The 144179-nt window shown below is 43.9% G+C and overlaps 1 protein-coding gene and 1 long non-coding RNA gene across 2 annotated transcripts; one reads left to right on the top strand and one right to left on the bottom strand.

The window, feature by feature from the left end:
* The first annotated feature begins 26190 nt into the window (after positions 1 to 26190).
* On the top strand, positions 26191 to 140259 carry rspo3 (R-spondin 3). The gene is made up of 5 exons (XM_078542145.1): positions 26191 to 27031; positions 47719 to 47910; positions 51799 to 51948; positions 61278 to 61475; positions 139398 to 140259. Exons 1-5 carry the CDS (start codon positions 26935 to 26937, stop codon positions 139592 to 139594), a joined length of 834 nt encoding a protein of 277 aa, XP_078398271.1. The 5' UTR covers positions 26191 to 26934; the 3' UTR covers positions 139595 to 140259.
* Positions 126431 to 138063, bottom strand: LOC144680768 (uncharacterized). The gene is made up of 3 exons (XR_013576620.1): positions 137088 to 138063; positions 128749 to 128824; positions 126431 to 127189 (listed from the first exon to the last, which is right to left on the bottom strand). It is a non-coding gene; the product is annotated as an uncharacterized LOC144680768 (long non-coding RNA).
* Positions 140260 to 144179: the final 3920 nt, after the last annotated feature.

Genomic DNA, 144179 nt, shown 5'->3' with positions numbered 1-144179 from the left:
TTGTTTGGCCCATGGTATGGCCTCTTCCTCTGCAGCCCTGGCCTCCTCCAACTCAACAACCTCATCCAATTTGATGTCCTCCTCATCTGAGGAGACGTACAGCTCCTCCATGTTGGCATCCGGCAAGATCTCCCCTCTTTGCAGTGCTAGGTTGTGCAGCGCACAGCAAGCCACGATGATCCATGCCTCCCACTGGGGGTGTACTGGAGTGCTCCACCCAGATCTATCCAGGCATCGGAATCACATCTTTAAGAATCCTATGGTGTGCTCCACCAGTGTTCAGGTAGCGGCATGAGTCTCATTGTACCTTCTCTCTGCAGAAGTCTGAGGCTGCCACATGGGCATCATCAGCAATGTCCTTTGCGGGTACCCTTTGTCACTGAGGAACTAGCCCTGGATCCTGTGTGGCCCCTTGAAGATGTCCAGGATCTGCGATTTACTCAAGATGCATGAGTCGTGGACACTTCCTGGGTATCTGGCGCAAACCTGCATGATAAGTTTCTTATGATTGCAAGCCAGCTATACATTGAGTGAGGGTTAGCCTTTCCTGTTAATGTATTGGAGTGCCTGTTGCCAAGGAGCTTTTATAGCCATGAATACAGTCGATGATACCCTGCACATGTGGGAATCCGGAAATCTCAGCAAAGCCCAGTGCTCTGGCATCCTGGCTTACTTGATCTCTGTCGAGGTTGACGTAATTGTGGGCCTTGGGGGGAAAAAAGGGCGTCTGTGACCTCATTTATGCATTTTTGCGTGGATGCTTGGGAGATCCCACAGAGGTCCCCAGTGGAGCCATGGGAGGAGCCACTGGGATAGAAGTTGGATGCGGCCGTTACTTTCAGAGCCACTGGCAATGGATGCCCTCCCAGTCCGCATGGCACCAATTCCTGGAGAATGTGGCAGATTTGAGTCACCAGATCCCTGGACTTGCGGAGGCGTTGGCTGCACTGGTTTTCGCTCATCTGCAGATAAGACATGCAAGTTCTGTACACCCTCGGTCTTGCGATCCCGCTACACACTATGTTTCTGTGAGCATCACCCTCTGCATCCGGAGAGGGACCTGCTGGCCCTTGGTCTTGAGAATTTTGCTCCTCCCTTTGGTGAGCCAAGCACCTCCGTCACAATCTTCTCCTTCTTCTCTCCTGCCTGTATGTGGTTATGCAGGCAGTGATAAATCCAGGCTCCATCTTTCTGATTGTCTCCTCTCTGCAGCATCAGTGAGAAACAGACAAGAGTCAGTGTTAGCTTCCAAAGGTCCTCTTTCTGTCAATGACTCACCAGTGAATGTGGGTTCCAGGGCTTTGTTCCCGCATTGGCAACTACTCACCCCTGAAACGATGGCCAGTGCGGGTGCACATAAAGGTGCCTCCACATCCGTCCCCCTCCCCCCACACCCCATTGCATGGCTGACTGCTATGACATCGCTTTGGCCAGGCACTTGGATGTGCTGCTTTCAGCCCAGGCGCTGGGATCCTCATTCACTGCACTCTAATAATACACTCTCTGTAATAAACATGGGGGTAAATGTGTCATCAGGAAATGAGATTATTTGAGGGGGGCCTGAGGCTTCTATTCTGTAAACCGTCCAGCACCACAACTGTATCACGCTTCTGAAGCTCGTCCAGATACCCAAATGCTCAGGAGTTCGTTATTGCTCCGGGGAATCTCCACGCTGCAAACAAGGAGTTAAAACAAGGAAATCGATTAGTGCCACTTTGTGGGATTAGTCTTGCATGAATGTGCATCATTGCTTCACTTTCTTGATTCCCTACATTGTCATTGAAAAGCTCCTAACATTCCTCAACTGTGCCTCTTTCTTCATTTGGGAATGTGCAGTTCAGTTGGGAGCCCCTTTAACCAGCCCCTCCAGTGAATGCACCTGCCCTGCAATCCACCCGCAGAGCCCTCTCCAGCAGAGATTTTCCTCATTTTAATTTTATACTGTGCCATTGCTACAGGTTGGGAGATGGTGATGCTGAGCTCTCTATGCCAGACCAGCTTGGACCCTCCACGTATGAATGTGGAAACCCCTCCCATCATTCGGAGGAGCTTAATGTTCAGGTTTCCCTCCCTCCAAGAACCTCAATCCTCCTCCTGTATTCCTTGATCCCAACGTGATTGTGGTGGATATCTGTTTGTTAGCCCCTGAAAATTTTGATATGGATGTGCATTTGCCCCATGTGGACCTCACCTCTCCCCATCTTCAGACCATTTGCAGCATTAAACATATACCCTCCCCACACACACCCTTGGATACCCCCACAATGCCTTTTCCCCATCTATAGGTTACAGGTGCCTCCCATGACTGAGTGTGCCATCTACAACCAGTATGATACCAGAAACACCACAGACCAAGGTACGTGATGTTACGACAATGCCCTCCGTACAACATGCTGGGTATGACTGAGACTGGACTGACATGCCCTCCCCCTCCCTGGACTGGGACAAGGACAGTCTTTGCAAGCTCAATGTCAACTGAAGCACTCCTTCGCTCAGCGCTCCTCCTATTCTGGCCCAAGTGGCTTATGTCATTTTGTAACATACTCTCTCCCCATCCTGGCGCTGAGGACGCTAAACCCCCCTGTACTCTTTTTTTTCCCCCCCCAGTCATGTGTCTGAGTGCAATTTTCCCCACTCTCACCTCCCGTTACAGCCCTAGTCCTGCAGCCTATTAAAAGCTACCCCCGCCTTACCACTGGTCTGGTATGTAGACTTGCCTCTGACACCACCCCCTGAAAGCAATGTGGTGCTGCCTGCGAAGCCTGGCACTGATTACCAGAGCACTGCGCGATGAAAGGTCGGCGAACAAACCTCGAATACACGAGCAAATTGCAGGTCCAGGTGAATGTCACTTATATACCGTTGTGAAACATGTCGTTCTAATTGCCCACCTACGTGCACTGATGAACCAGCATAGGGCAATGATTCCAGTGAGAAGTCCTTATAATGAGATGCAAATATATTGAAATGATGGTCCTGATCTGCCACGGTGGAAAATGCAACCCACCATTGAAGGCTGCAGCACACAATCACAAACTGCTTTTACAACACCTTAAAACCCATTTTTGGCCATCTTGCGATGTTTTCATCTCCCGCCTGACATGACACCCAGCACGAACAGGAATGGAAAATCCCAGCCCTAGGCTCCATTGCAATTCACACAATCCAATTGCTCGGAGTCAATTTCTGATTCCGCTACAAAAGTGATATAAACAGTATATATACGAGTTTTTTTTCTTTAGCTGTGATCTCCTGACAAAGAATCAATTCATACAACATTTATAATGACAAACTGGAGCCACAATAGAAAGCAAACCATATAATTTGGTTTCCATTTACCATCATAAAGGCAGTAGAGTTACAGTCATTACATTTCCGTAAAGAACCACTTATTGCCAGAAATACAATTGATGGGCACCACATTTAAATCTGTGGTAGTGAATTGACAGAGTCAGTGCTATTCCTCCCAAGTCATTTTCTAATGTTTCCAACCTAGTAACCCCACAAGAGGAGTCAATTCAATTTACTTTCAATCTGCTTCCTTTTTCTGCTTGGGTAGAACAAGGAACAAAGCAAAATGCGGAGAGGCGTATGAAACGGAAATTGTACGTAGAACATCATGTAGTGTGTATCTCCGCACAATTATTTTCTCTTTGTTTAACTCACAATTCAAATTAAACTAAAAGGAATGCGACCCAAGTAGATGAGGCCCTCCTATTTCCATCTGAACTGTGTGGCTATGTTCTACAGCACTAATTAGGTAGTGTCACTTACAAGAGTTTGTAGTTACAGATACTCAACAGAATGGAGGTATAATACCTCAGTTTATTTGCTTCTGCTCAAATTATTTCTGTTCTCTCGGGGGAAAGATTTCCTCTTGTGCACTATACTGTATGCGCATTTAAAAAGAATGACTTTAGGATTTCATCGCACATCATTCAAAGGGAAAATCCTCCCTTCAGGTTAGCTGGCATCAAGGGATGCTCGGTCTTTTTACTCAGAAAAACTTAAGGCAAGAAATAATTTCCTAAAATATATCATTTTCATGGTTTGTGCAGATGGGGAGGAGGTAATTTTTCTAATACTGCCTGCTGCTGGAATGTCTGTCTTTAATAACCAAAACATTTGAATCACAGGCTTGAGGAATAAAAGTAAGAGTTTGCAGAATTTTGTAGCTGTAATGAAACTGCTTACTTAGATGTTCACTGCTTTTCTCAGTAATGTGTAAAACAGAAAAGATATAGGATCTTTATTTAAGAATATTTCCATTATAGGGAGGGAATCCTTGCAGTGTTAAAAAAGCACATAAAATAATAGCCTAGAAAGTTTGGTATCTTAGAAATTATTGCAATATATTAATAATGGAAATAATTGTATATTCATGGCAACACATCTTTAAAAAGGTGTTAATATGTTTTTGCTTCTGTTTGCTATCTGTTTGTTTTAATTAACTGTGTCATCTATCTAATTTACAGAATCACAAAATTGTTACAATGCAGAAGGAGGCCATTCAGCCCATTGTGTCTGCAGTGACTCTCCAAATGAGCAATTCATCAATGCCATTCCCCTGCCTTCTCCCATAATCCTACACATTCTTCCTTTTCAAATAACAGTCTAATTTCCTTCTGAATGCCTTGATTGAATCTACATCCACCACACTCTCATTCCAGACCCCAACCACTCATTGCAAGAGTTTTTCCTCATGTCGCTTTTGTTTCTTTTGCCAATTACTTTAAACCTGTGCCCTCACATTCTCAGTCCTTCCATGAGTGGGAACAGTTTCTCCCTATCTACTTTGGTCAGACCCCTTATGATTTTGAATACCTCAATCAAATCTCTTCTCAGCCTTCTCTTCTCCAAGGAAAACAGTCCCAACTTCTCCAATCTATCTTCATAACTGAAGTTCCTCATCCCTGGAACCATTCTCGTGAATCTTTTCTGCACTCTCTTCAAAGCTTTCACATCTTTCCTAAAGTGCAGCACCAAAAACTGAATGCAATACTCCAACTGAGGCTGAACTAGTGTCTTATACAAGTTCAACATAAGCTCCTTGCTCTTGTACTCTATGCCATTATTAATAAAGCCTAGGATACTGTATCCTTTATTCATCACTCTCTCAACATGCCCTGCCACTTTCAATGACTTATACACACAGGTCTCTCTGCTCCTGCACCCCCATCAGAGTTGTATTCTTTACTTTATATTGTCTCTCCGTATTCTTCCTACCAAATGAATCACTTCACATTTCTCCGCATTGAACTTCATCTGCCACTTGTCCATCTATTCCACCAACTTGTATAGGTCATTTTGAAGTTCCACATTATGCTTCTCACATTTCAGAATGCTTCCAAGTTTTGTATCATCTGTAAATTTTGAAATTGTGAGCCCTGTACACCAAGGCCTCGGTCATTAATATATATCAGGAAGAGCAAGGGTCCCAACACTGACCCCTGGGGAACTCCACTACAAACCTTCCCCCAGCCCAAAAAACATCCATTAACCACTACTCTGTTTCCTGTCACTCAGCCAATTTTGTATCCATGTTGCTACTGCCCCTTTTATTCCATGAGCTATAACTTTTCTCAAGTCTGTAGTGCAGCACTGTAGCAAATGCCTTTCAAAAGTCCATGGACACCATATCAAGAGCATCGCCCTCATCAACCCTCTCTGTTCCCTCATCAAAAAACTCAGGCAAATTAGTTACATGCAATTTTCCCTTAATAAATCCGTGTAGGTTTTCCTTAATTAGCCTGTATTTGTCCATGTGAATTTAATTTGTCCCAAATTATTGTTTCTAGAGATTCCCCACCACAGAAGTTAAACTGGCCTGTAGTTGCCATGCTTATTTTTACACCCATTTTGAACAAGGATGTAACATTTGCAATTCTAAAGTCTTCTGGAAACACCCCTGAGTCTGAGGAAGCCTGAAAAATTATGGTCAGTGCCACCGCAATTCCCAGCCTTGCTTCCCTCAGTATACTTGGAGCCGGTTACTTCTCTTTGCTGGACTAGAAAGCATTAAAACATATCTTTCAGGAGGCGTGCAGGGGTCTAAAGGAGCTGGAATATAATGTTACTTTTCTCTGGGCGATCTTACTTTTGGCCACCTACCAGGTATAACCCAGTGAGTTTATGTACGAGGTGTTCTGATGTTAATCTGTGCCACATTACCTAATTTGAATGCCCCATGTGTTTCATGTATAGCTTCCCGCTAATGCTGGAATTGCTTCTCGTAATGCACATCAGGGGCCAAGACCTGTCATAACAGAACTTATCTCCAATTTGCTCTACCTGATGCTGTAGAACTATTAAGCACAGGAAAATGGGCCTTAACAGTCCAATTTTCATTTCCATATCTCTCAATTGTAAATTCTATCACTTGGATCTCAAAGCTTTATCAGTCTTAAACAAGCAATTTTTGTCTTTTCATAAACAAGCCAGCAAGTTTCGGAGTAATACAAAAATAGAATAAAATCCCTTTGCCTCATCCCATCCTGCTTAGCTCATTCTGCATATCTACCTTTCCATAAAGTTTTACACACCAAGGAAATTATGACTGCAAGCTAGAATCTAGTAGATGTTTCTATGCTTTTTTTCATTTTAGCAGTTGATGGGTCAGAAATCTATCTAGATTTGCCTTAAAAATATCCTTCCTTCCATCATAAGGTCAGAAGTGGGTACGTTCGCTGATGATTGCACAATGTTCAGCACCATTCGCGACTCCTCAGTTACAGAAGTAATCCATGTCAAAATACAGCAAGACTTGGACAATGTCCAGGCTTGAGCTGACAAGCGGCAAGTAACATTCGCATCACACAAGTGCCAGGCAATGACCATCTCCAACAAGAGAGAATCCAACCATCGCCCCTTGATGTTCAATGGCATTACCATCACTGAATCCCCCACTACCAACATCCTGGGAGTTACCATTGACCAGAAACTGAACTGGACTAGCCATATAAACAGTGTGACTACAAATGCAGGTCAGTAACGAGTAACTCATCTACTGACTCCCCAAAAAAGCCTGTCCACCATCTACTGCAGCAGTTCAAGAAGGCACCTCACCACCACCTTCTCAAGGGCAACTAGAAATAAGCAATAAATGCTCGCCCAGCCAGCGAAGCCCACATCCCGTGAATGAAGAAAAAAAGGCTAAGGACCTGCCTTTGGGCAGAGCACACGTGGAATGGAATGGAATAAGGGCATGATAACACAATTTAATGTGCAATACAGGAAGCAAGAAGAAAGTATTTTAGGTGGATGAAGCTTATCAGTTAGCACTACTGGTCAGAAATGATGATAGAATTTACTTGGGTTTTGCTTTAATACGATGCAATCTAACGTTACATTACAGATTTCAGTGATGGTAGTAGAACTTATGGAGTGGAATTCACTGTTCAAACATATTGTAATACACAGGTAAAATGAAATAACAATGAATATGTGTTTTTAAATAATTTTAAAAGGTAGCATGAAAATGATCATTCCACAAATATTATAATATGAACAGAGGGCCCTGAGTTCTTAGGGTGCTGCTCTGCTGGTGAAAGAACGGTGAAGCAGAATCTTCACCTGCCCATGTGTTTGGTCCTGAACTTGTCAGAGATTGTGGAGATGGGTCCTTTACATGGATTGGGCGGACAAGGGCACTTCACTGGAGCCCATTCCAACCTGATTTTCTAAAGTTGAGCAGCAAATGCTGGATCTTCAGTGCCCGCAGGGAGGAAGAGAAAAATTAATTTTGAAAGTCTAAATGGAGTCTTTTTGCCTCAGGCATGAGGTAATCAATCCTCTCTGGGTCATTAGTGGAGCTCCACAGAGATCTGTATTAAGGTAGTTGCCCTTCTCTATCTTTATTAATGATCTGGTTGAAGGCATTTGCATGAACAATCCAAATCTTTACTAATGACACAAACATATGTGTGGGAGTTAGGATCATTGATAAAAAGAATAGTTTGCAAGTGGATCTAGACACCATGGGTGAATGGGTCAGTGTCTGGCAGATGTTTCTCATATATAAGTGCAGCATGATACATTTAGGTAAGCGCATTTTCAACCATGTTGTGAACTCAAAGCTGCCGAGTGGGAGAACCATTTGGGATTACAGTTCATGAATTATTGAAGGACTTTGACCAATGCCACAAGGCAGTTGCAAAAGTGATTAGATTATAAGGATAAGGGCAGTCAAATATAAAATGGGAAGTACAACCTTTCCTAGTGCATGTCTTTGGTCAGCTAATCTCAAATAAGGTTCCAGTTTGAATCTTTCACATCTTGGGGGCTGGATACTGATAAATGTTCAGAAGAGGGTCACTTAAGCTTAAGGACTTTTCATTATCAGGCTGGGGCTTCATAATTTGGAAAAGTGCAGATTTTGAGGGGATATTATTGAGGTTTGTAAAATAATCATGGGATTAGATTCTTTCCCTGAGGATAAAACATTTGAGCTGCATTGGCAGTGGAGAACCAGGGGCATCAATGTCTTTGATCACAGAGACAGGATCGTGCAAGTTTGTGCAATGTACTCAGGCAGCTGTTATGATGCATTTATCCTGCAAACCACAACCATCTGTCTAGTAGTCAACCCTTCATCAACTTGACAGAGTGGCTGCTGGGGGACAAAGGATATCCACATTGTGACTCATGGCATCTCTTTGCAACCCTATCACAACTGAGCCACACACCACACATATAATCCATACTATGGGATCAACCAGATATTGATTGAGCTTGTAGCAGAGATTCAGGAGTCTATAACATCTTGGGGGCTCCCTACAACATGCCCCATAAAGAGTCTTCTGCCTCATAGCACTGTTCTCCATTCTCCACAACTTTGCCATGCAGAGCGACTTCTACTTGGAAGGGGCAGAACACTAGCAGCGGTTCTCATTGAATGAGGAAGATTACTGGAAGGCAAGGAAGCAGTAGGTGAAAGGAGGCCACCTCAAAACCTGCAGCAAGAAATGTGAAAGATGAGCTATTTGCTCAGCAATTCCAATGCCCTGTTCTTCTCCTGTCCTGAAAAATTAAACAAAGCCCCTCTGCATCATGTTTGTGCCCCATTCTTCGTCATTCCCTTAACTCCGCATTAAAGAACACTGAAATCATTCAGGGAATGACTATATCAATAACATAGTGATAGTGCAGGCTCTGCTATGAAACAGATGCAAGCATGTCTGCAAACGAGACTTTAAGTTGTCCAGGATTGGAGTCAATACTTGGGAAGGCCTCACTGCTGACCGGAATGCCTGAAGACAAGCAGTCAGGAAGAAGGGACAAAAGAAATGACCAGAAAGCGGAGAAGAGTGCTCACCAGAAAGAAAAAACATCAGTTGATCTTGGACCAATGCTATTCTTCTGTGCCAGTTGCAAAGGGACTGCTACTCATGAATCAGCCTCTACAGCCACAACAGATGATGTTCAACACAGAAGTAACATACACCCTGAGTACAGTCCATCATCTCCCGAGATGGATGGATGTCAATAGTTAGTAATAGCTGATCCACACACTGATACAAGATCTCTATACTGATATAGGATCCTTATATTGATATTGGATCCCTATACTGATACAGGATTGCTATACTAATATAGGTTCTCTATACTGATACTGGATCCCCACACTGTGGATCGCTATTCTGATATAGAATCCCTACGTAGATACTTGATCGCTATACTAATCATGACCTCTATATTGATACAGCATCTATATACTGATACTGGATCTCTATACTGCTAGAAGACCCTGTACTGATAGTGGATCACTATACTGATACAGGATCTTGACACAGATACAGGATCTCTATGCTGATACGGGATCCCTATATTGATAAGGGATCTCAATACTATTCCAGGATCGCAATACTGAAACAGGATCTCTATACTGATACAGGATCTTTGAACTGGAACTGGATCCCCACACTGATACCTATTCTGACGCAGGGGTCACAGTTTTACAGCCCCATCATGGCGGGGAAGGGGCCGTAAAATGCGACGAGCCATTCTAAACTCCATTGACTTTGGCTGGACCGTAAATCCCGCTGCATAAAATTCTGCCAAGGTCTCTATATAGATACTGGATCTTTACACTGATCTCTATATTAATACAGTATCTGTATACTAATACAGGACCTCTACACTGATACTGAATCCCTGTACCAATACTGAATCTCTATATTGATGCAGGATCCTTAGATGATACTGGATCCCTATACTGATATGGGATCTCTATTCTGATATTGGATCCCCAGTCTATTACATAAGAACATAAGAACTAAGAGCAGGAGTAGACAATTCAGCCCCTCGAGCCTGCCCCGCCATTCAATACGATCATGGCTGATCTCATTTCGGCGTCAACTCCAATTTCCCGCCCTCTCCCCATAACCTTTCAACCTGTTACTAATTAAAAATCTGTCTATCTCCTCCTTAAATTTATTCAGCATCCCGGCATTCACTGCACTCTGAGGAAGTGAATTCCACAGTTTCACGACCCTTTGAGGAAAGTAATTCCTCCTCATCTCTGATTTAAATCTACCACTCCTTAGCCTAAAACTATGACCTCTTGTTCTAGAATGCCCCACAAGGTGAAACATCTGCTCCACGTCTACTTTGTTCATCTCCTTTAGCATCTTATATACCTCAATTAGATCTCCTCTCATCCTTCTAAACTCGAGCGAGTATAGGTCTAAACCATTCAATCTCTCCTCATAAGATAAGCCCCGCATCTCTGGAATCAATCTAGTGAACTTCCTCTGAACCGCCTCCAATGCAACTACATCCTTCCTCAAGTAAGGGGATCAAAACTGTGCACAGTACTCCGGGTGCGGTCTCACCAATGCCTTGTACAGTTGTAACAACACTTCCCTATTTTTATACTCTCTTCCTTTAGCAATAAATGCCAAAATTCCATTTACCTTCCTTATTACCTGCTGTACCTGCATACTAGCTTTCAGCGATTTATGCACGAGAACACCCAGATCCCCCTGTACTCAAGCATTCTGAAGTTTCTCTCCATTTAAATAATAAGTCATCTTTTTATTCTTCTGACCAAAACAGATAACCTCACACTTATCCACGTTAAACTCCATCTGCCAAATTTTGGCCCATTCACTTAACCTGTCCATATCCGTTTGTAAATTTCTTATTTCTTCATTGCAGCTTACTTTCCCACCTATTTTGATGTCATCTGCAAATTTAGCTTTAGTACCTTCTATCCCTGAATCCAAGTCATTAACATAGATTGTAAATAGTTGGGGCCCAAGGACTGAACCCTGTGGTACCCCACTAGTTACAGCTTGCCATCCAGAAAAAGACCCATTTATCCCGACTCTCTGCTTTCTGTTGGTTAGCCAATCCTCTATCCAAGCTAATATATTACCCCTAACTCCATCTGATCTTATCTTTTGTATTAACTTTTTGTGCGGCACCTTATCAAAGGCCTTCTGGAAGCCCAGATATACTACATCTACAGGATCCCCATTATCCACTTTGCTTGTCACATCTTCAAAGAACTCTAGCAAATTCATCAAACACGATTTACTCTTTATAAAACCATGTTGACTCTGATGGATTGCATTTTGACGTTCCAAATGCCCCATTACTACTTCTTTAATAATGGATTCCAACAATTTCCCAACGACAGACGTTAAACTAACTGGTCTATAGTTTCCTACTTTCTGCCTCTCCCCCTTTTTGAATAAGGACGTTATATTAACATTTTTCCAATCCACTGGAACCTTTCCAGAATCCATGGAACTTTGGAATATTATTTCCAATGCATCCATTGTCTCCGCTGCCACTTCCTTTAAGACCCCGGGATGTAGGCCATCAGGTCCTGGGGACTTGTCACCCTTTAATCCCAATAGTTTGCTCAGTACTTTTTCTCTAGTGACGGTGATCGTTCTAAGTTCCTCTTTCTCTATACCCTCTGTTCTACCTGTTACTATTGGAATGGTACTAGTGTCCTCCACCGTGAAAACTGAGGCAAAATATTGATTAAGCATCTCTGCTATTTCTGTGTTCCCCACTATTAACTCCCCAGTCTCATTCCAAGGGACCAACATTCACTTTAGCCACTCTCTTTCCTTTTATATACTTGTAGAAGCTTTTGCTATCAGTTTTTACAATTTGCGCTAGTTTTCTTTCATAATGTACCTTTGCTCTTCTTATTTTTTTTTTTAGTAACCCTTTGTTGATCTTTAAAAGTTTCCCAATCTTTCAGCCTGCCACTGACCTTTGCAATTTGGTATGCCTTAGTTTTTGCCTTTATGTTATCTTTAACTTCCTTGTTTAGCCATGGATGCTTTCTCCTCCTCTTACCATCTTTCTTCCTCTTTGGAATATATTTTAATTGGGAGGAATTGAATATCTCCTTAAAAATCTGCCACTGTTCATCAACTGTCCTACCTTGTAGTCTTCCTGTCCAGTCCACTAGGGCCAAATTTGCCCTCATGCCTATGTACCTTTGTTTAACTCCAGAACACTAGTGTGAGACTCAAGTTTCTCACTCTCAAACTGAACTTGAAATTCTAGCATATTATGATCACTCTTCCCTAGAGGATCCTTTACTCTGAGATCATTAATTAATCCCATCTCATTACACAAAACTAAATTCAGAATAGCCTGCTCCCTGGTTGGTTCCACAACATATTGCTCCAAGAAACAATCTCTAATGCACTCTATGAACTCTCCCTTGAGGCTACCCTTGCCAATTTGATTAGTCCAGTCTATATGCATATTAAAATCACCCATGATTATTGCCATGCCTTTCTTACATGCTCCCAGTATTTCCTGGTTTATACTGTGCCCTACTGCTGGGCTACTGTTTGGGGACCCATAGATCACTCCCACCAGGGACTTCTTTCCCTTGCTATTTCTTATTTCTATCCAGACTGACTTTACATCTTGCTCACCAGTGCCTATATCATTCCTCATTATAGCACTGATCTCTTCCTTTATTAACAAAGCTACACCACCTCCTTTTCCTTCCTGCCTATCCTTCCGAAACACTGAGTACCCTTGGATATTCAACTCCCAAACCTGTTCTCCCTGTAACCACGTCTCAGTAATCGCCACCAAAACATACCTATTTATCTCTATTTGCATGTTATCTCATTAGTGTTATTCCAAATGCTAGGCGCATTCAGATACAAAGTATTTAAGTTTTCCCTATTGTCAATTTCCCCTACTCTTATATGATTCTTTGGTGCAATATGGCATTCACACATTCTGTCCTTTCCTTTCACTTTTTGGTAACAATCAGCCTCGTCATTAAGCTGCACTCTTAACCTCTCCTTAAATATTAATTTTTTATATTTCCAAGCAACTGAACCCTCCCCCCACTCCACAAACTATTTAGTTTAAAGTCCTATCTACAACCCTAGTTATGCAACTTGCCAGGACACTGGTCCCAGCATGATTCAAGTGGGGCCCGTCCGAACAGAATAGCTCCCTCTTTCCCCAGTACAGGTGCCAATGTCCCATGAATTTGAGCCCACTTCTCCCACACCAATCTTTCAGCCATGCATTTACCTCTTTAATCTTATTGACCCTGTGCCAATTAGCTCGTGGCTCAGGTAGTAACCTGGAGATTATTACCTTTTTGGTTCTGCTTTTTAATTTAGCCCCTAGCTGCTCGTATTCCCTCAGCAGAATCTCTTTCCTCGTTCAACCTATACCACTGGTACCCACATGGACCACGACAACTGGATCTTTCCCCTCCCACTTCAAGTTTCTCTGCAGCCCAGATGAGATATCCTTAACCCTGGCACCAGGTAGGCAACACAGCCTTCAGGACTCTTGACCCTGGCTACAGAGAACAGTATCTATTCCCCTAACTATACCATCCCCAATTACAACTACATTTCTCTTTTCTGCCCCCACTTGAATGACTCCCTGTACCATGGTGCTATGGTCAGTTTGCTCATCCTCCCTACAGTCCCTGCTCTCGTCCACACAGAGAGCAAGGATCTCAGACCTGTTGGATAAAGGCAAGGGCTGAGGCTCCTGCGGTGCTACTTCCTGGATCCCTCTACATGCCTCACTCATAGTCACACCCTCCTGTCCCTGACCACTGGCTGAATTTAAGGTAGTTAATCTAAGGGGTGTGACTGTCTCCCGAAATACAGGTCCAGATAACTCTTCCCCTCCCTGATGTGTTGCAGTGTCCGAAGCTCAGACTCCAGCTCATCAACTCTGAGCCGGAGTTCCTCGAGCAACCAACATTTGCTACAGATGTGGTCATTAGGAACCACAATGGGGTCCACAAGCTCCCACATCATGCAGCTACAACACACTGCCTGGCCATGCATTTCTATTTTATTTAATTAGTTTTTCAATTTGTTTTTAAATTTCCTACTGGTCTTTAGTCTATTAATCTGTAAAATATTTCTCCTATTTACATTTAATCTGAAAGCAAGTTAGAATAGAGATTCATAATATACTTTTTAAAATCAACTGGAACTCGCTCTCTCTGCTGAGTTGAATCTGAAGTGTTAGGCCTCCGATCCTGGGCCCCAGTAGTCACTTTTAATCTGAAATCAACTTAGAATAGGTAGTTCAAACTAGCAGTTACTTACCAACCAATGAACTTACGGTTTTCCTGCGATGTCACTCTTTGTTTTTTTTCACTCAGCAATGGTGACTGCAGAGGACACTCTTCCCAGACTGCTTCCCGGCGACGGTGACTGCAGAGACACTCTTCCCAGACTGCTTCCCGGCGACGGTGACTGCAGAGACACTCTTCCCAGACTGCTTACCGGCGATGGTGACTGCAGAGGATACTCTTCCCAGACTGCTTCCCAGTGACGGTGATTGCAGAGGACACTCTTCCCAGACTTTACAGGATCCCTATTCTGATACAGGATCTCTATACTGATACTGGATCTCTATATTGATACAGGATCCCTATAATGACACTGGATCCCTATACTGATACAGGATCTCTATACTGAGACTAGATCCCCACACTGTTACAGGATCCCTATTCTGATATAGGATCCCTATACTGATACAGGATCCCTATACTGATACTGTATCCCTATTCTGATATAGGATCCCTATTCTGATACTGGAGCTCTATGTTGATGCAGGATCTTTATGCCAACAGCTGAACTTCCATAGTTTTGGAAGCAGTATGAGGCAAAAGACATGTCTAGAGCTAAACTGTAATATTGAGGAAAATGTCCATGCTCAGAACAGTCTAAATCAGTTTTTAGAGACATTTATAAAAAGGTGGTTCAAATTGTCAGTAAAGTATTTAGAAGATAGATAGTTGTCAATTAGTTGACAGCCTTGACCAAACCACTTCACCCTAACCTTCCAAAACATTCAGTATTAGTTACTGCTTCATTTATAAAATTTCTTTAAGTTTCATAGCATTTCCCATTTTATTAGTCCAATAAACAAAAATAAGGAAATCAGGAACAGATTTTTGAAGAAATTATTATAGTTTTAGCTCACAATCCTAGGGGTAAATTAAAGGTAGGGCAATAATCTATGTTTTCTAAATACAAATTGAATATCAATGAAATGCTTCAAAGATAATGGATTATTTCTGAATTATTGATACCAGATTATAAGGATATATCACACCTAAAAAACCAACAAAACATGTTTTGTTCATAAAGTAGTGGAACACAGCCTGTAAAGAATATATTGTGGAATTAGGGAAATTGAAAAAAAGATTTTGCTCTTTGATATAAAATGTTCATAATGCCACGAGATAGTAATACTCACAGACTTAGGAAAAGCACTGCTTCAAATAAGACACAGTATAATATGATGGAGGTAAAAACAAAAACTGTGAATTTTGGATATCTGAATTTGGCTTATTGACCATCATAGTCCTCCACAACATGCATTTATTACTTTATTACTTCCTCAGCTGACAGAATTTCAGATCTTTCTGTTCTCCTAAACTATTCTAAATGCTGCAGTTACAATTAATGCTGTTTGAAGATAATATTCAACTATATTTGGTTTAATATTAATATTGTGCCAATCCTTGCCAGGCCAGGGCATCTTGCAACTCGCACCTAAATTTCTGTGATTCTTTAAGCCCCAAAAAATTGCTTGTATCCAGGAAACATGCCTCTCTGGGTACAAATGGAGAGAAACCTCCAGGCTGCCCAACAATGTGCTGTGCTAGATTTTCCAGAAAACATTTGACAAAGTCTCATATATAAGACTATTAGGTAATCTTGAAGTTGTGGGGATTCAAAAATTGGCTGAACGGGAGAAAGTAATTGATGCTTGCTAGAGGAGTTGCTACAGGTGGAATGAAGTACTAAGTGGGATCTCTTAAAGATTGCTGTTGGGGTCAGTGCTGTTTTTAATTTACATCAATGTCTTGGATGCAGAATTTCAGAGTAAACTAATCATATTTGCAGATGATACCAAACTAGGAGGAGCAATAAATCAGAGGAGCTAACTCTGAAATTATAGAATGAGCTGGATAAAATATGCAAGTTGGTAGAATAATGGCAGATGAGACTTAAAACAGGCTATTATAAAGTACTGCACATAAGAAGGAAAAATGAATATTGCTCATTTTTAATGATTGGTATTGAAGTAGCTAAAGATGATGTTGCAAAAAACCTGAGGGCCTCAATAGACTCAGCCCTCAAAATACACAACCAAAGCAAAGCAGTAATCAATAAAGCAATAGACTGTTGAACTACATAGTTGAAACATTAAAATACAAGTCAGAGGATATTGTGTTCAAACGTTACATTGCTCTGGTCAGGCCACACCTTGAATACTGTATCCTTTCCTAGTTACAAGACATAAGGGAGACATTTAGTTGTTGATCGCTGCACAAAGATAAGCAACAAGGATGATCCCTAGTCATAAGTCTCAGTTATGAGAAAAGACTGCAGAAACTCAGAAATCTGGGAGGTAATATCATTGAGAAATATACAATGTAAATGGTATAGAAAAGGTCAATGTAGAAAATTATTTAAATTAAACGGTAGGAGTAGAATAAAAGGTCACAGGCTCAAACTTGTAAAAGGGAAATTTAGCAATGATATCATAAAGTGTTTCCTCAAACAAAAAAAACAATGTTTGGAATGGACTCTCAGATAGTGTAGCAAAGATGAAAACCCTGGAATTAATAATAATCAGTTGACTAGTTCAATGGTGGGACTTTAGGGTCATTCTGGATTGTTGAGGAGTTAAGATAATCTGAACAACAACTTGCATTTATTGCTTCTCTATAATTAGCTTGCAATCTTGTGATGTAAGTCACTTCTGGGAGTGGTTTATAGGTCCCCTAACAGTAATTACATTGTAGAATGGGGTGCACAGGAAGAAATAATGAAATAATGGAGGCTTGTGAGAAAGATATGGTAATAATTGTGGATGATTTTAACCTATGTGTAGATTTGATAAATCTGATTGACAATGGTAGCCTGGAAGATTAGTTCATGGAATGTTTTCAGGGCAATTTTTTTTTTACAACAGCATGATCTAAAGCCAACCAGAGACCAGGCTATTCTAAATTTGATATTGTGCAATGAGACAGGATTAATTAATGACCTCATAGTAAAGGAGCCTCTAGTAGCAATGATCATCACATAATTGAGTTTCTTATTCAGTTTGAGGGAGAGAAGAGTGGGTTTAAGACTAGTGTTTTAAACTTAAATAAGGGTATAAGGACAGAGCTGGCTAAAGAGAACTGGGAAATTAGATTAAGGGGCCGGTCAGTAGAGATGCAGTGAAAGACATTTAAGAAGATATTTCATAACACACAGCAAAGATACATTGCAGTGAGAAAGAATGACTCTAGGGAAAGGATGCATCATTCGTGCCTAACTAAGGAAGTTAAAGATAGTATCAAATTGAAAGAAAAAGCATATAATTCCATGAACATTAGTGGCAGGTCAGAAGATGGACAAAATATAAAGACCAGCGAAGAATGACTGAAAAAAAAGGGAGAAATTAGAGTATGAGAGAAAGCTAGCTGGAAATATCAAAACAGACCGTAAGAGTTCTACAGGTGTTTTAAAAAAAAAAGAGTAACTAGAGTGAGCGTTGATCCTCCAGAGAGTTAGTCTAGTAATTAATAATGGGAAGTAATGAAACGGCAGATGCATTGAATAGATATTTTGTGTCTGTCTTCACTATAGAAGACACAAATAACATCCCGGGAATAATAGTAAATCAAGGGCTGAATTATCCCCCCATCAGGGGGGAAGTTGATGGACTAACACGTACGGGTGCGCCTCCGATCGGCGCCCCCGATCGGAGGCGCACTGCCATTTTACGTGGGCAGGCCAATTAAGGCCCGCCCAGCGTGACGTTTGCACACAAGCGCTATGCGCTCCCTGTGCAGGCAGGGGGGGCGGGGGGGCAATCCCAAAGTGGAGAGTGCGCTCTTTCACGCATGCGCACAAAAGAGCACACTCATCCTTCTGAGGCTAAGTGCTGCCTCAGGGAGATCGGCTGTAAATGTAAAAAAGATAAAAATAGAAAAATAAAATTTCCCTTACATGTCCCCTCATGTGACAATGTCACATGAGTTGGGACATGTTCATAATTTTTACAAAATCTTTATTAAAAATTTTTAAGCCTACATGAAACCTCATCCCACCCGTGGATGAGGTTTCATGCTTTTTCTAGTTCCCGCTGGGGCCCCTGGCCTGCCCACCAATCTTAAGGTTGGACGGGCAGGTCCATTAATTACTTTAATTGCTTTGTCAATGGCCTCAGTTAGTTATTGACAGGTCGGCGGCGCACAGCTGATTTCGCTGCGCTCCCACCTTCCTGAAAATTTAAATCGGGCGCGGTGACGTTGGGAGATCCCCCCCACGTCACCGCGCACCATTTTAAGCATCGGCGAGCAGGCCCCGCCCCAACTCGCCAACTCATAAAATTCTGCCCCAAGAGTTGAAAGGGAGGGAGGAACTTAAAACAATTACAAGTCAGCAGGGAAAGGTTACTCAGAAAATATTAAAACTAAAGGCTGACAAGTTCCCGCGTCCTGATGGACTTCATCCTAGGGTCTTAAAAGAAGTTGATGCTGAGATAGTAGATGCATTGGTTTTAAGTTTCCAAAATTCCTTAGATTCTAGGAAGTTCCCAACAGACTGGAAAATAGTGACTGTGACTCTTCTATTCAAGAAATAGAGCAGACAGAAAATAGGAAACTACAGGCCAGTTAGCCTAACGTCAGCCATCGGGAAAAAGCTGGAATATATTATTAAGGACGTCATAGCAGGGCACTTAAAAAACTTTAATTTTTTTTGTCCATTCACAGAATGTTGGCTTCGCTGGCTGGGCCAGCATTTATTGCCCATCCCTAATTGCCCTTGAGAAGGCAGAGGTGAGCTGCCTTCTTGCTTTCAGTTCACTCTATATGACATCAAGAAAGGGCTGAATGCACTGGATAGTGCAAAGGCTATGGGCCCTGACAATATTCTGGCAATAGTACTGAAGACTTGTGTTCCAGAACTTGCCGCACCCCTCACCAAGCTGTTGAACCGTTGCAGTCCATGTGGTGTAGGTGCACCCAGAGTGCTGTTAGGAAGGGAGTTCCAGGATTTTGACCCAGTGACAGTGAAGGAATTGCAATATATTCCCAAGTCAGGATGGTAAGTGACTTGGAGGGGAACTTCCAGGTTGCGGCGTTCCTATCTATCTGCTGCCCTTGTCCTTCTAGATGGTAGTGGTTGTGGGTTTGGAAGGTGCTGTCTAAGGAGCCTTGGTGAACTCTGCAGGGCATCTTGTAGTTGGTACACACTGCTGCTACTGTGTGTTGGTGGTGGAGGGAATGAATGTTTATTGATGTCACTCACCATCCTGACTTGGCAATATATCGCCGTTCCTTCACTGTCGCTGGGTCAAAATGCTGGAACTCCCTTCCTAATAGCACTGTGGGTGTACCTACACCACATGGACTGCAGCAGTTCAACAGTTTGCCTAGTGGTGCGGCAAGTCCTGGAGCGCAAGTCTTCAGTAATATTGCCAGAATATTGTCAGGGCCCATAGCCTTTGCGCTATCCAGTGCCTTCAGCCATTTCTTGATATCACATGAAGTGAACAGAATTGGCTGAAGTCTGGCATCTGTGATGCTGGGGACCACCGGAGGAGGCCGAGATGAATCATCCACTCAGCACTTCTGGCTGAAGATTGTAGCAAATGCTTCAGCTTTGCCTTTTGCACTGAAGTGCTGGGCTCCCCCATCATTGAGGATGGGGATATTTGTGGAGCCTCCTCCTCCAGTGAGTTGTTTAATTGCCCACCACCAAAGAAAGCTGCTGTTTGTTGTCATTGTTGTACAATAAACGTTGTTATTTTATATAATATTAGTATGTGATTAATAGGTTTGCAGATGTCTGAGTTTATTTTGTCACTTTTTAAAAAAAGGCATCAAGTAAGTTTCTATCGATTCTAATGAGACTTCCCTATTGTAAATGATGAGGGAATCATTGAACGACTGGCTGGAACTCATAAATCTCATTAGCACGTACAAATCTGCTAATATGAAAATTTGTTTAGGGTTAAGATTAAATGGTTTGTAATTTTTAGAAGAGATGGAGCAAACCTAAATGTACATGATGATGGGAGTTCATAATCCAGTTTATTCTCATTTAGAAAAGTTTATGTTAGAAACCAGGAAAGATGTTTCTAAGAGAAGCATGAAATAGAGACTAGGAAAAGTTCCAATCAAAGGATAAATTTGTGAAGTGTTAAGAAATAAAGAAGTAAAGCTAATGAACAAAAATGTAAAGTAAGATTACTATAATGTTAATAATATTAGGTAACACATAAGGATCATAAAAAATACCATATAATGAATGGGATGAGGTAAATAATGGGTACATAGCTAAAGACTGAAAACCAGTGTAAATTTCATATTGATGACTTGCAATTTTTAGAAGTGATTAGAGATTAGTAGCATTGTTTATGACGATCTAGCATTAAACAAATAGATTATTTAACTTAAAATGAAAATAAAAATAAGTCTATTGATGGTAAACCTGAGATCAAGATAAATAGTTAATATAGTGAACACAAACAGATGCACCTTAAGGAAAGGTTGCTTGGGTCAAACTACAATGATGACATGCAGAGCATTTTGGAAGATATTATAACCATATTATGGGTATGGTGGTATACTCAGGACTAAGGTTAAAAAAGAAAATCTGATATTTCAATACCCTACAATTTAATTGTTTATTAAACATTTTAAAATATTTCTGAAAGTTAATCCAGTTTTACAAAGATAGTTTATTGCAACACATCAGTTAAACACTACTGTCCAGACAGTGCAATATTAATTGTAAAATACAAAAATACCACCCTGATTAATAAGATTCCAAAGCAAAGAAGCAAAATATATGGGAGGTAGTTACATAAATGCAGAAACTGATTTGTAATTATTATTACAATGTAGCTCAAAACCACAGAATCTTTACAGTGCAGAAGGAGGCCATTCAGCCCATCAAGTCTGCACTGGCTCACTGAAATACATTCTACCTAATCCCACTCTCCTGCCTTATCCCTGTAACCTTGCACATTCTTCCTTTTCAGATAGTAATCCAGCCTGTCTCCACCACCCTTTCAGGAAGCTCGTTCCAGATTCCAACCACCCTCTAGGTAAAAAGTGTTTTCCTCCTATCGCTTTTACTCCTTTTGCCCATTATTTTGAACCTGTGCCCTCTAGTTCTTGATGTACTCTTGAGTGGGGACAGCTTCTCACTATTTAACCTGTTCATACCCCTCAGAATATTGAATACCTCTATCAAGTCTCCTCTCAGCCTTCTTTTCTCCAATTAAAACAGACCCAACCTCTCCAATCTATCCTCATAGCTACGGTTGTTTATCCCTAGAATCATTCTTGTGAATCTCCCCTGTACTCTCTCCAATGCCTTCACATCCTTCCTCAAGTATGGCACTCAGAATTGAACTCAGTAATCCAGAAGAGGCCTAACTAGCGAGTTATACAAGTTTAACATGACCTCCTAACTCTTGTACTCAATGTTCCTATTATTAAAACCTAGGATACCATTTGCTTTATTAACTGCTCTCTCAACATGCCCTGCCACCTTCAATGACTTATGTACACATACACCGAGGTCCCTTTGTTCCTGCACCTCCTTTAGAGTTTCTCCCTTTATTATATACTATGTCTCTACATTCTTCCCACCAAAATGAATCACCCCACACTTCCCTGCATTGAACTTCATCTGCCATTTGTCTTCCCAATCCACCAACATGTCTAAGTCATTTTGAAGTTTAAGACTATCCTCATCACATTTGACAATGCTTCCAATCTTCGTATCATCTGCAAATTTTGAAATCAGCACAGTCTGCAGTCTAAGTCATTAATATATCAAGAAGAGCAAGGGTCCCAATACTGACCCCTGGAGAACTCCACTACAAACCTTCCTCCAATCTGAAAAACAACCGTTTATCACTCCACAGTGTTTCCTCTCACTCAGCCAATTTCCTATTCAAGTGCCTACTTTCCCTTTTATTCCATGATCTAGAATTTTGCTCACAAGCCTATTGTGTGGCGTTGTATCAAATGCCTTTTGAAAGTCCATATACACCACATCAACAGTGTTTCCCTTAACATCCTTCTCTGTTACCTCCTCAAAAAACTCCAACAAGTTAGTTAAACATGATTTTCCCTTAATGTATCCTGCATCTGTCAAAGTGACTATTGAGTTTGTCCCAAGGTATAGTTTCCAGAGTTTCCCTACCACTGAAGTCAAACTGACTAGTCTGTCATTGCCAATATTAACCTTGCACCCCTTTTTGAACAAAGGTGTAACATTCACAATTCTCCAGTCCTCCGGCACCACCCATATGTATAAGGAAGACTGGAAGATTATCACCAGTGCCTCAGTGAAATTTCCACTCCCACCTCCCTCAGCTTCCTTGGATGCATCTCTTCTGGTCCTGTTACCTTATCAATTTTAAGTAAAATTAGCCTTTCTAATACCTCCTCTCTCACCTCAGCCTGGGTAGCATCCTCTTCCTTTGTAAAGACAAATGCAAAATACTCATTTAATTCATCCGCTACTTCTCCAGCCTCCACATGCAAGTCTCCTCTTTTATCCCTAATTGGCCCTATCCTTTCTTTTACTGCCCTTTCATTATTTACACGCTTATAGAAGATCTTGGGATTCATTTTTATGTTAGCTGCTAGTCTCTTTTCATGCTCCCTCCTTGCTTTTCTGATTAGTTTTTTCACTTCCCCTCTGGTCTTCCTATATTCAGCCTGATTCTCCATTGTATTTTCTACCTGACATCTGTCATACATGTACTTCTTCATTTTCATCTTCACCTCTATTTCTCTCATCATCCAGAATGCTCTGGATTTATTTGTCCTACCTTTCTCCTTCAAGAGAATATACCTTGACATTGCTTGCAATACTTTCTCTTTGAAGGTAGCCAATTGTTCAGCCACCGTCTTTTCTGCCAACATTTGATTCCAACTCACTTGGCATTCTCATCCCATCGAAGTTGGTTTTCCCCCAGTTGATTATCCCTGCTCTGGATTGTTCATTGTCCTTCTCCATGGCCAATCTAAACCTTATGTTACAATGGTCACTGTCCCCTAAATGCTCTCCCAATGTTATTTGATCCACTTGGGCCAACTCATTCCCCAGAACCTGGTCCAACAGTTACTGCCCTCTCATTGGACTGGAAAAATACTGCTGCAGAAAATTATCTTGAACGCACTCCAGGAATTCACGCCCTTCATGTTCCTTTGCACTATTCCTATCCTAGTCTATATTTGGATAATTGAAGTCGCCCATTATAATTGTTCTATAATTCTTGCACCTCTCTGTAATTTCTTTGCAACTGTATTTCTTTACGTCCCTTCTGCTAGTTGGTGGTCTATATACTACACCGATCAATGTTATTGCACCTTTTTCATTCCTTACCTTTAATCTCTAGCTCAATTGCAAAAATAAAACTAGTATTGATTTGTCTTCTTTCATAAACCAGAAAGAAACAATGAGTATGGGCAAAATAATTTAAACCATCCTTTGCCCAAACTCATACATCCACACCTAGGCAAATAACTCATTTTTATCTAAAATCTTTTAAAAAAATATTCATCTGAATTATTGTGCTTAGAGTGCTAACTGTTTCCACTGGTGGGTTAGTCTAGAACAAGGGGACATAGCCTTAAATTAGAACTTTACACAAAGAGTAGTGGAAACCTGAAACTCTCTGCTCCCAAAAGTAGTTGAGGCCTGGTTCATTGAGCAAGCATATTAAGGGTTATGGAACTAAGGCACATGGATGGAGTTAAGATACAGATCAGCTATGATCTGATTGAATGGTGGAACAGGTTCAAGGGGCTGAATGGCCTGCTCCTTTCCCTATGTTCCTAAGCTAAAGAGTTCACCACCGGGAATCTTACCTGATTGGTTGTGTATATGAACAGACTTAATATCTACATTATTCCATTGGAACAATTTTTTTTTTGTGGAATAGTGATAGTTATTTTGCCAACCTTTTGGATGTTAAGTTTTGGGACTGATGACATGGACTGTAAAAATGGAGTATGCAAATCAAGGTACCGCATAGATATTAAAATAAAAGCAAAAACTCAAATAGCTGGAAACCTGAAATGGAAAATGTTGGAAACTTTCAGCTGGTCAGGCAACCTCTCTGGAGAGAAAAAAAGCAGTCAACATTTGAGGTTCCGATGAAATTTTAACTCTTTATCTCTCTCCACAGATACTGGCTGGCCTGCTGAGAATTTCCATTATTTCCATTATTTTATACCACGTAAATATGTTAGGTTCCAACAAAATCTAACTAAATTGACAGTTACATTGTTGCTTTTAGGTGTTAAAAGTGTGTTCCCTGCACCCATAAATAGTTGGGGAGGAGTAATACCTCATACAAAAGCAAAATACCGCAGATGCTGGATATCTGAAATAAAAACAGAAAATGCAAGAACTATTCAGCAGACCTGACAGCATCTGTGAACAGAGAAACAGGCTTAACGATTCAGGTCCAATGACCTTTCCTCAGTAACAATAACATCCAGCCTGCATTTACTTTACGAGGACAACACTAAAATTCTTATTGCGTGCAAGGCTCTGGGTGTACCGATTCTCAAGCAGCTTTTATCTGCGTTCTGCGAGCTGTACAAAACTTATTATCCATTGTAAATTTTCGACAATTTAAGTGATCGCGAGCTGTGATACCGTCTTATTTAAGCTGTTTTGTACTGTTTTGCTGTTACTGCTATCAAGTTCTGATTTCATGAATCCCATTGAAGCCCTTTAACTGGCAGACATTCAGATTTAGGGAAAAAAACTACATGAAGAAAAGGCTTTATTTGAAAATATTTGAAAATTCAAAGGCGGTGGTGGGGAGGGAGGGGGGGTAATTTGCATTAAAGCACCACCCACAGTATATCCAATTTTAATAGGATCCGCAGTTTTTTGCTTTTATTTTAATAGGATTACCCCCGGCTTCCTTATTCCTGAATTATCAGCTGTTCCTTACATATGGATATCCCTGTTCAGTATTGCTATTTCATTAAAACAAAATCCTCTGCATGGGGTAAAACATCATTCCGCAAAATGGGACCTCTTCTCTTTACTGTGGCCTTAAGTGGGGTGTAGTGTTTTCTGAAATTGTTGCTCCCATCTATCGTAATGAAAGCTTGTGAATTGGAAGACCCGGGTGGAAACGAAATAGCTCGATTGGTCATATCGCACACAATGAATACGGGTTAAAACACTGACTTGAATGCAATTGGAATCGAACCAAAAGTCTATAAAATGAGCTCTGAAGGAGCTAGCTGTCTTCGGAAAATTGCTGTTCGCTCTGTTGGAAAAGTTAAATGAATCCGCACAGAAACGCCTTCTCGCAGAAGGGGCGAGGCCAGGCCATATTTACTGAGAAAAGACAAGCATATTAGACAGAACCTTATGCTGGCTTGTCGAGATTCTCTGCGCCCCCTCACGTCATATGATCTGCCCAGTGCTGTTCTCCTCAGTCATATCGCCCTCAAGAGTGCGAACGACATCAGCGCTGCAACTCGGAGAAATCTCAGCGTTCAACTGCTTACACCGCCATATACGCTTCACACCTCCACTCATTGAACGAAAGCGGGGCTGCAACTCTGTAAATAACCTGCAGATATCAAGCGGCTAGAAGCGATGACTTGCAGAGCTCCGATGATGTTTAGCACAACACCGTGAATCTGGCACGACCGGGAACCTCCAGCAGAAGGAAGAAAGTGGCCAGCAATCGCAGTAACACTGAAAAGAGTTTGGATTGTAATAAGCACTGTGGGGGGAAAGTCTGAAGATATTTTCTCTTGCCTTTTTCTTTATAAGTGTAAAGGGAAATGGCACCAAACCAAATCTGATATAAAAAAATTGAAAGGCCTATTTAGTTAAAAAAATTATGTTCTTTCAGTTAGACTGCTGATCTAAGAATTTTTCTGTGATTTAAGGATCTGGATGAACTGCAATCAGATAGCTAGAAAATTATTCCAGAAAGGCTTACCCAAGTTTTGAGAAAAAAATTTGGCATTTGTTCAGATCGTTGAGAAGTGGGTGGCTGTGAAGGTGTTAAATGTGACAGTTTTTGAGTGCAGTCGGCAGAGCAGATGTTGACGGGACCTGGTGTGGGGTTGTGCAAGGCGTTTCTTTTTAAAGAGGTGAGACCCCAGCACTCCGAGTTCTATGAGGAGGCTTCCAAAACACTTGGCTGTAAGATGTTACTCACAGCTCGGGCCAGTGATTCCGGGGCCCTACATCACATCTGTCGGCACGTTGTAGCACCATAGATCTGGAGAGGCTGCCTTCACTACTTTCTCCTTGCTACATTTGCGTCGATAGCTAAGAACTTGATTTTACGGCCAAGGATATCCCGGAGATTCCCCCAAGTGAGCTTCGAGTCACTGCAGTAGCTGCTCTTAGGAGACATCACCCGCAGGTTACTATGCAATTTCGACTGATTTCTGTGGTTCTAATTTTATTAAACTGTATGGAATACATGGGCAGCCAAAACGCCTCCAGAGGAAGGCGACACAGACGAAGTAAGTTTGATTATTTTTGACAATTACACCTGTTTAAATTTCCAAATACCGGTACATTTTTGCTTCTTTTTCTTGCCTTCTGTTTTCTCGATCCCCTTTCACATGTTGACATCTAAATTCAGAACACCGCCGTAGCAAAGCCATTTTTCTGGGTGGTTGGGGGCTGGGGAGGGGGGTGGTGCGAATGGGCTTCAGTTAACTTTTCTGTCAATGGGCACTTCAATCCGTTGATGGGAAGAGTTAAAGTAGTATTAACAAGATGCGGTGATCTACAAAATCAGCCTGCACTTAGTTTCCCGGTGCCGCTCTCTAATCTGCGATTCACTTGGTTGGTGGAAAATTAGAATTATGAGAAACTTTGGCACGGAGGAGGCACAGTCCACTTTCCCTGCTCATTCCAGACGGCGGCTATCCTTTTCCCAATGTCAGCTACAGGCCCGTTTCAACACTGGGAAGTCGGGGTCGATGTGAAAACAGGGTCAGTATCCCTTAATTGTTGCTTTTAATAATTTAGATTAAAAATATATTGCGCGAAGGATGGCAGAAATTCAAACACTGAAGGGGGCGGTGTGCTGTGTCCTCGTTTGTGAGAAGTGTTTTATTAAATAAAGATAACAGGATATAATGAATCCCCCCTCTGCGAGAGTTTGCTACTGCGTGCCCCCCTTTTAATACCTGTGGAGGGGAAATGTTCCCGGTTGATAGGACAATACACATTTAGCAGCAGCGTTCAGCATCCATTCTCGCCCGTGTGTTTCGCAAAACTTGTAGGTCAAGGGTACGGGTAATCAGGTCACCGAAGCGGGGTCAATAAGTGCATATTGCTCCATCGGATAGAGCTGTGCGGCTGAGAGCGCTTTTGTACTTGACACTTTGCTTATCGCCATGAGATCGCGGAGTTAATGTGCTTCTTCTGTTTGAATGCAGAAATATTTCAGTACTTCGCTTCTTTGGTCAACTACATGTAACCTGAAACTCACTGACAGCCACTCCTCGCAGCTCCTGCTCCTTAGCGCTGTGTCGGAACTGAAATAGACTATCTCATGTGCATTGCTATAAAGTTAAGACATTAGGAAGTGCTCGGCATGTTTATTTTCTTCAGGTAAAGTAACCATCACACATGACTTTTAATGTCAGGATTTCATTCCCGCAACATACTGATTAAACACAAGACACAGTGTGTTGTGGAGAGTCCGAAAGCAAAAGGTAGTAAACGAACAGATTTTGGAGATGGTTATTGAATTTCCAGAAAGTTTTTTTTTAAAAGCTTCTAAAATAGCAACTCTAAATAAAGGGTGTGTAGTTTTTTTTTACGGGTCCTTGATTTCTGCGGATGTCCATAAACCGCCCAATGTGTGATACTCAGTGAGGATCTTCTTAAACTGCAAGAATTCAGCTCGTCAAAACCTGTTTGAAAACTCTCTTATTCATAAGCACTTGTGATCATCCGTGCCCATGTCCCCCCCAACCCCACCCCCACCCACTCACTTCGGAAAAGAAAACCTGAGCGACCTCCTCATGTTAGTCTGACGAAAGGAAAGACAATTGTAAAACAAGCGGGAGCTCCAAAGATGCGGCTACCTCATGGCTTCCACCCCTCCCCCATACCCCTACAAAAAGGTAATCCGCCTGCTATATCCTCTGGGGTTGAATTCCATGTGACGATACCGTTTTTCTTTACAAATCTGTGCTTTGAAAATCAAAGAAACAGTAACTTGTATCGCAAAGGAAGGGGCATCATAGCGGCAAAGCAGCCCAGCCCAGGTGAAGCTCTCGGTTCTGAGAGTCAGGAACTCTCCCAAAGCGCTGAGTGGAATCGTTGCTTCCAAGACCGTGCGGACACCTTGCGTTTAAGAGGTGACCCCTTGTCACCTGGAGTTCTGTTACCGAGAAACCAAAACCCACCGCGGAGAGGAGAGCTAGGTACAGCGAACTTCGATGACACAATTCCAACCTTGGGCTTTAAAAGCGCAGGCAGCCGGAGGAAAGAAAGTCACTCTCCACTTTCCAAGTCTGGGGACAGAGTTCGCGCGAAAGTGGGAAACGGTAAAGTGAATTTTGATTTGAACGGACGGGGTTGTTGAAGGAAAGTGACAGCGCCCCACAGGGCGGCAGCTCTGAGATAGGAAAACGTTCACTGAGCAGACGGAGATCAGAGAGTTAGAAAGGATGAGACTGGACTCACAGCCAACAAAACTTAAACCTTAAGATAAAAAGCAAAAGTAAAAGCAAAAAACTGCGGATGCTGGAAATCCCAAACAAAAACAAAAATACCTGGAAAAACTCAGCGGGTCTGACAGCATCTGCGGAGAGGAACACAGTTAACGTTTCGAGTCCGTATGACTCTTCAACAAAACTTAAACCTTTCTCCGGTTACTACAGATAATAGCGAATAGCTTCCGCACCTCTGGGAACTTTTTCAGCTTTTCTTTCATAGATTTTTTTTCACATTTTGCGAAAGCCCAAATGACACTTTTAGTTGGAACCATTGACCTGAAAGGGGAAGATTTTGTATTTTGTTTCCTTTAGCCGCCTTTGGAATGTCATGCAAGTGAAACACTTATTGTGCAATCATTGTCTCAACCGTATCTGCAACGGGTGGTGTGGGGCCAGTCTCTCGTGTCCCATTTAACATTCATTACTGAGTTAGAGGTCCTTCCCGCCCACATGTTCTCCGATACTACCGCTTATAGTGAGGAGTCTCAGGGGAAATTCCGAGGGAGCAGCCTCTCCTGTTACTGCGTGCCAGCCCCGCAGATCAGTTGTGCTAAAAACACCGCTCGAAGACCTCCCCCTTTTGATCCAAGTTGAATCGCTTTTTTTTCATATATGAGCCTTCCAAACGAACACCTACTGCGACATCTTGTGTTGTAAAATATTATTTCTAAATGTATTTCCGTGCATGACCGCTGAAAGTGCAGCCTTTTGTCTGGTGCATGTACTACTTTAACAATATTAGTTTAGCCACAACTTTACAAAATAACCAGTTGATGCCCAAACGTGTAAATGTTGTTAAAGTCAGTGTGACAACGACCGCGTTGTGGTTAAACCACTCTCTCATTCCTCAATATTAGCATAATCTCATCTCGCAGAACATTGCGATTCTAGAGAAGGCAAAATACTGCAGATGTTAGAGAATGTCTGTTTCTAGCACAGCTAATATCGATCGTGTTAAGTGTTTAGCTGCAACGCCAACATTTTGAATTCATTTTAGTCATTGACTAATCTCATCCTGCTGCCAACACAGCATGAAGCGTAGACAGATCACTTAAGAAATATGATACAAATTCATGATTAAAATAAAAGATTTGGGAGTCAGATGTTGGATTCAATCCGATTCATCCATCCCTATTTATAGTTCGCTTGTTTCCTCGTCGTTAGTTTGGCTAGTTTTAGACGCGGCTGTGTAGGACGAGGGAGCGTCGCTTGTAAAACTAGTCAACGTCAAGCTAGTTTTCAAAGCCCGATTCCTTTATCTGTTCAGGTCAATAATAACACAGAAGAAAGAGCGCGCAACCCGTTTTAAATGAGGGTTATTTTCTAGACCAAATGAAAACAGGATTTGAAAAGCGATGGATAATTTTACTGCAGTCAGCTCCAGGCATCTTGTCCCTTTGATGTACCCGCAGCCGGAGAGGGCGGGCGGGGACTATCCCCATCACAAACCGTGCTCCCAAATCTCTACATCTAGTCATATGTGTGTTTACTGGCGGGAGATCGCTCAGCAGACACAGATCTGCGCTTAGAATATGTTTCCACTGAAGACTCAGCGGCGTTTGCAGGTTTCTTTGAGAAAACGATTCATTTTGAAATTAATCCCAAAAATCCCCGTTGAACTGGCCGGGGCTGTTACTGCTGCTTTGATGTTAACGTGACTATTTAATGACTCTAGCCGAATTGAATTGAAGTACCCCCAGTCCTTGGCAATAAAAGAAATAATGAGTTTGATAGTTAGATTTAGGCAGAAGATTTGGTCAATGTGAATGTAATGAACGCGCCGGCGTTTGAATGTTGGCACTTGGCAGAAAGAGATTAGCCTGTGGGTTTAAAAAAAATCCCAAATGACTGAAAATCTCGATGAGAGGAAATCGTCTCCAATCCTTCTGGATTTACCTGACACCGAGATGATGAGAAGAGGCATTAACATCACAACTGAGATTCAACTGTCTTCAAAGCGCTGGAAACCGAGCTGAGTTACAGTGGGATCCTATTCCATGAAGGCTTGTTGCAGAAGTAAAATCAAGAACTGGGTAAAAACCGGAGATGTGTCTACACCGCCAGATTAGTATATAGGAAGTTTATGCGATATGTGGATGGCCTAATTGGAAATGTTGAGGGAGTGAAACATGCCTTTCAACCTAAAAGTGAGGAACGAAACCAGACAGAAAAACCTTTTAGTTCAATTTTGAGCACTTGAAACTAGAACATTTGCCAGGATATGTGACACAGTATGCGAGATAAATAAGTAAAAATGACTCGTGTGGAAAGGCGGGCGTTGTTTCAGTGAGTACTCTGGGGGAGCGTGTGGGAGGCTCATCTGGGCATTTGAATGGTTCATATAATCGCGAATGCAAACTCAGGAAAGTAAAAAAAAACATGTACCTGCAGAGGATGCCGTGGTTTCTTTTCCTGCCCTAACCCATGCTCACGGTGACTCGAATGCTCTTTAGAGGCGCAGGCGGTCAGCCCAGTGTTCGCGAATCATTCCCAAGTTAAAGAATCCAGTTCTCGAGATTGGAACTTTGTGCACTAGTTTCAATTGAGCGCCATTGGCAGAAGAGGGATGGAAATCTGTGCAAAAAAAAATAAACGGAATCGTTGTTACTTGATTCTGTACGGTTCAATCCCCAATTCTTCAGCAATAATCAGCCACAAACCTAACAAGAGCCTTGCTTGACATCAGGATCTAATGAATCTGTGGATTCATAAACAAGGCACATGCTGACAATGTCGACAAGCCGAGTCGCTGTCCCACGGGAGTACACTTCATTATTTACGCACATCTGGTTTAGTTATTTTAGAGAAGCATTAGAAATATATAAGAGAGTTTGACCTGTCATTTCAAAGCCCTGCTGCTTTTTATTTTACAATGCCAGCGCGCAATGAAAATATTTAATATCCCTAGCCTCCTTTAACAGTTCGAATGCTATTATCAAATTGTGGTACAATACAGATTGTTCTATGTGGATTGGGGGGAAAATGGTGATCCCATTCTCCCCTTCCTCCACAATTCCGCGTGAGAAATGTTAGCTTTTTCAAAATCCAGTTGTGGTATTTCTTGTTTGTACAGCGTCATGATCCGCTTATTGCTTCCACTGACATTCTGAACGATAAAAGTGATTCATAGCGTTCCTCTTTGAGCCCCCGGAATGGCCGGGTCCAAACACAACAACAGTTCCTATTACAAAAACAACATTGACTATTTTTTTACACAAACAGGACAGCCAGTGTCTGTCCTCTTCTGAGCGGCGAGTCTCGAGCCACATGGAGGGATGAAATATGAATACTTTTTTTTGCTCGATTCTCTTTATTAAATGGCTTTAACCTTCAGAGACCAATATCTGAATTTTGAGAGTGCGAGAGAGGCATGCAACTTTTATTTTCGTACTTGCAATTTCGCTGCGGTACAATTATTCTTGATAATACTAGATAAATATTTGTGTTCATTAATGACCCAATTATGGTTAGTGATTCTGGGCGCTTCAGGATCCACACTTGATAGGTTTAGGTTCGAGTTTTAGACTGAACCTTTAAAGAAAAACTACAACTCGTTTCACTAGCCCCACAGGGAACTGGGATATAGAGATCAGGCTCCCACAGATTGAAACTAACTGCACCAGTTCTGATCCCCTGTCTATTATATTGTTGCCGGGTTACTTGAGTCATTTTCATGCTTTTAATCTAGCTGAATTCCGGATATCTGCATATTTTCACTTTTAGCTTCAGAATTGCATTGCCTTCAATCGTGAATCGTTCTTGGATGGACCACAGCCGAAAAGTCCCATGTTCAGAGTTTTCACCAGTAAATTTGAATTTATTGACGGGTCAAAATTGAGGCCGCAAGGATGATGTTTAAAATGTCACTTTTGTTTACATTTGGTCCCGGTAATAAAAACATGTGATTTGTTTGGTTCTAACAGTACTGCTGCTTTTTAAACAGCTGGAACTCGGCGATATGTATTTAACGTGTCCACAAGAGACACGAAACCACAAATCGTTTGTCTGATACCGCGGCTCTGAAATTTACCGCATGAGACCTCCCGAACAATCGGCACTATTTAAATGCCTGCACAGGGATAATGCCGCATCTGCACAATAACACTTGCTGCGATGAGACAGCCCTCCCTCACATCAGTGAAAATGATGAATATGGCACGACCACATTCTGCTATTTATTGCAGGGCTATGTCAGGTGATGAGCACTGTCACCACATGTGTGTACCTGAATTTATATAGACCTGCAAAGCAGACTGCTATCTGGAGCATACGGGCTTATTTCGATTTGTCGAAAGTAAATTCTGACATTATGCATTATAAACTCCATCCAAAACACCTAATCGTAAAGACACACTCTTTCCTGCTCTTGGGACCTTTTTAAACCCCAAGAAGAAACGCTGAATGTAATTTAGTACATACCTTTCGTCATTATCAACTAAACCGACGTTTAATTGTCATTTTTCACGTCGGAAAAAAAGTGGCCTTTAGATACAATTGAATACAAAAGAGGCAGTGTAACTGAAGTCGGATCCAAAATTGATTCTGGAGCCCAGTGAAGCTAAGCAGCGTGAGACCTCTGCAGGAGGTCAATGCATATTGCTGGAGCTCTGCACTGGCGGAGGGGGGGTGGGGGCGTCTAACTCCAACGTGGTGTAAGTCAAAGTCCAAAAAGTGCTCAGGCAATTGGCTGAATACCTTCGTCAGTGGAAAGATTTGCACTCACGTAGTTCGATAGCTGGAGGCTTTCTAATGCTCCAGATCATAGGGTCGTAAGAAATAGGAGTAGGAGTAGTCCATTCGGCCTATCAAGCTGATCATGGCTGATCAGATAGAAGCCTTAACTTCACTTTCCTGCCTGTCCCCAGAACCCTTGACTCCCTTGTAAATCAAAAATGTGTCTAACTCAGTCTTGAATATATCCCATGACCCAGCCTTTCCTCTATGTGGAGGAAAATTCCAAATAAAAGAAAGCCAGAGAAGAAAATCTTCCTCTTCTCCATTTTAAATGGGAGACCACTTATGTTTAAACTGTGCTCCCTACTTTTAGATTCTCCCATGGGAAGAATCATCCTCTTAGCATCCACCCTGTCAAGTCTCCTCAGAACCTTATAAGATCACTTCTCATTCTTTAAAACTCCAATGAGTATAGGCCCAACCTGCTCAACCTTTCCTCATAAGACAACCCCTTCATGCCAGGAATCAGCCTGGTGAACCTTGTCTGAACTTCTTCCAATGCAGCTACACAGTACTCCAGGTATGGTTTCACCAATGCCCTGGACAATTGTAGCAAGATTTCTGAATCTTTATATTCCATTTTTTTCTTTATTCTTTCACGGGATTGGGTGTTGTTGGCAAGGGCAGCATTTGTTGCCAAACCCTAATTGCTCTTGAACTGACCTTGGGTCATGTCAGAGGGCTGGTAAGAGCCAACCACATTGCTGTGGATCTGGAGTCACATGTAGGCCAGATCAGGTAAGGGTGGAACATTTCCTTCCATGAAGGACATTAGTGAACCAGATGGTTTTTTTATGACGATCAATGATAGCTTCATGGTCCCCATCTCTGGGGCTAACTTTATATTCCAGATTTATTAACTGAATTCAAATTCCAGCCGGCTGTCATGGTGGGATTTGAATCCATGTCCCCTGAGAATTAGCCTGGGCCTCTGGATTACTCGTCCAGTGACATTACCATTATGCCACTGCCCCCACCCGCCATCCACCTCGCAATAAAGGACAACATTCCACATGTCTTCCTCGTTACCTGCTATACCTGCATGCGAACGTTTTGCGATTCATATACAACGAAACCCAAACCCTTCTGTACTGCAACATTCTGCATTCTCTCTCCTTTGAAGTAATGTCCTGTTTTTCTTGCTAAAGTGGATAACCTACATAGGACTTAGAAGCAGGAGTTGGCCAGTTGGCCCTTCGAGCTTGCTTTGCAATTCAGTAAAGTCATGGCTGATCTGGTTGTGGTCCCAACTCCACTTTCCTGCCTTTCCCAAATAACCCTTGACTGCCTTGTCTATCAGAAATCTATTTAACCCAACTGTGAATAAATTCAGTGACCCAGCCTCCACTGATTCCTGGGGAAGAGAATTCCACATACGAATGGCTCTCAGAGAAAAAAATTCTCCTCATCTCCATCGTAAAAGGGAGACCTCTTATTTTTAAACTGTGTCCCCTAGTTCTAGTCTCTCCCACAAGGGAAACATTCTCCTGGTATCCACCCTATCAAATCCCCTCAGGATCTTATATGTTTCAATAAGATCACCTCTCATTCTTCATAATCTCTTTAATGAAGTGATGGAGGGGCTGGACGAGGGTAGTGCAGTTGATGTTGTGCATATGTCTTTCAACAGCAGAGTTAAAACCCATGTGATTGAAGAGGCAGCATTGATACAAAATTGGCTCAGGGACAAAAAGCAGAGAGTATTGGTGAACAGTAAGATATGGGGGAGGTATACAGTAATATTCCCAAGGTTGCCAGTATTTGGACCACTGTGCTCTTGGGTGCACAGGGCATAATTTCAAAGTTTTCAGATGATACAAAACTTGGAAATACATTAAGCAATGAGGATATTAATGGACTTCAGGACTTAGCAGCCCAGTGTAATTTAATGTACAGAAGTATGAAATTATACATTTTTGTACAAAGATTGAGGAGATGAAAAATGAACAAAATGATAAAATTTTGAAGGAAGTGCAAGGACAGAGAGAAAAGGGTGTATGTAGATAAATCTTTGCAGGTGGCAGGACAAGTTGAGATGATTGTTAAAGGTACAGTGGGATCTTTGGTGTTACAACAGAGGAGCAGAGCACAAAGTCAATGAAGTTATTATTCTAATCCAGAAAGCCTGTCAGTGAAGGATGATATTGACGCCAATCTTTACTCAGTCTTGCATCTATTTATTGAGTGAAACAAGCATACATCTCCGAACTCAACCACCCCACATTAATTGGCTCTTTGTATGTACTCTAGCAAAACCACAATTAATGTCCTCCACCTGCATATAATTAAATGCAATTGATATATTAACAGTTATGCTAAACTGTTATCAAAAAAAGAGGGAGAGAGATAAACATGGCAAATACAAGCCAATTATCCTGTAAATCCTGTTTGACTAACTTCTTCAAGCTCTTTAATGGGGGAGCAGGGCGGTGGGGACGGTGGGGGTGGTAGTGGCTGAACGAAGGTAGTGCAAAAAGTTCAAAAACAGGTGTAAAGCCGAACCACTGCAGGTCAGTCAGTCTAACCTCAATTATGGGGAGGTTTCTGGAACACTAGAAAATAAATAATTCCAAACAAAATTAATTGTGAATTGGTCAAACGTGGGCTACCTAAGGAAAGCTAGCATGAAGTTAAGGGCAAGCTGCGTTTAACTAACTTGGAGTTTTTTGATGAAGTAACAGAGAGCTGACGAGCGTAATGTTGTTGGTGTGGTGTACATGAACTTCCAAAAGGCATTTAATAAAGTGACACACAACAGACTTGTAAGCAATGTTATAACTCATGCAATAAAGGAGCAGTAATGACATGGATAGAAAATTGGCTGAGTGACAGGAAACAGAAACAAAAATGGATGTTTTTCAGACTGGAGGAAGGTTTGTAATGGAGTTCACCGGGGGCTGATGTTGGGACCCTTGCATTTCCTGAAATATATTAATGACCTAGGCCTTGGTGTACAGGGCACAATTTCAAAATTTCCAGATGATACGAAACTTGGAAGCATTGTGAACAGGGAATAGGATAGTGTAGAACTTCAAAAGGATTGGACAGGTTGGTGGAATAGACAGACAAGTGGCAGGTGAAATTTAATGCAGAGGAGCGCAACGTGTTTCATTTTGGTAGGAAGAACACAGAGTGACAATATAAAATAAAGGGTAAAAATCTAAAGGGGGTACAGAAGCAGAAGTACCTGGGTCTATAAGACCATAAGTCATTAAAGGCGGTAGGGCAGGATGAGAGTGATTAATAAAGCATACAGTATCTTAGGTTTTATTAATAAGGGCACAAAGTACAAAAGCAAGGCTGTTATGTTAAACTTGTATACATCACTGGTTTGGCCTGAAATGGAGCATTACACCCATTTCTGGGCATCATACTTTAGGAAAGATGTGAAAGCATTGGAGGGAATGCAGAAAAGATTCAGGAAAGTGGTTTTAAAGCTGAGGCAAATCAATTATGTAGATATATTGGAGAAATTGGAACTGTTTCCCTGGAGAATATCAGATATCTGATGTATTTTTCAGATTAAAAAGCAACCTGGGGAGCAGAGCTTTGTGTGTGGTACAGAACTTTCTCCTGATAGGCATAGTCATACAATAGTACAGGCTCGATTTTCTTGCCAGTTTTATCACTTCCACAGGCCTCTGAGCTTTCTGCACTGCTCTTCTGATTTCCATAAACCTTTTCACAATGGAACTTTATGCCCAGCCTTTCAAACATGATATGAAGTAAACTTTTTCTAATTTCCTTTCCACTCCCTTGCTAGTTACCTTGCCCTCATTCCTTGTTAACCATTACAACATAACTGAGATTGACATAGGGAGGCTAAGGGCTGGATTTTGCCACAGGCTTCGTGACCCCAATGTCAGGATCAAATGGGGTTCCTGAGCCTGCACTTGCTGACAGCGAGACCAGCGTTGCAATCTTCTGAGAGGCAGCCTCCTAAGTGGACACTTCCACACTTGCTGTTCTATGAAAGAGGGCGGGTTGGCGTTCGATGGTGCAGGCCCAGTCACAGGTCTGCCAGCTCTGGAACCTCGGCAGCCCCACCAGGAGAGATGGGCATTGCTAAAGCAGGTCAGCAACCTCAAAGGCTCCTCAACATGGAGGCAGCTTCACTGGGCTGCAGAGCAATGCAGCTATAAACAAAATCTAAGGTGGAAGGTCCGTCAGGATGGAGCGGATGAAGCCTCCAGCCCTGGTGACCCCTCCAGCCTGCCACAGGAAGGCCTCCTGCTTTCAACACACAGGGGAGGCCGTAAACTCTCTCCCCTATTTACCTGGCTCCCTTACTTCCAAGCTCACCAGCATGGGGCCGGGAGAATTCAGCCCTAAGTGTCAATGTACAAAAAAGCTGAAATTCAAACACGTGTGCTCTGATTTGTGGTGCATGCATTCAAGTGCTACAAGGATACTAAATATCCAATTGCTGTGATTTTCTAATTTTGTCCTTTTATTGTGGATTTCCATGCTTTATGTTGATATATTATATTGAATCTTTTGCTATTCAAGTTAAGAGTTGGCCGTATTATATTAGGAAGTTAATGTCCTGCTGACGCTGTCAGATAAACCACCAAACCAATGTGAAACTCATTTGATTATGTGTTTCTGAGGAGGAAGATTTATTTTGGTTTTAATTTCCATTTCACCTTTGAGACATCACTGTATTTTTCTTTCAATTCAAAATAAAACACTGGATTACTATCTTGAAATTATTTATTTAAAATAAAAGTCTGTAAAACACTAAAAACTACAAAATACAATATTTCAGCATCTTTAATAAATTAAATCAGTTTTATTACCATATAAAAGAGGTATAACGTCTTAATATGCATGTACAGTCACAAACTGATCTGATATACTTAGATAGTTAAAAATAGTTGATGGTGTTGCCACAGGGATTTCCATAAACCATTATGGCTGACACATATTTTCAAAATCTATACTAAAACTATTTTGCTTTTAGCTTTTTGATTTGGATCAGGATTGCCATAGTAAATATGTTGAAATTTAGAGGCCTAAATGGGGCAAAATTTCTCAAAGCAGAGAAAGAATCTTCTCCAAGACATAAATACTTAATATTTAATAAGTGGCTTAAAGACAACATCAGTAGTGAACTAGTCATCATTACTATATTGATTTGGACAACTTCAATCTTTTCTGTGATGTCTAAGCTTCCATTACCTCGCCAAGACCAAAATCGCCTACTTCCACCTCTGTAATATTGCCTATCTCTGCCCTGCTTCAGCTCCTCTGCTGCTGAATCCCTCAGCCATGCTGTTGTTACCCTTAGACTGGACTGTTCCAATACTCACCTGACCAGCCTTCCACCTTGCACCTTGCACTCTCCATAAGCTTGACATCATCAAAAAAATCTGCTGCCCACATTCTAACTCACACAAAGTCTTGCTCACCCATCACATCTGTGTTCACTGACCTACATTAGCTCTAAGTTCAGCAAAGCCTTGATTTTAAAATTCTTATTTTCTAATTACTCCATAGCCTCACTCCTCTATATCTCTGTAATCTCCTCCCACAACCCTCTGAGATCACTGCACTCCTCCAATTCTGGTCACTTGCACATCCCCAATTTTCATTGTTCCATTTTTTGGTGGTTGTAATGTTTACTGGTTCCCATAAGATCTCCACCATCACACTCTAGACTCAAAATGCTAAAGCTTCATCGTGTATATTTCTTGCATCTCTCCACGTAGCTGATAGACTGATGAATAGATGCATTGTTACTTGGCACATGACTACAGTGCAGCAGAAAAATGTGGCACCCCAGATGTACATTCTCATAACAATTAGTTCCTATTTCTTGACATATTATAACAATGATGGTGCTAAGCTCTAGTAATCCTTTCCTCCTCTCTAATTTCCCTCTCCTCCTTCAGGATGCCCTGTAAAACTTACTTTCTGACCAAACTTTTGATTACCTGTCCTAATAGCTTATGCAGCTGGGTGCCAATCTTTGTTTGATAATGCCCTTTTGAGGCACCTTGGTACATTTTACTACATTAAAGGTGCTATGTAAATGCAAGTTGTCGTTGCTGTTGATGTTATTCATTGGACGCTTGGAAATGATGATTTGATGCAAAAGTGAGATTGAACATATGTCTACACACTGGAAGGAAAAACTGGCAACACTAGTACTTAATAAAGAATGTTGAAATTGCAAAGGATAAAGTTTTGGAACATAACTGGAAATCTTAGGCTTAGTGGTAAACATGGCCAACCAATGCAGAGTAGTAAGCAACAACACCAACAGAGTGTTGAATTTGTAGCCAATTCAGTAAAATTCAATCCATGATCATATTGTACAGAGCTTAGGTCAGATTGTACTTTGTGAACCAGAGCTAAGTGATCCCACCACCAATGGAACAGATTAAAGCACTGCTACCCTGCCACATCCAGTTGTGAATGGTAGTGGACGGTTAGGCAACTAACAAGAGGAGGAGGCTCCATGAACATCCTTATTCTTAATGATGGTGGAGTCCAGCACATGAATGCAAAAGACAAAGCTGAAGTGCTTGCAACCATCCCCAGCCAGAAGTGCTAACTTGGATGCTCTATCTCAGCCAGCTCCTGAGATCTCCACCATCATAGATGCCAGTTTTCAGCCAATTCAATTCACTCCATGTAATGTCATGAATTGGCTGAACGCATTGGGTACAGCAAAGGCTGTGGACTCCAACAACATCTGAGTTGTAGTACTAAAGACACGATGTGCTCCAGAACTAGCCATACCTTGAGCCAAGTGGTTCCACCACAGCTACAACACTGGCATCAATCTAACAAAGTGGAAAATTGCCCGGGTATGTCCTGTTCACAAAAGGCCGATCTGGTCAAATACTGCCCCATCAGTCTACTCTCAGCCTTTAGCAAAGTAAATGAAATTGTCATCAACTGCTAACAAGTGGCACTTACCAATATCCTGCTCACAGATGCTCAGTATGGGTTTTGCCAGGATCACCTTGCTCCAAGCATGAACAAAAAAGCTGATCTCCAGAGGTGTGAGTGACTGCCCATAACATCAAGGCAGCATTTAGCCAATTGTGGCATTAAGGAGGCCCCAGTAAAATTGAAGTCAATGGGAATTGAGGATTAGGGAGTGGAGGGAGTGGGGGTGGGTGGGTGGTGGTGTGTAGAAGCAGGGGGTGAAACTCTCCAAAGTCTGGAGTCAAAGCTGGAACAGAGAAAGATGGTCGATGTTGTTGGAGGCCAATCTTCTCAGCCTCTGGGCATTACTGCAGGAGTTGATCAGGGCCATGTCCTAGGCCCAATCATCTTCAGCTGATTCATCAACAATCTTCCCTCCATCATAAAGTCAGAAGTGGGAATGTCTGCTGATGATTGCACAATGTCCAGTTCCAATTGCAACTCCCCAGATAATGTAGCAGCCTGTATCCACATGCACCAAAACCTGGCTAAAATTTAGGTTTGGAGTGATAAGTGACAACTGACACATAAGTGCCACACAATGACCATCTCCAACAAGAGAGTAACTAACCACCTCCCTTTGACGTCAACGGCATTACTATCACTTAATCCTCCACTATCAACATCCTGGGTGTCACCGTGAACCAGAACTGAGCATGCCTTGTGGCTACAAGAGCAATCAAGAGGATGGAAATTCTGCATTAAGTAACTCACCTCCTAACTCCCCAAAGTTTTTCCACCATCTACAAGGCACAGGTCAGGAGTGTGATGGAATACTCTCCACTTGGCTGGATGAGTGCAGATCCAACAACACTCAAGAAGTTTGACACTATCCAGGATAAAGCAGCTCCCTTGGTTGGTGCCCCATCCACCTTCTTAAACATCCTCTCTTTTCGCCAACAGCATCTTGACTGCAGGGTGTTTCACCTGTAAGATGCACGGCAGCAGTTCACCAAGCTTTCTTCAACAGAACCTTCCAAACTGCAACCTCTACCACCTAGCAGAACAAGGGCAGCAGACGCATTAGAACATCACCACCTGGAAGTTCCCTCCAAGTCACACATCATCCTGAATTGGAAATATATGGCCATTCTTTCATTATTGCTGGGTCAAAATCCTGGAATTCACTTGCTAACAGCACCTGCAAAAAATGGACTGCAGCAGTTCAATAGGGTGGCTTACCACCACCTTCTCAAGGGCAATTAGAGATGGACAGTAAATATTGACCTTGCCAAGCGCTGCCCAAATCTCATGAATGAATTTTTTTTAAAACTGTTTTTCACTTCTGGTCACAAAGGCAATGGAAGATTTTCAAGTACTGGAAGCAGTGTAGAAAAGAGCCATGAGGCTGATATCCAATATTAGAAGTTTGAGTTATGAGGAAAAACTAGGGTAATTTGGGCTTTTCAGCATGCAAAGGTTACATCAGGAGGGTGACCATATAGTGGTATACAAGATCGTTGTGGGTATGTTAGAGCAATGGGTGAGAAGAAGACCCCGAGCAGGCAGACAGCAGCACGTAGAGACGTGGGCAAGAGGGAGACCCTGAGAAAGGCAGTCAGCCCAGTCCAGTCTTTGTCTCCAGAGTGGACCAACCACGTTCTGAGAAAAATATAGTGTGATGTCACAGGAAAACAGGTAGTTGATTGGTTCTGAGTTCTTGCAACCTGTATGAACGAAACAGGGACTTAACTGCGAGGTAGAGAGGCGGCGGACCTGCATGAAACCGGTCCGCAGCAGGAGGATATAAATCAGGGCTGAGGCTCAAGCCCTGCACTTACCTGGGGGATGGAGAGGCACACCAGTCAGCTGCTTGGATCAACACATGCTGAGTTTGAAGGAAGAGTGAAAAAATGCAGTGACATCACAGGAAAGTTGTAAGTTGATTGGTCGGTGAGTATCTACTCTAAATGTCTGTGTGCAAGTAGCTAGAATAATTCACTACCTTTAGGAAAGGTGTATAAATAGCTAGATTATAGAAAAGCATAAAAGTTTACGTAAACTTTAGGTACCTACCTTATAGGTACAGAAGAAGGAGCTGATTGGTGAGTAAGGGTGAGTAATTCTACTTTCTACTTTCTCATCTCCAGTTTATAGTGAATAGTCCAAAAGTAAGCTTAAGGTATGGCAGAGCAGCTTGTCTGTGTGGAATGTACACCCTATGGCATGTGGGGAGTTGTGGATGCTTCATGTGGCCTAGACAAACACATGTGCAGGAAGTATCATCAACTGCAGAAACTTGAGCTCCTGGTTTCAGAACTCAAGCGATGGCTGGAGTACTGCGATGCAGCTGCGAAGCTGAGAACTATGTGGATAGCAAATCTAAAGAGGTGGTCACATGGCAGATTAGGGCCATGCAGGTAGAGAGGATGTGGGTGACCACCAGACAGTCTAGGAGTACCAGGCAAGTAGTGCAGGAGTCCCCTGAGTCTATCTCGCTCAGTAGACAATTTTCCATTTTGGATATTGGTGAGGGGATGGTTCCTCAGAGGAGTGTAGCAAGAGCCAAGTTCGTGGCACCACAGGTGGCTCAGCTGCACAGGTGGGGAGGAGGAAGTGTGGAAGAGAAATAGTGGTCGGAGATTCGATGGTTAGGTGAACAGACAGGCGTTTCTGCAGCCATAAACGTGACTCCAGGATAGTGTGTTGCCTCCATGGTGCCAGGGCCAAGGATGTCACTGAGTAGCTGCAGGACATTCTTTTGGGGGAGGGCGAACAGCCAGAGGTCGTGGTTCACATTGGTACCAATGACATAGGCAGAAAGAGAGATGAGGTCCTGAAAGCAAATTTTAGGGAGCAAGGAAAGAGATTGAAAAGTAGGATTACTCCCAGTACCACGTGCTAGTGAGTATAAAAATAGGAAGATTGAATGAATGAACATGTGGCTGGAGAAATGGTGTAGGAGGGAGAGCTTTAGATTTCTGGTACATTGGGACTGGTTCTGGGGCAGGTGGGGCCTGCACATGGAGGATGGTTACCCCTTAGCAGGAACAGGACTAATATCCTCACAGGGTGATTTGCCAGTGCCGCTGGGGAGGGTTTAAACTAGCTTGACAGGGTGATGGGAACCTGAGAGGGAATTTAGATAGGAGTAAAACATAGCTGGTAATGGCAAGTAGAAATGTAGTGAACAAAATTGGAAAGCAGCCGAAACCAATGCCAGCATCAAATAGAGTCAAAATATGAAATAATGGTAAAAAGACAGAATTAAAGGCACTCTATCTGAATGCATGCAGTATTCACAAAAAGGTGGATAAATTAATGGCACAAATAGAAGTAAACAGGTATGACCTAATTGCCATTACAGAGGTGTGGCTGCAGGGTGACCAAGGCTGGGAACTAAATATTCAAGGTTATTCAACATTTAGGAAGGACAGGCAAAAAAAGAAAAGGAGGTAGGGTAGCATTGATAATAAGGGATGAGATCAGCACATTAGTGAGAGAGTATCTTATATCAGAAAAACAAGATGTAGGGTGGGATTTTCTGGTCCTGCCCACTGCGAGAATCATCCCGGGCAGGGTGGAAAATTTGATGGGCCGTTGACTTCGGGCAGGAAGTTCCGGTTCTGTGGCGGGCGAGACTGAAAAATCCCAGCCATTGAATCAGTTTGGATAGAGCTAAGGAACAGCAAGGGGCAACAAAAATTGGTAGGAGATGTTTATAGGTCACTAAACAGTAGTGGTAATTTAGGGCAGTGTATAAATCAGAAAATTAGAGGGGCATGTAACAAGGGTAATAAAGTAATCATGGGATGACTTCAATCTACATGTAGCTTGGATAAATCTGATGAGTACTAATGCTGTGGAGGACGAGTTCCTGCAATGTGTACAAAATGATTTTCTTGAGCAGTATGTTGAGGAACCAACTCGGGAACTGGCTATTTTAGATCCTATATTATGCAATGAGAAAGGGCTATTTAATAATCTTGTTGTAAAAAAAAACCTTTAGAAAAGGGTGACCATAATATGATAGAATTTTCCATTACGTTTGAAAACGATGTAGTTCAATCCGAAACTAGGGTCTTTAATCTAAACAAAGGAAACTGCGAAGGTATGAGGGGCAAAATGGCTGCGGCAGATTGAGAAAATACATTAAATGGTGTGACGGCAGACAGACAAAGGCTAGCATCTAAGGAATTAATACATGGTTTTCAACAAATATACATTCCTTTAAGGCACAAAAACCCAACAGGAAAAGTGTGAACTGTGGCCAAAAAAAGTAAGTTAAAGATCATATTAGATTAAAGGACGAGGTTTATAAAGTTGCCAAAAAGGTAATAAGCCAGAGGATTGGGAGCATTTTAGAAATCAGCAAAGGAGAACCAAGAAACTGATAAAGAAAGGGAGAATAGAATATGAATGTAAGCTAGTAAGAAACATAAAAACAGACTGTAAAAGCTGCTAGAGGAATGTAAAAGGAAAGGATTAGCAAAGACAAAATGGGTCCATTATAGGAAGAGACAGGAGAATTTATAATAGGGAATAGGGAAATAGCAGAGAAGATAAATAATTACTTTGTGCCTGTCCTTATGGAAGGATATACAAAAAAGCTCCCAGAAATAAAAGAGAACCAAGGGACTAGCAGGAATGAGGAACTGAAAAAAACTAGCATTACTAAAAAAGTAATATTGGAGAAATTAATGGGACTGAAAGTTGACAAATCCCTGGGACCTGATGATCTACATCACAGAGTGTTGAAATTGGTGGCTACAGAGATAGTGGATGCATTGATGGTCACCTTTCAAAATTCTAAAGATTCTGGAAGAGTGCCTGTGGATTGGAAGATTGCAAATGTAACCCCACTATTTAAGAAAGGAGGGAGAGAGAAAACAGGAAACTACAGACCTGCTAGCTTGACGTCAGGATTAGGGAAAATACTAGAATCTATTATAAAGGATGTGATAATTGGACACTTGGAAAATAATGACCTGATTGGGCAGAGTCAACATGGATTTATGAAAGAGAAACCATGTTTGACAAACCTGTTGGAGTTTTTGAGAATGTCACTCGCAAATTAGATAAGGGGGAACCAGTAGATGTGGTGTATTTGAATTTTCAGAAAGCTTTCGATAAGGTCCCACACGGGAGGTTATTACGCAAAATTAGATCACATGGGATATGGGATAATGTACTGGCATGGATTGAGGATTATTTAATGGGTAGAAAACAGAGTGTAGGAATAAATGGGTCATTCTCAGGTTGGCAGGCTGTGACTAGTGGGGTACCGCAAGGATCAGTACTTGATCCCCAGCTGTTCACAATATATATCAATGATTTGGATGTGGGGACCAAATTTAATATTTCCACGTTTGTGGATGACACAAAATTAGATGAGAATGTGTGTTGTGAGGATAATGCAAAGAGGTGTCAAGGGGGTTTGGAGAAGCTTAGTGAGTAGGCAAAAATATGGAACATAATGTTGGTAAGTGTGAGGTTATCCACTTTTGTAGGAGAAATAGAGGTGCAGAATATTTCTTAAATGGTGAGAGATTGAGAAGTGTTGATGTCCAAAGGGACCTGGGTGTCCTTGTTCATAAGTCACTGAAAGCTAACATGCAGTTTTAGCAAGCAATTAGGAAGGCAAATGGTATGTTGGCTTTTGTCGCAAAAGGATTTGAGTGCAGGAATAAAGATGTCTTGCTTCAATTTTATAGAACCTTGGTTAGACTGCACCTCGAGTATTGTGTGCAGTTTTGGTCCCCTTACCTGAGGGAGGATATACTTGCCATAGAGGAGTGCAGCAGAGGTTCACCAGACTAATTCCTGAGATGGCAGAATTGTCCAATGAGGAGGGATTGAGGAGACTGGACCTGTATTCTCTAGAGTTCCAAAGAATGAGAGGTGATCTCATTAAAACCTACAAAATTCTTCAGGGGCTAGACAGGGTAGGTGCAGTAAGGATGTTTCCCCTAGGTGGTGGTGGGGGTGTTGGGCGGGGAGGTGGTCTAGAACCAGGGGAACACAGTCTCAGATTAAGGGGCAAGTAATTTAGGACTGAGATAAGGAGGAATTTCTTCACTCTAAGGGTAGTGAATCTTTGGAATTCTCTATCCCAGAGGGCTGTGGAAGCCCATCGAGTATGTTCGAGACAGAGATTGATAGATTTCTAGATGCTATTGACATCAAGGAATATGGGGATAGCGCGGGAAAATAGCATTGAGGTAGGTGATCAGCCATGATCTAGTTGAATGGAGGGGCAGGCTCGAGGGGCTGGATAGCCTATTCTTGCTCCTATGTTCCTATGTTAAAGGTCATGAAGGATATTACTTCAAAGTAAATTGTAAGAATAGGACAAGAGGAAACAGATTCAAATTAGTAAATTACAAGTTTCAGACTGATATTAGGAGATTATTTTTCAAACCTTTTCAAGGGCAATTAAGGATGGGCAACAAATGCTGGCATTGCATTGATGCTCAAATCTCATGTTTGAATAAAAACAAAGAATGCCTTGCGAGTAGTGGAGGCGAACAATTTAATAATTTAAAAGACAACTGGACATTGCTCTGAGGGTGCTATAAAGTGCTTTTGAATGGATGCATTAAAATGGACCAAATGACCTCGCTCATTCCTAATTCTTTTGTGATCTTGTGACCTAACCAGTAGTCTAGCTCAACAGGTTTTAGAACTACCAAAGTAGCACTACTAAATGGTTATTAATAGCCATCCATCATATTACTGAAATTACTGTTATCCTGATATAATTTGTTATAGGTTAATTTTGATCATGAATATTGTGTTTTAAATTTTGTATAGTGTTAATAGCCAGTTAGATAATAACTATTGTTGTTTCCTACCAGCCAACGCAAATGTGAGCCAAAGTTGCCCAAAAGGGTGTGATCGATGTTCTGAGTATAATGGATGCCTGTCATGTAAACCCAGACTCTTTTTCTTTCTGGAAAGAAATGGGATGAGCCAGACCGGTGTCTGTCTTTCCTCCTGTCCAAGTGGATATTATGGAATCCGAACACCAGAAATGAACAAATGTACACGTAAGTGTCTAAAACATATGGGTGCCACCTGGAGGTTAATGTTGTGTTGGTTATCTTAACGGCTCATTTCACAGAGGCAAAAGCATTTTAAAGGAAACTGGATAGCATGCTGGTCTTGTACTGACATTTGAGCCAAAGAGGACTGCAGAAGGCTTATCTATCACTAAAGGTTATTAAATGCTATAATAGAACAGGATTCTAATATTATTTTAGCTTGGTTCCCATATGCGTCCCTCAACACAAATACTTTAAAAATCTCAACAGAAGCATCTTAGGCCTAATATGCAGAAAGCTGAGAGGTTCTATTAGGAAATGACACTAAGCCACACTCCCTACATTCTGAGCATTTGTGAAAATAAAGTTCATGTAAAGAAATTGTAAATTTTCCATGTCCATCATTGCCACTGCTCACCTTGGTGAAATCAAAAATTTCTCCTCAAAGGATAATACTTTAAAATCAGAGGTTTCATTAGCCAACATCACCATCTACAAGGCGCAAGTCAGGAGTGTGATGGAATACTCCCTACTTGCCTGGATGAGTGCAGCTCCGACACTCAAGAAGCTTGACACCATCCAGGACAAAGCAGCCCACTAGATTGGCATCCCTTCCAGAAACATTCACTCCCTCCATCACCGACACACAGTAGCAACAGAGTGTACCATCCACAAGATGCACTGCAGCAACTCACCATGGCTTCTTAAACAGCACTTCCAAACCCACGGCAGCTACCATCTAGAAGGACAAGGGCAGCAGACACATGGGTACACCACCACCTGAAAGTTCCCCCCAAAGCCACTCGCCATCCTGACTTGGAAATATATCGCCATTCCTTCACTGTCGCTGGGTCAAAATCCTAGAACTCTCTTCCTAACAGCACTGTGGGTGTACCTACACCACATGGACTGCAGCAGTTGAAGAAGGCAGCTCACCACCACCTTCTCAAGGGCAATTAGTGATGGGCAATAAATGCTGGCCTAGCCAGCGATGCCCAAATCCCATAAATGAATTTAAAAAATCAAAATATCTTGTATTTAATTTTAATAATTATTTAAGTTTATTTTTCTTAATTTTCTCTTATCTTCTACTAAAAGCAGTGGCAACAGGTACCAGCAGATATCCATAACTCACCAGTGACCCATTCTTGATAAGTGAACAGAATGAATACTGGCAGGCAATACAACACTGGACAAATCACAGGCAAGCTCAATCATTCTCATTCAAAGTTCATACATACATTTTCCAAAAGAAACATTCAATAATGATCAGGATTGAGAACCCAGGCTGATTTGTTTCCCTCCTTAGCATAAAGATGCTAACCTGGCCTAGCTGAAATTGACAAACAAGCCAGAAATCAATTCTGCAGGTTCCTTAGTTTGTACAGCTGCACACTTGCCAACCAACAGCCCATAGTCTACTCTACTGAAACTACTGGGTCTTTCTGATGATTGGTTTCATATCCACCATCAGCTTTCCTATACTTTGCTTAAGGGGCAACTTGTATGCCCCGAGACAGTGAGTGTTGGCAGTCTGTTCCCAATCAGTCTGATTTTGTCCTCAGTTGATATTCATTCTCGTGCTCTTTCTTGCAAAGATTACTAGACACCAATCACAACTAGGAAACCTGGTTTAATTTTCCTTTGTCTAGCTTTGGAACGCTATGGTTAACTGATACACTAGCTGCTGTCCTCCCTCACATTTGCTATATGAGCTTGCATCACTCACAAATTTAATCCTATTACACTGTATAGTAACAATATCCGCATAGTTGATGAAAAATATTGCTGTAGTGCTTAAACAGAAACTGGGGACCTAGTATTGCCAGACTGACACAATACCATATATTGAGCCATTGCAGGAACTATGACTTTACTTTCACAAAAGCTTTTGTTCCACAATTCAACATAAGCATATGTGATTTCACACTTTGCCCTGTACATTACTTAAATTCACTAATGTATTTCTCTGGTTAGAAAGAATGGTGTCCATTTTAAACTATTTTTTGCCAGTTTTGAGATGTTGCTTAACAGCGTTTTAGGATTCTTGCTATATGTGGTCAAGATAATACAGACTACTTGAGGATAGCTGCAATACAGGAGTTCAAGTAGCAGTTTAAATGGTGAGAGAAAAACCTAAACAATTTATAATTACATTGTGAACTCCGAGATTCGACTACAACCTTGGGATCAAATCCCAGTATGTTTTTAAATAAAAAAGATTAATGTTATGTGACTATTTAATAACAGAAGGATTAATAAAATTAACAAGAAATAATCTGTAATTAATCATCAGGATTTTCTACAATCTGTACATATATAGTGCTGTTAAAATTGAAAATGAAAATAGCTTTGTTTCTAACAAAACCAAAGCCTCATGTGATCAGCTCCACACAGAAAGGAAAATTGCTTGTCACTGAACACAAATGCTAACTTCACCCTATTTCAATCATTTAGTTTAGGTATTGAATTCTGCTTCTTGCCTTCAGCTTCTGCCCAACTGTGTCTCAAGATTTGAAGCTTTAGAATTCTTGGCAGTGAGTGAGACAGATGTTATTTTATGAATTTATTATCTAATTCCGGAAAATATGGTTCCACTTCTCATTCTGTCAGCATACATGAGTTATCAAATTGTCCTAGACTAACAGAAGACATGTGGTTATATAACGCCATTCATGTCCTCAGGACACTCCTAAGCACTTTAAAGCCAATTAAATACTTTTCTAAAGCCTAGTCACGATTGTATTGTAATGTTGTTATGTACAACAACAATAACTTGTATTTATAGAGGACCGTTAACATAGTAAAAACATCCCAAAGCACTTCACAGGAGCATTATCAGACAAAATTTAATACTAAGCCATGCCAAGTGGTATTAGGACAGATGACCAAAAGCTTGGTCAAGGAAATAGATTTTAAGCAGTGACTTAAAGGAGGAGAAAGATGGAAAGGCAAAGAGAATTGGGAAGGGAATTCCAAAACATAGGGCTTCGGCAGCTGAAGGCATAGCCACCAATGATGATGCAATGAAAATTGGGAATGCACAGGATGCCAGAATTGGAGGAGCAAGAGATTTTGGAAGGTTACATCTTGTAGAGCTACAGGGGGTCACATACGTCGAGTGGGACTAGATCATAGGGGGAGGGATCTGAACAGAAAGATGAGAATTTTATAATTGAGCCATAATGTAGATCCATTTCTATGTAAAGCACATCACTGTTACAATAAAGAATAAACTAAGTTAAGTACAATTTTGCTGTAGAGTTTATGTGGCTTGAATGTGCTGTTTATCACCTCTGTATTCCATTAATTTATCTTTGAAGTCCAGACTCATCTATTTCAGGACGTTGCTAGAAAGATGTCACGTATATGCAGTGTTAAATTCCAAAAAATGGAACTTGCTGGTTGTTCATTTAAAACCCAATTCACTCCACAAAACTGTGTACTTTGTGGTCATTTTGTATATTTCTAAAGTTTTATGTTTAAAGTGCATTGCCAGTTGTACTATTTGTTATCTGCAGGCTTTATGAAACGCTGGAACAAAATGATCTCTTAAAATGTGCTGCCAGTAAACATGCTTCACACAGTAAAGAATGCAGAGACCACACGTTACATCTGCAGGCTCTGTCACAGTGGCCACTATAAAATCCCATCTTTACACATTTACATGCTATTAAATTCCTTCAGGTCATTCACTGGTTTGACTCCAACCATCATTAAAGCAATTTGTTAGGTTCCGTTTATATGCAATTAGATAGATTTCCCCCCTACCTGACCTGTCTATTAGGTTTAGATTGTGTAATACTGTGTTCAATTTTATACCAAATTAATTGCACAGAGAGGAAAGTCTACTTACCACCTCTCATGTTTTAACTGCTTTTTAATCTGTTTCAGGATGCAGAGCTGACAACTGTGATACCTGCTTCAATAAAAATTTCTGTACAAAGTGCAAACCAGGATTCTACTTGCATAGAGGAAGATGTTTTGATATCTGTCCTGAAGAGTTTATTCCAAATAACCAGACAATGGAGTGTACTCCTGTTGGTAAGAGAACTTCTTCAACTTAAACACAAAGAAAAAGGCTGATCTGTATGTAGTGATTTTCATGCCCCCAAGGTGTCTTGAAATGCCTTGCAGCCAGTGTAATCACTATTGTAAGAAATGCCGAGCCAATTTGCATACAGCAAGGTTCCTCAAGGAGTAATGCAATCATGACTGGACAATTTGTTTCAGTAAAGGAGATATGGGATAAATATTGGCCAGGGTGCTGAGTAACTGCACTGCTCTTCTCCAAAGTAGTGTCAGTATCTATTACATCCACCTGAGAGGTCAGATGGGGTCTCAGTTTCACATTTGATCTGAAAGACAGCACCTCAAATTGTGCCGCACTCACAATAGAATGCAAAGTTATTGATCAAATATTGATAGGAATATTCAGATTTAAAAGTATTTTAAGAACAAGCAGTTTCCTTTCCAATTTTGCACCATTTATAACCAGCAGAATGGCTGTCCGGATGATGATGTCCAGATAGGCTACGAGTCAAGGAAGCGAGACAATGTGCAGTTTCCTTCAATGCTGAGAGCTGCAAATTGTGACACATCCTTTGATTTATGAATTAAAAAGAGAAAATAAATGAGAAAAAAAGCAGCAAAGGAAAATATTGATGAAATAGTAGACTTCATTATGCAGAAGGAACAAAAAGGGATAAATATATCCAGATGAGGGAGGGGATGAGAAAGTCATGGAAAAGCATGGTTAAAAGCAAACTAGAAAATGGATTAGGAACAAAGAACAGAGTACAGGACAATGGAACATGTGAATTGTGAGATGACAGAAGACCTATGTCCATTGAGTTCACGTTCTACCATCTTGATAGTCACATGATACAATGAAAACTGGAGTTGTTTACTGATCATAGCAATCAATCTCTATCAATTACTACAACACAGCCGGAAATGACAGAAGGAAAATCCTAGTGGTGAAAAGCTTTGGGAACCATAGGTACACAGTCACCTTTTTTCCTCCCAAGCATGTTACACCTACCACAAGTTATGTGTTGGATAACGCCAGAATCTGGTGCTATTAGAATAAACAGGCTGTTTCTATTAAATTCTTTTAATGCCAAAATACATACTTAACTTTTAAATATAGGAATCACATTTCTTTTAGTTTCTGGAATATTTATATTTTCGTAATTTTTTAATGCTGAACATTCTAAAGTGTTCTTTTCTTCAGTTGAAATATTACCTACTTAATCTTTTAAAGAGGAATATAGTTACATATTTTAATCTTGGTACACAAATATAATGGCTGTCCAGAAAGATGTCATGATACTGCAGGAAAATGGTTATATAATTGAAAGACCACACATTATTGCAGTTATAAAACATTGTAGGAGTAAATGTTACTTCACTAATAGTGTTATAGCTAAAATGTTACTCGTTACCATAATAAAGAGGGTTTATAATTCTGTAAGATTGCATTAACTTTGGTCTTTTTATCTTCATTCATCCCTTAGAATTTTCTGAGAATCTCCTTTAAGCTTAAATCATTTACACCAATGTAAAATGCAGGGTACTCTTTCTCTTTACATTTTTTATCCCACAAGGTGGACGTTGACAGTACAACTGACCTATTTTTGTGCCTGATGAAATGAGGTTCACTCAAGATGAGATAGAGCAGACGTAGTGCAAGATGCATGCATAACACTTCCAACACCTATATGCTCAAGTTGAATGTTATGAGGTATAAATTCATTCTTGATGAGCTTATTGCACATCTAATGGAGGTTTGCTTTTACAGAGTGATCCGACACTTTTTACTTTTTACAATTAGTGTTGGAATCAAGGATATTAGATGTGCAATGTGCAGAGTAAAGTTCTCTTTATATTGGTGTCCATAGGATGCTTAACCCACCAATTTGCAAAGTGTAGCTTTTACAAAGCGGCTGAAGACTATGTGTAAAAATTTTGGCACAAGCTAAGGCCAGCTGTTTGGAGGACACTTTGTAACAACAGTGTGAAAGAGCTATAAAGGTCCTCAATCGACTGTAACAATATTAACCTTAGAAGCGATGCCTTCTACGCCACTGAAAAAATCATTATCCACACCAGCTATATCGCCTATGTTACAATTCAGGTCTGTCATAGATATCATTCCACGTTTCAATGGCATTAGTTGCTCCACTAAGGAGTCTGAACATCTTACTTCTATGGGAGTTGATTCACACTGCACAAGGTCTATTTAAGCAATAGCACAATTCGGGGTGTAACAATAATATGCCATTTTGCCCTGAGCCAATATTCTTGGGCAGAATTTTCCATAAGTGAGACCAAGCACGGTGGCAGGCGGTTTCAGAAGCACAGCCCGTCGATCAGAATGGCGGGACTGGTGCCCGATTCTGCGCTTGGAGGCTTATTAATTATGCAAAGGCGCGTGTTGGTCTCAATCACCTGACAGGCCAGGAGCTGACTCGCTCGCCTCCCCATTAGCTGGTGGGTTTGAAGGTCTGGGCGCCATATTTAAAGGCCAGTCCAGCACACAATCTCACTCTCTCTCCAGCCCACCAGAGATGTCTGGCAGCCAGAAGAGGAAGGCCGAGGGCCTGAAGAAGAAGATAGCACCCTGCTTCACACATCAGGCCCTCCACGCTTTGATCAGAGGGGTGCGGGCACAGACATGTACTCTATCCCAGGGATGGCTGCAGGAAGCACAGCAGCCTCACCTCTCTGGCCTGGGAGGCCATTGCGGAGCAGGTCAGTGTGGCTGGCAACCCCACCCGAAATGCCACCCAGTGCTGGAAGAGGATGAATGATCACATCCACTCCACCAGGATAAGTCATCCTTCAACTCCCTCCAATATCAAACTCTGATCATGGCATCATGCGCTCAAACCGCTACTCTCTTCAGGGATCTCATGCAACCATTAGCGGGGAATACATATCAACACTCATTCTCTCACCGAGATCTTCACATCACCACCTTCCCATCTATCATGTTGCTCACACTCCATCCTCTGGCCCTTCTGGGAAGGGCTCGCCACACACAGGGGACATGCAACTCACCCAACCTCCGCTCCATCCCTTCTCATCACTTGCCTTTCTTTCTTCATACAGGCCAAGCTGGCGCACAACAGGCATGAGAGATCGCAGACCGGGGAAGGGACGGCTGCCATTATTGCCCTCATTGAGTTTGAGGAGGCTGCAGCTGAGCTGGCTGGGGAGGGTAGGAATCGCTCCTGTGGGGAAGGGGAGATCGGCCTCTCCCACCAACCCAGCACGGATCACAGCTCCATCACTTCATCAAATCCTGGCATTCACAGTGACTCACATGCAGTCTTATCCAGCTCATGCTCATTAACTGAAACTCGATTTTCTATTTTCTGGACACCAGCAGATCGAGGCCCACAAGCCAGTCCAGCACCAGTGCGAGCCCACAGACCTCATCCAAAGAGAAAGCTCTGGAAGAACCGTCACGTTGCTCACACACATCCTCCACAAGCTCAGAGATACACATGTTGGTGGAGCACAGATGTAGATTAGGCTCGGGCTCACTTTCTGGGAAACACCTCACTGACACGTCCCCGCAGCAGTTGGAGGCAGGAGCCCAGATCTCCAGCACTCGGAGGGCTGCTGGGGACCAGCCACCCACTCAGTCCGAGTCAGATGATGAGCCTCTGGAAGTGGCCGCCAAATCAATGCTGGAGATGCAACAACAGGCAGCAGATCATCAGGCAGAAATTCAACAGTCACTCAGCAGACTAGAGCGAAGGATGGAGGAGTCCGTCTGTGTTCTGTCTGATGTCGTGTCTCTGACATGCGAGCGCCTCAAGGTCACCATGGGAAGGCAAGCGACCACCATGGAGATCTTGGTCCAGCAGGTCCTGCCGGATTTGCGCTCAGTCCTGCACTCCATGGCCTCATCAAGGTGTAGGCGACATGGGGACGAGGCACCTTGACCTCCCTCCGGATGCGCTATCTCCTGCAGGAGTCAGGGTGGGGCCCTCTGGCACCCACAGGGAGGATAAGTGTCAGCCGAACACCCCAGGGGCCTCCTCTCAGGACACTTCAAGGATGTGCAGCTGCTCATAGCCCTTTCCACCTGTGACCCCATCCACTCCAGCTTCTCAGGCTACCGAGGGCGCTTCTGCCCCTGAGCAGGTGACCCTTATCAAGCCAGGGCCCTCCAGGCCACGGCCCACCACAGGACGTCTGCCAAGGTCATCACAGACATCAGGACATGGCAGTCCGCAGGCTGCCTCCACCTCTGCTGCAGATGTCGGGGCTGCAGCCAGGCATAGTGCTAGAGTTAGAGAAGTTAAGAAAAATTGATGTCGCTTTTGGGTCACGGGCGTGCTAGCCATGTAACTAAATTGCACTTTTGTTAATACATTTGATGGTTATGCGAATGTTCCTGTCAACTGAAAGCATTGTGATTTTGTACTTTGGAATGCTCCCACTCAGTGATAGTGTCCCACTGTGTGATTCATATTCCTGTGATGTCAACCTCAGTTGAACTAGTGTCCACACCCTTGTGTGATGTCAGGGAGATGTGTTTAAATCTTTATTGGAAATGTGTGATGTAAGCGTTTCTAACCCTTCTTCCTCAAGGAACACCATTGAGTGAGGGCAGCTCATCAGCATTGATAATCTAGTGGCATTTGTGTCTCCTCAGTGTTAGTGGCAGAAGAAAAGACATGCGCGGGAGGAGGAGATCCCTAGACATGTCCACATCTCAGTCGCAGTACTGTTTGCATCATTAGATGGCAGTGAAGGCTTCAAGTCTCCTCTCGCATCGCTCTTGTTCCCAGTGGACTCTCAGTTCCCAGAGTGAGCTCACTCACAGGGCACCATGGACCAAAGCAGAGATCATGGCCTGGCGATTCATGAGGCCAGAACGCACAAGTGTGAAAGCAGGACTCGTTCTCGCTGCGAGTGGTTGGACATCCCCTGAGATGAAAGGGAATGTCACTGAGGGCTAGGAAAGATGTGACCATAAGCCCTCACTTAATTTCACTCATCCTGGAACATGTCAGCAATTAACATATCATGGGCACGTCTCCCACGTCTTCCTTCCTCCATGGCGCGATCGCACTCATACTGACCCTCAGCAGCCTCCTGAGGTTCCTGGGCCTCCTGATATTCATCCTCCAGTGAGCTCTCATCCTCCTCCAGTTCATCCTCTGGCAGGAGTTCACCTCTTTGCATTGCCAGAATGTGAAGGGCACAACACACTGCGATGATGCGGGAAACCCTGTGAGGAGTGTATTGAAGTGAGCCACCTGAGTAGTCCAAGCATCTGAAATGCGTCTTCAGAAGCCCTATGGTCTGGTCTGTAAGGGAGCATGTGGAACTGTGAGCAGCGTTGTACCTGCGTTGCAGAACGACTCTGATAGCGACGCTCCGGTACCATCAGCCAGCGTTTCAGTGGGTACCCCTTATCCCCAAGCAGCCATCCCCACAGACATGATGCCCCCTCGAAAATCTCAGGCACCTGGGAGTGACACAGGATTTAGGAGTCATGGCAACTCTCAGGGTAGCATGTACAAATATGCAGTATGTGCTTCTGGTGATCACACACCAGTTATATATTGATGGAATGATAGCCCTTGTGGTTTATAAAGATTAGGGGCTGCTGCCATGGAGCTTGTATAGGCACCCGGTGCAGTCTATTGCACCCTGCACTCTAGGGAAGCCGGAAATGGCAGTGAAGCCGGTGAATCTCGCAGCCTGGCTATCTTCATCCAGAACAAACCTGACTTAACGATGGCCCTTCCTGTAAAGGGCATCTGTGACCTCCTTTATACACCGATGTGTTGCGGACTGAGAGATGCCGCACAGGTCACCTGTTGATCCTTGGAAAGAACCAGAGGGCAAGAAATTGAGTGCAGGGGTCACCTTCAGAGCCACTGGCAGGGGATACCCTCCAACTCCACGTGGTGTCAGGTCTTCACGAAGAATGTGGCATATGTGATGTACCAGAGCTCAGGACAAGCGCAGAAATACACCATATTGCCTCTCACTCATTTGTAAATAGAATACTCTTGGACTATAAACCCTAGGTCTGATGAGTCTCCCCGTTTCTGGGTCTCTCGTCCTGACCCTCCTGTTCATGCTGCGGCTCTGCTTGACCATGTCCCTCCTGCTAGAGCTGCACACGGAGTCACCTCTCCCTCCTTTGCCTCCTCCATTGCATTAGGACCCTGACAAAGGCAGCATTGAGCCCTGGATCCATATTTGCTTTTGCCTTCTCTCTGAAAGAAAACATTAAAGACATTAATGATTCACGAGGCAAGAAAGTGAAGTTCAGACGATGACACGTTTAGAAACTGTAAGGGTCCATAATTACTCCTGACCTACTTGCATGGTGGCTGAAGCCACCTTGTCCCTGAGACACTAGCTCACACATCGAGGTGACCAAGCTGGCATCGCAGATATGTGACATCTTGAGCCCTGCGTGGGATGCTAAAGTTTAATTGAGATGAGTGACCCAACCTAGCTCTGTGCTCCAATCTCTGATGTGGCATATTAATGACCAATCAGTTGCTCATGGTCAATGAGTGGATGCCCTTTGGTCCATTAGGAATGTCACATCTGGTGAACACGTGACAGGCCTTCATATATGATACAGCTGTGCTTCCTTCACTATTGTCTGCATTCCCAAATTCTACATTCCTATGTGTTACTCTTGAGATGCAGCACCTGTGATGTGAAGCCACTGAGTTTTGAGTAGCCCTTTAACAGAGCTAATGAAACCATTGTCTTTCAGTGGCTTTCATCGTAAGGAGGTCTTCCTCCTTTCTTTCTAAGCAACTCCTGCTCACTCCTGCAGCAACAAGAGGTTAGAGGGCAGCCCCAGAAAGGCCCCCTTCATGTTTGCCCTTTCCCCTGACTGCCATTCCACAGCCTTCCCTCCTCATTGCCCACCGTGTGTTCATGAACTCCACCCTCACCTCACCCCTCTGCTTGAAATGCTAGTTTCTGAAAGTGGAGGCCTGCATGAGTACCCCAGCACAGTGATGTTGCTTGGGACAATGTAGGCAAAGAGTAGGAGCAGTTCAACCCTACAGCCCCAGCAGTGTGATATTCATCGCAAAAAGACCGGTGCAGCGCAATGGCAGGTAGGCTATGTATATTCCACTCATTTCGAAGTCACCAGTGAACTGAGGTCCGCCTTGTGCATGCCACCCCTTTTCAAATGGGTTTGAGGCCAACATAATTTCTTTCTTGCAAGATTGGAAGGCCTGACGAGATTCTGGCGAGCAGCTGTTGTAATGAGCATTCATGACATGCTAATGAATGCAAATGGTGTTCGTGCCATGAATCAGCAGGTTAACCACGAGTAGGCGGGATAATCACAAGTTGGCGGGACCACAAGTCGGTGAGATAATTACAAGTCGGCGGGATAACCATGAGTCAGTGAGATAACCACAAGTCGGCGGGATAATCACAAGTCGGCGGGATAACCACGAGTCGGCGGGATAACTACAAGTCGGTGAGATAATCACAAGTCGACGGGATAACCACGAGTCGGCCAGATAATCACGAGTCGGCGGGATAACTGACCTGCCATAAACACACCATCGGGAGAATTGTGACCTGTTTTTATGACGGCGGATTTGTGACTTTTTGTCGCTAGATTCTTCACTTGCACCTGCCACAAAACCCACTGCAGGCAGGATGGGAAAATTCCGCCCTTGGTCTTTTGCATGTGTACTTCCTCAATCTCTACAAAGGCAAACCGAATAACCGTTTGGTGAGACAAGGCTGTGTTGATTGTTATGCAACTTTGTTTCACAACACATGGATATACAGGGTATAAGTTGCAATCAAAACTAACTTCATTTTCCATACCTAAACAAAATAATGGACTCACCATACTGTTGGTAAATTAGTATTTTCGGAATTATCTTGCTTGCTGTACAACTACTAATGGTAAGAAAATGAACCCACTAATTTTGGCCTTCAGTCCGGGGCTGTAGAGGAAAAAGCAGGACCTCTTCTCCTTGAAACCTCCTGTTTTTTTCAAGTCAGCCTGATTCTAGTGTCAGCATTCAGTCAAATAGACTATCCTACCCCACCCAACCAAGAGTTCAATCCCCCATGCAAACCTAATGACCGCACTGAGTTAGAATGAATAGGATTATCACTGCAGCGTTAAGTATGATGAACTATCACCAGATTGTTAAACTGCCTTTCATTGCCTGTAGCATATAGGTTCAGACACACTATCTGAATCCTAATCTATATCTCCAAGTCTATTGTCCTGAGTTTACCTCACCACCATTCCACCAAGAGCCATGTTTAACCATTTTTAACATTTTGCATCAATTGTCCTCGATGGTGGCTTAGTCAGAAACCCTAAAGTAAGATGGTTTAGTATAATTAGCAGGGGAGGGTGGGCGGTGGTGAGGTGGGGAAGGGAAGTAGGTGTCCCTACTGGGTGGGGAGGGAATTGTGCTGTGGACTTTTCACTCATTAGGAACTTCAATGAGACTATTCAAACTTATTTCAATTCTGGCCCTTAGAGAAAGAAAACTTTAAAACTTATCCCAAAAGTCAAAGGTTAGATTCAGAGGAAGGGCCTAGAATTTCCTCAGAGCTGCTCCATTATAACTTTACACATGTGAATGGGGTTTATGCCTTACTTCTGATGAAGTTATGGTAGAGGAGCAGCCCCAAGGAAATTCCTGATCAACGTTTTAGGACTGAGAAGGCAGCTTATGAGCTGAGACTGGCAGCTAATTCATAATTTTGTACCGCACTAAAGAAAAAAAACTTTTGTCCAGAATTAAACCTTTAAAGCAATTGCCTCTACACTTGCAAAATTTTGGTCAGTATCAACCTGTTCTTTGTAAAGTTCAACAGCCATCAGTAAATGGTGAATCTATAACTCATCCTTGTTCACATTAAAGCACAGTTAGAAGTGAAAATCAGATGGTCTCAAAGGTGTCTCCTAATAATGCAGCTGGTGAATTTAGCATTTAATGCCAAACTGAACTCTACAGACAAGGAATATTTAATTCCTGGTCTAAGCCAAGTTGGATTATCTCATATTGAGTTGGCAGTAGGGGCATTACAATTCAATTCAATGAACCTGGTATGGTTGGGGAAAGTTGACAGGGTCCCTGCTTTTCGTCATTATTTAGCCACTTCTGATAAAAGTACACCAACACAGAACAACTGGATTTTCAGCTGAACAGTCAATTTACACTTGACATTTAGGCTCATCTATGGTTTAGGACTGAAAGCATCTGTTATATATAAAGCCCCAACACAGCATAAATTAGCACCTGCAGGAGAGATGGAGGGAAAAGTTAATTGAGAAAAGTGAAATAAAATGATCCTGAACAACTTTGCTTATCCATTTACAGTACACTGTGAAGTAAGCGAGTGGAGTGCATGGAGTCCCTGCACAAAGCGAGGGAAGACATGTGGTTTCCGGAGAGGCAGTGAGTCAAGGAAACGAGACATTGTGCAGTTTCCTTCAGCACATGGCAACCCCTGTCCAAAAATCACTGAGTCAAGAAAATGTACTGTGCAGAAAAAACGATGCCCAACAGGTGAAAAAGGTAAGAGGATCTCTGCAAGGGTCAGCCTGGCTCCCAAGGAGGCCACTGAAATAACTAACACCATACTCTTATAATATTAGAATAACAAGTGCCTCAAATAACTGAGTCTACCATGCATGGTACCAAAATTGTTACCAGTTATTATTGTCAGGACTGTATACTGCACTAACTAATACTTAACTAGAAAAGTAACTGTCCACTTTTTCATTTGAATAACTTGTAAATTATTACACTTTAATATTTAATTGCAATGTTTTCTGTACTTTTGCTGATGAAAAACCATAATCTCAGGCTTATGGCAAACACGTGCAATGTTATGCAAAGTAGGAATCCTGTTGAAGTGACCTGAACAAGACCTGAAGTGACTGTAAAAAGTAATCAACAAATTACTAGCTACCAGCAATCAATAACACATGTTACATTTATGCACTGGGAGCAAACTGTTTAGTATCAGCAGTCTACTTGCGTCATGTTTCTTTGAATGACCATAACATACTTTGTTAGCTTTATTCAGATAACCTGGGGATCAGTGCAGAATCAATCAACTGCCAACTATACTTCCAAGCAGAAAATACATTCTTACCTGATTTGAATCTTTGGTGCCACAAGATTTGGAAACATTTTTTTGTAAACTAATGGCCTAGAAACTGGCAGGCGATCCCTTTGCCAGAACAGGTAGATCTGAGCCGCACCCAATGTTGGCCTCATTTACATAAGACAAGCAGCTCGCCAGCTAATAGAATTTGAATTTTACGCCATTGCTTCATTGGCAGAAGCTCTCAGTTAGGTCCTGAAAGGAGGATGGGCGAGCTGTTAGAGAGGGGACCAAGCTCCACATTCAGATAAGTATTGTTAAATTTGTACTTTTTTGGTGCCGATCTCCAGGACCTCTGGTTATGCTGCATGTAGACTTGATTATATTGATCAGTGGGCCCAATGCCAGCAGAAATCAAGGCTGCCCAATTTCAAGACAGGGACCTGAAACAGGTATTATATTCCTTATTTGCATATTTGAAAATATTATGGGGCTTTATGTTATTTTGATACTAACCAAAATACCTGATGCAAGTTTGGTCAACACAGCCAAGTATAATTACATTTCCGGTCCTAATATTTATGGAGAGGGAGAGACTGCAAGGAGGGAGAGATCACGAGGAGGAAGAGACTGAGGTGTTGTCTGTGGGAGATGGTAGCAATCATGGAGAGGGAGTGATCGCGGCAAGGGAGGGATCGTAGGGAGGCAGAGATTGAAGAGAGGGAGAGATTATGGGAACAGATAGATTGTGGGGACGGAAAGATCACAGCAGAAGGTTTGCTTGAGGGGTCTTTGGAAGTATTCCTGCTCCCTCTACACCACCAGCAATGCTGGGAAAGTGCATGCTAAATCTGACAGCTCCAGCCTCACAGTAGCTGCTGTGTTTCCAGACCCCCAGGAAACCCCAGCCCACAGTTGCTAGAGTTAAATGGCTCTCAAAACCTGAGGAGCAGAGCCTCATTTAGATATTATAATTACTGACCCGCCTGTCCAGACAGCCACAGCCCAAAACCCAAAGGTTGTGTGTGGGGGGTTGGAATCGGTTTAAAATTGCCCACAATCTGTTTTAAATTTTCATTCGATCTTTCTTCAAACAACTATCTGGGTTTCAAAATTAAAATAGGACATTCTACTTGTCACAGATCAGTTTCGGGCTCAAATGAGTAAGTTGCAATTAAAATGGGAAAAAAATGGCAGTGAAGAAAGATCATCTTGCTACATTACCTCGTGTTTGATTTTACTTCTTATTTATTGGTGAGGTTGTTGATTTCAGATTAAATTAATCTGAAAATATGTCAATTTTAAGTAGATTTTGCTGCAGAAAGCAGAATGACATTATAACTCACCTGTAGTGTAATGTTAGAGTCTGTACAGATCTCATTCACTGGAATTATACCTGAGGTTGTGTTATTTGCATTTAAGTGTGGCTGCCTGGGCTAATTTTTGGGAGAAAACCATATTAAACCACATCTTGCACTGAAATCACAAAAATGGAAGCTACCCAAGATGGCAAAGGGAGGGAATTCCTAACTTGTAACTATAGTTAATGTCTTCAATACAAATGAAGGAAGTCTGAGCATGTATATGGTGTGTGCCGAATGTATAAGTTCAAGGAATGAGAGAAAAAAATTGGGATTTTCTGAATCAAATGCATAATATAAGAACCCATTTTTTATAGTACTGTAAAAAAGAATCAATCAGTGAACCCAGCATTTCTAGTTCATAATCAGAATGGAATTGATTCAGAACAGTTTAATCATACTTTTTTTTCACTCAGTGCTAAATCCATATAATAGGTGAAGCAGTGGCAAGGCCTAAGGAATACATATGCCTACATATTTGTTTTCTCCAACACTAACCCATTCTTTCTTTGTAAAGTAATTGTGAAATTTCTATCAATCAAAAACAAGTTCAGAATAATAATTTTAGTTTCTCGATTAGAAATATTCTGTACAATTGATTGTTTGTACAACACCAGAAATAATTCATTTTTATGGGGCTGTATTTTTAAAAATTCAATTACGGGATGTGGGCTTCGCTGCAGCATTTATTTCCCATCCCTAATTGCCCTTGAGAAGGTGGTGGTGAGCTGCCTTCTTAAACTGCTGCAGTCCATTTGGTGTAGGTATACCCACAGTGCTGTTAGGGAGGGAGTTTCAGGATTTTGACCCAGCGACAGTGAAGAAACAGTGATACATTTCCAAGTCAGGATGTTGAGTGGCTTGGAGGGGAACTTCCTGGTGGTGGTGTTTCCATGTGTCTGCTACCCTTGTCATTCTAGATGGTGGTGGTCGTGGGTTTGGAAGGTGCTGTCTAAGGAGGCTTGGTGAGTCCCTGCAGTGCATCTTGTAGATAGTGCACACTGCTGCTACTGTGCATCAGTGGTGGAGGGAGTGAATGTTTGTGGATGGGGTGCTAATCAAGTGGGCTGCTTTGTCCTGGATGGTGTGAAGTTTCTTGAGTGTTTGTTGGAGCTGCAATCATCCAGGCAAGTGGAGAGTATTCCATCGCACTCCTGACTTGTACCGTGTAAATGGTGGACAGGCTTTGTGGAGTCTGGAGGTGAGTTACTCACTACAGGATTCCTATCCTCTGATCTGCTCTTGTAGCCACAGTATTTATGGCTAGCCAGTTCAGTTTCTGGTCAATGATAACCCCCAGGAAGTTGATAGTAGGGGATTCAGTGATAGTAATGTCACTGAATGTCAAGGGGTTCTTCTTGGAGAAGATTATGAGGAGATTATTAGAGGTATTCAAAATCATGATGGGTATGGACAGTGTAGACAGGGAGAAACTGTTCCCATTGGTGGAAGGACTGAGAACCAGAGTATACCGATTTAAGGCCATTGGCAAAAGAAACAATGGTGACATGAGGAAAAACCACTTCATGCAAAGAGTGATTAGGATCTGGAATGCACTACTTGAGAGTGTGATGGATGGAGATTCAATTTTGGCTTTCAAAAGAGACTTGGATCTTAATCTGAAGAGGATAAATTTGCAGGGTGACAGGGAAAAGGCAGGGGAGTGGCACTGGGTGAATTGCTATTGCAGAGAACTGGCACGGACACAACAGGCTGAATGGCCTCCGTCTGTGCTGTAACCATTCTATTAATCTATGATTTGGTAATAGACTGGAATTCTTCCGCTCAGGTTACTGTAGAGAACTAACAATGCCTGCCTGTGCAAATTTTACTTGCGCAGGAAAGTCAATTGAATGCCTTGTGTATTCCTGAAAATATCAGGATGCTCGTAAAATTCTTGTTTGTTCCTTATTACCACAGAGTAAATGACTGATAACCAAAGGCTTTGAAATTTCTCAGTATGTGACCCTGATGGTTGTGATCAATGGTGATCTCCAGTGTTGGTTGTGCTGAATTTGTGGTATCAGTGGGAGGTGTTGTGATATGAGGTGCATGCACCTTAAAGAAGGTGTATCTTAAGCTATTGTCAATCATCACTACCTCAACAGGATGTGATGTATTAGTCCCAAGACTTGTAGGCAGTCTATAAGCAGTAGGGTAAAGATTATATGTATTATACTGAGCTCCCAGTGAACATAATCTGCATATAGTCTTATCTTCAAATAAGAACTCACATTATTATTTCACCAATCATTGTATATGATTGGAACATTTACATTGAAGGAAAGAAGAATATAACATTGTTGCTAGTTAGTGGCAGCATGGTTTTGAAGATTTGACTGCAAAATACACAAACTTTAACTCTTCACATCCAGCAGTAGAAAAGAGCTGTTGTGAAAGTGAAACAACTGTTAAGACTCACTGTAGAAGGATTCTACAGCTTTGTAGGTATGCTACACACGGTATACCTATGTTCTGGGATCGCACATTGCTCCAGGCAGCAGGCCAGTAGGTCCTGGTAAGCTTGTTCAAATCTGGAAGAGCTTAATTAATAAAAGTCAAACTTACAAAGTTTAAGCAGGAACAGAAATTAAACAGCAGACTGCAGGTGGTCCCACTTTAAGTAGAATTCCACAGACAGGAGAATTCATTACTGCTGAAGTTAAATACTGGAGACTGGACTGGGAAGAAGAATCTATCCAGTAACAGCTCCTAACAGAGGAAGAAGCCTGTAAAATGTCTTTTTTTGCTGTTTGCTTTCATTATTGGGGTCCTGCAGCCATCTTCCTGCCCAAATTACTGCTTTGTGGGCAGAGCTTAGAGTTAAACCAGGAAAACTCAGGAAGAGCTCAACAGCACCACCATTGCAGTCAAGAAATAATCTATGATAAAAGCAAAATACTGCAGATGCTGGAAATATGAAACAAAAGCAGAAAATGCTGGAAAAACTCAGCAGGTCTAACAGCATCAACGGAGAGAAAAAAACAGTTAACGTTTCGAGTCTGTATGACCCTTCTTCAGAGCTATAATCTATGATCCTCTAAGGTAGTGGCCACTAAAGGTACTGCAACTCAGGGCTAAATTAACTCTAAAAGAGCTGTAAGAAAATTGCACAACTGTCAAAAGCTTCAGATAGCATTCAAAATTCTGCAACACCGTAAAAGATGGTCACAAAATTTCCAACACTCAATTGGAAAGCAACAGATTTCAATGGTAACCCCTCCAGGATGTTGATCGTGGGGGGTTCAGCGATGGTATTGAATGTCAAGGGGCAATGGTTAGATTCTCGCTTGTTGGAGATGATCATTGCCTGGCACTTGTGTGGCATGAATGTTACTTGCCGCTTGTCAGCCCAAGCCTGGATATTATCCAGTTCTGGCTGCATTTGGACATGGACTGCTTCAGTATCTGAGGAGTCATGAACGGTGCTGAACATTGTGCAATCATCAGCAAACATCCCCACTTCTGACTTTATGATGGAAGGAAGGTCATTGATGAAGCAGCTGAAGATGGTTGGGCCGAGGACACTACTCTAAGGAACTCCTGCAGTGATGTCCTGGAGCTAAGATGACTGACCTCCAACAACCACAACCATCTTCTTTTGCAGTAGGAATGACTCCAACCAGAGGAGACTTTCCTCCCTGATTCCCATTGGCTCCAGTTTTGCTAGGGTTCCTTGATGCCAAACTCAGTCAAATGCGGCCTCTCACCTCACCTCTGCAGTTTAACTCTTTTGTCCATGTTTGAACCAATGTTGTAATGAGTTCAAGAGCTGAGTGGCCCTGGCAGAACCCAAACTGAGCATCATTGAGCAAGTTATTGCTAAACAAGTGCTGCTTGATAGCACTGTTGATGACCACTTCCATCACTTTACTGATAATCAAGAGTAGGTTGATGGGGTGGTAATTGGCCGGGTTGGATTTGTCCAGCTTTTTGTGTACAAGACATACCTGTGCAATTTTCCATATTGTTGGATAGATGCCAGTGTTGTAGCTGTACTGGAACAGCTTGGCTAGGGGTGCAGCAAGTTCTGGAGCACAAGTCTTTAGTACTATTGCTGGAATATTGTCAAGGCCCAAAGTGTGGGCGGGGTGGGGGGTGTTGTATATGGGGCAGGTGCCCAGTTCATAATATCCTCAGATCACTGGAACCATTGAGGAAATTTGGGGCCTACGGTTTTTGTCATTCACATGCCCTAGGGCTTCAGTGCAGTGCTGAGGGAGTGCTGCATTGTTGGAAAAAAGTATTTTGGATGAGATGTTAAACCAAGGCCCCATCTGGTCTCTCAGGTGGACGTAAAACATCCTGAGGCAGTATTTCAAAGAAGAAATGGAGAGTTATTTCTTCTGTCTTGCCCAGTATTTATCTTTGAATCAACAACATTAAAAAGGAACAGATTGTCTGGTCCTTATCGTATTGGATTTTGTGGGGGCTTGTGAGTGCATATTATCTTCTGTGTTTCTTACATTACAACAGCTATTACACTTCAGAAGTACTTTATAGGAGGTAAAGCACCTTGGGAGATCATGGGGTTTTGAAAGGTGGTGTATAAATGCCAGTCTTTCTTTTTCTTCTACTGTAAGCAGTGAGGGACGTATTTATAGTTTCATACTTTCTATTCACATGTGGAATCAAACGCAATTAAGAGTTGGGTGTAAAGTAAGGATCTTCTGTTCTACCACATCATTTCATTCAACAACTAGTCTGTGTATGTTGTAAACGTGGGATGAGCTCTTAATTACTGGGAAGAATTCGTGCTCGATGGGTGCTAGAACTGTTCTTTGTGGAAACATACAGGTGATGAAGCTACAATGGGACAGGAATTTTCAAAGTGTAATGAATACAATCCTGTAAGTAACCCAACTTTATTTCATAAATCCCCATTCGTTTTATGCAATCACTATCCACAGCAATGACTGTTATCATGTCAGAGATACTGCTTGAGAAACCAGTAAACATAATGATAATGAATTCAAAATCTTTGCAGAAGTAAATTTCAGACATGCCTGAATCCTAGCCTAAGCAAGTGAATCTATTTGACAGTAGTGTAGAATATAAATCTTTAAAATCTTTTTTTAAAAAACCCATTCATTGTATCTTCATTTTGGAGCCTGTGAGCTGACAAAGGAAACTGTAGTCATTTTATTTCCTGGAATTCTAATGTTACTAATCTGCAGTAAATCTAGTTCCGTGCAATCTCAGCATAATTTATGTTGTTCATTTGAGAGCTTCTCTGAGATTTTGAACCAAAACCAGTTGAAATGATTTCAAGTCTACATGCAGAGACACTCTGGTAACCCTCAGTGTGTACACACTCATAAAGCTGCCAGCACGCAGTCTTATTGGAAGAGCAGAGTTTTGACAGGAATCACTTTAACAATTTTTTAAAATGAAGGTGCGTGCATTAAATATACTTTATGAAAAGCACTTTTGATTGTTGTTAGTCCCAAATTTAGAATAATCTATGATCAAAATGCTTGATGTAAACATGGCTAACAGAACTAATGATGTCTTTCTTTTTTACTGCAGACCTTGTTCTAACTTACCAAAGGAACTAAAGCAACAAGGGCTTGCCTGGTCATAGCCAAGTTGCTGCATTGTAATCTAATACTTTTTGATAAAGATAGTAGATTGCTTGTTGCCACAATAAGATTTGACAAATGGTCCCTGGCTTATATTCCTAGTACAGTGTCAAATACCGCTGGAAAAGGCAGGGAAACCAGCCAAGAACTCTCAAACCTCAAAAGTTAAACATTAAGATAGATCCTATTCAATCAAAGAAGTGTGTAATACAATGCAGCAGTCTATAAAATCAAAATAGTAAGAAATTCCAATTTCATTGTGTAGGTTTGAAATATTATGAATTAAATAAAAACAGTCACTGGCAGAGTTCAGCTGAGTTATTTCCCAAAGGTGCAAATGAAAGTTAATAAATCTGCAGCTGCAATGCCCAGTGTTTAACTTTTTATGGTGTAATTGGCAATGAATTGTAAAAATACTAAAGGGTGTTTTATGTCTGTAATTTAACCTTTCTATGGTGCAGTTCTTGTCTTAAATTTCCCTTCAGTATAAAAGAAAAACATCTGAATTCCCAGGCGAGACCCTCGTCCAGTCAAATTATGACTAGGTCAGAGTGCTTGCAGGCTGGAGCTGGGGTATGTTGGTAGCGCTGTGTAGTATCGCAGCTGCAAGTATAGGTAATGGACACCAGTGTAGTTAATGACCTTTCTCTCATGATTATCCAGCAGGCTGCAGCCTTTTAAAATTAACTCAAAACTAATTACTGTATCCTTTGAGCTGTAGTGTTTATATTTCACATACGCTGAGGGGTCAAAGCTTGAACTCACCAAAAGTGAACTGCATACAATTTAAACTCAGCATGTCCTCAGGCTTCTGCTGTTTACCTCTTATTATTTTTGTCAAGAATATGCTTTATTAATTTTGGTCTGGGACATTTTGTTTTAAGCATTGAATCTAATTATCTGAATAGCCACTAGACTGGAACAGATCTTAGTGGAGTACTTCTTATGGGGGGAGGGAAGGGGTCAATGTACTAATTCTCTTTCCTTGACATTATATATTCCAAACCATAATCATGCAGGGTGCCTCTTAATCCTTTGCTGTGTTGAACACTTCCAAGGTCTCTAAAGTTATCCATTACATGATGAGTTTTGGTGTTCTGTGTCTTGGCAAACCAGGCAAAAAGGAAGTTGAGACCAAACACTTCTAAAATGTTTCCTTTATACTGGCAAGACTGCAAGGGCTGGGGTCACAAACATGGCAGGATGCTAACATTTTTGTTTGTTAAATTTGTTCATGAAAAGGGCAGTGCAAAGGCCTGAAAAACCCTAAGCAAAACATTATGTATTGGAAAACTCAAGGAATCACGTTTTTTATACCAATTTGAGCCATACTTGTCAGCACTCAGAACATTTGTGCCCTAGAACTCTCTGGATAACAAGGATAACAAGAGAACCAGGGGCCAAAATTCTTGCCTTCATTAACTTTAATGAAAAAGGAGAGATGGATAAAAGTGATAGATTTTCCGAAGAGAGCACTTTGACCACATTTAGAGTTTGTCTAAGAATTCCCAACTGAGAAAAACATCAGTGAAAAGGAACAAAAAAATGCTGTGCTTATTAAGGCTAATTATGGTAAAGATGCGTAAAAACACTGCATTGAAGGTTCTTTGGCAAGTGTATATTTAACGTCATATTTTAGACAACTGAAGGCTGCCGTAGCATTCAAAGTGAAGCTTAGAAGAGATTTCTGTCCCACCACGTTAGTACAGTATGCAGCAGGAATTGCTGGATTTCTCTTACTGGAGGAATGGGAGTGGTTAGGGCATAGACAAAAACAACTTGATTAGCATTTACTCAGTGGCAGCACTCTCACTTTTGAGTCAGAATGTCATGGGGCAGAACTTGGGGGGAAGTTCAGGAGTGGGCGCGTGCAGGCATTTCATGTGGCCTGCCCAGCATGACGATCGCCAGGAAGCGTAATGCGCTCCATGTGCGCGCAGTGGGGGCGATTCCCTAAGCCGGGAGTGCGCTCTTTCACGCATGCGCACGAAAGAGCACACTCATCTCCCTGAGGCTGGGTGCTGCCTCAGGGAGATCGGTGCCAAATTCAAAAATGTTAAAAATAGAAAAATGAAATTTCCCTGACATGTCCCCTCATGTGACACTGTCACATGAGTTGGGAGATGTCCGTCACTTTTAGTTAAACTTTTATTAAATTTTTGAAAACCTACATGAAACCTCATCCCGCCTGTGGATCAGGTTTCATGCTTTTTCTGAAGCCCGCCAAGGCTCCCGGCCTGCCCCAATAGCCTTAAGGTTGGATGGGCAGGTCCATTAATTAGTGCAATTAGTTTTTAAATGGCCTCAATTGGCCGTTGACAGGTCGGCGGGCGCACGGCTGATTTGGCTGCGCCCCCACCGGCCTGAAAATTGAAATGACGCGGGGTGATGTCGGGAGTTCCGCCTGACGTCATCCCGCGTCATTTATGCGTCGGCGAGTGGGCCCGGGCCCCTCCCCGCACGCCAACCGGGAAATCCTGCCCATGAGTGCAAGTGCCACTGTGTATAATCCACAATGACAATTCAATACAGTACTATGAGAGTACGATACTGTTAAAGGTGCAAGTTTTTCATGAGATCTTAAGCTAACAGCTCATTTTCTCTAAAAGCAGAATAGTGCAGTTGCTGGAATTCTGAAATGAAAACAGAAAATTCTGCAAACACTTGGGGGGTTCAGGCAGCACCTGTAAACAGAGAAACAGAGTTAACATTTCAGAATTTCAGGTCAATGACCTGTCATCAGAAATGGGAACAATTAGAGATATGTTAGGTTTTAAGCAAGGGGTGGGTGGGATAAGGATAAAAGGAAGGTCTGTGATAGGGTGAAAGACAGGAGAGACTGAAAGACAGAAGAGTTAGTCCTACAGGGCCAACAGGAATGGTGAAAGGGCAGGGAATGGAAACAAAATATGTGCCTTTGCATTTTTAGGTTTTTCTTTTATTTTTCCTTTCAGTCACCAGTACACCTGCTCTTGGCACACGAACAGGCTGACTTTTAGAAAGCCTGCCCCGAAGCAATAACATGCTGGGGGTGAGCTAAACTGGCTGAGGGTTGGACTTCCGCCCCTCAGTGGACAGTAAGTCCCACTCTCGAGAACTACTGCCCAATCTGATTGGCTGGCAGCTCTAGCAGTCCCAGCAACACCAAAACTCAGTAGTGGGTGCTGCTGGGACTGCAAGCAGCTCCATGAAGAAAATCAATGGTGACCAGACCCTGGTAAGTCCCAGGCTTTTAGGGCAGGGAGATATCGGAACCTAGGGATTGAGGCCCTTAATTGCCACTTAATTGGGTAGTTAAGGGCCTCAATGGGCCTAAGGGTGAGCAGCCTAGTGGGTGCCTTACCCACCCCTTCTATTGTGGAGAACAGGTGCAGAGTGGGTGGGAAGGAGGTGGGCTGGGCACCCAACATGTTTTACATGCCCTCTCTGGCAAAAGCACTCCTGGCATGGGGCTGTGAAATTCAACCCATGATGATTTAGTTTTAAGGCAATTGAAAAATTGTTATAACTCTTATAAAGAGAGGGATGTAAGTTTGCTCAAGGTCTCAGGGATATAAGTAATGTTCTGCAACTATGGTTGATCACACATCTGCACATCGCCCATACCCCACCATAGACACAATGCACATAGGCAATCAAGTCCTTTGCTGACCATACATTTGGGATGCTAAAATACCACTTCAGATGCTTGGACTGACCTCAGAGAAGAGGCTTAAAATATGATTATAACAAGTCAGCAAGCTTATACAGCATATACTGAAGGCTTCTTGCTAGTCATATTGGCAGAAGAGATGGTGGCATAGTGGTAATGTCACTGGAATAGTAATCCAGATGCCCAAGCTAATGCTGAGGCGACCACAGCAGCTGGTGGAATTTAAACTCAATTAACAAATCTGGAATATAAAGCTAGCCTCAGTAATGGTGACCATGAAGCCATCATCAATTGTCGTAAAGACCCATCTCGTTCACTAATGTCCTTTAGGGAAGGAAACCTGCCATCCTTACCTAGTCTGGCCTACATGTGACTCCAGACCAACAGCAATGTTCAGTTCAAGGACAATTAGAAATGAGAAATAAACGCTGGCTTTAATTCCCGCATCCCACGAAAGAATAAAAAAGCATCAATGTGACCTTGGATGAGGAGCTGCTTATTGCAGTTGTGTTGTTCAATAACAGATATCACTGCAACAAAAGTAATAGGTGTGGGAGGCTTTCTTTGGTCAGTTCTTCCAGTAAGCTGTGAAATTGTCCACCGTTACATTTTATTAGACATATTTACAATCACAGTATGATGTTTAATTTTAATAAAAGAAAGATAGCTTGCAAAATATAATGAGTGAAATATTTTATTCTATTTTCTTCAACGGAATGTATGTGTTTAATGTGATCTGTGCATGAACTTAGCCCTTGTGCATATGAACTTCTGCAAGCTGGTTCTTGTGTGATTCTGCTACGAGACACTCCCCTGGTTGAGAAAGTAGTACAAGTGGATGAGTCCATAGCCAACTAGTGAGCCAAAAAGGATACAGAAGCATATAACAAATCCAGTTGAACCTATGGTAGCTTTGCTGCAATTTCTGAAAGCTGAGAGGCACTTGCTGTCATTGTAAAGGGCTAGGTATTAGCACAGAACAGTAACTAACATGAGCGCTGGCCAGCTGGGCCTGTGTGACTTCACACATCCTGCTGCCAGACAGCTTTGCTTCAAGGTTCTCATTAATCTATCTGAACATATAACATGGTGTATTCTTGGAGATTGTAACCATTCCCTAAAAGAGTTAAACTGGCTGTGCCTGTTTATTTGAGTTTAATTTCCTCTGGGAATGTATTGCTCAACACATAGTATTCCTTTGTGCACTGTGTTCTGTTGATTTTAACCACTTACTTGAAATGTGTTTACAACTGTTCAAATAGTGCACAAAGAAATTCTATGCAAATACATTGAGTAGCATAATATTAGAAGAAATTAAGCTCTTGGAAGAGCTTAATATTAATGAGAACAACAACTTCCATTTAAGTCGTACCTTTAGCGTCATAAAATGTCCCAAGGCGCTTTACAGAGACATTACAAAACAAAATAAGACACTGAGCTACATGAGGAGATATTAGATTAGATGACCAAAAACTTGGTCAAAGAGGTAGGTTTTAAGGAGTCTCCTAAAGGAGGATAGAGAGAGGTAGAGAGGCAGAGAGCCTTAGGGAGGGAATTCCAGATCTTAGGGCCCCAGTGGTGGAATAGTTGCCAGGGAAAGGAATGGAGTCGGTTGTGTATCAGCAGAGTTTGTAGCGAGGACCAAAACAATGGCTTCAGTCTTCTCAATATTTAATTGGAGGAATTTCCGCTCCTCAAACAAACTGTCTGATAATTTAAAGACAGTGGATATGTCAAGAGAGGTGGTGCGAGATAAAGCCAGGTGTTGCTGACAGACATGTGGAATGACGTGTTTCCCAATGATGTTGCTGAGGGCAGCATATAGATGATAAATAAGACAAAATAGGATAAATCCATGGGGATACCAGAGATAGCTGTGTGGGAATGGGAAAAGAAGCCATTGATGGCAATTCTCTGGCTATGATTAAATAGATAAGGATGGAACAAGCTAAGTGCCATTCTACCCCGTTGGATGATGATGGAGAGGTGTAGGAGGAAGATGGTGTGATCAACTGTGACAAAGGCTGCAGACAGATCAAGAAAGATGAGAAAGGATAGTTTGCCATTATCACAGTCACATAGGGGGTCATTTGTGACTTTGATAAGAGCCGTTTTGGTTCTGTGGCAAGGGAGGAAACCTGATTGGAGGGATTCAAATTTGGAGCTCTGGGAAAGATGGGAAGATTTGGGAGGCAATGGCACATTTAAGGACTTGGGAGAGGAATTGGAGGCTGGTGATGGGGAGGTAATTTGCAAAGATGGCCGGGTTGATGATGGCAGATTTGAAGAAGGTAGAGAGACAGAACCTGAGAAAAAGAACTTTTAACAATGTCAAAATAAAATGGGAGCCAGGGAGAGAAGGTGGTGGTTCAGTAGTTTACTATGAATCGGACTGAGAGGACAGGAGATGGGTCTAATGGCAAGATGAGCTCAAAGAGGACATGAGGGGAGATAGAAGAGAACATGTTTAAGGCTAGGGCAGGGGTGTAGGCCTTAGAGGAAGTTCAGCCCGGTGGGCTCGGGGAAGGGAAGAAAGTAGGAGAGGCAGCTGATTGGATGGTCTCAATCTTTGTAGCAAAGAAAGCTCCTCCATGCTGCTGGAGGTGAAGGTAGAGAAGACAGGAGAGAGGGATTAAAGAAGTTGGCTTGCAGTAGAGAAAAGAAGTCGGGTGTTACCTTTGCATTACAGGATCCTGGAATAATCAGAAGTTTTAGCAGAGGAGAGTAAGACACAATAATGCTTTATGTGGTCCAGATCTAGGAGTGAATTGCTAAACTAGTTGCCTATCATATTCGTTCAAGTCCTCATACATAGAGTCATAGAGGTCTACAGCACAGAAAAAGGCCCTTTGGCCCATCGAGTCTGCACCGGTCAAATAAGTACCTAACTATTCTAATCCCATTTTCCAGCACTAGGCCCATAGCCTTGTATGCCATGGCATCACAAGTGCACATCCAAATGCTTCTTAACTGTTATGAGGGTTTCTGATTCTACCACCCTTACAGGCAGTGAGTTCCAGATTCCCACCATCCTCTGGGTGAAAAAATTCTTCCTCACATCCTCTCTAAACCTCCTGCCCCTTACCTTATATCTATGCCCGCTGGTTTTTGATCCCTCCACCAAGGGGAAAAGTTCCTTCCTGTCTAGCCTATCTATGCCCCTCATAATTTTATACACCTCAATCATGTCCCCCCCCCAATCTCCTCTGCTCCAGGGAAAATAACCCCAGTCTATCCAATCTCTCCTCATAACTAAAACTCTCCAGCCCAGGCAACATCCTGGTAAATCTCCTCTGCACTCTCTCTAGTGTAATCACATCCTTTCTATAATGCAGATTCCAGAACTGCACGCAATACTCCAGCTGTGGCCTAACCAGCGATTTATGCAGTTCCAGGATAACTTCCCTGCTCTTATATTCTATGCCTCAGCTAATAAAGGTAAGTATCCCATATGCCTTCTTAACCACCTTATCTACCTGTCCCACTACCTTAAGGGACCGGTGGCCATGCACACCAAGGTCCCTCTGATCCTTGGTACTTCCAAGTGTCCTACCATCCATCGTGTATTCCCGTGCCTTGTTTGTCCTGCCCAAGTGCATTACCTCACACTTATCCGGATTAAATTCCATTTGCCACTGATCAGCCCATCTGACCAGCCCATCTATTTCTTCCTGTAATCTAAGGCTATCCTCCTCACTATTTATTTTCCAATTTTTGTGTCATCTGCGAACTTACTGATCAACCCTCCTACATTCAAGTCTAAACCGTTTATATATACCACAAACAGCAAGGGACCCAACACTGATCCCTGTGGAACTCCACTGGACACATGCATCCAGTCACAAAAACACCCCTCGACCATCACCCTCTGCTTCCTGCTACTCAGCCAATTCCGGATCCAATTTGCCAAATTGCCTTGGATCCCATGGGCTCTTACCTTCGTTATCAGTCTCCCATGCGGGACCTTATCAAAAGCCTTGCTGAAGTCCAAGTGGACTATGTCAAATGCATTGCTCTCATCTACACACTTAGTCACCTCTTTGAAAAATTCAATCAAATTGGTTAGACATGATCTCCCCTTAACAAAACCATGCTGACTGTCCCAGATTAATTCTGTCCCTCAGAATTGCTTCCAGTAGTTTCCCCATCATTGAGGTTAGACTGACTGGCCTGTAGTTCTCTGGTTTATCCCTTCCCCCTTCTCGAATAATGGTACCATACTGGCTGTCCTACCTTTGATTTAAGGGAGTATGACCAGGATAAGAGAGAGTAGTGGTTTTATTGGGTGTCTAGGGCCTCAAAGGTGAAGTTGAGGGTGTGATTGAGCAAAGACGTAGCTGCAGAAATATCGTGGTGAACAAATGGTCAGAGACTAGATTGTTAGAATTTTGAGAGTGCAGATGTAAGTGAATTGGGAGGGAGATTTTTTTTCCCTGGGGCAGATAAAGAAGAAAATAGGATTTGGAGGCAGAACAGGATGTGGGTGGTGAGTGATTCAGGGGCTGATCTGAGATGGCCTTATCTGCCTTTGATGAACCCAGCAAGACCACACGAAATGACAAGGACAAGGGATTGGCTGTGTATATGAGTTGGAGAGTTTACATAGAGGATGAGATTAAGAGAGGATAGCGGGGCAGTGAACTCAGAGGAGAGAGAACATGATGAATTGAGACAGAGTTGAAAGCATCTCAGATGAGAAGCCACTCAGTGCAGAAGCTGAGGGAGGAAAACAGTGAGGATAGTTAACTGAGAAAATTTCCTGGAGTGGACATTTATGAGGGGTGCTTCTATTTTGTTTTTTGAATGAGATATTGAATCTGTAAGGTTGTTGTAAAAGATTGCATTTCACTTATTTTACAGGAGAGCAAGGGAGTTCTCCCTTGTATCATTGCCAATATGTATCCATCAACCAACATCAATTAACCAGGTTATCTGATCATTATCATATTGTGTGTGTTAATTAACTGCCACATTCCTTACATTAGAACATTACAACAGTAACTATACTTCCAAGCACTTCATCGACTGTGAAGTGATTTTGAGCATCCTGAAATTATGAGAGGTGCTAAAATGCTAGCCTTTCTTGGTATGTTTAACCAGTCAAAATACCTTGGAGTACATCATTCCAGGTATATTCTTACTTGCCCATTCTCCCAATGCAATTACTCCACAGCTACAATAACTAAGGGAAAAATTTTTCCCCTGTTGTGGGGGGTGGGAAGTGTGGGAGCGGGCGCGGGTGGGCGCACCACCATTTTACATGGGTGGGCCAATTAAGGCCCACCCAGTTTGACATCCACCAGGAAGCGCTATGCACTCCCTGTGCGGGTCGGGGGGATTCCCTCAGCTGGGAGTTCGCTCTTTCATGCACGCGCACAAAAGAGCGCACTCGTCTCCCTGAGGCTAAGTTCTGCCTCAGGGAGTTCGGCTCCAAATTAAAAATTGTTATACAAATGATAGAAAAATTTCCCTGACATGTCCCCTCATGTGACACTGTCACATGAGTTGAGGCATGTCCATAACTTTTATTGAAACCTTTATTAAAAATTTAAATAACCTCATGAAACCTCATCCCGCCCATGGATGAAGTTTCATGCTTTTTCTGAAGCCCGCCAGGGCTCCTGGCCTTAAGGTTGGATGGGCAGATCCATTAATGATTTTAATTAGTTTGTCAATGGCCTCAATTGGCCATTGACAGGTTGGCGAGTGCACAGCTGACTCGGCCGTGCCCCTGCCGACCTGAAAATGGAAATGACACGGGGTGATGCTGGGAGTTCCACCCGATGTCATCCTGCATCATTTTACACGTCGGCGAGCGGGCCCCACCCCCGCTCGCCAACTGGAAGATCCTGCGCTAAGTTTGGGAGACTTATAACTGATCAAGTTGTCCTTTGACAATTTTCTCGAAAGTGCTAAATGATCATTGCTGTTGATGTGTCATGATTGTCTGATAATATTACCAAAACTATCTTATTCATATGCAGCACAAGTTTTAATAGCATTTCATTATAATTTATGATAGATCAGAAAAATAGGTCCCTTTTGTATTTTTTGATAAATGAATAATTTCCAGTACTTTGTGATGAGCTGAATTTCCTCCAAGTATAAAATAAGGTTTTCAATCTATCTTAACTAAGCCTATTATATTTTATATAGAATTTATTCATTTTTCTTTTCTAAAATGTTTGTCAATCTTTTTTTCAGCTTCTCTCTTAATCCAATCATATCATTCATTTTGCTTTCCAAATTTTTTTAAAATTAAAAGTGAAGGAATTCAGTGGTTTCTACTTCCTGGTTTGCTGTGTGTGGATATTTCAATGTGATTGGGTAATTACTCATTTGCTGACATCACTGCTGCTGCACACCAAGATATCACCCAGACTTGGTGCCATTGGCTAAATCTGCCATTGGAAAGGGAGAACATCACACCATGCAGATTGCTAGATCTTTGTGGGCCGCTTTCTTTGAGGTCAGTGGCGAGTATCCTTGTTTCACTGCCAGCCACAAAACCTGGGTCATGGGCTCCAAAGAACTGAGCCACTCTCCCCACCTCCTGAAATAAATAAATTAATGTCATAGATAATTAGTACTAGAGTAACTATCTAAACTGAAGTTAGTGCTACAATTGTTTGATAATCCAAATACAATGGATAAATCATTTTCTTGACCTCACTAACATATTTCAGTTTTCATAAGAAAAGTGTCCATAAAGTTTTCATAGCGAACTTATTCAGGGTTCATAAGTGTAAGTGTGTTGAGTTCCACTGATCTGTGAACGTCATGACAATCACCCCAACATCTGACATCAAAGGGCCGCTGTCACCTGCAATTGCCTTAGAAGATCAGTAATCACATACAAAAATGTTGCTGGAGGCAATTGCCAGGGTTGTTCCAGCTTATTAGTTGTGTTGCATTTCCACTTGAACTGTTGATAGGATTACACTGTTCTTGTCATAAGGAAGGTAAAAAAATAGAAAAAGAAATGCATTTATATAGCATCTATTGCAATGTCAGAACTTCCCAAAGTACTTTACACTCGAAGAACTATTTTTGAAATGTAATCACTGTTGTAATGTTGTCAATTAAACATGAAAATTTCTACAATCTCTATAATGTTTTAAAAAATATCTTGAACCTGAATGCATTTCCTGTCAATTTTTTAAATTATGAATTGTGTATATATATATATATATATATATTTATATACTGAAGATGGTCTATGTAAACATATCTTGCTGTAATGATACGCTCAAGCCAGGGGAAGTGCTGCATTGTCACTACCAGCAGGAGAGTTTTATTTAAAATATGACAAGTTTACATCAGCCATTTCCATTATCATTGTGGACATGGGACATTATAACAGAAACATAAAAATAAGGATAGAATGTATTGCTTTAAGATGGGAACTGCCTTACCTTTGGATGTCCTAGTCTGATTACCCACTGCTGCATAACTTGAAGACAACACTTGGGCCTGGAATTTTGTCCGAGAGTTGAGTACACAGAGTCAGGAGAGTTCCCAGCTCTGTGAACCCGACTTTTAAAAATAGCTACCCGGACATCAGATTTTTGGTCTGGGTGGTGGGGATGGGGCAGGCTGTATTAGTATCCTGGGTGGGCAACCCTGGAAGTAGTGAGGAGGATGCCGGGTGTGGAGGTGGGCTGTCTCCAGCACTGTGTCCAAAATTTTTTTTGAAAAGAATAAAACATAAAACATCCCTCTGGGCCTCACCCCTCACATCACCTCACACCTCACACTCCCCATGCACCATCCATGCCACCTCATGCCCTGTACCCACCCTCCATAACCCCACATACCCTCCATGTGAACCTATGTCACTGTACCAACCCCCCATGGCTCCTCATATCCTCTGTGCGAATCTATGCCCCTGTACCCAACCCCATGGCCCTTTATAGCCTCTATAACAACTTAGTGCCAACACACACCAACTCAGACACCTCAGCCACCACCCTTTGCTCCTGACATCTACGTGCCAACTCATCCAGTATCCACCATAGGCAGACGTCAGGGCCCATGCAGAGATGAGATAAAATAAAGTTCTGTAAAATAAAGTTCTAAATGTCTATTGCAGATTTCATACTGAAAAAAACATTCTCATTCATAAAAATCATTTCGTATACTTACATTCCTTCAACTACATTAATCGTTATAGCAACAAATATTTAATTCAGTGCACAATCCTTATAACAACAAGCATTAGAATTCATAGTCCCACTTCAAATCATCTATAACCACTTGTAATTGTCAATCTGAATGTGAAATGGCAGGCACCCTACTGTGATAATAGATGGTTGTAAAATCAGTCATGCAGCAGTAATCCAGTAATGGAAGCCCTCAGGCTTTGTCAACAGACAGAGTGAAATAGCAAGCAATGTTTTTTTTAACAGTCGAGGTATTTTTTTCATAGATTCAAAGCCTAGGACTTTTAAATGCCTTGACAGCTGGACAGTTTGACAGCTCCATGCGCTTTAACAGTTTCTCTTGACATTTTTGACAGTTCCTCTTGACACTTTTGAGAGGTCCTCTTGACAGGTCCTCTTGCTGTTTTTGCCAGGTCCTTTTGACAGTTTTGACAATTGATTTTGATAGGTTTGTTGACATCTCCAATGAGCTTGAGTTTATATATCTTTTACACATATTTATGCCTAATTTTAACAATTCCAAAGGGCACCTGACCTCCTCCAGAGGGCACCTTATCTCCCACAAAGGTGCCCTAAGACCAGACCCAAAGGGGTACCTTACCTCTCCAAAGGCTACCCTGGGTATCCGAAGAAATGCATAAAGTTCAGACCTGCTCTTACCAAGTCTACAGCTGATGATTTAAATGCCAGCTGCCTCCGTGAGCCACGCATGCACGAAATGCGAAGACCCTCTCTTCCTGCCCCCTCCCAAAAATGGGAAGTGCCGTGTTCAGGGATGGGACTTATGATTTTCAGGAACTTCCACCATTTTCGCCATGGCGGCGAGGCTCCCCATCATGGCAAAAACCCAGGTCCCTGTCATGATTACCCTTGTACAATGCCTTTGGAGATTGACTAGTCAGAAAAAATTTTCTTATTGGGAATGAGTAATTTTGGAAAAGCAAATAATTGAAACAATTGCAAATATTTTGGTCTGTGGAAAATACCTTCTTTTGTTTGGAATTTTACCCAGTTAAAATCTAATATAGAATGCAAGAAAATGAGAATCATACATTGCCAATGTGTGCATGGATTAGGGGTGCAATTATCCAGATTTCTCATTACCTTCATATGATGCTAATACCAGAACCAAGAAATCTTATTGCTAGACTATAATTAATACGAGATGGAGCATTTGCTGCAGTGTATCAGCAAAACTGAACACACAAAGCAATTGGGATTAAAAGACAAGGTTCCAGGAAGTGGAGGTCATGATTATAAGTGTGGCAGGGTCTCTGAAAATGAGGAACAGGATGCCTCAACAAAAACACTTCTAATTGCACATACTTGGATTCTGTAGATATTAAAGACACTTATCTTCAAATTGTTATGTAGTGTACACTGACAACTTTGGACTCTATACATATCCGAAAATAGTACTGAAGTTACAAAGAAGCAGGATAGGGGATAAACAGCAAAGTCATTCAGCTTTATTGATGCCTTGTTCAAATTTCCAAAGATTCCAAAGATTTTGCATTATCTGTACAAATTGTGTTTGTGAGCTCATTTCTAGTTCAATCTTGGACCCACAGTGGAGCTTAGATTTTTCAATTGGCATTAGATCATTTATTTAAACCAGTTAACACTGGCATTAAAATAACACCAATTTGAAAATCTAGTAAATGGGCGGAATTTTTCATTGTGGAGACTAAGTCCGGTGGCGGGCATGATGGTTGGCATGATTCCCGCTGGACGGCGGGCTGGTGAACACGGGCGATCTGCCACTTTTGAGCTCATTAATTGAGCATCCACAAGGAGCTTGGCAAATTTCATGGCGGGCGGGAAGGAAGTTGCCCGCTCCAACATTACCTCATGGGGTCGAAGGTCCTGTCATCATATTTAAAAGGCACCTGGACAGACATTCACTCACTGCAGGCCAGGAGCTCTGCACTACTCCTCCAGAATCCTTACAACCACAGCTTGTACTGGAGAAGCTGGCAGATGTGAGCAACCAAATCTCAGGATATAAGAGCACCGCTGGCGATATACCCATGGTCAGACCAATGCTCACCATTGCAGTGGTCCATGTTCACCAGCTCCTTGACTTCTGCCTCTTGCTGTTCAGGCCCTTATTCCTTCTGGTCCTGTGTCAACCAGCGACAGGCCTTGCTACTCCTCATCTCGATGAGAGGCAGTACCAAGGCATGATTGCCTGCAGCCCCATCATTGACACATCAGTGGATGTGTGAACAAATTGAAGTGATACATTCAGTGAGCATGTCCTTTACGAGTTTTCCTCCATCTGAAAACCAGCAAGCCAGTGCTCAGCCCTTTGCCTGGCCTCCCTCTAGATGTGGCATCCCCACTCCACCTCTTCCAGGTAAAGGACATCCTGGAGGACCAGAAATTGGTGTTCCTCCCGTTTTTGCGTGAATGTGTATGGAGACATTGCTCTTTGGCCAGGGTAATGAGAGCCATGTGCAAGAAGCCTCACTCGGACACTTTTCTACTTGCCTCCATTACCCTCGAAACTCTATAAAGAGACCATTGCCTTGGCAGCATAAGCCCTTGTCAGCCATTACCAATCACCTGGGAGGATGGAGGTTTGGAGTCATGTGTTGGCTACCTTCCACCAGCCGTGCCCCTTGGAGGCATCCACCTCCCTCTGTCCCTTCATCCCTGCCTCTGACTGCAGCCGATGGCAAATGACACAGAATGAATGGCAGCTCCACACCTTGCTGGGATTTCGATGTTATGAGACCTATGAGTTGGAAACAAACCTGCTCCAATGTAGGTTTCATCATAGAGAGAACACAAGTGAGCATCTTTGACATCCAGTTGCCTCTTAATTATTAGGGTGACTTTTTAGTTGACCACTTGTGGTGACCTTGAACTCCACCTACCTGAAAAAACCTTCCTTTCACCTCAAGAGATCTCACAGACTGACTTAACTGCGTGGTCAAGGTCAGATTTTTAAAATGATGCGCATCACCTGTCAAACTCACTCCACCACCTTCTACCCTCCCCCTTTCACCCACCAACTTCCCTCCATCACCATAGACCCGCCCAATATAACCATTCCTCTCCCTACTGTCACCCTTGAACCTCCCCCCATTACTCTGGGCTCTATCATGTTCCACCTCCTCATGCCTTCCCTCCTCTCAGAGCTGACATCTGTTACCACCCCCATGCCCACCCTGACCTTGACCCCTCCCATTATCTGAGCTACCTGCCTTGACCCCCTCCATGACCCACCTGATAAGACCTTCACCTACCAGACTCTCATCACCTTGCCGCATCCCACTCCCTCCTCTGACCGTGACTGTTCTCTCCTATCACCAGTGCCCTGAGTTCTCCCCCCAGGATCCCATGGTCAACATCACTGACACTGGCCTCTAAACCATGCCACCCTGCCCCCTTTCCCGGACATTCCCCCCTTCCCTGCTCCCCCCACCCCCCTACATTCCCCAAATCCTCTCCACCCCACTTCTTTTGTCACTCTCCAAAGCGTTCCCCCATAAGCCTGCCTCCCCTGTCCAGCCTTTGCTCCACCCTTCCACCATAGTCCCCGTCCCTTCCAGTCTTTGCCTGCCTCCCTTGTCCAGTCTCGGTGCAACATTTGTTAATGGACTCAAGTGAAATTATGCATGGTTCCCAAGAAGGAGAAAGCAACATCTACTGACCTCAAAGTCATGGAAGAGATGAAGTTCACCGGGTGCATGCAGCTTATATATAGTTATAAAACTGAATGTTCTAAATTCTTACTGGCGGGAACTTAACTTGGAGGATGCATTTGATTCCGGCGAGGTGGCCTTTTAATTAGCATGCATGAGACGCTAATGAACGCAAATGGGGTTGCCCCCATTGTTCGTCAGAAAACGCAACCCAACTTTAACCCCCCTTGAAAATCAAGAGAACAAAATTCGCACAGTTTAACTCGCCATCAGGAAACAGATTTTTTTCTCCCACTGTATTAGGTGCACCCGTCCGGCATTATTCCTGGCACCAGCGGGAGCAGGAAATTCTGGCCCATGTGTTTGCACTAGCTTTGAGCAGAATTGCATAAGTTGAGAAAAGAGTTAAACGTTCTACACTGGGGAAATTTTCAACTTTGCTAAGTTAGCTCATTTCTGAACTATTATTTACAGTTTTATGCTAAATATCACCATTGAAAACGTATTCAGATTGTAAGTCAGTTGAAACTACTTACTGCTAGAGCATTGGACTGAAATTCTGAAGATTCAAACTGATGGACACTTAGATGGATGCAGAGTGATACTTGAGAACTATACATAGTAGTTGGGCATTATCTTTGATATTGTGTAACATGATGTAAAGAGAATTTTCTGAGTCTTGTTCCACTTCTAACACTGTTATACTGAACATGATCAATAAAAATGGAATAACGAACAAGTTATTCATCTGTCTGACCTCCAAGAACCAGTATGGTTCTTTCAAAAAGAAATTGGATAAGCAGTTGTGCGAATTAAACCTGCAGGGCTACAGGGAAAGAGCAGGGGAAAGGGACAGATGGGATTGTTCTACAGTGAGGCAGTATGGGCCAAATGGCCTCCTTCTGTGCTGTAATAATTCTATGGCTCTTCTGTGGTTCTTTGTAGAGCATTGTACTAATAGTTTCCAGTTTTTCCTCTTCAGTTTCCCTCATCTCCCAAAGCTGCCAGCAACCCTTTGATAACTTACCCTCATGGCCATTCCCCATGGCCAGTATATTGAGGTCGGCAAGTGGGGGGCTGGGCCCACTCGCCGACACATAAAAAGATGCGGGATGACATCAGGCGGAACTCCCGATGTCACCCCGCGTCATTTCAATTTTCAGATCAGCAGGGACGCAGTCAAATCAGCTGTGCGCCCGCCGACCTGTCAACGGCCAATTGAGACCATTTAAAAACTAATTATACTAGTTAATGGACCTGCCCGTCCAACCTTAAGGTTGGCAGGCAGGCCAGGAACCCTGACGGGCTTTAGAAAAAACATGAAACCTCATCCACAGGCGGGATGAGGTTTCATGTAGGTTTTTAAAAATTTAATAAAAGTTTAATTAAAAGTGATGGAAATGTCCCAACTCATGTGACAGTGTCACATGAGGGGACATGTCAGGGAAATTTTATTTCTCTACATTTACCATTTTTGAATTTGGCGCCGATCTCCCTGGGGCAGCACTTAGCCTCAGGGAGATGCGTGCGCTCTTTCGCGCGCATGCTTCCTGGAGGATGTCGCACTGGGCAGGCCTTAATTGGCCCGCCCATGTAAAATGGCAGCACGCCCCCAATTGGGGGCGCTGATCAGAGGCACACCTGCACGCGCCCGCTCCTGAACTTGCCCCTCGATGGGGAGAAAATTCTGCCCCATGTGTGAAGAGTAAATGTCACAAGGCTATTAACCAGCTAAACCTAACCTTCACCTGACAACTTAATCTTCTTCTGAAAACCAAACAAATATTTTATAATGCCATTCCCCTGATATTGGTCAGGAGTGGGATTTATTTCTCCCACCAGACCAGAAACAATGACGACAACTGCTATTGCCCTATGACTAACCCATCATTGATCCAGATCAAACCTCAATCCTCTCAACAGAAATTCCTCAGTGCTGCATCGTGCAATGATTCCCCATTAAGTCACAGGGTGACCCAGTTCACATTGCTAGTATTGCACCACATTAGGCTGGAACAGACTCAAACTCAACTCCACAAACAAAAAATTAGAAGGAGCTGGAATATGCATTTCATGCTATAGATGTTTATAAAAGATAGCAGCTTTTAACCAGCATAGCAATATTTCTAATTATTAATATTTATTTTTATTGAGGCAAATGAGCATTCCCATCATTATAATTTTAATTTATGACAATAGTTCCTCAGGCTTCCAAGTCAATGTTATTTTTATAGTATGTGCCTGATTCTCCAACTAAACTTGTGACATATTTTTACAAATGTACAAAAATATTGAAAGTAATGTTTTGGTAAAAGGCAGCAAAAAAGTGTGTAGCACAACCCTAACTTGCATGCAAAAATACTTAAGGAGGATAGGGCCCTTTGTGCATAACAGGATGTTTGTATTTTGATAAAGTGTCATCTGGATTATTATCTAATTCATCAGGAAAGCAGTTTCCTCAACAGAATCTTATTGTGTTGACAAGTTAAAGAAACACAGGCTGTAAACGGGTTTAAGCTCACCTCTACATTGGACAGCAGGGCAGTTGGGCTGCCTGCGTTGCAATGTCCTACATATCATTGAACAGAAGGGTGTTGTTGACGAGCTCCTTATTCTTCTTGCAGTAAGTTCCAAATCTTTAATGTATCTCCAAGGATGAGCATTGAATAAAAACTGCAAAAAGATTGAAGATTTGACACACTCCTTATGTCCAAAATGCCCTCTTTCTGCTCCAAATTAACTTGCATGATTTCCACATGTGCATGATGCAACAAGTAAGATTGATTCGAATTTAGTTGGATGGGAACTAGCATTTACTTGACTAAGATTCAGCAAAGATTTGACAAAATGTTTTCTACTACCACGCATATTATCCTCTGTAAGTTTTAAAAACAAAATATTTGAAGCTATAAAAAGAAGAATTACTAATGAGGTTCACAACAGTAAGTAGTACCAATACACTATAGACAACAATTTGCTTGAATGCAAAAATATCAACCAGTTACTTTTATATAAAAGGCATAGGATTACTAGTGGTCTTGAACATCCTTAAGTATTGGGATTACATTCCATATAGGTTCAAAGGGATAAACACTAGTTTTTGTGACATATGTGTTTTCACCTATGTAAGAAATAGGTGCAATAGCAGGCCATTCAGCCCTTTGAGGCTGCTGCACTATTCAGTAATATCAAGGATGATCTACCTCAACTCATCCTTACCATACTATCCCCATATCCCTTAAAATTCAGATACTAAGGGATTTATCAATCTCTGCCTTGAATGTGCTCAATGTCTGAGCATCCGCAGCCCTTTGGGGTAGAGAATCCCGAAGATTCACAACCCTTTAAATGAAGAAATTTCTCCTCATCTCAGTCCTAAATAGCTGACTCTTTATTAAGAAGTAGAATTTATTCAGAAACAGAACGCCTAGTTCTGTGACCCCAGCCAAGGAAAACATGCTCCCCATATCTACCCTATCAAATCCCTTAAGAATTTTAAATGTTCCAATGAGATTACCTCTCATCTTTCTAAACTTGAGGGAATATAGGCCTAGTCTATTTGATCTCTCCTCAAATAGAACAATACCCTGAACCCAGAAATCTACTGAACCTTCAGATTATATTTCCTGACTTCACCCCTGTTTAGTTCATCTGTTGCTGAAACCCTCATTCATGCTTTCATTACCTTTAGACTTGACTAAATGCAATCTTGGGTAGTCTCCAACATTCTACTCTCTGTAAACTTGATGTCATGCAAAACTCTGCTCTCTGTTTCTAAGTCATGATCATATTGAATGGCAGAGCAGGCTCAAGGGGCTGAGCAGCCTACTCATGGTCCTAATTCATATGTTTGTATGCTAATTTGTACCAAGTCCCATTCCCCATCACCCTTATGCTCACTGACCTTCATTGGGCCCTGGTCAAGCTATGCCTTGATATTAAAATTCTCTTGCTTGGTTTCAAATCCCTCCATGGCCTCATGCTCCCCACTAGCTCTCTAATCTCCTCTAGCCTAACGACACTCCAAGATATCTGGCTCCTCTAATTTTGTCCTCTTGTGCATCCATAATTTTAATGCTCCACCATTAGTGGCCATACCTTCAGTTGCCTAGGCCTCAAACTCTGGAATACCCTCCCTACCCTTCCCCTCTTTTCTACCCTGCTTTCCTCCATAAAGCCACTTCTTAATACTTATCTCTTTGATCAAGCTATTGACCTAATGGGTGGAGCCTTGTGGAGGCAATGATTGACTTGCTTACCAGCTGGAAAGGTGGTGCGAGCCCCCTATCGCTTCCTTTCAGGAAGCCCCACCACAACTTGTGCCAGTCAGGCACTGAACAGGCCAGCGGCAGGCCTTTTCTGGGATCAAGTACCTTGGGGTGGTGCTCCTGTCTGCTGAGAACTGTCGTCCAATCAGAGGCCGGCAGCTCTTCTATATTCAGCAGCACCACTAGGGAGGCAGTGGCTGCTACCAGTACAACACCCACCCAAGGCCTTGGATCAAACAAGGACTCGGGCGAGTGATGGCGGCTCTCTGCGAGCTCCACCATCCCAAAGCTGGGTCCCTTGATCAGGCATTGAGTACCTTTGAAAAAAGAACCCCCCCACCGTCCCCACCCCCCCCAACTTTCCCAGGAGTTGCAAAAGACACCAGAGTTTGCTTGTCATGCTCCCTACCTGGCGAATCTCCGCTCGCCATTGGGTCAACACCAGCGACGGTGGATGAGACCATTAAGTGACCATTCACTTGCCACTTAAGGGCCTCAATTGGCGACGGAGTGAGAAGGCCGTCCACGAGCCTTCCCACTACAGGCTTAACAAGAGTAGAGGTGAAAAGGCGTAAGGGCCCCTGCCATCCGCCCTCCCACCTGATAAAATACCCCCCGCAACCAAACTCCACCTAATATCTCCTTATTTGGCTCGTCATAATGTGTTTTATAATTCTCCTGTGAAGCGCTATGAAGAGGGACATTTTATTACATTAAAGTTGTGAAATGAACACAAGTTGTTATCTGAGGAAAGGAAACTAAAATTGTGTATCGAACAGTACCTAATCTAAATCATAATGCACAAAATGTTATGTATAGATTCAGTTATTGTTGTGAAATATCAATTTAAAATTTCAGAAAGAAGAGGTATCACCCTGTTCAACAATTGGGAGAATGACCACTTTACTTCATAATCTACTAATTCAGTTGCTGAATGGTGGTTTTGGAATGTGACAATTGTTTGGAAGTCAACTTGATTGGTGCAAGAAAAAATTGGAGCCGATCCAAATGCAGCTGAGACATCAATCATTTATTAATTTTGCAGCACTTAATGCGCTACACAATCATCATAAATGACAAAAGGTTCATTAATCCATCTGTGAATTGGTCAATTTGACAGAAATTGGCTCAACAAGATTTGCGTAAACTTTGGCTGGAATTTTCCGCACCCATTGGCAGCAGACGTGTTTGGCGGCACAAGCGGACAATATGGCGAGAAGGCCAAAAATCGGTTTTACACCGTTGTGAAACCAGTTTGCAATCTTCCACTCCACCTGTCAATGGCAGGCCACGTTTCCCGCCGTCCAACGTCAGGAACTTAATTTTAATGCACTTGTGCTTCCACCCTGGAATCATCCCCCCATGTCAAATTTACCCCCAATGTCGGGTGACTTCAGAACAGCATGCTTCACAACTGCCTTTAAAAGACATGCACCTGGTGAGCAGAACTTCAAGGGGAACTCGGAGGTGAGGGCACACAGCATTGCGCAGCGCTCGCGCACATCACCCATAGGACATAAAGGAAGAGGTGCGACGTATTCAGGGGGCACAGGTAAGTCACCTTTTCCCAGCTCCAGTGCGGGTGAGGCTGGGAGTGTGGGGGCAAAGCAGCACAGACTGATGGAAGTACACAAGCACATGTCAGGGGGTGAGGGAAGTGGCCACACACTTGTAAAAGCTTGTCAAAAGTGAGCATTCTTCCGCTGCTGAGACCGTTCAGCAGCAGCTCCATTGACATGCTTGGAGTTGGGCCCCTGAAGCTTTTCTGCCCACTCAAGCAACGCAAAAGCATGAAAGGGCCACCAAATCCTCCAGAACTTTTCACCCCTCAGGTGCAGACTGCAAATTAATGTGCGTTTTAGGGGACAGTAGAACAATTGGTCGACTGGGCAAGTTGTAGAGTCCCCTTGCGAAAGGTGGCCGTGGCGCAGTCACTGGTGGAGGCGCTCACAGCCCCTTACAATGTCTTTATTCAGGTTTGGACCAGTATCCCTCATGGTTCAAGCGAAAAGTGCAGCCTTGCAGTGTGGGTTAGGAGAATACCTGCGCCTGAGCTGAGAGCACAGCATGCAGTCCTGTGGCTGAAGCTGCCGCCAATCAGTCAAGTGGAGTGGAGGTGGCTGGGGCTCAGGCAGCCATGAAACGCACAACACACTTGGCCATCTAAGTGGTGGTCAGAACTCTCCGGCATGCGCGAAGGGGCCTTCAGACTTAATCAAGAGAGATCCTTAGGACACCTATGCTAACCTGCACGCCACTCTCTTTGATCCTGCAGGACGTGAGCATCAGGATCATAGACCTTGGTGATTTAGCAGTATGCCTCATGGCTAACAGGGAGCAGAGAAGAAAAAGAGTGTGATGGAGGCACGTGGCTTACCAATGGTAGGAGCACCACCCTCAAGATGAAAGTGTGGCAGGGCCTCCACATGCAGCTGAAGATCCACAGTGAGCCATTGCTCATAGGCGCCTTACTAGACCCAGGGTCTATAGACACCGCCTGTCAGTCCTGCAGATGACTGAGAACCAGTGTCGCTGAAAACTGCGCATGTCTAGGGAACGGGTCAGTCACATATGCCACCTCTTGCGGGCGCCATGGGAAACAGAAGGCATCCACTGCAAGTGGCCATGAAAGTGACCGTCGCACTCAATTTTTACACCAGTGGCTCCTTCCAGTGCTCCACAGGTGATCTGTGTAGGATCTCGTGAGCCTTTACACACAAGTGTATCCAGGAGGTCACAGACACCATTTCGCGAAGGCATAGAACTTTGTGCATTTCGCCCGGGATCAGGAAATCCAGAAAGCAAGGGCACTGGTATTTCCGCAGATCTCTATACTATCTCTAGAGGGTGTCGCCACACATCATCATAGCTTGCTATACACTACACAGCATGGCACTGCAACGGCGGGAGGACCTGGCTGAGATAAAGATGGAAGAGCTGCACATCTCCTCCGATGAGGAGGACATTGAAGCGGATGAGGGTGAAGAGCTCCTCGAAGATGAGGCTGCCGGCGATGAGGCCATCATACTGGCCAGACGAGGCAGGCACGCTCATGAGGCCCTAATAGCCACGAGATTTGTGGAGAATGATGGCGAGATGCAGTGAGTACAGTACTGATGTCCTCACCTGGGGAGGCGGTGCCATAGTGGTATTGTCACTGGATTGGTATTCCAGAGACCCAGGGGAATGCTCTGGGGACCGGGGTTTGAATTCCACCATGGCATAGAGTCTAATGGTGACCATTAATTGTCGTAAAAACCCATCTGGTTCATTAATGTCCTTTAGGGAAATAAATCTGCTGTCTTTACCTGGTCTGCGCAAATGTAATTGACTCGTAAATGCCCTCTGAATAAGGGCAATTAGAGATGGACAATAAATGCTGGCCTAGCCAGCGATGCCCACATCCCATGAATAAAAAAAAGCCTTGCATCTGTGAACGTTTGACTCCTGTGTGGTTGATGACAGCGGAGATATCCTCAGTGCTCAGGCTCATGGCATGGAGATGCAGCAGAGGCCCTAATAGTTGCTAGATTCCAGGAAGATGATGATGACACGCAGTGATGACACTATTGCCTCCGTGAACGCCTGACTCTGGCTGAGGGCAGCTCATTTGCACTCTGTGATCAGGGTCATATCATGGAGACACAGCCATGAGACTTTCAGTACACCTGATCCTTTGTCAGTATTCAGCACCTGTCCCCTTCAGGAGCACACCGTCACTGGCCACAGATGCTGAATAGATGGGTGCCAGCCCCACCTTAAAGGTGCTGAGGGCACACAGAGAGGATGACAGAACTCTGTGATGCCTGCCCACTATACTCTGGCAGCAATGACAAGCACCATCAAGGTACAGGCATCAGTAATGTGTCCAGTGAGTGTGAAGGCAGACCATCACTTTGGTCTGAGGGTTACTCACTGCACAGGAAGAGGCCCTGGACTGAGACATCTGCCTTTATCTTGTGCAGGAACCAAGGTTTCACATCTGAGTGATGTGAATTCTTGCTCATCATAACAAGGAGCCATAGACAAGGAGACATTCTTGTGAGTTTATTAACAATAGTGGACATTATGTACAAGTAATTAACACCTGTGCCCATGCAGTGTAACTACATCTTCTTAATTTTCCTAACCCTGCCACGACGTCTTGGTGTTTCCTGGACATCCACAGTGGAGGTGGAGGCAGCCTGCTGACTGCTACGTCCTGTCATCTGTAATGACTTTGGCGGGCGTCCTCTGGAGGGCTGAGACCTGGAGAACCCCAGCCTGCTTTAGCAGTCCTGCTTGGGCCAGGTCCTCCTTAGCTCCTTAGTCCTCCTGTGGAGCTGGAGATGATGGGGTCACAGGAAGATGGGATTTGGATCAGCCGGACGTTCCTGGAGTCACCTGGGTGGATGACCTTGGGGTGTCAAGCTGCTGGTCCTCCTCCCTATGGGTGCTCGATGGCCCCTGGCTGCCTCCTTGTGGAGAAGGGGAAGCTGGAGTGAGATCAAGCTACCCCACACCCCTTTCGCATTGACACTGTTGGAGGTCAACTATGGCTTCGGCAATGGAGTTCAGCCCGCGCAGCAGTGCAGGACCAATGTCCTGGATCAAGGTCTCCATAGCAGCCGCCATCCTATCATTGTTGACCTCGGTGCATTAGCATGCCGATGCTATCACCTCAGCCTGAAGGCAGACGGACTCCTCCATCATCCCTTGCAATCTGAGGAGTGCACCAGACATCCCTTCCTGCTGTTCCCGTGATTATATTTGCAGCTCCACCAACTGATTGAGGGCCAAGACCAGAGGCTCACCATCTGACTCAGACTCAGCAGCTTCTTTGCCTCTAGCAGTCTCTGAGTGCCGGTGACCAAGGATGTCCCTGCCTCCACCTCCTGTGGAACAGATTATCTGCTGTGTTCACCAGATTGTGATCCCGAGGTTGTTGTACATTTAGCTCCAACCAAGGTGTGTGTCGCTGCGCTGGTGGAGGGTGTGGGTTAGTGCTGTGACGGTTCTTTAATGGTGCTGCCCGCAGGGTCCTCATCCGAAGTTCTCTCGGTGTTGGTGTCAGGGTCAAGCTTGCCTGAGGGCGATGTGGCAGATGTGCTTAGGACAGAAAGTGGAGATTATTAGTGCTTGGCAGCTGCATTACACACAGAACAGTGGACTCAGAGTAGATTTGACAGAAGGATGATCTGGTACAGGATCCTCACATGGATGCTTGCCACCAATCTCACCATTAGTCCATGTCCCCTATGGCCAGATCCAGCACATGACTCTCGAACGGAGTGAGGACCTTGATATCTGCCTCCACCCTGGCCTGGGGCCACTCCCGTTGAATGGAGAGAGTGTGAGCAAGGCACATGTCAGGCCAAATGAGAAGGATGCCAGGCATGCATGTGTGCTGAGTGGAGCCATGGATGGGATGAGGAGGCGATTTCCAGAGGAGATGAGGCCAGATGGAGATTTGAGAGTGTGTGTGACAGAGTGAGTGGTGATGTTCCTTGAGCTGGCAGTGAGTGAGATGCCAGTGAATGTGTGATGGATTTTTGAGTGGGTGAATTGAGAGTGCTGAAATGGTGACACGGATGAGATCATTCATCCTTTTTCTGCACTGGATGGCCGACGTCCTTTGTGCAGCGTTGGCACTGACCACCTCTGCCACTGCCTATCAAGCCAGACTGTTGTGACTGATGGGCCTCCTGCAGCCAGAGCGGGGGTAGAGGACATCGTGGCGGCCCTCCCTCCACGGTGTCCAAAAGGCATCCCAGGGACATGTCACTTAATCGGGAGGAGGGGGAGTGCTGCACTCTTCTTGGCATTTGGGGCATGTCTTCACTGGAGCAGTCCTTTGCTACAAGCATTGAAAACTGTGAGCGTGGCTGCAGTTGAAATATGGTGCCAGAGTGAGGAAGCAGTGAGGTAACAGCATGGTGGGCAAATCGGAGGCCGCCCACCAGTGGTCCGGCTATTTCTTGTGAATGCATTGTTAATGAGGCTGGCCGCTGCATCGGGAAGGGGACAATATGGCGCAAAGATCAGCCATTGTGGCCGCCGAGTAAAACGTCAGTTTTCATACCCGCTACCACACTTAGTGCAAATCTGGGATGATTCCTACCTTTCTCTTCCACACCACGCTCTAGAGACCCAGATAAGTCCAGTTCTGGAGAACAATTTTTGGTGGGGCAATGTAACTTTCAAATATGCAATGAGGCAACAAGCTTGTGAATGTCAAGAGACCAAAGTATCTGGCAGAAGAAATGTCAATTGCCCTGTACTGGGAACCATCCGGAAATGTGATTTAAATCGCAAACTTCCGATGGTTCTGACCGTCCTACAGCAATAGTTACCCAGAAAAAGTTCTAAGAATTAAAACCACTTCTAGCTTCTGGGTAACTATAGCAATGACCCACCCTGACCCTCCACAGTACTCCCCCACCTCCCAGACCACCCACAGGATGGGAATAACCTGAAAAGGAGAAAGTTGCCCAACTTGCTCTCTCCCTGCCTTGTCTGAAATTCAGTGTAGTTATCAGTATCAGCTAGAAGTCCTCATTTCAGTATAACTTGTCTGTATTTTGAAACCTGACAAGCTGAGACGAGAGAGAGATCCCAAGGACATTGATCCCGCACTGTTCTCCTCCACACCGAAGGTCCTTTGGAAAGGACTTCCAGACACCTACCATGACCAGTGATCCACGGGACTCTTCCCACCCCCTACTACCCCTCTCCAACTATCGCCCACAGGACTCCCCCTATGGGATTCCCCCCACCCCCACTACAGTCCGACTACCCTCCACAGGACCTCCCCAATCCCATCCAACCTCACACGAGACTAACCCCACGCCCCCACTACACCCCGACCGTCCTCCTCCCCCAACCTGACTCAACCCAATACCCCCACTCCCACCCCAATCCTACCCACTTACCTTATATGCTTATCTTCTCCCTGGCTTGTGAAAGTAGCTGGACCTTTAAACTTACTTGCTTTACGGCAGCTCGGGCCATGAGAAAGGGGGCATGGCTTAATACTTTGACTGTGCTGACCTCTACTGTGGGCCTTGGAAACCCACTGCACTGAGGCGATCTCACCTAGCCTGAGTTGGAAGGTCGGGCGTGATAGGAGTGGCTAGATTTCAAGGTAAGTAATTATGAGCAGAGTGGCAATCTGACCCAGTTGCTTACTGTCCCTACGGGAGGTCTGGGAAAGCTAAATACTGCAGCCTTGGCTGGGAAGAAGGATCTATCCAGTAACATAAAAGCAAAATATTGCAGATGCTGGAGATCTGAAATAAAATCTATCCAGAAACAGCTCCTAACAGCTAAAATGAACCTTTAAAAAGCTTTTATTCAATGTTTCAATGTTTTGCTTTCAGTTTTGAAGTCCTGCAACCATTTTCCCACCTAAGTAGGTGGAGCTTAAGTAATAAAAACAGAAAATGTTGGAAAAACTCAGCAGAGCTGAAGAAGACTCATACAGGCCCAAAACATTAACTTTGTCTCTCTCGCTCTCTCCACAGATGCTGTCAGGCCTGCTGAGTTTTTACAGCATTTTCTGTTTTTATTTCAGATTTCCAGCATCTGCAGTATTTTGCTTTTATCTTGGAGCTTAAGTAAGCCGGGGGTGGTCGGGTGGGGTGGGGGGGTTGGTGGGGGGGGTGGGATGTGGGGGTGCCATTTCTACACTCCACCCTGCTCTCATGCCCACATGTCCGTCCTTGGCTTGCTGCATTGTTCCAGTGAAGCTCAAAACAAACTGGAGGAACAGCACCTCATCTTCCGACTAGGCACTTTACAGCCTTCCGGACTGAATATTGAGTTCAACAATTTTAGATCATGAACTCTCTCCTCCATCCCCACCCCCTTTCTGATTTTTCCTCCTCCTTTTTGTTTTTTCCAATAATTACATCGATTTTTCTTTTCCCACCTATTTCCATTATTTTAAAATGTATTTCCATCCATTGTTTTATCTCTACCTTTTAGCCTTTTTCAATTCCTTCACCCCACCCCACCCCCACTAGGGCTATCTGTACCTTGCTTGTCCTGCTTTCTACCCTTAATTAGCACATTCATTTAGATAATATCACCACCTTCAACACCTCTTTGTCCTTTTGTCTGTGACATCTTTTGGTTATCTCCACCCATCACTGGCCCTCTATCCAGCTCTCTTGTCCCAACCACCACCCCCCCCCAGCCCTTAAACCAGCTTATATTTCACCCCTTTTCTATTTTTCCTTAGTTCTGTTGAAGAGTCATGCGGACTCGAAACGTTAACTGTGCTCCCTTCCACAGATGCTGCCAGGCCTGCTGAGTTTTTCCAGGTATTTTTGTTTTTGTTTTTGTAAGCAGTAACCTATGACCAGCTAAGGCAGTGGCCACTAAAGGTACTGCAAATCAGAGCAAAATTAACTCTAAAAGAGCTGGGGGGAATCTGAGTTAAAAGCTCCAGATAGCATCAAAAATCCTGAAAAAAGTTAAAGATGATCACAAAATTTCCAATATTTAATCAAAAGGCAATGGATCTCCCATCTGAATTTACTTTGTTCCAACAACACGTCAAGCTGTCTTTTCTGGAACTCAATATTTCTGAACCAGATAAACAAGCCATTAAAAACAAAATTGCTATAAGCAATGAAGGCCTTCACAGGCTGAACTAATCAGGTCTGTCCGACGACTATCTTCAAAATCCATTAAAAATATGGTCAATGCTCGAAGTTCAATTACGAAAGAAGCTCAACTTCCAAATTCACTGTCTGGAATTGATGTCTTTTAGGCAACAACCATCAGAGACCATTGACCAATTCACAAATAGGTGCAGAGAGTAGGGGCATGGTTGCAAATTCACAGCAGCCGAGCTAGCTGACTGAATAATTGAGTTTGTAACATCATCTACCCTAATGGAAGCATTCCAAAAAGACCTCTTGGACCAACCCAAAGATTACAGTGTGGAAGCATTACTACAAAGTGGATGCAAGTATGAAGCCATACTACTGGGTAGGCAGAGTCAATAGACTATGCATAATTTGTCCACCATTGGCACAATAGCCAACACAGGTAAGCCTAGTAAGCAACACAGGCGATGCAGCCCCTTACATGGTCTCCATACCTAGTATCACGCTGGCACTGAAATTCATATGCCACATTACTCATTTATGTGATAGGCAGGATATCTTTTTGGCTTGATGGTACCATCCTATTAGTGGTGAATACCACTTGAGTTACTATTACATAGTAGCACCGTGTAACAGCTAGCTTCACCTGTTGCTCAAATTTTTGAAATATCTTGCCATTTCAGGGCACTTTTCAGAGCCGGAAGTAGTGGCCTTAGGTACTTTCATGAGTTTGCGCAATATACAGAGCAAAATAATCTGATCAAGGTAGCCATTATCCTGCAGGATGCTTTGGTGCACCCTATTTCAGCATCAAGATTGCATGGTGAGCAAATAGCTCAGGCCCTGTTTATGATGTTGCCGATCAGATCAATCTTATCGCATGTGGAACTGTAAGAATCCCAAAGCATATCTTGAGCAGTGAAGGTAGGCTTGTGGTAGACCGTGGTAGAGAATCCCCTGGCAGATTTCTCAACTAGTATGTCAAGGAAGGGGAGTTCATTTGACTGCTCCATTTGAAAGGTGAATTTGAGTGCAGGATGGAGCCCATTAAGACATATGAGTTACGTGCAGTTACAGATTTAAATATAGCAAACCTATCATCCACATATCGGAAACACACATTCCAACATTAGATGTGATTCGGCAAATGGACAACATTTGCTGAATAATCCTCAGTGTGCTAAGAATTACGCTGGCAGCCAATTTAAGATCATCAGTCGGGCTTGCAGTGTGGTGCATTTGCTTGTACTGGAAGCTACATATATTAATACACAGGGCCCTGTTCTTTTCAGATAAAAAGAACATGTACATACTTTTTGCCTGTTTCAGCTAAACAAAGTAAGTGAAAGCCATTCACTGATTCATTCCTCTGGGCAATGTTTTGACCAAATAGAGTCAAGCCGCCTGGTTTACATTTCAAACAATGCCTGGCAGTTAAATGTCAGTCACCATCAACCAATGCATTCTCCGTGGCAATGCCTCTACCAATCAGAGTCCACTTGCCAACGTATCAGCACTCTCTTCTCATACAGTATAGATTGTTGTTCCCTTTAAATTTGATATTCTTGCAAATTGTCCTGATAAGTGCAAGACGAATGTCTCTTTTTTTTGGAAATTATTAAGTTATGTTCTTCAGAAATGGTGAGCATGAAATGCTATTGGCGTACTTGATTGATAGTCATGTAGCAGTTCTTACATAGACTTGCATAATATTTTTTAAAATTCATTCATGGAATGTGGGCATTACTGGCATGACCAACATTTATTGCCCTTCCTTATATGTCCTTGAGATGATGAGGTTGACTCACCTTCTGAACAGCTTTATAGGCTTTCTAGGCTACATGAGTAAAGCTTAATGCTTCTCCTTCTTAATGAACAACTCTAGGACTGAAAATTTAAAGAACTATTTTCACAATTGTTGATTACTGAAATGTTTTAAGATGTGGCCTCTGACCAATTATTTTAATTCTGGGGCTTTGCTTTGGTACTGTGAGTCTCCCATCAGTTCAGAGAGTGGGGTGCACTGTAAAATTTAAGGTCTTCATTTATTTTGTTTCCACTGTTGGGTACAAGCATAATTCTGTGCACAAGCTGTACTCATGTATAAACCTGAACTTCTTTGCAAAGTGAGGCATGGCGTGTATTTCTGATAATGGAGTAAAGCAGAAAATCATAAAGCATGACAGTGGTTGACTATCAGGCAGCCCGACCTCCCAGGACTTTAAAATATTCATTGTGAGCTGGTAGCCGTATTGCACTGGTGATAGAGATCAGTAGAAGAAGAGACCAGCACATAGCAATATGTCAGCAGGCCTTAAGGGCAAAATATTATAGAGATATAAGTACTTAAAGGGTGAATATTGTTGCAGAGGCTTTTTGTGGGTTTGAGGAAACTAAACGCTGGCAAAATGATTGTGGAAGTGGGAAATGGAGTCTTCAGGCAAGTGAAGAAGCAGCATAACATCTGAAATCTCTGACAGATGAAATAACCGAAGGCCTGTTTCATGAGCTGAGTATAAGGAGAGTTGCCCTGTTTTGTATTTCATAGCACCTTTCAAGTATACTTGCTATAAAGTCTAGTCCATGAACGTGTTCTATGTTTGTTGCTAACCCATGCAAAACCCTGACACAACTTTGGAGTTCTTTTGTTGCTTAATTGGATGAATGCTGACACCTCAAGATCTTTTAGCACTACAAATGGTTGCAAATATTTTCTGGGCATTTCTAAAGACTGGTTCAGGCAAAAAAAAATCTCCCAATGCTAGTGGCTGGTGCAATAAAAGTAGAAGCAGAAAACTGAGCTTGTGAGCAAGTGATTGAGTGGTGTTGCATCCCAGCACCATGTCTCATGCCTAGTCAAGTAGAGGTTGCTTGTGAGGTGCATGTGAGAATTGCTGTATTTGTAACTCCAGTTCAGAGAGTTGCAAGCCTTGAGGATAATAGGTAAGCTTGGCAGGAGGCCACAGCTAGGTTCAAAACTGCCTCACTTATATAAAGAAAAATCAAAGAAGAGAAAGAAAATAACAGATAGCTTTCAATCTAGTGCCATGTGTTCTAATGGCTTGCCTCTTTTCTCTTTCACTCCCACAGTAGAGTACAAAAACAACGTGCACAGCTTATGCAAGTTGTGTTGAAATAGCATTATATAGTTAGGGTTAATGCCACAATCTTGCAATACTATCAAGGAAGCTGTACTTGAACAGAGTGCAGGTCTGAAACCTTAGACCCAATTTGCACTTTCTGCACACAGGACAGACTACCAGGATCACAGAGATATGGAATTAGTTTCATTAAATCACTTTTCAGTCACTGTAGCCCTGATACGTCAGCCTGCCAGTGTTGCCAATGGACCAGAACAAGACAGCTACTCATGGGATCCTGTGTCCCTCTCTTCAATGCAAGCTTCAGCACAGCTGCACACATTCTGGGAGATTCAGTGGCTTCACATCTCTTGTGAAGGCCTGGCTGCCTCAAACCCCAACTGCCTCCACCCCACTCCACTTGACTGATTGGCGGCAGCTTTGCCCATTGGACTGTATGCTGTGCTCTCAGCTCAGGCACAGGCATTCTCCTAACCCACACTGCAAGGCTGCACTGTTAGCTTGAACTATGTGGGAGACTGGTCCAAACCGGGATGATGACATTTCAAGGGGCTGTGAGCGCCTCCACCAGTGACTGCTCCATGGCCAGCTTTAGCAAGGAGATTGTACAGTGTGCCCAGTTGTCCAACTGTGCTTCAGTCCACTGGAATGCTCATTAGTTTGCAGTCTGTGTCCAAAGGGTGAAAAGCTCTGGAGCACCTGGTGGCAGTAGAGACCCTATTCCAAGCATCTGAATGTGGCTGCACCTGAACAGTCTCAGCTGCAGGGGAATGGTCACTTTATACAAGGTTTCCCTAATGCGTGGCCACTTCCTTCCCCCCACCCCGCATGTGCTTGTGCCCTACCTTTAACCACAGTGTAGCCCTTGCCACCTCTCCCACAAGTTGCCTCAACCGCAAGGCAGCCCTTGCCCCCCTCCCCACAAGTCACCTCAACTGCATGGCAGCCCTTGCCCCCACCCCCAATTCACCTCAACTGCAGGGCAGCCCTTGCCCGCATGCCTCCAATGCGCCTCAACCTTGAAGTCCAGTAGGCGACCCAGGCGAGCTCTGTGCAACGTTACTGTGTACTCACCTCCAAGTTCCCCTCAAAGTGCAGCCTGCCACATGGGTGCCTTTTATATGTCGTTATGAAACAGGTTGGCATGGAATCACGCTGACGTGGATGGATGATCCAGCGTTGGGGGGATGATTCTGGCGGGCTGACCTTATAATGATATACAGATGTATTACAATGAGGTTCCGACGTCCAATGGCGGGAAATGCGGCCCACCATCAATAGGCTGAACAGACGATCGCAAACTGGTTTCACGACACCGTGAAACCGATTTCTGGCCTTCTCGCCATATTGTCCGCTCACGCTGCCGAGCATGCTCGATGCCAGTGGGCACAGGCCATTCCGCCCATAGATATTGGCGCGCTTCATGGTTGGGATGCATTGGACACAACGGAATTAGGGATATTTCCTTTATTGTGGAAGAAATTTTTTTTTTTTGCATTCACTGTTTTTTGAATATCCATGTCTCTGTCCTCACCACTCGGTGGGACATGGCTGAACTTGCAAGCTCAGCTGGTCCTCCTTTCTTTGTGTTAGACGACATTGACCGAAATCACTTTCAGCCGGGATAATGTAGGCGAACTCAAAGCCCTGTTAGGACTCTGCCAGCCCACACCCTGAGATGGACACACATGTCATCAGTACTGACTCTGCCCTTTAGGTCCCTCATTTTCTTACCTTAACTGACTGTCCCCACCACCCTCCCACTACATCTAGGACAGCAGGCCCATCCCACCTCACTCCTCCATGCCCCCGACCCCATCTGTTGACCTCCCCTGGACCCCTTCTCCACTCCTCCATGCCCATGACCCCACTCCACACCCCACCCCTCATCCCTGACTCGCTCTTGCTGGTCCACGGCTCCATGCAAGCTACCCTTCTCCTGTTCCCCTCCCTTGTGCCACAGAGTTCAACACAGAAAACCACTGTCCTCAGACATGACTGCACCAAGCCAACTGTTCCATGCTGCCTTTAAATGAATGCAAACCATGCTTGAGGTTCTTGTGTGCCGCTGACTTAATCCTGAAAGTAGGATGGAATTACACAAAGTTTTAATATCAGTTTCCGTGCATGCAAATGCATTATAAGTCCACCATGGGACGGCATGAGGCCCAGCCCGCCAGAAACACGCCGCTGACTTAATCTCGAAGTTTAAACCTGCCAAGGGGGAAGTGATCAGGACCAGCCTAAATAACTCACCAGCCCCTCCACATTCTCCACTCTTGCAGGCTCCATAAAATTCCCCCCTTAGTACAAGTGGTCAATTCAGCCACAATCAGCACTATTTTCACTATTAAAGCCCTTCAACTGTAGGGGACGGCAAACTCACTTGTCTCCATTGGGTGATTTTTACCATTTCTCAGCTATGCTGATGGCGAAAGTACAATGCGAACAATGACACCCTTACCAGAACAGGGAAAGACCTAGCAGACATTATTTGATTTCCTCCCTTTGGCCAATCACAGAGCGCTGTTAGCTGTGAACACAAGGAAGTTCAGGGCTCGTGTTTTCCTGGCTTGGACTGAGTAGCCAATAATGAGTAATATGCAAATGTGGAGAAGGTGGAAGGATGTCTTTATGTTCTTTAAGGTCTGTTCTAATTTCCTTTCAAATTTTGCCCATTTGTAATTGCGTGCTATTTACAAACAGCTAACAAAGTGCATTATCAAGTAGAATTTGAGGTGTGTGTAAAATTGTCATGTTTTTCCTTAGTTTTCTTTAAATTGTTAATGTTAATGCAGTAGAAATACATCCAACCTAGGCCCAACCATCTTCAGCTGCTTCAGCAATGACCTTCCTTCCATCATAAGGTAGAAGTGTGGATGTTCGCTGATGATTGCACAATGTTCAGCACCATTCACTACTCTTCGGATACTGAAGCAGTCCATGTCCAAATGCAGCAAGACCTGGACAATATCCAGGCTTGGGCTGACAAGTGGCAAATAACATTCAAGCCTCAGAAGTGCCAGACAATGACCATTTCCAACAAGAGGAAATCTATCCCCTTGACATTCGATGGCATTACCATCGCTGAATACCCCACTATCAACATGGACTAGCCATATAAATACTGTGGCTACAAGACCAGAATCAGAGGTCAGAAATGCTGTGGCAAGTAACTTACCTCCTGACTCCCCAAAGCCTGTCCATCATCTACAAGGCACAAGTCAGCAGTGTGATGGAATACTCCCCACTTGCCTGGATGAGTGCAGCTCCAACAACACTCAAGAAGCTTGATACCATCCAGGACAAAGCAGTCTGCTTGATTGGCATCTCATCCACAAACGTTCACTCCCTCCACTACCAACGCACAGTGGCAGCAGTTTGTATCATCTACAAGATGCACTGCAGATACTACCATGACTCCTTAGATAGCGCCTTCCAAACCCACAACCACCACCATCTAGAAGGACAAGGGCAGCAGATAGATGGGAACACCACCACCTGGAAGTTCCCCTCCAAGTCACTCACCACCCTGTCTTGGAAATATATTGCCGTTCCTTCACTGTCAAAATCTGGAACTCCCTCCCTAACAGCACTGTGGGTGTACCTACAACACATGGACTGCAACGGTTCAAGAGGCAGCTTACCACCACCTTCTCAAGGGCAATTAGGGATGGGCAATAAATGCTGGCTCAGCCAGCGAAGTCCACATCCATGAGTGAATAAATAAACAAAAATACAACAAACATTAGTTGAAGATTTTTCTCGGGTGAATGTCAACATAACAAATTTGCAGTAAATCTATATATTTGAAATGAACATAATTATTTCTGAAATTGCATGTAAATACATTCAGTAACACTCAATTTCACAAATCACAAATTTAAAAGCAGCATTTCATTCAGTATAATACAATGAGAGGACATATGATAAAATTCCACTTATCCAGATCATCCCTTAGATCACATATTCTCTGCCCCAACACTTGTCATCTTCTTACGTTACTTTCCTCTAAAATGTCACTGACTTCTGGGGCAGGATCTTTTGCAGTCACTTTTGAGAGGTATTTGAAGGGGCAGAAAGGCCATTTTTACTCTTAAATTTCTTGAATTGTATTAAAGTAACATAAATCGGAAAAAGTTGTGTCTGATGATGATTTGTGTATGGAATGCAGAAGTATCCTGCTACAGTGTTTCAAATGTGGCGTCTGACAAGCATTCTGGAGGTGGCTTCTGACAGAATTTCATGTGTGGTTTTCACAAGGTTTTGGCTGGAATCGTCTGCTCCCATTGGTGGGCAGAAATCGATTTCATGCTGGTGTGAAATCACATCGGGATTATTCGATGGTGTCTGCCATGGCGGATCACGAGTCCTGCTAGAGGCCGGAGTGAACCCGGTTTGCATCCCGCTGATGGCCCAGAGCACATCTGAACAAGCATGACGTGCAGAAGTTGGAACTTAGCATTAGGGTCTGAGAAGAAGATGCTGACCCTGGAGGAACACATGTATCTCATGGTCTCCGTTGATGCTTCGGGCCTGCTTCAGAACTTCACGGGCTTCACCATTGGTACAAATGATCAGCGAAGTTGGCTGGAAGGGCGCAGGAGAGAGGAAGGTCTAGGTGTGAGTGAGAGAGGAAGGTGTACTGGGGCAAGGGGGTGGGGTGGGGTGGGTGGGTGGGAGTTAGGTTGGACAGGGTGAGTGGGTGCACAAAGGTGTCGGGGGATGAAGGTGTCGGGGGGGTGAGGTTGGAATTGGGGGGGGGCGAAGATGTCATTGGGGTGAGTTTGGGAGATGGAAGGGGAGTGTTAGGGGAGGAGGGAGTATGAGGGGGAGGAGGGAATATGAGGGGGAGGATGGTGTAATGGGGGGAATGCTGCAAGAGGGGAGGTAGGTGTAAGGGAGGAGAAAGTTGTAAAGAAGGGAGATCAGAGGGGGGAAGGTGTACAGAGGTAGGTGGGAGTAAGGGTGGAGGAAGGAGTAAAGGGGTTGGTACGTCCACGTGAACATGCAAGGGAGGGGGTCTGTAGAGTCAGTGACTGCCTCCTAGGGGAGCAAACTGAGGGTGGTGTGGTAGGGCGGAATGGTGAGTGTGAGAGGGGGCAGAGGGAGCTGGTAGGTTGGGAACGAGGATATGCATCGGTAGTGGTAAAAGGGGTGGCAAGGGTGATTGGTGGGAACACAGAGGCAAACACGGACCCTGGGGGTGGGAAGGAGAAGGTCGGGGAGGTCAATGTGGATGGGGTTTGGATTCTCAGGGAGGTAAGGAATGTGCACACTCACCTGGACATTTCGGTTAGTAGGTGATGGTGGGGCGGTCGAAGGTGATGCCAGGGAGGTTGACTGTGATGGGGGAAAGGACAAGGGTGACTGCAGGAGGGGAAAGGATGGGAGAGCTTACGAGAAACTTGTCAACCACCATATTTTTCAAATCGAAAGTGAGCAGAGCTTATGTTGGACGGGCACAGGTGCCACATGGGAGCGCAGTCAGTGGGTGGGTGGAGATTCAGGTCAGTGCAGATGGACAGCTGAAAGAGAACCCCAGCAGGCAGCATTGAAAATGCTCAAGACAGTAAGATGTGTGTGATGGTTAAAGTTTCCGTGTGCGTGGGAGAGTGCTTGCACCAGACTCCGAAAGGCCCTGCCACACATATACTTCCGCCTCCAGAATCACTCGTCGTCCAGCTGTGTGCAGCTGAATTACTAGTGGGAGGGTCGGGTAGTTGGGGGGAGCTGGGGGGGATGCAGGGAGGTGACTCGCGAAGCCTTTCAATGAAGCTGAAACAACATTACACGTTACTCAGTGAAATTTTCTCAGGATAAAAAGTGACAAAATGTGTTCACCTGTGCAACCACTTGTGATCGGAATTTCTTAATTTTTCTAGGCCTCCCACTTCTCCTAGCTGCTGCCCTGACATCAGCAGCAGGGGTGGAGACAGCCTGTGTAATGGTTGGCCCTATTGCCCATGATGACTTTGGTTTGCGTCCTCTGGAGAGCTGAGGCCTTGAGGACCCCGGCTTCCTTTGGCTGTCCTCCTGGGGGCCAACTGCTCCCTCTGCGGTGACAGAGCATGAGGTTGAGGAGGTCACGGGCAAAGGAGACCCAGAGGGAGCAGACAGCCTTTGAGATTCTTGAGTGGATGACCCAGGGGTGTCCGGCTGCTGCTCCTCCTCCCTTCAGGTGCTTGAGGGCCCCGGCCTGACTCTTTGAGGGGAAGCTCCTGGGAGGACATTTCCTCCTTGCATTGCCATTGTGGGAACTCACCCATGGCTAATGCAATGGAGTGCAGGTCTGCGCACATCTCCATGTTCTGCTGGAGCAGGGTCTCCATGGTGTCCGCCATTGTCCCCATGGAGATTGCCATACACACACGTGTGGGTACCACTTCATCAGAGAGCAGTTGGACACACTCCTCTGACTCGTGTGCCACTGTGTTGAGAGCTTCCAACAGCTCTGCGTGATATTCCCCCGCCTTCTGCCGACTCTCCACAATGAGTTGGAAGGCCAAATCCAGAGACTCGTCATCTGACTCCGACCTCAGAGATGCCTCTACCCCAGCAGTCCTCCGAGTGCCGGGGGGCTGAACCTGCCTCCTGTGGACACATGTCCATGTGGTGACCGTCAGATTGTGCACCCAAGCCTGCTGTAGATCTAGGTCCCACTGAGGTGTGTGTCTCTGCGCTGGTGGAGGGTGTGGGTAAGCACTGTGACAGGTCTTCCAGGCTGCTTATTTCCACCTCTTCAGTGGAGGAGGTGTCCTCTTGGCTGGAGATGAGGGCGTGGATGGAGCTGAGGGACTGACTGGCTGAGAATGTCGGTCACTTGGCAGAGCTCCCTGTGAACCAGAGTAGAGATAATTAGTGCATGGCAGCAGAGTCAAAAGCAGGAGGTGTGAGATCCCTGTGGATATGTGATGGGTTTGGGAGTGTCTGCTAAGAGTGAAGAGGTGGTTGACGGAATGGATGAGAGCATTTATCCTCTTCCTGCACTGGATGGCTGACCTTTTCTGTGCTCCGGCGGTGCTACCACCACCTCCCATGCCAGATTGGTAACTCTGACGGACCTCCTGCGGCCAGAGCAGGGGTAGAAGATGTTGCGGTGGCCTTCCAATGCATCCAGCAGGCACCCCAGAGAGGCTGCTGTCACCTTTGCTTTCGGAATCATCTGTCACCTGGAGCAGTCCTGGTCTGTAGACTTGAAGTAGGCGGTGCTTTGGTGCACTTTAAACATGTGGTGGGCAAATCTGAGCTTGCCCACCAGTGATCCAGCGTGTTTCCCGTGAATGCATTATTAATGAGGCCGGACACCCCAGGAAGGGGAAGATATGGCACGAAAATCCGCCATTGCGGCTGCAGTTTTCACACCCGCTACTGCAAATCTGGGATGATTCTGCCCTTTGTGTTTGGTTTTCTAGAGTGTTTGCTAGATGGTAACCAGAGGTGCTTTTGCTCCTGGTGTCTCGCAATGCTTTTGTATGTGGTGGCCGATAAAAGTTCATTTTAACTTTTGGCGGTGCAGAAAAACAGGCAGTAGCAGATTGGCAGCCTATTATCTAGCATCATTTGATATTCCTTTCCATTAAGTTGAAGGAAAAAATGAATTGGATGTGTGTATAATGAACGCAGCATATTACTGGCGCCCAATCTGCTACCATTTATTTTTTACCACTGTTCAAAGTTAACATCTGCCTCTAATGTTTTTTATAAGGTATTTCATAGAATTTTACACGTAATTCTATGCCTTTTAATATTTCATGTCTGGCACTTGACAGTGCTTCATGTGTGATAATCAAAAATAGTGTCTCAAATCTGCTTTGTAACAACATCTCAGAGTTGCTATCTGACAACATTTCACAAATATTAACCAATAACGTTAATGGGAGGAGCAGCAGGATTTCAAATGGACAGTGTCTCACATTTGGTAACCACGCATGAAATGCTGATGGGCATCAGACATCCAACATTGTTAGGCACCGAATGTTAAAAAAATCTTAAACACCATATGCAAAACACTTGGCACCATTTGATACCCTGCCCTAGATTCAAATGACAGCACAGCAAGAGACCATTTAGCCCACTGTGCCTCTATTGCTGCAACCAGATCTGTCAATTATGATTTCCCTGTGTTTTTCCTGTATGCTTTTATATACTTCTTTAAACATGTATCCAATTTCCTTTCAAATTATCTTATAGTTTCAATAACCACTTGTGGTAAAACATTTCACACTCAAATAATATGAAAAAGATCCCTCTCGTGATATTCCTGAGTCTCTGCCCCTTTGGCATAAATTGTGAAAGTGTACAGCTAATAACTCGCCAGGATGCGTCGGTTCCTTGTAACACATTCTAGTGATATAAGGATTGAAATTGTTCTCCCTGGTACTTGTAACAAAACAAATTAACAAATGCATTGAAGTAATTCATAGAGAAATTACATATGAATTGCAGATGTATTTGTTACAAGTAGAATAAACATTTGACACATCATAGTATTGAAAGTTATAACTGTAATTTAATATTTTTTATATTCATTCATGCAATGTGAGCATTGCCGGCAACTACCAACATTGCCCATCCCTATCTACCCTTTAGAAGGTGGTAGTGAACCACCATCTTGAAATACTGCAGTCATACAGTGTTGTTAGGAAGGGAGTTCCAAGATTTTGACCCAGCAACAGTGAAGGAACAACTATATCATTCTAAGTCAGGATGGTGTATGGCTTGGAAGGGATTTTGCAGATCGTGATGTTTCCATGCATCTGCTGCCCTTGTTCTCCTAAGTGGTAGAGGTTGTAGGTTTGAAAGGTGCTGTCGAAGGAGGCATGGTGAGTTGCTGCAGTGCAACTTGTAGATGGTACACACTGCTGCCACTCTGCGCCAGTGATGGAGGGAGTGAATGTATACTGCGGTGGTTGGGATGAAGATCAAGTGGCTGCTTTTTCCTGGTCAGTGTTGACCTTCTTGAATGTTATTGGAGATGAACTCATCCAGGTAAGTGGAGAGGATTCCATCCAATCCTGACTTGTGCCTTGTATGCGGACAGGCTTTGTGAGGGTCAAGACATTAGTTACTCGCGGCAGAATTTCCCAGCCGCTGACCTGCTCTTGTAGCCACAATATTTATAACATAGAATCACAGAATGGTTACAGCATTGAAGGAGGCTATTCAGCCCGCTGTGTCTGTTCCGGCTTTCTGTACGAGCAACTCAGCTAATTCCATTCCCTTACCTTTTCCCCAAGTCCTGCAAATATTTTCTCTTCAGATAATTATCCTGTTCTCTTTTGAAAGTCCCAATTGAATGCTCTACCAGTACATTCTCAGGCAGTACACTTGCTGTATAAAAATGTTTTCCCTCAAGTCGCCTTTTTTTTTGCCATTTACTTTAAATCAATGTCTTCTGGTTATCAATCCTTCTACCAAGGTGAAAAATTTCTCCCAACCTACTCTGTCCAGATCCCTATGATCATGAACACCTCTATCAAATCTCTTAACCTTCTCTAAGGAGACAGCCCAAAGCTCTGCCAATCTACCAAATAATTGAAGTTTCTCATCCCCGGATCCCATTCTTGTAAATCTTTTCTGCACCCTGTCCAATGCCTTCACATCCTTCCTAAAGCGTGGTGCTGAGAATTGGACACAATGGGCTGGATTTTGTGCAGGCAGCCGATGTCTTGTCATCGGAGCCGGAAGTGGGAGCCTTTGACAGGCAGCAGGATCCATGAAGGCAGCTTCAGGTAGGTGTCCAATTAAGTGGCTGGTGTAGGGGCTGCATTCGCTATTAAGGATGGTGGCCCACCCCTAAGAGCTATATCCCCTTTTAGGATTGTATCCTTTATTTTATGTTGCCTTTCATGGTGCTTCCCACCAAAGTGTAACACCTCACACTTCTCTGAATTAAATTTCATTGGTCGTGTGTTTGTCCATTCCACCAGCTTGTCTGTGGCCCCTTGGAATCTGTGACTACTCTCCTCACAGTTCACAATACTTCCAAGTTTTGTGTCATCTGTAAACTTTAAAATTAAGCCCTGCACACCCAAGTCTAGGTCATTAATGTAGATACAGAAAAGCAGTGATCCTAATACCAAACCCCTTGGTTACATACTTAGTTCAGTTCAGTTTCTGGCCAATGGTAACCCCCACAATGTTGATAGTGGAGAATTCAGTGATGGTAACACCATTGAGCATCAAGGGGAAATGGTTAGGTACTCTCCTGTTGGAGATGGTTATTGTCTGGCACTTGTGCGGTGTGAATATTCCTTGCCATTTATCAGCCCAAGCCTGAATGTTGTCTAGGTCCTGCTGCATACAGGCAAGGACTTCTTCAGTATCTGAGGAGCCATGAATGGTACTGGATACTGTGCAATCATCAGTGAACATCTCCACTTCTCACCTAATGATAGAGGGAAGGTTATGGACGAAGTAGCTAAAGATGGTTGGACCTAGGATACTACCCTGAGGAACTACTGCAGTGATGTCCTAGGACTGAGATGATTGGCCTCCAACAACTACATCCATCTTCCTTTGTGCTAGGTGTGACTCCAACCAGTGGAGAGTTTTCCCCCTGATTCCCATGGACTTCAGTTTTGCTAGGGCTCCTTGATGCCACACTCGGTCAAATGCTGTCTTGGTGTCAAGGGCAGTCACCTCTGGAGTTCAGCTCTTATGTTCATGTTCAGACTAAGGAAGTAATGAGGTCTGGAGTTGAATGGCCCTGGCAGGATCCAAATTGAACATCAAGTAAAGAGATTATTGATGACTAAGTGCCACTTGATAGCACTGTCGATAACACCTTTCATCACTTTGCTGATGATCGAAAGGGGATGGTATTGGCTGGATTGGTTTGCCCTGCTTTTTTGTGGACAGGACATACCCTGGGCAATTTTTCATATTGCCGGGTAGATGCCAGTGTTGTAGTTGTACTGGAACAGCTTTGCTAGGGATACAGCTAGTTCTGGAGTACAAATGTTGAGTACTACAGCCAGGATGTTGCCCCTAGCCCTCGCTGTATCCAGTGCACTCACCTGTTTCTTGACATCATGTGGAGTGAATTGAATTAGCTGAAGACTGGCATTTGTGGGTACATCAGGAGGAGGCCAACATGGATCATCCGCTCAGCACTTCTGGCTGAAGATGGCTGCAAAACCAGCCTTGTCTTTTGCATTCACGTGTTGGGCTCCCCCATCATTGAGGATGGGGATATTTGCGGAGTCTCCTCCTCCAGCGAGTTATTTAATTGTCCACCACCATTCACAACTGGATATGGCAGGATTGCAGCACTTCGATCTGATCCGTTGGTTGTGGGATCACTTTGCTCTGTCTATTGCATGCTGCTTCAATGGAGCCCTCTTTTGTAGCTTTCCCAGGTTGGCACCTTATTTTTAGGTGTGCCTTGTGCTTTTCCTGGCATGTTTGCCTGCACTCCACATTGAACCAGGGTTAAGTTCTTGGTCTGAAAGTAAGGTAGAGTGAGAGATATTCTGGGCCAGGAGGTTACAGATTTTGGTTGAATACAATACTGCAGTTCCTACTGGTGGCTCACAGTGCCCTATGGGCTCCTAGTTTTGCATTGCTAGAACTGTTCTGAATCTATACCATTTAGCACCATGGTAGTGCCATACAATTTGATGGAATGTATGTACAGTGTGATGATGGGATTTTGTCTTCACAAGGACTATGCAGTGGTCACTCGAACCCGTACTATCATCACTAGATGTATCTGAGACAAGTAGATTAATGAGGATGAAGATAAGTAGGTTTTTCCCTCTTGTTGTTTCTCTCATCACCTACTGCAGGCCCAGTCTAGCAGATATGTCTCCAGGGCTCAGCCAGCTCGGTCAATAGTGGTGCTACCAAGCCACTCTTGGTGATGAACATTGAAGTCCCCAGCCAGAGTACATTCTGTGTCCTTGCTACCCATGGTGCTCTTGCAAGTTGTGTTCAAAATAGAGGAGTACTGATTCATCAGCTGAGGGAGAGTGATAGGTAGTAATCAACAGAATGTTTCCTTGCCCATGTTTGACCTGATGTCATGAGACTTCATGGGGTTCAGAATCAATGTTGAGGATTCCCAGGGCAACTCCATCTTGATTGTAAACCATTACACAGTCACTCTGGTGGGTCGGTCCTGCCAGTAGACAGGACACACCCAGGGTTGGGGATGGAAGAGTCTGGAACATTGCCTGAAAGTTTTGATTTGGTGAGTAGGATTATGTCAGGTTGTTGTTTGACTATTCTGTTGGGCAACTCTTCCAATTTTAGTACAGCTCCCAGATGTTTGTGAGGAGGACTCTGCAGTGTTGACTGGGCAGGGTATCTCATTTCCGGTGCCCAGATGGTTGGACCATCTGGTTTTATTCTTCATTTACTTTTCTGTGGCTGTTTGATTTGACTGAGTGGCATGGTAGATGGTTTCAGAGGTCAGTTAAGAATCAACCACATTGCTATGCATCTGAAGTCGCACATAGATCAAAACAGGTAAGGATGTCTGATTTCCTTCCCTAAATGACATGAGCGAACCAGATGGGTTTTTACAACAATTGGTTAGTTTCATGGTCACGATTACCAACACTAGGGGCGGAATTTTCCCATCCTGCCCACGGCGAGTTTTGTGGCGGGTGGGAGTAGAGAATCCAGCAGCAGGAAAAAAGTTGGAAATCCAACAGCTTAAAAAGCAGTTTGCAATTCTCCCGATGGTGGGTTAATTGTCGGTTGATTATCCCGCTGACTAGTGGTGTGAACACCATTTGCATTCATTAACATCTCATGAATGCTCATTAAAACAGCTGCTCGCTGGAATCTTGTCAGGCCTTCCAATCTTCCGCCATACCAGCTGGAAATCACATCGACCCCAAACCTGTTTGAAAAGGCGGACCTCAGTTCGCACGTAACTTCGAAATGAGTGGAACACATATAACCTACCTGCCATTGCTCTGCGTCGGTCTTGTTGTGATGAACATCACACTGCTGGGGCAGTAGGGTTGGTCTGCTCCTGCTCTTTGCCTACGTTATCCCAAAGGACAGCACTGTGCTGGGGTACTCATGCAGGCCTCCACTTTCAGACAGTGACCAGTACTGCGGCCGGGGCTGGGGAGCGCAGGGGTCTTCTACTCCCGGTGGCTGAGGCCGTTATCCACAGGACAGCACTGTGCAGTTGTAGTCAGGCAGAACTCCACTTTCATAACTAGCACTTCAACTGGGGGTGGGCTGTGAGGCGAGGGTGGGGGTGACGAACACAAGAGGGCAGCAAGGAAGGAAGGTTGTGGAATGGCAGTGAGGGGGAAGGGCGAACAGGGCCACATTCTTCATGAAGACCTGACCGCACATGGAGTTGGAGGGTATCCCCTGCCAGTGGCTCTGAAAGTTATTGCAATGCTCAATTTCTTTGCCTCTGGTTCTTTCCAAGGATCGACAGGGAACCTGTGCAACATCTCTCACTCCACAACATATTGATGTATAAAGGAGGTCACAGATGCCCTTTACAGGAAGGCCCATCATTACGTCAGGTTTGCTCTGGATGAAGATAGCCAGGCTGTGAGATTCACTGGCTTCACCACCATCTCAGGCTTCCCTAGAGTGCAGGGTGCAATAGACTGCACCCATGTGGCTATATGGGCTTCATGGCAGCAGCCCCTAATGTTGATAAACCACAAGGGCTAGCATTGCATTGTACAACTTGTGGGTGATCACTGGAACCACATACTGCACCTTTGTGCAAGAAAACCTGGGAGTTGCCATGACTCCTAAATCCTGTGTCACTCCCAGGTGCCTGAGATTTTCAAGGGGTCATTATGTCTGTGGGGATGGCTGCTTGGGGATAAGGGGCACCCACTGAAACGCTGGCTGATGGCACTGGTGCATCACCCTCAGAGTCGTTCTAAGGAGAGGTACAACACTGCTCACAACTCCACACGCTCCCTTATAGAGCAGACCATAGGGCTTCTGAACATGCGCTTCAGATGCTTGGACCGCTCAGGTGGCTCACTCCAAAGCACTCCCAACATGGCTTCCCACATCATCGCAGTGTGTTGCGCCCTTAAAATCTGGCCATGCAAAGAGGTGAACCCCTGCCAGAGGATAAAGTGGAGGAGGATGAGAACTCATCGGAGGATGAAGATCTGGAGGCCCAGGAACCTCAGGAGGCTGCTGAGTGTCAGTATGAGTGCGATCACGGCATAGAGGAAGGAAGACGTGGGAGACATGCCCGTGATACATTAATTATGACAGGTTCCAGGAAGAGTAAAGTTAAGTGAGGGCATATGGTCACATCTTTCCTAGCCCTCAGTGACATTCCCTTTCATCTCAGGGGATATCCAACCACTCGCAGCGAGAACGAGTCCTGCTTTCACACTTGTGCGTTCTGGCCTCATGAATCACCAGGCCATGATCTCTGCTTTGGTCCATGGTGCCCTGTGAGTGAGCTCACTCTGGGAACTGAGAGTCCACTGGGAACAAGAGCGATGCGAGAGGAGACTTGAAGCCTTCGCTGTCATCTAATGATGCAAACACTGCTGCAACTGAGATGTGGACATGTCTAGGGATCTCCTCCTCCCGTGCATGTCTTTTCTTCTGCCACTACCACTGAGGTGACACAAATGCCGCTAGATTATCAATGCTGATGAGCTGCCCTCACTCAATGGTGTTCCTTGAGGAAGAAGGATTAGAAATGCTTACATCACACATTTCCAATAAAGATTTAAACACATCTCCCTGACATCACATAAGGGGTGCGGACACTAGTTCTACTGAGGTTGACATCACAGGGATGTGAATATCACAGTGGGACACTATCACTGAGTGGGAGGATGGCAAAACCTTGAAATAAGAGGATTCCAAAGTACAAAATCACAATGCATTCAGTTGCTCAAAACATTCGCATAACCATCAAATGTATTCAAAAAATTGCAATTTCTTTACATGTCTAGCACACCCATGACCCAAAAGTGACATAACTTTTTCTTGTATTTCCTAACCCTATCGCTAGGCCTGGGTGCAGCCATGAAATCTGCAGCAGAGGTGGGGGCAGCCGGCTGAATGCTATGCCCTGGTGACTGTGATGACCTTAGCGGGCGTCCTCTGGTGGCCCAAGGCCTGGGGGAATCCCGGCCTGATAAGGGTCACCAGCTCAGGGGTAGAAGCGCCTGCGGTGGCCTGAGAAGCTGGAGTGGATGGGGGCACAGGCAGAGGGGGCTGTGAGTAGTTGCACACCTTTGGAGTGTCCTGAGAGGAGACCCCTGGGTGTCCGGATGATGCTCATCCTTCCTGTGGGTGCACGAGGGCCCTGCCCTGATTCCTGCAGGAGATAGTACACACCTAGAGGGAAGTCAAGGTGCCTCATCCCCATGCCACCTACATCCTGATGGTGCCCACCAGAGTGTGTGATCATGGAGAGCAGGGCTGAGCGCAAATCCGTCAAGACCTGCTGGAACAAGGGCTCCATGATGGTGCCAGCCTTCCCATGGTGACCTCGAGGCGCTCGCACATCAGAGCCCCGACATCAGACAGAACACGGACTGAGTCCTCCATTGCTCGCCCTAGTCTGCTGAGTGCCGATTGAATCTCTGCCTGATGTCCTGCCACCTGTCGTTGCATCTCCAACATTGAGTTCTATGGTGGCCGCTTCCAGAGGCTCATCATCTGACTCAGACTGAGTGGGTGGCTGGTCCCCAGCAGCCCTCCGGGTGCTGGAGACCTGGGCTGTCCATGCCTCCAACCGCTGCGGGGGCATGTCAGTGAGGTGTTATCCAGAAAGTGAGCCTAAGCCTAATCTATAGCTCTGCCCCATTAACGTGTGTGTCACTGAGCTGGTGAAGGGTGTATGTGAGCACCGTGACGGTTCTTCCAGAGCTTCCTCTTTGGACGTGGACTTGGGGGCTCAGACTGATGCTCAACTGGCTTATGGGCCTCGATCTACTGGTACTTAGAAAATCGAGTTTCAGTTAATGAGCATGAGCTGGATAAGACTGCATGTGAGTCACTGTGAATGTCAGGATTTGATGAAGTGATGGAGCTGTGATCTGCACTGGGTTGGTGGGAGAGGCCGATTTCCCCCTCCCCACAGGAGCGATTCCTACCCTCCCCAGCCAGCTCAGCTGCAGCCTCCTCAAACTCAGTGAGGGCAATGATGGCAGCCATCCCTTCCCCGGTCTGTGCTCTCTTGCGCCTGTTGTGCGCCAGCTTGGCCTGTATGAAGAAAGAAAGGCAAGTGATGAGAAGGGATGGAGCAGAGGTTGGGTGAGATGCATGTCCCCTGTGTGTGGCGAGCCCTTCCCAGAAGGGCCAGAGGATGGAGTGTGAGCAACATGACAGATCAGATGTGAAAGTCTCGGTGAGAGAATGAGTTTTGATATGTGTTCCCCGCTAATGGTTGCATAAGATCCCTGAAGAGAGTAGCTGTTTGAGCGCATGATGCCATGATCAGAGTTTAATATTAGAGGGAGTTGAAGGATGACCTACCCTGGTGGAGTGGATGTGATCGTTCATCCTCATCCAGCACTGGGTGGCATTTCGGGTGGGGTTGCCAGCCGCGCTGATCTGCTCCGCGACGGCCTCCCAGGCCGGAGAGGTGAAGCTGCTGTGCTTCCTGCAGCCGCCCCTGGGATACAGGACATGCCTGTGCGCCTGCACTCCTCTGAGCAAGGCCTGGAGGGCCTGGTGAGTGACGTGGGTTGCTGCCTCCTTCTTGAGGCTTTTCGCCTTCTTCTTGTGACTGGAAGACATCTCCGCACATGTCCTGAAGCCAGATGGGCTGGAGAGTGTGAGATGTATGCGTTGGACTGGTATTTAAATGTGGCGCTTGGACCTTTGGCCCTGCCAGCTGACGGCTGGCGGACGAATCAGACCGCTACTCGCCGGTGCATAAATAATGAGCTTCTAAGCGCGGAATAGAGTTTCCGCCATTCTGGCCAGTGGGGTGGGCGCCGCAGAAACCACCCGCTACCACACTTAGTCTCATAAACGGAAAATTCTACCCTAGCTTTTTACATAACTTCTTTATTCCTTGACTTCTACATGTTATGGAAATATTAATGTCACATTGTAAAAGTTGAGGCTGTGGGAAGTATTCCATCTACTAAGTATAACTTGCAATCCAGTTTCCAGGTTAGGAAATCACTGCTGTGGTTTTCACCTAATGTTTTGGTTTATTTTTCTACTAAAATCAAAATGTAGAACACTGTAATAAAGCACAGAAGTAATTCTGAATAATTATTTCAAAGTCTGAGTTTCAATTCAGCAGTGATCTGCATAAATGAGTGAGCCCTTAAGCTGAACAGTAGCTAAGTGTTTTGAGATAACAAATACCCCGTGAGTGTTAACAGGCATAGGTAATTGGAGAGCTGAGCTGACAGCCATCCATTCATAATATGTGCAGGAAGATTGAGTGTGGCTGCCCTTGACACCAAGGCAGCATTTGACCGAATGTGGCATCAAGGAGCCCTAGCAAAACTGGAGTCAATGGGAGTCAAGGGGAAAACTCTCCACTGGTTGGAGTCATACCTACCACAAAGGAGGATGGTTGTGGTTGTTGGAGGTCAATCATCTCAGTCTCAGGACATCACTGCAGGAGTTCCTCAGGGTAGTGTCCTCAGCCCCACCATCTTCAGCTGCTTCATCAATGATCTTCCTTCCATCATAAGGTCGGAAATGGGGATTTTGGCTGATCCCCGCCTTCCCAAGGGCAATCAGGGACGGGCAATAAATGCCGACCCAGTCAGTGACACTCACATCCCATGAACGAATTAAAAAAAATGTAAAAACCTGGTGGCTGTCTGGACAGTTAAGTGGATCGATCCTATTCTGATCCTATTCTGACTGTGGACCCGGACAAAGTTTCTTGTGTTGCGAGTGCGCTATCTAGTGGAAGCTGGGATAATAATTGAATTCAGGATTACTATTGCTACCAAGGAAGCAAGGGGCTAGATTTTCAGCGCGGGCCTATATGGGGGTCCCGAGTTCTCCCATGTCATCAACATGCCCTTCTTAGCGGTGGGGAGGGGGGCATTAGGGGGCTGCCTCTTAATTGCAGGTTCCTGAGGATGGAGGCCTAATCAGTGGGCCTGCAGTGATGTCAGACTGTCAGCCTCACTGCTGAGGCAGGCAGGTGACCATGAGAGTACCTCAGCATGGAGGGACCCTTGGCTGCCTGCAATGAAATAATCAAATAAAGAGGCCTGAAGCTAATACGATCATTGAGGTGGAGGAGAAACCCCTAAACACCAGCAGTGACAAATGAGGTTGTGGCCTTTAATTGCCTCCACTGAGCTGGCAGGCTTCACACTCGACGGGTGGGGATGGGAGGCCACTCTGATGGCCAGAAAATCTGTCGTCGTCACACAATGACTCCTGAGTGGCATCTTAATTGCTCTAATTGACTGCCAGACTCCATGGAAAGACAACTGAGGTGGGAATGAGTCAGCGAGTTTGTCCATATTTTCCTGGCCCCTGCCCACCTCGACCCGCTGCCCTCCTTCCCACCATCATCTCCAACCCCAACTCCAAGGGCTGGGAATATTCAACTCAAAAGACCTGAACAGCATCTGAATCACCTATAATTGGCATTGTTAATCATGGAGACAGGGATATATAAATAACTACATACAGTTAGATAACACTGCACATTGGCAGGGTTGAAGTCACTTCTTAGTGGCTGCTGCAGGCAAAAAAAAGAGTCAGAAACTTGGTTAGTAGGAGCAGGGAGGTCATTTGGAGTTTGCTAGGTTGGTTCAGTGGGTAGATGGGGATCGGCTGGTGATTCTCTGCCACCCCTAAAGGAAAAAACAGTTCGGACCAGTACTCTTATTTCCCAGCTTTACTGGTGTTCCATTTTATAGTATGCAAGACCAGTTCGGACCCATATTATCTCCCAGTTTTTACTGTTTTTTTTTCCTTCTGGGACTTTCCTGGGTAGAGAGACACGTTAGGGGCTAGGAGGTGGAGTGAGGGTGAAAAGGTTATAGTCCAATGGACCATAAAGAGACCTGCATTATAGGAACTTTGTAATGCTGCAGTTTTTATCCTTCATGTGTGCCTCTGTGCATTTGTGATGCATCGTGGTTTGTATTATAACTAATATATATATTTTAAATTCAGTTCTGTAGATCTGTACGTTTATACGTTCATAGTTGGATGCAAATAATATTGAGAAAAGAAGGAACTTGCATTTATATTGTGCATTTCATGACCCTATAGTGTCCCAATGTGCTTCACAGCCAATGGAGTATTTTGAAATGTAAATGACAATTTTAGCTGATGGCCTGCCACCAGCAGAGAGTGCGGACTGACTGTCTAATCACTCAGACAGCATGCATCAACCAACCATCTAACCCGCACTGATGGAGCGCACCCCCAGTTACCTAATCCCACCACCAGACTGCCTCAACACCAGTGTCTAATCCCACCATAAACTGCACTGACCAACAGTCTAATCCAGGCTTGTCCAACCTTTTCACTTGGGGCAGCTACATTTCCATTTCTTTTTCCTACTCAAGGGCAAAATGAGCAAATTTCAGAAAGATAAGGTTGGGCACAACATTAAACATGAATTTCAAAATAAGTTGAGGTATGAAGGAAAGAAACTACTTGCTGAGCAAAATAAAGCAAAGTCAAAGCAATAAATTGATAATTAAAAAAGATTAATTAATAAAGATCACCATTAGAGTGTGAGAGGGTCAATGTCTGTTTGCCTGGCTCACTCCTAATCTTTTGATGCTCACTCACTCACCCTCACCCACTGTGTGAGTGGGTTTGATTGGGTGTTGGTGTGTGGGGTGAGGGTCAATGGGAACCCTGAGACTGCGAGTGAGCCAGACACACACACATTCACTCATTCTCTCCCAAGCTCTCTCTCCCATGGTCTCTCCTTCTCCCATGTACTTTCTCACTCTCACACTCTCTCTCCCACACTTATTCTCTCTCTTTCCCTCCAATACTACCATCTCTCCCACACTGTCTCACTCTCTCTCCCACTCTCTCACTCTCCCACACTCACACGCTCTCTTTCTCTCCCACACTCACTCTCTTTCTCCCCCGACACATGTCCTCTCTCTGTCTCTCCTACTGTCTCTCCCACACACTCACTCTCTTCCACATTCCTTCTCCCTCCCACACTCTCTCTCTCCCACCCACGCTTACTGTCTCTCCCTCCCGCACTCACTCCCTCTCTTTCCCCCTCATACTCACTCTCTCCCTCCCTCACTCTCTCTCTCCCACTTTCTCTCTCCACACTCTATCCCATGATCACTCTCTATTTCACACCCACTCACTCTCTCTCTATGCCACATACTCTCATGCTCACTCACTGTCTCTCCCACACATTCCTTTTTCTCTCCCACTCTCTCTCCCAAACACTCCCTCTCTTTCTCTCTTCCACACTCACTCTCTCTCCCACATACTCACTTTCTCTGCTGCACACTCAGTCTCTCTCCCTTTCTCTCTCCCACACACACTCTCTTTCTCTCTTCCACACTCTCACTCTCTTTCTCTCCCACACCCTCTCTCCCAAACTCACTCTCCCTCTCCAACACACTCTCTCTCTCCGACACACTTTCCCTCTCTCTCGCCCCCACTCTCTCTCTCCCTCCCACACTCACTCACTCTCTCCATCCCACACTCACTCACTCTCCCTCCCACGCTCACTCTCTCTTGCACACTCACTCTCTCTCCGACATTCACGCTCTCTCTCCCACTGTCTCTCCTTCACCCTCTCTCTCTCCCACACCTACGCTCTCTCCTTCTCCCACACTCAATCTCTCTGCCTCCTGCGCTCATTCTCCTTCCTGCATTCTCCCTCTCTCCCAAGCACACTCAGTCTCTCTCCCACACTCACCCTCCCTCTCTCTCACACTCACACTCTCTCTCTCACTCTCCCAAAAACACACTCTCTCTTCCTCTCCTGCACACAATCTCTCTCTCTCTCCCACACTTGGTCTCCCTCTTCCACACTCACTCGCCCTCCCACACTCTCACACACACTCTCTCTCTCTCACACACACACTCTCTCTCTCTCACTCTCCCAAAACCACTCTTTTTCTCTCCCTCTCTCCCACACTCACACTCTCTCTTCCACACTCACTGTCTCCCCCATACTCACTCTCTCTACCTCTCTCTCTCTCCCCCACACACTCACTCGCTCTCTCTCTCTCACGACCACTCTCTCTCACTCTCCAAAAATCACTCCCTTTCTCTTTCACTCTCCTACGCACAATCCCTCTCTCTCTCTTCCGCACTCACTGTCTCTCTTCCACACTCACTCTCTCTCTCTCTCCCCCCCACTCCCCCCGGGCAGAGAGTATCTTCACCCTTGCCACATACCCCAATCCTGCCCTTACGCCCACAACATCACATCCAGCCTCTTCTGGCCCCACCTGGCGGCCAGCCTCCTCCCCCAACCGGCCCTGCCCAGCCCGGCAGCCAACCTCCTCCCCCACCTGGCACGGTCCGGCGGCCAGCCCCCTTCCCCACCTGGCACGGCCTGGTGGCCAGCCTCCTCCCCCACCTGGCACGGCCCGGCGGCCAGCCTCCTCCTCCGCCTGGCATGGCCCGGCAGCCAGCCTCCTCCCCCAACCGGCCCTACCCGGCCCGGCAGCCAGCCTCCTCCCCCACCTGGCACAGCCCGGCGACCAGCCTCCTCCCCCAACCGGCCCTGCCCAGCCCGGCAGCCAGACCCTTCCCCCACCTGGCACGGCCCAGCAGCCAGGCCCCTCCCTCACCTGGCACAGCCCAGCGGCCAGCCTCCTCCCCCACCTGACCCTGTATGGCACAGCAGCCTCTATCTTTCTCTTTCCACCCTCTCACCCCCACCCCACCAATACATCTTTTTCTGCAGCACACTCACTGCCGCCAGTGTTGCCCCTCCACCAATCACAAATTGCTTTTCTCCCGCTCATGAGCCTAGCAGCAGCAAATGCGGGAGGGGACCGACCTGTGATTGGAGGAGCAGTTTCTTTCAGAATCTTCCACTCCACTTACTGGAATTTTGAAAATACATCCGAAAGCAACATTAGGGGGCTTTGTGGACCTCATCCAGCACATTGGAAAAGTTTGGTCTAATCACACCATCAACTGCTTCAAAAACAGTGCCTAATCCCACCATAATACTGCACTGACCATGAGATTAAGAAGTGATTGGCTAAGATAAACTGAAAGAGATCTCCAGGCAACTGATGGCAAGACAGAGTTCAACACTTGACCTCCTCTTTGATGGCTTCTGCTCCATGAGATAATTGGTAGGAGAGTTGCTTTTTGTACCAACCATGGCACTATGCCATAAGTCATCACTGCGGCATACCTGCAAGAAGGTGCAGCCAAGTTATGGCTCAGCTGATCATTATTGCCTCTGCAAGTCCTTTGTTGCATGCTAGCTGCAGCTATCCTTACAGGAAATGGCACAGCTTGACGTCTATTCCTATGCTGGCCCAGGTCCTAAGTAATCAGGCTCCCATAGTCATTCCCAGGTCAGTTTGCCAGTAAAATAATAGTTGGTGGCATCATGGCTGGTATGACCTTACACACAATGCTGGCTCCTGATTATCCTTGTACGCCTTCTTTTTTGCAGTGCCATGTATGGCATGACACAATGTGATTGGGGTGCTTCTGAAGAAACTGCCAGCAGCACGGTTAGTCAAGCATTCCCTCCTCATTTTGGGGTCATTGAGGGTCTGCTGGGATAACTTCCTTATAGGGAGAGGAAACCTCCACCAACATGCTGATTACTAAAGTAACGCCTGTCTCTGCAGATGCAGGGGTCCAGGAGCTGCTGAGAGGACATGAAGCACCTCTCCTTCCACACAACTCCTCACCCTCTGAACATGTCAATTATTGAAAACCCTCTGGAGGTGAGGGCAAAATGCAATTACCCACAAAATGAAAGCCTAAGTGGCAGCTGGAAGAAAAGAATACAAGAAGGGCCTTCAACAGGTCTGAAATACTTAGCTGAAAAATCTCAAGGCCTCCAAAAGACTCCCACCTGAAAGTCCAACTGAATCCTTCCCACAAGGTTTTATTGACCTATTGAGGACTCAGTATCCAATATGCTCACCAGCTGGAAGATGAAGCAGCATCCTTCCCTGACCCCTTTCAAACAATGTTGATATGTTAATGTTCAAACACGAGCTTTATATGCCTAATCCAGGCCTGACTGGAAGATTCAGCAGAATACAAAACCAGTAGGAAAGTGGAACTGATTTCCCAGCCTCTTCCACCCTGTTAATACCCTAAATCAGGGTGGAGAAAATCGGCCCCAGTGCACCCTGATTTTGGTAAAGATTTTGATACCTTGAAGCTGGGGTATATTGATCACAATGCTGAAAATTCATGAAGAGTATTGGCAGCTCTAAATTGCAAAAATGATGTAAGTGGGTCATTAAACTGGAGTCACTTGTGGCTGAAGCAATGAGGAATACAGCCAAGTTATTTGGTGCAGGTATCTAACATGCTAAAACTAGTGTGATCTTCAAAACCTGGCAGCAAATTTCACGTGCATGAATGCATGACCAGAAGTGCAGACACAAAAACGAGGAAGGAGTTCTGAACATGATGGAATTACCAAAGTCAAGCAGTATGGAGGAACAGGGATAAACTGACTGCAGCTTGGCACAAAATCAACATTGATTTGTCAGCAGGTCTGTGTGCAGCTAAGCTCAAATGTCCAAATATGAAGCATTCAGTAAGACTATTTCATCTTTCCTTCGAACATTAGTGTGCCTCAAGTGACAAGGAAGGTCAGAGGCATTTGAATCTTCATATGTTAATTGAACTTACATCATAGAAGGTGACTTAATTTTTCACATTTTAATCCACACAGCAGCTACAGGCTTTATACAGTCAGTAACTGTTCTGTGAATATTACACATATTTCTTTTATCAAGACTTCTTGGGGAAAATTTCCAACCACCTGAGCATAATAATAACCTGCATTGAGAAATACAGGCAGGCTCAGGTCGTTGCAGGAAGTTCAGTCAGGTGACATAAGCAAGGCAAACTTTCGAGGAGCAAAATGATAGCATTCAAGCACGCTCTGCCTGCCCGATGGTTAGGTGGGGTCACTTGGGCATCAGGCAGCTGGCACGCACTTGAAAGTTCTCTCATTTTGCTTTTTAATAGCACTGCACATGAACATCATGGTTTTCTCAGGTGTCTGATATCTGACTGCATCTGCATGGTGTCAGTAATGTAAATTAATGTAAATGAGTGTCGGAGACCTGTGCACCCAAATTTCCTGCAATGGCGCCAACTAGAGTTCCAATGGCAAAAACCTGGCATGACTGACTCTAGAGATACTGTTTCAGTGCTATATATCTTAAAGGATGGGTCGATATTGCCAAGACAGTTCTATATTTTCGCCATTTTGAACAAAATATAGTTTTGCTGCTGTTCGTCATTTGTTGATGTTCAGTACTGTGCCATTCGCCCAGCCCTCACCCTTTTGTGATCATTGTTTATTTGGAGGCAGATGGGGGGAAACAACCAGAATCCCTTTTACAGCTGCTGAAGTAATTCCCCTCAGCCTCTTCTGAGCCACAAATATCTGTTTCCCTGTCACACAGTAGGGACCCTCCTTGTTCCATGTCAGTTGGAATAAAAAGAGAAACTTCAAAGTCAATCTAGTGCCACCCTCCTAATCTAGCAACACCAGTCTTCATAGCCAGATGTTTTCCCTGTTCTTTCACCTACTGCTTAGTACCACAGTGCCACCCTCTTGCCAGCTCCCTCCAGGGCAGATTACAGAGCAACTGAACTGCTGTTTAGGGTCCTGCTGCCATAGCAGCAAAGCACAGGAGCATAAATTCACTTACAAGGGCACAGGCTTTAAGGAAAGGTGAAGACAACCAGCATGCATAGCTTCATAGCTATCTCAAATACATTAATTTTTTTTTTAAATCACCATTCTTCAGCAGGTGTACAAATAATAGCATTACCCAATTACCTGCAAGAACATCTTATGGTTTTTTTCAAGGGGTTTTAATTGTGCCTGCGCCATTGATTGTGCTGGTGCTTTGAAGGACCAGACATTCCATCACATTCCTGACTTGTGTCATGTGGTTGCTGCAGAGGCTTTGTAAAGTCAAGAACTGAGCCAAAATGAGGAAATGAGTGACCGTGACATTCATATGGGTGGTCCAGTTGAATTTCTGCTCAATGGCAAACTCCAGGATATAAATGATGGGTACTGCATAATTGTAATGCTATTGGAAGTGAAGGGGATATGATTGAACTCTCTCTTGTTGGACATGGTTATTATGTGGCATGAATGTTGTCACTTTCTAGCTGGATGTTGTTCAGGTCTTGTTGTATTCAGCCATGAACTGCTTCATTATCTGGTGGATTACAAATGGAGCTGAACACTCCAATCATTAGTGAACAGCCTTACTTCTGACTGTATGATAGAGGGAAGACCATTTATGAAGCAGCTGAAGATAGTTGGCCTTTGGGCATGGCCGTGAGGAACCTGCAGCAATGTCCCAGGGCTGGTATGGTTGGCCTCCAAAAGCCACAACCATCATCACTTGTGCTAGGTATGATTCCAACCAGTGGAAAATTTTCCCCCAGTCTCAAATGCCTTCAGGTTTACTCGGACTTATTGGTTCTGCACTTAGTTGATTCTGCCTTGTTGTCGAGAGCAGTCACTACTAGCTCACTTCTGGAGGGAGGGAGGAGATAAGGAGAGAGATTGCAAATGCATGAGAGCGATGAGTACTGGCATGGGAGAGCAAATAAGCGATATGAGGGTAGGGAATCCAAAGGGGGAAGAACGAAATGTTGGCATGAATTGCAGACAGGATGAGGAAGATTGAAGTAATATAAATACGAGGACTGGGGAAGGGATGAGAGAATTGAGGATAGGGATTGCAGAAGGAATAATGGATATGAAAAGAATACTGAAGGAGGTGAGGATAGATAATTGTAGTGTTATGACTACATGAGGATTCTCCGACTCCAGGTTTGACCATAACGTTTTTTTTTGTGAATGTAGAGGGGATATGTTTGTCAATTCTCTAAGAGTCCCACTATTTACACTTTTAGGTTTTAAAGAATTAGTCAGGCAGGTTTTCTTAAGTTAAACAAAGAACAAGATAAGTTTATTGAAACTATTTCCAGAACTAAAAAATACCTAGGTAAATCACAACCACCATTCATATGTCACATGCATTTGTCTGGGACAAGGCACACACCAGTACAGATGGCAACTAAGAGGATAGGCTTATAGGATTTTTTTACAGTTCATGAAAAATAAAACAAAGGAAGATACAGTTAGTGGTTCCTTGGCTGGTCTTGATGCCACTGCATCTTGATGCAGTGGTTCCATACTCTGACCGTTTCATTCAGCTGTCTTCCTGGATGTAGTTGTGTGGAGCAGATTTCCACTTTTTTCCCCAAAAAGATCACAGTTTGCAGTTGGTTTCTCTTCTCGGGATGGTTACTTCGCAAACCAGGCAGTACTTCAAAGAGAGAGAGACAGAGAGGGCACACAGCTTCAGCAGCCTCTGTTCAGTACAACATTGTCTTTTTCTCTTTGCCTCCTGCTTGGTGAGGCATCCATAAAGTACTTTTCTGGGTGCATATTCCAGATAAATTCTATTAGTTCATGTCTGCTGCAGTTATTGTTTCAGAACAGATCATTGCATTTTGATGTTCAGTCTCAGAAATATTTGAAAAGTCTCAGGATGATGTGAATCGACAAGGGATGGGCTCTTTCATGCCCGCCATGGGGTGAAGTGTCTGTTTTCATCCCACTTGGGTTGAATGAAAAATTGTGTGCATTGCATCACTCTGGGCAGTTTTGTCATTGTCTGTAGAGAGGGTACTAGTTGTTCTAAAATCCACCCAGAAAAAGAAAAATTAGAAATTGTATCTTTGAAAAACACATCCTTGTAACAAGTATTAGGGAATTATGTGATACTATCAAGTCTAGATTCAATACTATGCATCATTAAGGCAGAGTGGATTCAGATGGCAAGAAGCAGTTGATTATTGATGGTGAAATATGATGGCTCAGCATTCAGCAGCCTCTGGTGTTTCTGATCACAATGGACTGTCTTGAGACTATTCAATGAAGAGCAATGGACCGAAATCTCCAATAAGGTTATACCAATAAAGCAACATAATTTGGTCAGGTGGGGAAGGAGAATTGAGCATGGTGCTGCGTCATTGAGCAAGAGCTTTGGCTGATTTCCTCCACCACCCCCACTGTCTAGTCTACAGGCATTGTATTCCAGTGCCCTAATATCTATTTGAGCACAGAATACAGTAGTGGAGATCTGGCATTCTCTCTTCCAAAGAATTGTTGCAGCTATATCAGTTGAAAAGTTCAAAACTTAGACTGATATGTTTTTGTTAGGGGACGGTATTAAGGGTTATGGAACTGGGCATGTAGATGGTCATGGTCTAATAAAATGGCAGTTAAGGGTTGAATAGCCTGCTCCTGTTCCTATGCTCCAGACCAGGGATTGAATCTAAGACTGTCATAAACTGTATGCTTCCATACCATGCTATTGTAGTTTCCAATTTCTCACATGAGAAAATAGACACACATGGGAATTGGCTCCTTGTGTGAGGTACAGAGAGCAAGAGTAGAGGGGAAAAAATTGGGGGGTTGGGGGGAGGTGCTTAGGACCCTGACTTCTGAAGGAATACTCAAACAATTACATGTGCTGAAATTATGCTTTTACTATATAAACAACAGTCTTGAGTCAATTGTGCTTGTGCTGCTTATAGGAGTCTTTTGCAAAGCACTATCCACAGCTGCAGCTTCCCAAAAGTAAATTTTGAGACTTATACTCATGAAATAAAATGGAAGCATTACAGGAGTTCAAAGCTGTTTCACAATGACTGTGATAGAGATATAGTTAGTTTGAGTAGTCAGGATGGAAATGGAAAAGAAGAAAGACGAAGGAAACAAGCATTCCCCAGCTGATAAGATTCCTATGGAGGACAAAGACATATCGGTTATGACAAAAACCCTCCTCCTTTATCTCGACTGCTCTAAATAGTTTGCAACGTACTAAAAGTCAGAAGTGCAATGATCTCAGGGTCCTTTCATCATCAATGACTAAGAAATGCCGAAATGCACCCGGGGGCCTCAGGATGTGCCATTCATTGTGTTTGACATCTTCCCTTTTTTGTAGTGCAGCTGTGAAATGTAATATTATCATTATAAGAGAATGTCAAACAATAACTCAGTGGCTATGTCTATGTTTCAAGCTTTGTTGATTACTGATCAAGGTATTTGGGTTCTTTTCCCAATGGATGTGGGTCTTTTTTGAACTTTTCTTTCAAAATGACCTGACAGCTGTTCACCAAAGTTACTTTGCACAGTGTGATTCGAAGTATATTTACAAATAATTGTTTCACAACACAAATAACATTTAAAACCTTTTTTTGGTGCCTTCTTTTTGCTCAGTAGGAGGAGGCATTTTACTCATATTCTCTGCTCCTGGACATTTCCCAGCTAGAAGGGACATGAAGGAGAGGCAATTTAGCTTAAAACTACTTCCGTTATAGTTCTTAAACCTGCAAGTAGAAGACACGTATATTATAAATAATAACAACTGCAGAGTAGGACTACTATTATAGGGGATGCCAGAAGTAATGTCATACTGCTCATTTGTTAAGTTAATTGTTATACTGCCATCAAAACAGTTCCGACATTCATTGACCTGTAACGCTGGGCAGAATCTTCTGGTCCTGTCAGCAGTGGGAAGCCTGGCAGGCAAGGGAATTTAATTTGGTGTGAGGCCAAAAATCAGTTTCCCGATGTAAGACTAAACTTTCGGAATTTTGTTCTCAGGACTTTAAAGGCGAGCTTCCCAACAAACGATGTCGGGAAGCCCTTTAGCATGCATTAGCATATCATGCATGCTCAGTAAAAGGCCCCTTCCAAATTAAGTTCCCTAATCAGAAATCAGGATGTTCAGTTTTACGACTGTATATTAGTAGCTTGCAACTCGCGAGCTTCACTTCTTTCGTGTATTTGGGGTCAGTAGATGTTGCTTTCGCCGCCTTCGGGACCGCTCATAACTTGATGTATCAGCTACTGGTAGCAAAAGCTGCATGAAGGCTGGAGCGGGAGGCAGACGAAGGGTGGAGGGGACGTTGGGGAGAATGTCCAGGGAAGGAGGGGGGGGCGAATGTCCAGGGAGGTGCAGTGGAGAGACTCTGAGACTGTCCAGGGAAGGGGGAGGCTGCAGGGGGCGGTGGGGGGGGGGAACTGTCCACGGAAATGGGGAAGGGGGAAAGTGGCCAGGGAAGGGAAGGGAGAAGATGCCCAGGGAAGGGTGGGGGAGCGAGGTGAGTGTCCAGGGAACGGTGGGGGGGGGGGGGGGGGGGGCAGGGGTGGTGGGTGGCGAGTGCCTGGGGAAGAGGGGGAGAGAGTGTCTGGAGAAGTGGGGTGGGGGTGGGTGAGTGTCCAGGGAAGAGTGGGAGAGAGACTGTCCATGGAAGGCGGGGGGAGGCAGCAAGGGAATGAGAGGATGCAGTGACATTGAATGGAGGGAACGGCCTTCCTTGTTGGGTCTCGGGGTCCTGTGGCTGGCTGTGCAATGGAAGTTTATGAGCAAAGGATGATTGGAGAGAGCATGTCCTAGGGGGCAGGGTCAGTGCTGTCGATGGTGGGATCCTGAGAATTGAACTCCGGGTACTGGGCAGAGGAGGAAACAGTCACAGTCAGAGGGGGGAGTGGGAGGCAATAGAGTGGCAGTTCCAGGGTGATAGTCTGGTAGGTGAAGGTTTCATAGTTGGGTGGGTATCATGGGGGCGGTCTACACAGGTGGCTCAGATAATGGTCAGGGTGGACAGTGGGACAGTAATGGCATCGGATCTGAGGGGAGGGAAGGCATGTAGAGGTGGATCGTGATAGGATCCAGGATAATGGGTGGGGGGGAAGAGGGAGGTGGGGGCGGAGGGTGTGGTGGTTTCAAGGGTAACAGAGGGGAGAGGAATGGTGATGTTGGGTGGGTCAAGGGTGAGGGAAGTTGATGGCCAGAGGAAGGGTAGAAATTGGTGGAGCGAGTTTGAAAGGTGACACACTATTTTTTAAATCTGACCTGGAGAACGCAGTTAGTCGATAAGTGCGATCTCTTGAAGTGGAGGAGAGAGTCTTTTCTTGTGGGTGGAGTTCAAGGTCAGCACAATTGGCTGACTAAAAGGACACCCTAATAATTATGAGGCAGCTGGATGAGAACCATACCATCAGTTGCAGTCAGAGGCAGGGATTTTGGGAGGGAGGGAAGTGGACGCCTCCAAGGATGGTGGAGGCCATCCAGTCCACAACTCCAAACCTCCATCCTCACTGCTGAATAGTCATGCCTGACAAAGACTCATGTAGTTAGTCTTTCTATGATGCCAAGGCAATGGTCTTTCTATTGAGTCTCAAAGGTAGTGGAGGCAAGCTTTTCGTACATGGCTCTCAACACCTGCCAAAAAACAATGTCTCCATACACAGTCATGTATGAATGGGGGGAGCACCCATCTCTGGTCCTCCAGGATTTCCTTTACCTGGAAGGAATGGGGTGGGATGCCATGTCTAGACAGCATGCAGGCACATGGCTTAGCACTGGCTTACTGGCTTGAGATGAAGGGAAACCTGTAAAGACTTTGCGCACCACATTTATTACTTCAATGTGTTCACACATCCACTGAGGTGTTGATGATGCAGGCTCCAGGCAACCCTGCCCTGGTACTGGCTCTCATCCAGATGAGAAGGAGGGACCTTCGCAGGTTAGCACAGGGCCAGGAGGAGCAACAGCCTGAGCAGCAAGAGGCAGTGGGCCTCAAGAAGGTCAGGATGCTGGTGAACATGGTCCAAGGCAACAGCGAATATTGGTCCAACCATGGGTGTATCACACGCGATTCAGTTATCTACAAATGAGCAAAAGGCAATGCCAAAGGTGCCGAAGAATGTCCCAGAATGTGGTTACACACACTGCCAGCTTCTCCATGATGACCTGCAGCTACAAGGACTTGGAGGGATTCTCATGCCAGTGGCATTTAAGGTCCTGTCTCCTTAAACCTCTTTGCCAGTGACTCCTTCCAGGGCTCCACTGGGGGCCTGTGCAGCATCTCCCAGTCAGTGACACACAATTGCATATGTGACGTGACAGATTCCCTGTTCAGGAGAGCGCACCAATTTGTCCAATTCTACCTGGATCCTGAAAGCCAGGCTGCAAGAGCATTGGGATTTGCAGCAATCTCAGGTTTCTGTGAATGCAAGGGGCTATTGACTGTATACAGGTGGGCTTGAGGCCTCCCTGGCAACAGCCAGTCACATTCATTAATAGAAAAGGATTCCACTCTTTGAAGGTGCAACTGATATGTGATCACAGAAGACAAATCCTGCATGTTTGTGCTCAGTTCCCATGGAGCTCTCACGACACCTACATTCTGAACCATTCCCTGGTACCACAGGTTTTTGAAGGATCTCGGCGATTGTAGGGCTCGTTCCTTGGGGACAAGTGATACCCCCAGAAGACCTGGCTGATGACACCGGTTCACCATCTGCAGAGTGCTGCTGAGGAGAGCTGTAATGATGCACAAACCTCCACCAGCTCCATGATTGAGTAGATGATAGGCCTCCTAAAGATGAGGTTCAGATGTTTGGACCACTCAGGTGGTGGTTTCTAATACTCACCACAGAGAGTGTCCCGGGTCATCATTGTCTACTGTGTCTTGCACAACCTAGCACTACAAAGTGGGGGCATTTTGGCCGAGGGAGATATGGAGGACCGAGGTGTCTCCTCCAATGAGGACAGTGAAGGGGATGGAGCTGACAAGGGCCAGGATGTCACTGAGCCCCATGCAGAGGCTATGGCAGGGCTATGAAACAACAGACAGGTCTGTGCCAATCTGATAGCTACCAGATTGACGGCAGAATAAGCTGCACAGCACTCCAATCTCCCGTGACCTCAAACACCTGTGAGTCAAATTGTGGTTTCATCCATGCCCTCACAAAGTCCATGGGCATGGCAACTTGGAAACAATATCAAACCTAACCTCGACATAGATGCACTCATGTCACTCTGACACCAGCTCTCAAAGCGGGGACCAACCTGGCAGAGAGCTCTTTCAGGCAGAACCAGACGGATGGGTCCATAAGGAGGAGCAGCATGAGACCACCATTTGGCCCCTTGAGGTCGCTCCCCCATGCAGATTGATGAGGAAAGACCGTGTACCTGTCCTTTGATCATCACTCGCTCATAGTAAACCCATATCCCTTGACATCTTTATCGTACCAAGAAGTTTTGAGGTAACTTTGGAGTCCACTCACTGAGAGTGCCTCACCTGCAGTATGGGTTGCTGAGGTGCAACCACTCCAGACCTTCCAATCGCAGAGATCCATACAAATCATAATCCTAGGTGGCCTTAGCATTAGTGTGAGACTGTGATCCATCATTGCGGACAACTCAGTGAAAGTAAATATCTTTCCCGCATGGACACTGCAGAGGCCTGTTAGAGCTGCTGATGCTTCACATGGACAGGCAGCCTTGCAGTCCTCAGCATGGTCCAGCATAGACCTAATCTACTCTCTCTCTCCTCACGCACTAAAACCCTGGTCCATAAATGATGTCCAATGCACTTTTGTTGCAAACCCTTTATGCGAGATCTGCTACCACCCTTCATAAGGAGACGAGGAGGCCACACAAATCTCCATGTGAGGTCTGACAAAGGCTTCAAGCACAGACCTCTTTAATCCTACACTCATATCCCTCTTGCAGTCAAGGCTAATATGCCCGCTGCCTCCTTACTTGTTGAGTCACCTGCATGTTAGTTGAAAATGACAAATCACTAAGGAAGGCCAATCATGATTGAGCGTGCTGAGCACAGTTTCCTCCAGACATGTAGGGAAGCCTCTGGTTTTCTATTGTTAAGAAGGTAGTATAGATCTTCAGTCTCACAGCCCTGAAACTGCATCCACAGTGTTCCTTGCCACTCACATAGCAGATTTAACTCCCTTTGAGTACTTGTGGTATCCACTCACATCTACAAAAACAGCAGGAGATACAATGACCTAGATGAACACATTTTCAGATGTCGGAACATGGTGAGCCGCAAGTAATGACTTGCATGATGTGTGGCCTGGCAGCACACTCACAACTGATAGCCAGTGATTAATCCTGCACAAGTGCGATTATTAAGTAGTCACTATGTTGATAATGTAGGATAACTGAATCTGTGGGCGTTCATGATAGGATTCTGACAGAGGCCCAGGTTCTAGACTCTTAAATTCCCACGACCATTGAAGCAACTAGCAGCAAGATCGAATCCAGGAGACTTCCAAACAGTGCAAGTGAACATATATTTACAAGTGCCAAAACTATATACAACGATTATACACCTGTGTGCCTTCAATACTTCTTAATCTTTTTTTGCCTACTGCTATGTCTGGGTGCAGCCCCTACATCCAGAGTTTAGGTAGAGCTACCCTGACTTCAGGGCGATGACTGTAAGGACTTTGGCGGGCATCCTCTGGTGGCTCAAGGCTTAGCAGGCCCTTGCCTGCTAAGCGTCTCCTGTCATTTGTAGGGAGTCGTGTACAGGCCTTCTAATAGTAACTGCATGGTAGGATGGAGCATAAAGGAAGAAATAATGGGAGCTTGTCAGAGAGGCACAGCGATAATCATGGGAGATTTTAATCTACATATAGACTGGAAAAGTCCGATGGGCAAAGGTAGCCTAGATGAGGATTTCATAGAATGTTTCCGGGATAGTTTCTTAGAACAGCATATTCTGAACCCAACAAGAGAGCAGGCTATAATATATCGAGTATTGTGCAGAGATGGGATTAATTAATAATCTCATAGTGAAGGCGCCCCTAGGTAGCAGCAACCATAATATGATTGAATTTTACATTTGATGGAAAGAGGAGTGGGTCCGAGACTATGTTTGTAAACTTAAATAAGAGCAATTATGAGGGTATGAAAGCAGAATTGGCAAATTAAGTTAAGGGATAGATCAGTAGAGATGCAGTGGCAAACATTTAAGGGGACATTTCAGGATACACAGAACAGAGTACAATCCAACAAATAATAAAAAGTCCAAGGGATGGACACACCATCCGTGGTTAACTAGAAGGTTAAAGATAGTATCAGACTTAAAGAAAAAGCATATAATTGTGCAAAGATGGGTGGAAGGCCAGAAGATTGGACAGAATATAAGGAACAGCAAAGGATAACTAAAAGGTTAACAGTACGAGAGAAAGTTAGCCAGAAGTATAAAAACAGATAGAGTTTCTATAAATGGTTAAAAAAGAAGCAAGTTAACAAGTGAGTGTTGGCCCTATAGAAAGTGAGTGTGGAGAGCTGATAATGGAAAACAGGGAAATGGCAGATGAATTGAACAGGTATTTTGTATCATACTTTACTATAGAGGACATAAGTAACATCCCAGAGGCAGCTATAAATCAGGAAATGGAAGGTAGGGAGGAACTCAGGAAAATTACAGTCACCAGAGAAGTGGCACTGAGTAAATTGTTGGAGCTGCGGTTGACAAGTGCCCATGTCCTGATGGACTTCATCCTAGGGTCTTAAAAGAAGTGGCTAGTGAGATAGTTGATGCATTGGTTTTAATTTTCTGAAACTCCCTAGATTCAGGGAAGGTCCCATTAGATTGAAAGATAGCAAATGTAACTTCATTATACAAAAAGGGAAGGAGACAGAAAGCGGGAAACTACAGGCCAGTTAGCTTAACATCTGTCATAGGGAAAATGTTAGAAGCTATTATGAAAGAAGCTATAGCAGGGCACTTGAATAAGTTCAAGGTAAACATGCAGAGTCAACATGGTTTTGTGAAAGGGAAAACTTATTGGAGTTTTTTGAGGAAATAACATGTTTTGTGGATAAAGGGGAACCAGTGGATGTACTATACTTGGATTTTCTAAGGCATTTGATAAAGTGCCTTGCGGAAAATAAAAGCTTGTGGTTTGGGGTAACATGCATGGATAGAAGATTAGCTGGCTAGCAGTAGGAAGAAAGTAGGCATAAATGGGTATTTTTCAGGTTGGCAAGATGTAACGAATGGTGTGCCACAGGGATCAATGCTGGGACCTCAACTTTTTACAATTTATATAAATGACTTGGATGAAGGGATGGATAGGATGGTTGCCAAATTTGTTGTTGACACAAAGATAGGTAGGAAAGTAAATTGTGAAGAAGGCATACGGTGGCTACAAAATGATATATAAAGGTTAAGTGAGTGGGCAAAGATCTGGCAAATGGAGTATAATGTCAGAAAATGTGAAATTGTCAATTTTGGCAGGAAGAATAAAAGAGAAGCATATTATCTAAATGGTGAGAGATTGCAGAGCTCTGAGATGCAGGGGGATTTGGGTGTCTTAGTCCATGAATCGCAAAAGGCTAGTATGCAGGTACAGCAGGTAATTAGGAAAGCTAATAGAATGTTATCATTTATTGTGAGGGGAATTGAATACAAAAGTAGGGAGGTTATGCTTCAGTTATACAGAGCACTAGTGAGACCAGATCATATTGGTCACCTTATTTAAGAAAGGATGTAAACGTGCTGGAAGCAGTTCAGATAAGGTTTACCAGACTAATACCTAGAATGGGTGGATTGTCTTATGAGGAAATGTTTGACAGGCTAGGCTTGTATCCACTGGAGTTTAGAAGAGTAAGAGGCAACTTGATTGAAACATATAAGATCCTGAGGGGTCTTGACAGGCTGGATGTAGAGAGGATGTTTCGTTTTCTGGGAGAATCTAGAACTTGGGTCAATTTTTAAAAATAAGTGGTCGCCCATTTAAAATGGAAATGAGGCAAATATTTTTCTCTCAGAGGGTCTGGCTCTTTGGAACTCTCTTCCTGAAAAGGCAGTGAAAAAAGAGTCTTTGATCTAAATAGATTCTTGGTAAGAACAGAGTCTTTGATCTAAATAGATTCTTGGTAAGGAAGGGGGCGATTGGTTATTGGGGGTAGGCAGGATGCAGATTTGAGATAACTATCAGATCAGCCATGGTTTTATTAAATGGTGGAGCAGGCTCGAGGGGCCGAATGGCCTTTTTCCTGCTCCTTGTCTGTATGTTCGTACGTTCCTAGGTTCGCCCTCAGCCTTACCTACTGTGGGCAATGGGGTCAGTGGCAGTGGGGAGGTGGAGCGAGCAGAACACCCTTGGAATGTTGTGGGATGAAGCCTTCGGCGTGCTTAGCTGTCGCTACTCCTCCCAATGATTTCTGATTCCTCCCAGATTCTTTGAAGAGAAGGGGCACCTGGAGGGAGGTCAAAGTGCCCCCCCACCACGCCCCCCCCCCCCCCACCCCCCAACCCCCGCCCCACCATTGACTAGCCTTGATACACTGCGCCCATGACTAGAGCAACGGAGCACTGGTCCGAGTGCATATCTGGCAGCCGCTGTGTGTTCCGCTGGACTTGGGTCTCCAAGGCAGTCACCATCCTTTCCACAGAGGAAGCCAAACGCTCGCATGCCAGAGCCACAACAGCAGAGAGAACATGGAAGGACTCATCCAACCTTCGGTCCAGTCTGCGCATGGCCTCAGGCATCTCTGCCTGATGTTTCCTTGCCTGTCTCTGCATCTCCAACAAGTTTCTTAAGTCTGAGTATAGAGGCTCCTCATCTGCACGGGGCTCAGCAGGGGCCTGTTCTCCAGCAGTCCTCCGAGTATCACTGCCTCTGCCAGCTGTGGACCTGTGTCAGTGATGTGCTCGCCAGATTGTGACCCTGAGCCTATTCTAGAACTTGGACTCACCGAGGTGACTGCATCTGTGCTGGTGGAGGTTGCAGGTGAACGCCATGATGGTACGTCCTCTGAGGATTCTGAAGCATCCACCTCAGAGGTGGGGACGGGCCTGGGGTTGGTCCAGGTTGCTGTCCACCCCAGTTCTCTTGTTGGTGCCTAAAATGGAGAAAAGAAAGATTTAGTGATTGTCTAATCAGGTTCCTTATTTAAACACATCTCTCACTCAGTAGGCGCAGCTGACAGCTGCAGACTGGAGGAATCCTCACTGGCTTCCTGGGGAATCCTATCTCACCCTCAGCACAGGCATTGTCCTGCTCTTTCCTGGCTATCTCTGCTGCATTTCCCCGTAAGGGGTGAGAACTCTGATGTCCGCAATTCCACCTCTGGCCTGCGAGCACTCACGTTTGGTGTGGGCATTCTTCTCCTGCAGAAAGATTGATGGAGATGCCAATGGTTCATGAGCAGTTCAGGAGCATGTTTGCCTGTGGCAGCTGCTGAGCCCTCCCCAGTAAGTGATTAAGAAGCCGGTTGCCCTGCAACTAATATGAGATTTTGATCATGAAGTGGCTGGCACACATTCAGTCCCATCTGCTGGTGAGTGCTGCAACCCAAACTCCTACGTGACATCCCTGTGCACTTGTGCACTTAGACTGCTTGATACCCTTATGAGTGTGTTAGTTTGCAGTGAGAGTGAATGGTGCACTTAACCTGGTAGAGCACAGCAGATCATTCATCCTCTTCCTGCACTGCACTTCCTGTGTGTCTCTGTGCTGGACTCCACGGCCACTAGCCTCTGTTGCGGCCTCCGTTCAGGCTGCTGTGGTCAGACAGAAGGGTCATCTGCTGCCATCCCGGGGGAAACAGGACTTCCCACCTCTGCTGGACGGCCTAGAGGAGAGTCTCCAGGGAAGCTTTGCTGGACAGTTCAGCTGCAGTTTGTTTCCGCTTCTGGGACATTACAGACATCCAGGCTGAAGCTCCTGGCCTGCAGTGAACGAATAACTGTCCGGTTGCCCTTTAAATATGGGGTCCAGCCCTTTAAGCCCATAAGGTAACAGCGGGGACAGCAACTTCCTGCCCTTCCCGCCATGAGATTCAACGTTCTCCACACAGATGCGTATTTAATGAACTGATCAGTGCAAGATCACTCATGTTCAGCCGACCGAGTGGGTATCACTCCCACTTCCACGCCAGCCACCGAACTTAGAGTTCAGAATAGAAGATTCCGCATATTATCCCTGTTTCTCTCTCCACAGGCACTCTCTTTCTGCTGAGTGCTTGCAGTATTTTCCGTTTTTATTCCAGTTCTGGTGGAAGGTCACTGGCCTGAAACACGCAGCAAAATCTTTAGCTCGGCGGGCAGGTGTGCGCCCGACCTGCTCGAGCGTAAAGTGACGTGCATTGACGTTGGACGAGCGTCCTGACGTCAATGTGCAGTTGTGTGATATTTCTGTTGGCAGGCACGCGTAGGAATTGGCAGCACACACGGCAACAATTAAAAGGCCTGTTAAGGCGATTGAAGTATCAATTGACTGACATTTTTCGGTGCCTGTCCAACCTTACAGTTGGCGGGCAGGTGAAAAGGCCAAGCAGCCTTTGCACTTTCTAGGAAACCTCATCCATGGGTGGGATGAGGTTTCCTACAGCAAATAAAAATAAAGTAAAAATTTTAAAATTTAATTAATAGCATTAGTAACATGACAGTCACATGTGGGGGCATGTTTTATAACATTTTTAATTTCTTCATTATTTTTCTTTAAAACTCTTCAGCTCCCTGCGGCCGCTCTGTGCCTCAGGGAGATTCTAAAGGACGCGCTCGTGCGCATACATGAAGTTCACGCTCGCCCTCCTCCCCCTGCCCGCACAGGCAGTGCTGAGCGCTGCCGCTAGGCCCGTCAGTGTGAAATCGACTCCCGGGCTCGATCGCGGGCGGCGGGCGGCTTCCCACCTGCCCCTGACTGCCCCCACCGAGCCCGCCCAACAAGAGCAAGGATTCTGCCCGTTAAAAGCTCTATTCCCCTCTCCACAGGTGCTGTGTGATCCACTGAATATTTACGGCATTTTCTATTTTTTATTTCAAATTTCCAACATCTGCAGTATTTTGCTTTAGGATGTGTGATGTAGGATTTAATACTTGATGGGTATTCTGAAGTTTTACTTGATTTGCATTTATTTACCTTCCTCCTAGGGTTGAGCACTGTTCATGATGGAGGAGGTTCTTCACAAACATACCAAATAACATTTTCTCATGTTATGTTTTCTTGTGTCCTAAACATTAAATTGGTTTATTGATAATTAACCTGTGCACTTTCATTTTAGGAAATAAAGGCAAAGAGAAGAATAAGAAATCAAGAAAAGAAGGCAACAAAGAAGCAAAGCAAGGCAAACAAGCTAAAAATAGGGGCAAAGAAAATAAAAACAACAGAGAAGGAGTAAGGAAAGAAAAGCCTGAAAACAAGAAACGAAGAGGGCAGAATAAGAAACTGATACCCACAACAGTGGGCACTGTTCACTAAAAGCCTCACTTGGTTGCTGAGATTTCTGATGCTGCTATGTATTAACAAGCTAACCTATAGAGGTGCACTGTATAATGGATCCAGTGCTGGGTTCCTACTTTTAATCCTTATTCCTGACCTTCATGGACACTGCTAATCATTTCAAGGACTACAGTTGAAGCCGAAAGTGTAGATATACCTACGTTTATACAACATTAGGCATAATTAATCCCTGCCCCACCGAATAAATTAGAACTCCAGATGGTTAGCACAACAAGTATTGTGGCTAGCCCTTTAAGGGTTAAAAAAGAGCCAGCTATGCTGAGAAAAACTATTCCATGTTAAGGGAAGTCTTTAGCTTCAGTACTGGAGATTCCTCATCAAATGTGATATGCATTTGTGCATGTTCTGGTTTCTGTATAAAATGACAATAGGATCCTTTTTTTCTTTATTTCTTTTAATTATTAACAGATTGCTGCCTTGTAATATACAGGAATGTAATAAATGTCATTTGAAGCCTGGAGAACCAACTGTTACCTTTCTTTTAAAGTATTGTTTTTAAGTTTCTGTTTATGACCTCTGTAAGAAACAGTGCACACACCCGAGCTAGTGTCATTGTTGTCAACAGATGCCACTAAACTGCTTAAAAGCACCTGTATTTCAAATAAAAAAATATATTTCCTTTACTGAGTTCTCAGAGTATATGTTTATGACATGAATATCCTTCTATATGTAGCATTATAGTATGTAGTTTGGAGAATTATTATTACTTATGTAGTAGTTCATTTCATGTACATTAGGAGCCATTTTGTTTGACTGGAATGATAAAAATGCCTGCTACCCAATCTGTCGCTTTAGTTTGTTACACATTCCTGACAAGAAGTTAGTAATGGCCAAATAGAACAGTTGAACTTGTCACTGGTAGGTTTGTTTCATTTTCATTTTTCTTCTTCATTTACGATGCCAGTCAGTTTCTAACTGAACAATTAATAGGAAAAATAAGTGCTACAAAATTAAAGTGACAGAGGAAAAAAGAACTCAAGAAAAATGTTTGCAGTTATTTATTTTTGAATTGAAATCACGTTATGTGATATAACTAAAATGTTCGGGTTTTAATATGAAATTCTTTTGCAAGCTGCTTTAAATGAAGGCATTTTAAATGCTGACAGAAACATTATTTATAATACATTTATCACTAATATCGCACAGTACAATTTCATGCTTATCATATAAATAATTCTCACTTCCTACTGGTGTATTGGAGAGGCAATGAAAGAAAAGATTGCACCTTACATTAATTCCATGTGCAGTCAAAAAGGTTTTGTGAGAATCATAAAAGACAAGTTTCTGGGGAATCATTTAAGTCAACAAGTCTGTTCATTGTTGAGAAACAAACTGTATAAAAAAAACTGACCAAGAACGTTTTTAAGATCTTGGATTTTACCTGTAAACTTGCTAAGAATAAGAACAAAGGTTCTTAAATAGTAGTGGAGTCATGCAAAATGAGTGAAGCAAAATAAATACTGGAAGAATTCACATTGCTGAAATGAGGGGAACCATAGACTTCTTAGTTAGGCTAAGCTAGATGTGCCAGTTCTGTATTTACCATTGCGATACAGTGAAAGAGTCAAAGCGGTAAGAAGTAAATAAAATAGAAGTCTCCTAATCCTAGGGCTATTCCTGAGGTATACTGCTCAGCAATGAAGAATTTCTTCATGAATAAAATCTAGCTCATTTTGTTTTCTTCTTGCTTCTGTGATTTTTTTTCAATTCTCCCTTCTCATCTCCTCAAGGCACTGGCCTGAGTAGGAATGGCAAAAACCCTCCTGTACATCTCTCATATCTTTTCATATCTAAGGCTGTACAGTGAGCGGCAGCAGGTTATGCAACTCTACAAGAACTAACAGCTAAGCCTGATCCTTATGCTATACAATAGACACACACTAAAAAATACATATTTATAAATGTTTCTAAAAATATATAAATGTTTCTAAAAGTATATGTATCAGCAAGATTGCAACTTTGAGTATGGACCCTGGCTAATTTTCCTCTTCCCTAGAGTTGTTGAGATAAAAATAACACCCATGCAGCTATTCCATCTGTATCTGAGATCCTCCCAAACTGGAAGGCTCAGTTCCACATTGAGCATTTAATTTACCAAATATTGGATTATTTTATTAATGGCATGATTAATATGCCATCACATCTTTCCACACAAGGGCTAGCAATATTGTCACATATTATAATCTTAATAAGTTTAAGCTTATATTTCATTTACATTTTTATTTTCCCATTTTGTTTCCTTAAATCTATGAATAACTATTTGTGTTTTTTGATTATATTATTTGAAATTTACCTTTTTTAACTATTTAAGTTTAGGCTTTGACAGTAACCTTCCAACCTCTATTTGGGACTTTTTTGTACCATCTCAATTCCTATGTTTAAAGAGGCATTATTTTCATTAAACATTTTTGATAAACCTTTTGTGGAATAGAAGAGTCAGAAAAAATGTATATTATCTTCATCATTCTAAAGTCAAGATGAAATGATACAATTGTGTTTTGATGTGTCTTTGTGTTATTTATTGCAACATTTGCTTATAAATAAAGGAAAGCCTCCCAAACAATTTTTCAAGAAATCTCTTTAAAAACATTCAATTTTCAAGTAAGTTTATCTTTTCTCCCCGTTAATTTCCTGAATTTGATCCCAAATTAATATTAATGCAATTTCTCATGTTCATCAAGTTCTTATTGATTTGTACGTATAATCATATTCAATTCAATGATTCACTTTAATTCTGATTATGCGTAAGTCTACTCTACTTATAAAACTTTTCATCATCCCTTCCAAATTCAATTATAGTATCTTTCTTAATCCCTTTACATCCAGGCCTACAGTAGTTCCACAAACGTACCCACCCCTTTGAAAAACAACCACTTGTATTTAAATAGTACCTTAAATGTAATAAAATGTTCCAAGATGCTTCACAGGAACATTATAAGCAAAATTTGATACAGCCACATAACGATATATTACAGCAAGTGACCCACATACCTTGGTAAAGAGGGAGATTTTATTTTTATGAAGCATCTTAAAGCAAGGTAAAGAGGAGAGAGATTTAGGGAGGGAATTCTGGAGCTTGGGGCCTTGTCTGTTGAAGATCCCCAATGGTGAAGCAATTAAAACTGGGGTGTTCAGGAGGCCAGAATTAAAAGAGCACAGATATCTCAGTGGGCTATTTAGCTGGAGGACTCATTCCCTGTTCTATTGCAAAGTAGGTGAGAAAATTAAACAACATTAAACAACATACAGTATTTGTTAACGATTAAAAATATTAAGTTTAGTATTTAATTCATTGAAGCATATAAGTTACAGGACAAAAGGAAGCCATTTGGCCTATTGCACCTGTACTGGTGCTAATGTTTCACTGAACCAAGTTTAATTTTGTTTTTTTCTAACCTATGCCTATCAATCAAAGCAGTCCAGCAGAGGTTTGTTATAGCTCTCACTTTCAGCTTTGGTCACTTTTTTAAGAGTGGGGCATTTAAAAAACTTCAGATCATGACAGTTACACAGAACTTATCTGCCCTTCAAGAGCATGTACTCCATCAATTCGTGACTCCCACACTGTGGGTTAAGGCCCTTGCAACAGCCAAAACGGGGTCTGTTTGAACTCCGTTCAAATGGTCCTGCTGAGTTTAGGTTTCCCTCCTGTGTGAATCATGCCCTGAGCCCTTCCCCCGCCTGTAAAAATTGGATCTGTCGGAAATGAGGATGGGAATTCTTCAGCCGGGTCCTGCCACCATTTTTAAAGCTCTCTAGACTCCTCCAAACTCCATGAAAATCAGCCCATAGTGATGCTCTGCACTAACTCTAAGCATACCTGAAAAAAACAATAAAAAGCCTTGAAAGTTTCCTTTTCCTGATTCTACGCAGATCACAAATGGTATCGACCCCCAATTCTCATATTAAATTCTATCCTGAACATACAGCTGATGAGTTTTTTTGTTCAGCCACTCTCTGTAGACAGTTGACAGGAATATTCATTTGTCTGAATTACAGCTTTGATACGTAAATACAGAAGTTACCTAGTTACGTCTTAGCAATTCACACTCTTCTGCCATTTAATTGGTTAAAAAACATCATTTGAGGCTGGATTTTATTCAATGAATTTGCCCCGCCACCTTTGTGTACATGGACACCAAGATCTCTCTGCTCATCTGCACTTTACAAATTGTGCCTTTTATAGTCTTTCAATGGTAGCCTTTCCAAAGTGCACCACTCACACTTGACTGCATTGAACTCCATTGCTCTTGACATCTGTCATAAGTGCTTAAAAAAAGCAAATGATTTCCTTGGGTTTATAACAGAGGATTAAAATATAACCACAAAGAAATTATCCTAAAGCTTTATGAATCATGGTTAACATCAGGTGAAGTATTGTGGACAATTCTAGGCACCAGACTTCAGGAAAGATGTAAAGACCTTAGAAACGGTACAAAGGAGGTTTATTTGGATGTCTCCAGGGACTTCAGTTATGAGGAGTGCGAGGAAAAGTTAGGACTAATTTCTTGAAACAGAGAAAATTAAGAGGTGACCTAATATG

Source organism: Cetorhinus maximus, chromosome 5 (assembly GCF_964194155.1).
Source record: "Cetorhinus maximus chromosome 5, sCetMax3.hap1.1, whole genome shotgun sequence".
NCBI classification, from domain to species: Eukaryota; Metazoa; Chordata; class Chondrichthyes; order Lamniformes; family Cetorhinidae; genus Cetorhinus; species Cetorhinus maximus.
Note: the sequence above shows the minus strand (reverse complement) of the source record. Positions and strands in the feature narration are given on the sequence as shown.

What these genes read in the sequence shown, in the direction of transcription:
- rspo3 (XM_078542145.1), top strand. Translation starts at nt 26,935, where the DNA reads ATGCAATTTCGACTGATTTCTGTGGTTCTAATTTTATTAAACTGTATG. An exon ending in AGGAAGGCGACACAGACGAA is followed by an intron (nt 27,032 to 47,718) that starts GTAAGTTTGATT and finishes GTTTCCTACCAG; the next exon opens with CCAACGCAAATGTGAGCCAA. An exon ending in ATGCCCAACAGGTGAAAAAG is followed by an intron (nt 61,476 to 139,397) that starts GTAAGAGGATCT and finishes CTTTCATTTTAG; the next exon opens with GAAATAAAGGCAAAGAGAAG.